Here is a 138,136-nt window from a genome sequence, read left to right on the forward strand (position 1 = left end):
GTTTAAAACCCTTTCCCCTTATTCTATTGCTCTTTTCTTGTGTAATTTTTTTTTTCTCTCTCTTATAGGCCCCTGTAAGAGCCAAAAGGCTGCAATAAGGTCTCCCCAAACTTTTTCTTCTCCAGGTGAACACTCCTGTCTCTCTCAGCCTGCTGGTGGCAGCTGCTGCTCTTCCCAGTGCTCTGTTCCTCCGCTCCTGTTCCCTCCAGGCATTGGTGTCCAGCTGTCCTGGAGATGTTCCTGCAGAGAGGAGATGGCCTGCCCCACATTGAGTCATGGTACTGTTCATCCCTCTTTCCATCCCAGCTCCTGGAGGGAGCCTTTGTGGGATGATGTGAAGTGTTTAAAGTGTTTAAAGTGAACCTTGGGCAGGTACTCCAGGAGGGTGGGCATGCTGTGGTTGTGGTTGTCTGGACTTTGTGTTAGATGTTCCCCCTGGCCTGTGGCCCTGAGTGGCAGACTGCCTGTCGAGGTTCCACATGGCACAGGATGACTCCCAGACCCATGGTGCCACCACTGCCAGCTCAGGGTGCTTTGAGAGAGCCAAACACCTCCTGCAAACTGCCATCAGGAACCTGGGCTGGTGAGTTTTGTTTCCCAGGGAAAAGGGCCGGTGTTGGTGTCAAGGGGCCTGTGGCCCTGAGTGGCAGCTGCCAGCTGGAATTCCACATGGCGCAGTTTTGTGTTCCCCTTGGGATGCCCTTTGCAGCTGCAGTGTGCCTGGAGCCCTGGGCTTTGTGGTTTTCAGAACCCTAACCCTAGGCAGAGCAGTGAAAGCAGCCTTGGGCTAAGGCTGGTTCAAAGGAGGAAGCCATGGGCTGGTGAGTTTTGTTTCCTAGAGTAAAGGCCGCCACTGGTGTTCAGGGGCCCGTGGCCCATGGTGGCCGGCTGCCTGCTGAAATTCCCATATCTCAGGATGCCTCCCAGACCTAAGCTTCCATCACCAGCAACTGTGGCTGGTTTGACAGTGCCAAGTGCCTCATGCAAACAGGCATCAGGAACTTGGGCTGGTGAGTTTTGTTTCCCATGGCCCCTGGGCCCCTCTGGTCACACCCTCCACCTGGAGCCGTTTCCTTCAGCCCAGCTTCTCCTGACAGGAGCCGTGCTGGATGCCCTGCTTGGACCAAAATAGAACAATGCCTTCCAGGGTCTTCCTTTGAGAGTGTCCTGTGGGAGAGCACATGGGAGGGACTCAAAGGGACGATGTGCTCCCCTCCCATCCGGGCACGCTGGGCCAGGCTCTTGATAAGGGTGGGTGAAAGGCGAGGTTTGCCAGAAGGGTTGGTGTGGGGGGAGCACACAGGGCTCCCTTGAATCCCACCACACCAGGGACCACTCAGGAGGAGCAGTCAGCAGAGCCCATGAGAATGTGCTGTCCCTGCCAGCCTGCTGCAGCTGGAGCAGCTCTTGCTCTGGGCACCTCCTGCCCTGGGCACCTCTGTCTTCTGCTCTGAGCCCTGGCTGGGCTGTAGAGCAGGGACTCCAGCAAACACAGTCAGCTTGGACTGGGACTGACCTGGTCCTTGGAGCTGGAGAAGGGAAGCCTGGGAGAGGGAGAATCTCCTGATGTCCTGGTTAGAGGCAGGACCTCACCAACAGGTATTGCCATGGGCAGGGTGAGTTACAGGAGCCCTGGCACAAGGTGTGTGGGGTCTGGTGTTCCCAGCCTGGTGTGGAGGGAGTGGGCAGGAGCTGGGCACTGGCCATGTCCCTAGGTGTGCTGTGCCCCTGTCCCCAGGCAGTGCTGTCTGTCCCACCTGGCTGAGCCACATGCCTCCCTCCTGCACCTGGCGAGACCCAGTTTGCCAGCGGGATCCTGCAGCTGGAACAGGAGACACACTGAGCTGGAGATCTTCCCAGAAAGCAGGGCACAACCCCACGGGGTTGGTAGCTTGTGCTGGAGCTGTCACATCCTCGTGGTTCCTATCTCTGGGTGTTGTAGATTGTGTTTCTCTGACCTCAGGTGCCCTCCTTTCTGCTTGTTTGGTGAGGAGTGAAGGTCGGGAGGAAGGCTGGTGCCTGCTGGTAGCTCAGGTTCTGCTCTGCTCACAAGGATGTTTCTGTCTCTCCTCAGCCTCTGAGGGCCCCCATGTCCTTACTGAGCCCAGCTTGGGAGGGGAGTTACATTGGCAGTGCTGGGTGACCTTGGTGTTTACAGCTCTCCCACCTTTATTTTGGCAACAGACAGGTCCTGGCAACCCTGCTGGCAGTGGGGCACCTTGTGCCTGCAGCAGGAATGGGAAGGTTGGCATGCAAAGCCAGGAGAATGGGATGGTCAAGCATGATAACTAGAAGCAGCTCCCTTCCTGTTTTCCAGGAGTCTTTCCAGCTGCACCCTCAAGTTGGTGCCAGCCTGGCCATGTCCCAGACATTCCCTGTTGCCCAGGCTCTTGCTGTGGGTTGGGACTGAGTGTTCTGAAGATGTCTGTCTGCTCCAGGAAGACCCTCAGGGCTGAGCCGTGGCTGTGCCGCTCCTCTGCAAGAGGCAGCACATGGTGGCCTCTGTCCCTGTGCTGGGCAGGACAGGGAGGGACGAGCCCCACGCCTGTTCCTGGCACTGCACATCCCTTGGCACGCAGTTTAGCCCTCCCATGGGCTGGAGCAACCAGCAGCCCCTGGCAGGGCTGCGCCCTGGCCGTGGTGGGTGCTGCTGGGCGAGCACAGGGAGCGTGAGCCCTGGGGGCATGACCCGGCTCCTGCTGGGGATCAGGCTGGGGATCAGGCCGGGTCAGGTGTCCAGGTGCAGCAGCTGGGTTGATGCAATGAGCCTGTTCCTGCTCGGCAGGGAATGTTGCTCACCTGCCCGGGGAGGTACACGTGCTCCATGGCTTGGCACCGCCTGCCAAGCCTTAATCTCCGTTGTTTGACAGCTGGAGTGCTGCTGACGTCAATGCCATGGCTCAGGGGGCTTTTGGGGAAGAATGGGCAAGTCTCCGCACACGTGGGCTTAGCAGGAAAACATCGCTCTGAAACCACAGCGGGAGAGCAGGCACAAGGAGAAGGAGGAGCTGCAGAAAGGCCGAGGGGTGCAGTGCCAAGGGACGCCGCTCCTCTGCTGACTCACAGCCCGCTCTGCCTGGCTGGGCACCATCACTGATGCAGGAAAATACCACCCTGTGTGTCCAGCTTGCTGGGAATCGCTGCTGGATTCCCTTCCCCACCCATGCCTAGGGTCTGTGCGTGCCCTGGAAGCATCAGGCCTGCCCTTCTGATCCCATGGGGCCAGCTGGGACCACTGCCATGGGAAGCTGGATGTTGTCCGTGCTGCTGGGTGACAGCTGCTCTCCTCTCATCCTTGTCTCAAGGCCTAGGGAAGAGGTGTGGGTCTGCCCCTCCCTTCACCCTATTGTCATTAAAGAGGCTGCTTGTCCCTGTCTGGACTGGGCCAGCTTTGGACATTACTGTCCTGCCTCAAGGGAACATTTCAGGATGCTGCTTGGAAGCCATGCCCATGTCACTTTTGGCTTTGGTCAACTCAGCTCTGCTGCTCTCCTCATGAAGGAAATAGGTCCTGTGAACAGGTTATGGGAACAACACCCTGTGTCTCCTATGGACTGATCCTGCCTCCAGGAACCCACAGGTATCCAGGGTGATCCATGTGGTACTCACTGGTCTGGGGAATGCTGACCATTGTTGTTTCTCCTTGCAGGGGTGGTCCAGGTCCAGCTTCCTTGTGTCTGTCTTGCAAAGCCTCACTTATCTTTGGAGCCTGGATAAAGCTCTGGAGAGTCTTGGCATGGATATCATTGCTGCTTCCACTTGTGACCTTTAGCAACACATCCTGATGGGAATTGTTGTCCAAGCTGGAAATCCTGTCTGCTCTGCTGCAGGCCTCCTGCTCCCCAAGCAGCTCGAGGTCTTTGGCCAAGGCAGTCAACCCTTCCTGCAGGGAAATCACTCTTGTCCTGTGGCACGGGGCAGCCACCCCTGGCACAGGCTGCTCCACTCCCTGGGCTGGGCTGCTCCACTTTAACATCCTTAAAAATATTTTATATTAAAAAAAAAAGGCAGCAACCCAGGGAGTGAGGAGACAAAAGAAGAGGAAGTCAGGAGTTATCACAAGTAGCTCCAAAGGGATTTTTTTTCCTGGCTTAGAAAGCAACTGTGCTGAAGCTCAACCTGGGTCATACCTGGGAAGTGGAAAACCCTGAAAGCCATTCCAGGTCCTGAGCTGAATGCCAGGAGGGTCAAAGAACCCTGTAAATAATCCACTTCTCAAATGTAAGCTGTTTTCTTTTGCCCCCCATGCCTGTCAGCCCTGAGAACCTGAGTAACACTGGAGTAAATTACTCGACATCTTGTCTTAGGTTGCCTTTGGTTATGCTTGCACCACTGGATGTGGCTGTGTTGCTTCCTGAGCACACATTTTGAGGCCTTGGAAACTGAAAGTTGGATGATATCCGCCAGGCAAGGGTTTTTTCAGGTCTCCGGGGAAATATCGACCATGGCTTGGTCCAGAGGAGGGGAAGCAGCACAAGTTGTGCCATGGTGAGTTTTTCTGGAGAAAGCTGGATTCCTCGCTGCAATTAGTCAAATGCTGTGATTCAGCCCTCTCCCAGTAAATGAGGCATCCAAAAGTATGCAGGGAGTTTCTCTTCCTTGAAATTCTGCTCCAGAGGGTACATGTGGGCTGTATAACACAAGTTTTCTGTCCTAGAGATAAAAATTGAACTTGATTACCCCAAAAGCCTCCTTTGATCACTTTTCTTAAATGAACATCCTGTGTGTATCACCTTATCTTCTTGTCCACCTTGCCCCAGGGTACAGTGGCAAACTGACTATTTTCTAGCTGATATTCCAACTATATTTTCTGTGTAAAATTCCAGCCAAGACTTCATGTGTGCATGTTTCTGTAGCTGGGGGGCGTGGGACAGGCTCTGCAGCCCAGCCCAGGCTTTGGAGACCCAGGATCACTTCTGACCGTGCCAAAGGCAGTTTGAATATCAAAATAATGAACAAATCAGAGGAAATTACCATGAGCATGCCAGAAGCTTCCCTATAACCTCAGCTGGGAAGACTTAGGAGAAGTTTTGTGTGCATCTTTAGCAAGATGAGGCTGAGGAGGAGACGTGGTGTTTTGGTTAGAAATATTAATAAAAGGTGTTGTTTTCTCCTACAGACCTGACCTACTGCTCCAATGACCCCGGTACTGGCACATGCTGTGGTTTTAGCCATGACTTACAAAATTCTGCTCACCTGAAGCATCAGGGAAGAAGAGACAGGGAACTGAGTGATTGCATGGAAAAGATGCAGCCCGGTGGCACAAGTGTGAGGGGTCAAAGTGGGGCAGGGAATCCCTGATTCCTTTCTTCTCTGGAATCCCTGAGCCCCCTTGTCCATTAAAAAGTGGGATCCGTGTTTCAGGTTTTCTTTCAGGCTCATCTTTGTAACCTCTGTGAGTGCTGTGGGGGTTGAGTTGCTGCTGGTGCAGCTGGGTTTGCAGAGGCTGAGGGGATCCTGAGCTGTTCCCTCTCCAAAACACCCCTGGATTTTTTGGACTAACCCTATGCCTTCCCCAGGAGGGGCTGCCAGCCTTGGCTGGATCATTGTATGGGAGGGAGAGTCACCTAATCGCTTCCACAGCATCTCATCAGGATTTGGCTTTCTCTCTGAGCCACAGTGGCAGATTCCACCTCCCTGGTGGTCAAGGACCAGGGGTCCCAAACCCCTCTTTGAAACACTGGTGGTGCAAAACCATCGGCATAGGCTCGGCTCAGCTTCCTAAAGAGCTCCCATGGTTTCACTGGCCCCAGGAGCCAGGGATTGTCTGCCTGAGAGATGGTTCCTGCAGGCTCCTTACAATCAAAAATCACATGTTTTCCATGGAAGAAAGGTTGTGAAAAGCTGACGTCTGAGAATCCAGGTGTTTTGGTTCTGCTGCCACCCACCTTGGTCACAGGGCTCCCTCTGGGCAAAGCCTGGCCAGGCTGGGTCAGTCTCTGCTGTGACCTGGCAGATTCCAAGGTTTTGCAACACACAACTCCTTTTTCTTTTTCTTTCTCTTTCCTCTGCGGGAAGAGCAGGGCTGGTGCTGAGAACTCAGCCCCAGAACTCAGAAAGGCTGAGCCCAGCCTTTCTGCTCGTGGCTTCCTCCATTTTGGACAGCTTGGATGGGGAACACAGAATCCCAGACTGGTTTAGGTTGGCAGAACCTTAAAGCTCATCTCATTTCACCCCTGTCATGGGCAGGGATGCCTTCCACCATCCCAGGTTGCTCCAAGCTCTGTCCAACCTGGCCTTGGACACTTCCAGGGATGGGGCAGCCACAGCTGCTCTGGGCAGCCTGGGATATGTTTATGGAGAGATCCCCTTGAATGAATTACAAAGGACTCTGGGATAATTCAGCTCCCAAGAAATGGAGGGAAGAGATAAGGAAACATCCCAAGGAGGGAGAGATCAGGAGGATTTTTCCATCTTTTCCTGCCTGGACCACTGAGTGTTGCAGGTCCTTGGTGCTGAGATGGTGGCCACAGGGAAAGGGAGGCAGAGTTGTGGGATAGTAGAGGAGAAAAGTAATGTACATAAACACCAGACTCTTAGAACCCAGGCTTCTTAGCCTTTCTAGTAACTCAAACTCAGCTCGGTGCTCATCCATTTCTGCAAACCAGGGGCTGACGTTTCCCTGACCCCTCACTTCTGAGAAATGGCCTTTCCTGTTCACTGAGTTCACCAGACAGAACATCCAGATCCATGGCTGATTGTGTGGTTTTGGGGGTTTTTGCTAGCAGAGAATGTTTTGGTAGGAATTGTCTTACTCTATAAAACCTCTTCAGCCCTAAATCCAGCAGCGTTCAGCGAAAAATCAGAAGATGTGGGTGAAGCTTCCCCCTGCCACTCTACCCACCTCCCTGCACATTTCCTAAATCCATGAAACTGGGTGGAGGAGGCTGTTCCTTACTTTCAAAAATGCAAGGCTCAGGCTGGTTGTGCCAGACTCTTGGCCAGCCTGGTTTCTGTGAGCATGAAAGACCTCAGTGAAAAGCTCTCCCCACCACATCAGCTGATATGAAAACCTGCTTCTGGAAAAGGACTTTCTTCCTGCCTTTTAAAAGCCAACTGCAGGGTGTTCCTGGTGGAGCCGGAATATTTTCCAAGGGCTAAATAATTATGTTTAATTAGTTTTCATTAAGGTGATGCCAATCCACCCTTCTCTTTGGAAACGCAGCTTCTGAAAGGGCTTGGAAACAATGAAGCAGGGGAAATATTGTGCCTGTCCCCCACTCATTCCATCTGTCATGGAAAAGAACCACCACACTCCCAAACTCCTTGGGAAAAGGGACCAACAGATTGCACATTAGATGTCCACCCCTCCCTGGTCATGGGAAGCCATGGAATGTCCTGCTGAGGGGCACAGGGGTTTCCCCTCTGCACAGCCAGGTGGGGCAGTGGATCCTTGCTCCTCACTGGCACAGGACTGAGTCACTGGTTTCCATTTCACAGAACCATGTCCCATCTGGAGCATTAAACCCTGGAATCACAGAAAGGTTTGGGTGGGAAGGGACCTGTCCTTTCTGCTCCATTGTGGATGTGGAACACAGAATCCCAGATGGGTTTAGGTTGGACAGAACCTTAAATCTCATCTCATTTCACCCCCTGCCATGGGCAGGGACACCTTCCACTATCCCAGGTTGCTCCAACCCCTGTCCAACCTGGCCTTGGATGCTTGCAGGGATGGGGCAGCCACAGCTTCTTTAGAAACCCACTCCTCTGCTTGTATCTATGGTGTTTGATCAAAAATTGGTTTCCTCAAGTTCTGCCTCTTATTGGTCTCATTTCTGGTGTTTTCCGTTGAGCTCAAGTGCAACACATTCCCATTTAAATAATTGAATCTGGGAGCAAAATCTGTCTGGATGTTCTTTTCCCTGTGTGGACACTTGCTTTGGGCTTTTCTCTGCCGAAATCATTTATTTTCTTCCTGAATCCTCCCCGAGGAGAACCCTTCCTACAAGAGTTCCTTGTACACATGAAAAGGTGGGAGAAAACAGAGCCCACCACCTAGATGTCTCCAGTCCTCCAGCTGTGCTACCCATGCAGCTGCCTCCTTGCTCCTGATCCAAGCCCCAGCAGTGGCAGGGGACATTCCCAGTCCAGAGGATGCCATACCAGCATTCCAGTCAGCCTTTTCAAAATAATTGCCAAGGAAGAGCACACACCCTCTGTTTGAATCCATCAAGTGTCCTGTTTACCTTTCCTCTTGGACACTGCAGGAGAATGTCCCGGTATCACCTGGCCTAAGAAAAAGGGAATTATGCATGAAGGCTTGAAAAATCCCCTGTCCTGGCACTTTTCTGAGTTGAAGAGGTGCCAGCAGCTCAGGTGAGAATTCCTGGGATGGGGATTGCGAAAGGTTAAAAACATCTGAGACTTGGCACTGTGTGATGGGGACAGCTCTGCCCTGAGGAGCTGCAGGTCTGCTTTCCCTCTTTGCACCCCACACCTGTGGGGCTTGCCCTGTGCCATAAGATTCTGCTCCTGTGAATTGTGGTGTTGTCCAGCGAGTAAAAAGGGACTTGGTGCTGCAGAGGGAAATGTTGGCCTGGGAACCCATCAGAGACACCTTGTGCTCCTGGACAGCATGGCAGGAGCAGGAGAGGGGCTGGAGTTCCCTGGGTATGTTGTTGTGCAAAGAATGATAAATTGCTTCTTAAAGGACCTCACCATATAAAAACTGAGTGTGTTAAATCAAACCCTACATCACACTCCAGATCTCACATCCTCACCATTCCTGTGGATTGATTCCCAGGAACAAATCCTACAGAAGATTCCCAGGAATGCTTCCAGCAGCAAGCCGGCAGTCAAAGCACAGCATTCTGCACACTCCATGTGATGGGGGGGCTTGGAGCAACCTGGTCTAGTGGAAGATGTTCCTCCTGAACATGGCAGGGCTTTGGAATGAGTTGGTCTTTAAGGTCCCTTCCAACCCAAACCATCCTGGGCTTCTATGCAGTGGTTCTATGATCTGCCTGCAGCAACCCCAGGGAACTGCAGCTGTCCCAAACTCTCCATATGGAGCGTCTTTGGACTGTGCCAAAGGTAGCTGGGACACTCCACACTCCAATGTGTCCCCAGCGAGGTTGTCCCTTCCCTGTGAGAGAGCACTGCCATGCCCTGGCATGCCCTGGAATGTGTCCACAGGCTCTAGGAGGAGAATCACCCCCGTGGGTGCTGTGGGAGATGTGCAGCCCCTGCTTTGGCACTGGTGCCCTCCTCACAATGAGGGTCACAACCTTCTGCTCTCCTTCTTCCTGGGAATCTGGGTGCTGAAGATGATGTTCCCGAGGCTGGTCCCTCCAGGAGAGATGTTGGCTGTCGCTCAGTGCTCCGTGAGTGGCTCTGCTCTTATCTCTGGTGCTGCAGAACAAGGAGTCCCGGGCTGGTGTCCAGCTGGGGGTGCCAGCAGCTCTGGACAGGCTGTTCACAGAATGATTCCTCCCGCTTCAGTGCTGCCACACTCTTGTGAAATGTCCTGGCTGCATCAGGGATCAGGGCTGGCTCTGAGGCTGGAGGCAGGGAAAGGCTGGTTGCCTGGGGAACAAAGACAGCACCAAATTCTGCTCTTTCGACCCCTCTGTGCCCATGACCTGCGAGGAGGATGCTCCGTGTCCTACATCAAAAGTTACTTTCCCAAGGATCTGTCTCTAGGCCGTGGCAGGACTCCATGAAAACCCAGAAACTTTGTCCATCTGGATGGCACCAACTGCATTCAAGTGCCAGAGAGCTGCTGCTTGTCCCCACCTCTCTGAGGGGTTCTCACTACACCAGGCTCTGATCTTTCCCCTCTAGGTTCCTCCTAGCCCCAGGTTTGCATCATATCCTTGGCATCTCTTCTGGGAGTTTTCCTGCCTGACAGGACAGGTTAATGTGCCTGTCCTTGGGTCCTCCCCACCATTTTGGAGGGGCAGCAACTGCAGTACCAGCAACCTCTGCAGGAGTTAATTTTCCTTAATTTGGGTGAGTAAGGAACATGCTTCCTGATGCATGGATGGACCAGGCAAGATCTGCGCTGCTGTTTGTGGCAGCAGAGGGAAACTGGCTGAGTCTTAATTCCCTGTGGCATCTTCCCATCCCTCTGCTGCTGCTCTCTTTGTGCTCAGACTAGGTTTGAGTTGACATTGTTCATCTGAGAGGAAACCTCCTGGTGGGACTGGAAAAGGAGATGAGTCTCCAGGTGCCTACAGCCCTCTGTTGACATCAAGAGCCCACAAAGAGGGCAGCTTGGATCCCTGGAAGACCCCAAAAACCAGAGCCTCTGGGGATGGGAGGAGGTACAGCCTGAGTCATGCGAGAGAGGAACTGCTGCTGTGCTCCACCTATTTCAGTTATGTTCCACCCCCTGCCCCGCTCGCTCTAGCAGGGGAGCAGGCAACAAACGATGAGTCAGGCATTGTCCAGAGGGTCTCCAGGGGACAAACATCATGCTATCATCTTTCCTTGGCTATCTCCTCAACAACTGCATCCTACAGCTGGCCTGGCGGCTTCTCCTCCTGTTTTGTTGCTTCCTCCTGGCTGCAGACTGCTGTCGCTGGAAGGGGAAGTGTCGACGGTGCCTCTCAGTCTATTCTACCTAAATTTAAACCATTATTTTTGTCTTTCCAGGCTCATTGTGTTTTAAATTTGGAATAAAAAAGTCACATGAGGAAAGCTTGTTTTCTGATGTTTGGTGCCTTGGTGATGAGGACTTCGGGCTGGGACAGCCCAGCCTTGCCACTGAGTGTCCTGTGAGGGACAGGGTTGTGTTTCCTACAGACATTTCCCAAAGGAGCAGGGAGGAGGCAGGGGCAGGATGGGATGTCCCATTTCTCTTCCCAGTTGAGTGTTTCCAGTCAAGAGGCTCCTTCAGCAGCATGTCAGCACAGAGATAACAGAGGTGGGCACATTTCAGGAAGCGGTTCCCAGAAGTGGGTTGACATTTCTCACTGGTGTGACCTGGGCTGAGGGGTGAATTGCAGAAGAAGCAAAAGCAAAGCCAGAGGTCAAACACAGGAACGGGAATTGAGGAAATGATTTCTTGCTGAAATTATTGAACTCGTGTGGATGAAAAGACATTGAAGATGCCTTTGGGCGTGAGTCAGAGTTTTTCCCAACATGGTGCTGAGGGGGGCACTGGGCTGTGGGGTTCCTGGTGTCCCCAGGGTGTCTGGGATGCTGGAGTCTGGGCTGAATGGGGTGAGGACTTTGGTGGTTCCTCACCAAAAGAAGGGCAGTGCTTGGGATGGGATGGCTGGGCAGCCCCACTGAAATCACCCCACAGGGTGTCTGTGTAGAGCTCAACTGGCCCCAAAAAGCGTGGTCGTGTCCTTGCAGCTTCCCATTGTTCTGGCTAGAGAGTGCCCACCCCTGCCAAGTGAAGCCAATTCTCCTTAACTCTAGCTCACGGGGAGATCTGAAGAAGGGAGGGAGCTGAAGGATCACCGTGCAATTCCAAATGCTGCCCAAACTCCCCCCGTGGCCTCTACCACCCCACCCCTATGACAGCAGTGCGTGGTCCTCCCTTCAGGTGAGTAGCTCGGGGGAGTTTCTTCTCTAAAGAACAGCAAGTCCTGTCCCTCTCCTTTTGCTCAGGATGTGAGGAAACTTTAAAATGCCACTTCCAGGGGAAAACAGGCAGCTTGCTCCATGAGCTGGCAGCTCTTGAAATGATTGATTTTGGGAGAGTTTCAGGGGACCACCATTGACCACATCCATTTACACAGGGATGTATCTCCCCTTACAGCTCTGTGCTGGCCTGTCAAAGAGCTGGAGTGGGGTCTCTGCCCAATATGGATCCAGCTGGTGGGATCTCAGCCGTGCCTTTTGCTCTGGAATTCAAACCTTGTGACAGATCCTTCATCTGACTGTCAGCTGTCAGATACAGACGAGGAACACAATGTTCCTGATTCAAAACAACTTCTGAGGTAAGTCAAGTCAAGCCCATCAGGAAGACGGTTGCTCAAAGGAGTTCTGGGTGGGCGTGCTTCATCATGGTGTCAGAACAATTTGCTGATTTTCCTGCAGAAATAAACATCTGCCTCATTTTTTAGGGTGAGGCTGAGCAGCTGAGGCAGAGGCTGAGGAGTCACTCAGTCACCCTCTCAGTCACCTGGCGGGCGGCTCTGAAGCGGCTCAGGTGGAGTGTGAAGGCAAGGTGTGTGTCATGGGAGCTGGCAGCTCCTCACCACACCTGCTCCTTGCTCCAGGCTCCCTCCTGGGGTGACCTGGGTCCGAGCTGTCCTCGGAGCAGCTGGGAACAGTCAGGATCCCCTGCTGGCACTGCAGTGCTGGCACCCCGAGCAGGGACTGTGGGCCGGGGTTGGTCCCAGGATGTGGCTCCTTCCACCAGCCCAGCACAGTCAGGGGGACACGAGGTGTGGGGTGGTCTGGGAGCTGAAGCACCATCTCCATCAGGATGCTGGATCATGGAATCACACAATGGTTTGGGAAGGGACATTAAAGCCATCCAGTCCCACTCCCTGCCATAGGCAGGGACACCTTCCACTGTCCCATGTTGCTCCAAGCCCCATCCAGCCTGGCCTTGGACACTTCCAGGGATGGGGCAGCCACAGCAGCTCTGGGAAATCTGTGCAGGAGCCTCAGCACCCTCACAGGGAAGGATTTCTCCTCAGTACCTCATCCAGCCCTGCCCTCTCTCAGTTCCAAGCTGTTCCCGCTTGTCCCATCTCCTAAAGGAGAAGAGGAAAGAAAGGATCCTCTTTCCAACACGTTTGACTGGAATACTTTGATTTTTTTTTCCGTTTGTGTTAAAAATTGTTTCAAAAGAGGAAGGAAAAAAGGGACACCTTTTGTTTCAAACCCAAAGCTTTTCACAATCATTTAGAATGTGGGGGGGGCTGAGGGGAGGAAGATGTTTCAGAGTCCTCAGCCCATTTTTGAGAGGAAACAGCGGCAGATTATTTTGCCCAGAAATGATTGTTTAGGAATGTGAGCTAATCACATAGTGCTAAAAAAGGCATGATCTAAAGGAAATGTTTTGAAATTGTGAAAGGGTAACGCTGCAGCCAACCTGAGACTGCAACTTTCTTCTGCTGATGTAGCTTTTCAAGAACAGAGTTTTTGTCCGGATTGGAGACGGGAGGTGTGGGAGGTTCCTTGAGTTCACCAGGTATGAGAAACCTGAGACTACAACAAAGCAGCACTCAGATTTCTCAGCTCTTACCTATTTTCCTTCCATTTCTCTATGGAAAACTGACAGGGGTTTTGGCTTGTCTCCAGGGCTCCTCCTGTGCTCTGGACGTGGGTGCACAGGGATTTGCTCCCACCCAGCCCACAGAGGAGATGCAAAGAGGCCTCCTCCTCCTGCCAGGTAGAAACCAAGAGCTTTAAAAACCATCCCCAGGTTACTTATTCTGTGATATGTCACATTTCAGAACTGTTTTTCTCCTAATTTATTGGCCTTCCCCCAAGGTCTTATGGCTCCTCAGGTCCAGAGCACATCCCACTGTCTTGCCCTCCATTTTCCACCTATTAAAATAGGTGTTTCCATGAGCTGTGCCCACGGGGACTGCTTGGATGGCTCTCCATCCCCCTGGATGGGGTGGTTGGATGGCTCTCCTCTGCTCCTGCATGTGGATCCATGGATCCCTCCTGCTGAAGTGGGAAGGGCCAGAGAAGGATGGAAACTGTGATGGGACGACTCTTGTGTTTATCAGCAGAAAAAAAATGTCATTTCCATTGGAAAATATTTCAAGGTGTTGCGGCCTTTCAAGATGAAACAAAATCTTTCCTTGCAAGATGTCGATTCCAGCCATTGTTCCAGTTGGACTTGCCTGTTCCAAGGAAAACAAATTTCACTTGCAATGGCTCATGCCGATAGCAGCTCAAAATCAGCTCTTCCCTGCCCGCACTCAGGGCTTGGAGAGGCTCTTGCGATCCAAAAATCCTTCTCACTGTTTTGATTCCAGCTTCTCCAAACAGAAAGTTTCCAGCACCTTTTGTACGGCGGACATTGCAGTTTTCCATCCTGCCCTGGGCAACGCCCGGCTCTCCTGTCGGAATGACGCCCGGGATGGAGCCAGAGCTGCCAGCACCAAGCCATGGCCAAGCCTTCACCCCAATTTCGGTGTTTGAGCTGCTAAATCTCAGTGCTGGAGAGAACCCCATGAGAAGAGACACCCTCCAAAGGTGATTTGTGTGGGGAAGTAGAGACCTTGTAGCAGCGGTCAGTTTTTCCTCTTTGGAAAACCTCAGAGGAGAAATAAAGAGATCCAGCTGCTCTGGGCATTCAGGAATGGGTCTGTCCAACCTGATTGCCAGCTGGGCTCTACTAAACCCATGTCAGCAGGGCTTGGTGGCTGCCAAACCTCGGCGCCTTGCTCAGAGCCAAGCAGAGCAGGGTTAATGGCTTTGTCCTGGGTGTGCTGACGAGTTTGCTGCCTGAAATCCAGCCTGGCTGATGCAGGGGGTGACCCTTCCCTGGTGACAGCCAAACCATGTGGTGACACCCCACAGCATCAGGGAGATCTGCAAGATTTCGAGCCAAACAAGGAGTTTTTATGAAACTTCTGAGCACTTGAAAAACAAAATGGGAAAAAAAAAAAAAAAAGAGAGATGATTACACAACTTTGTTGGCACTCCTGTTGCCATCATCGTTAAAAAAGTCAATATATAGTATAATAAAAATATTTTGCTGCCTATTAGTGGAGACTGAAGCATTTTCCTTGCAAACACATAACTCTCATTCCATATTTAACAATACCCAGAGCTTCAGGACTTGCAGCAGTGTGAGTGCAGAGCCAGAGATATTAGGACTGAGATGTGCTGAAGTCACTCTCGCTTATCCTCTTTTTATTGAATTTAGCCTTTTTTTCCAGAGGGAAGCCTACAAGCATCCAAAGTTTGTGGTTTTACTGTCCTCAGAACGGCTTCAGGAGGGATCAGATCAGAGCTGTGATCTTTGCACAGTGCTTGGACCAGCTTCTGTCATGTAATGGGGTAAGAGCCATTAAAGCTTTTGGATATTTTTCTTTTTTTAGTTTAATTTCCATTCAGTGGTGGCTGCCAGATCACTTTTAAAGGAGGCAAAGCAGCTAAAGAAAATAATTTCCACGTTTAAGGGCCATAGAAGCTGTGGCTGCCCCATCCCTGCAAGGCCAGGTTGAACAGACCTTGGAGCACCCTGGGATAGTGGAAGGTGTCCCTGCCCATAGCAGGGGGTGGAACTGGGTGGGCTTTAAGGCCCCTCCCAACCCAGACCACGCTCTAATTCCATGATATCCCCAACAAGGATCAGCTCTTGGAGGAAGTGAAGGTTTCCAGTGGGATGTGACCAATGTGGGCACTTGGGTGTCCCATGTCCGAAACCACAGAGACCCTCCCACCCTTCTGGCCCTTCCTGGGGTGTCTGTGGGGACTCTGTGCTCACGTCAGTCCCTCGTGTGTCAGGGAGCAGAGACTCCTCACCCACAGTGGATTAGAGGGTGTCACACGGTGACACATCTCTCACAAAGATGTGTCACCTGCCAGGCCTGCCCCAGGGAAGAAGGAGGCTGACACCTGAGCTCTCTGTCTTCTCCTGGGATGGCCAGTGCAGCTGGATCACAGCCAGCTGGGAGCAGGAGATGCTGACACGTCACCACCTCCTTCCCTGGGCTGGGATGTGCACCTTGGCGTGGGGAGTCCCTCAGGATAGGACCCTCCTTTGCAGTCCCACCCCTCGCAGCTCTGCAGCCCCGCAGGGATTCAGGACACTCCTGCAGACAACTGCAGGACTCGGTGCTGCTGGATGCACTAGCTTTGCCCTGCAACCCATTTTGAGGCAGAGGAGAGCCTGGAAAAGTCTGTCTCTCCAGGGTGTGAATCCATGGAGGTGTAGAGGTTAGTGAATTTTACATAAATATTTGACTCTACCTTTTCAGGCAGCAGAATCCTTGCTTAGGGGCACTGTTCCTGAAATATTTACCAACTGTGCAGTTTATTGGCAGTGGGCAGAAGCAATTTAGATTGTCTCATCGTGATCACTTGAAGCAATCTCAAGGAAATGCAATCCTGCTTTGAATGGCTCTGTCAGATCCTTGTCTGCCTCCTTTAATTGCTTTTCCTACAGGATACTGATGCTTTAGATTGCAAATCCTCCGAGGCAAAGACTGTCTCTTTGTTCTGGTGTGCAGAGCACATCCTGCAGGGAAGGCCTTGGCTACAGACATCTGTAATGTGAAATCCTGTGCTCAGGGAGTGCCAGGAGGGTGTGAGGGCTGGGGGGGCCCTGTGGGTGCCCTGTGGGTGCCCTGTGGGTGCCCTGTGGGTGCTGGGTGACCCCTGGCATTCACAGCACCCCACGGCACCGAGGGATGCGCGTCATCGCCCGTCCCTCCAACTGCCTCGTGGCACAACTCAGGTAAATTATCTTAATTCCAATCTCCCACCTCCTCCTTCAACCAGCCAGAAGAGTTTCTCCTCTGGAATGCCCTGAGCTGAAGGTCCCTTGGGGCTGGCATCTCCAAAAGCTCTTGGGGAGAAAGGAGAGGTGGGAAAGGTGTCATGGAGAATGGAGAGTTGGCCCTCCCACCAAAATAATCCAGCCCTCAGGTCATCTCCAGTTTAATTGAAGAGCCCCTGTTGTTGTTTTTGTTGTTATATTTATATTATAAATATTTAACTGGATAGCTTCATGGCATTGTCCTAACTGATGGTGAAACTCAAGTGGCCTCAGAATAAACAAGAGTTACTTGAAACAGAAAAGGCAGAGGAAAAGAAAGTGGTTGTTTTATGAGAAACAAAGCACAACCAGGGCTCATTTAAAAGCATTTCCTCCATTCCCCTGCTGGCTCTTAAAAGTGGAGGAGCTTCTGCTGTCCTCTCTGCTCTTTCTAAGTCTCAGCCTCCCAGTTTCCAGGCTCCACAGCCACCCTGCAGTCACAGCCTGGCAAAACCTGCCTTCCCATTTATTCCTCCAGAGCGCACCTTGCTTCTGCTGCTGCCCTGCAAGAGGTTTGCCTGCCTGGCTTTGGATTTGGGCTGGAGCTGCCTGACGTGTTCATTAGTCAGCCCCACAGGAGGGAAGGTCTAACCCTGACACGCAGCTCTGCCCTCAGCTCCCGAGGAGCTCCCTGCTCCATCCCACCTGGGCCTCTCTCCCAGTCCTGGGCGTAGCTCTGGCTGCCCTGCAGGGCTGGTGGTGGCCTCAGATGGAGGACAGGCAGTGTCACCTCCTGCTCTGGGGCTCAGCTGTTGCTTGTCCAAAATGCAAATCCCTTATGGCCGCTCCAGCGTGGGGACAGCAGTGTCCCCTCCCCAGGGCTGGACACCCCGGGGTGCTGGTGAATCACCTGCCCCTCACTCTCCATGCCCAGGACAGTCAGGCTGTGAGCCAGCCAAGCCTGTTCTTCAGGTGCAGCTGTGCTCTTCCCCTGAGCAGTATTCCTGCTCCAAACACACGCTGCTGCCAGACCAAATCCAGCCCTGTCATTCCCAGCCACGGGCAGTGGCAGGAACCACTGATGCCACTCCGGTCCTTGTTCCCCCCTGTGCCACACCACCAGCCCTGGAGAATAAATGGGGGCTCCGGGGGGGGTTGTGTGCTGCTCTGCACCCCCAGGGGCTGGCTCTGGTGACATGGAGGGAGTTCTAAATGCACATTCCCAGCACAATGTTTGTACTTGCAATTGTGAAACCTCCTGGAAGACCAGGGGCTCTGTGTTTGCTTCCCCAGCAAATTAATTTTCATTCAATGGCAGCTGTCAGAGCACTCTGAGGTCTTCTAGAGGCAGCAGAATAGCTAAAGAAAATAATTTCCAAGTTTAAAGTTCAGAGCAGCAGTGGCTGCCCCATCCCTGGAAGTGTCCAAGTCCAGGTTGGATGGGGCTTGGAGCAGCCTGGTGCAGTGGAAGGTGTCCCTGCCCATGGCAGGGGATGGAACAGGATGAGTTTTAAGGTCCTTCCAACCCAAACCTTTCCATGATTTCTGTGGTTTTAAAGCCCAGTTGGCAACAAATAATTGAGCAGGACAGGTTGGAGATACCACGGAGGAAAAGTGAGGTGCTTCAGTCCCTGCCAGACTGAAGGTGGGTGGTGAAGCAGAGTGAGCCTTGTCCTCAAACAAGGATCAGCCCAGCACTCAGTGGAAATGAGGAGGGGGTTGAGGGAAAAGAGTCTTCTCTTCACTCATGTAGAAGCAGTTTGACCCAATCACCTCCACAGCAGAAGGAAAGTGGCTTTAGGGGGTTCTGATGTTCTGTGAATAAGGTGAGCACCCCACAGAGGGACTTGTCTTAGTTCCTGCACTGCTGCACCAGTGAAAGTTCACTCTGGCCATTGGAAACATGCAAGGGGGGGCATATTTCACATGGAGACAAACCATTCCACTTGTTCTGGATGAGGGAAGGGGCTGGGTTGGAGCGTGAGCTACTGGGTACGTGGAGAGCTGTGGTCTGAATTGGCTGATTCCCGGTCAGTCAGCAGCATGAGGGGTTCTCCTTCCCCCGATTCCTTGCCAGGGGAGTGTGACCACTAGAGGAGGAGCATGAAGCACAGCCCAGGCACCCTGTAAAACAAACCAAACCCTGTAAAACAAACCAAGCCCTGCCATGTGGGATCTCTCCTGCCAGGCACTTTAACATCAGCCCTATCGCCCTGACCAAGCACCATGAGAAGAATGTGAAACCCAACCATGAATCCCTTCCCTCCTGTGCCCTCATCTTCAGGATGAGCCACTCCTTGCCAAGAAAGTGAAATTCAGTAGAGAGTCCTCAAAAAGAAGCAATATACCCCCATTTTCTCACATGCAGCTAATTTTGTTAACTCCTGTTGCACAATTTCAAGCCCGTGATTTAAAAGCAGTGTTGGTGCAGGAAAGCTGGAGATGAACGTGTGTCCAAGGACTGGAGTTTCTCTTCCAGCAGGATAAAAATTTGGGAGATGTCAGCAGTACTCTCCAGGATGACTGGACTTTAAACTCAGACCGTCAGCTTTTATTGTGTCACTGTGGCAATTTAAGCTGCCATGGCTTGGGCAGTGTGCCCTGCTTGGGAAAAACTGGGAGCTCTTCCTGGAGCACAGATCAGGATGGTCATGGAGCTCTTCCTGGAGCACAGATCAGGATGGTCATGGAGCTCTTCCTGGAGCACAGACCAGGATGGTCTGGGAGCTCTTCCTGGAGCACAGACCGGGATGGTCATGGAGCTCTTCCTGGAGCACAGACCAGGATGCTCTGGAGCTCTTCCTGGAGCACAGATCAGGATGGTCATGGAGCTCTTCCTGGAGCACAGACCAGGATGCTCTGGGAGCTCTTCCTGGAGCACAGATCAGGATGGCCTGGAGATTTTCCTGGAGCACAGACCAGGATGCTCTGGAGCTCTCCCTGGAGCACACACCAGGATGCTCTGGAGCTCTTTCTGGAGCACAGATCAGGATGCTCTGGAGCTCTTCCTGGAGCACAGACCTGGTGGGTCAGCAGGGCATGCAGCCCTGGGGGGTCCCAGTGCAGTCTGTGGCTCATGGCTGGGCATGAGCCAGCTGTTTTCCTGCCTTACTTATTGCAAGAGCTGCACATTGAGAAATACAACGGCAGCGTGCTTGGCCAGCATCATTTCTCCCTGCCCAACAGCAAACTGGCCCCGCTGGGGCACCTCCCCATGTCTGAGACCCCGCAGGGGCTTGCTGGGGGTGCCCAGAGCCGGGCAGGACAGAGGTGCCTGGGGACAGGTCCTGTGCTGCCCAGCACATCTGAGGCTGCTCCAGCCACTGAGGGGTGTGTGGTCAGTTCCCACCAAGGACCTGCTTCCATGAAGAGTCTGAAGAACAAGGAGTGACTGATGGAACGTGGAAAGGGGCTCATCCTGGAGAAAAGGAGGCTCAGGGAGAACATTGTGGCTCTGCACAACTCCTGACAGGAGGGGACAGCTGGGGGTGGTCAGGCTCTGCTCCCAGGGAACAGGGACAGGATGAGAGGGAATGGCCTCAGGCTGGGCCAGGGGAGGTTTAGATTGGATATTTGGAAAATTCCTTCCCACAAGGGGTGGTCAGGCATTGGAAGGGGGCTGCTCAGGGCAGTGGTGGAGTCCCCATTCCTGATGGGATTTACAGAGGTGTGGATGTGGCACTTGAAGACGTGGGCTAGTTCTGGACTTGGCAGCGCTGGGGGAACAGCTGGACTCCATGGTCTCAGAGGGCTTTTCCAATCTAAACAATTCCAGTGGGGCAGCAACATCCAGCCCCCAGAGGTGTTCACCAGAGGGTCCCGATGCCCTTTTGACCCACCAGAGCCTTTTGCCTCCCCTTGTGGGGGTCACTACCCCCCCCCCCCCCTCCATGGGGTGTCCAACCCCTTCCATGTCATGGGCCATCAGGGCAGGGATGTTTCCCTGCTGCCAGGCTGGGCTCAGACTTGTCAGGCATCTTCCCCACTCTGTTTTCTTTGTGGAGACAAATTTGTAGGGAAAAGCTGGAGCCAGTGGCCAGAACAGCTGTGACGTGAGGGGGTTGTTATGACAAAGTGAGCCTCACAGCTGCTGCAAAATAAACCGAATGGGGAGCAGGTCAGGCACTGCCTGAAAAATTAGGTCAGTGGCACGCTGGGCTCCCGGGGAGGGTGGGAGAGGAGCAGAGATGTTGGTTTGCTCGAGCTTTTCTCTTGGTGAGGCTGAAACTTCCAGGTCTTGCCACAGAATGTTGGGTAAAAAGGCTTGGCTAACTCTGACAGAGAATAAAGGGTCTCTTCATGCCATGTCCTGGCCCCAGATCTGGCAAATTCAGAGATGGAAGCAGAAAAAGAAAGCTGGAAAACAATGATGCTTCTTTTGCCACCGAAAACCCGTCCTGGGACGGGCTTCAGAAACTGTGAAGCTGGCAGCCCAGCTGAGCTCCTTTTACCTTAGCAGCGCTGCTTGTCACACTGCCACAGGCGGGTGGCATCCCGGGGGTCCCCACCCGGGGGTCGGGCGGCGGAGGGAGGACGGCAGCGCCCGGGAAGCCGCTTCCCACGGGCTCCGGGCACCCTCTCGTGGTGAGCGCCCAGGGCCGGGTGCCACCCAGGGGGCTCGTCCTTGGCACCGCGCAGGAGCCCGCCAGCCCTCCCGGGAAACCCTCCCGGGAGCTGGGATGTATTTCTGCAGCCTCGGGACAGCGCACTGTTTGGCGTGGGTCCCCTGCTCTCCCCTCTGCAGGGAAGCGAGGACAGAAGGACACAACACCTGAAGCTGGTTTCTCCTCCGGCTGGATCAACCTGCCCTTCTCCTTCTGACGCGTTTCCCCCTGACAGGAGCTTGCAAAATAAATCAGTGCTTTGCATAAACAAAGCCCCGAGAGGTGTTGGTGAAAAAAACAGCGCTGATGAGCTTCACAAATGCAGCTTTTCCTATAAAAACAAACACTGAAGTGGTTTTTTTCCCTCCAAAACCCCACGGCCCGGGGAAGTATTTCTCCATCTGTCCACCCAGTTTCCCCCTCCCAGCACCTGGGAGCCAAATGTCAGATGCTGAAATGTGCTTCCCCTTCCCCTCGCCCCTCCAGGGGACCTTGGAATTAAAATCCCAGGCGCTTTCCTTGCGGCAAGGCTCCCCTGCCGGCGCCGTTTCCTTGTCCAGCCAGGTCCTGCAGGCTGGCACACGGGCCCGGAGGCGGCTCGGGGCGCTGGGTGTCCCCAGGGTGGGTGTCACTGTCACCCAGCGCAGCCCGCGCTCCCTCCGGAGCGTCCGGGCTCGCCGCTCCGAGCGCGCTGCCTTTGTCCCCTGCGACTTTAAAGTTCCCTCGGTGCACAAAGCGAAAGAGGGAGGAGAAAGCGTTTCATCATCGCTCCCGAGAGCCGACTTATAAGAACTTGGCGCTGCCGCTGCCGGGCTCACTCGCGGCTCGGAGGGATTCGGCACAATCCGTGCGGGCCGGGCCGGACACGCACAGCCCAAAACCCCCGGGCTCCCCGGGAAGCCCTCGCCATGGGAGTCCGCCCCGAAGTTGGCAAATCCCCGGTGGACATCCCCAGGAGCTCCAGCACCTGCTCCAGGAGTTTTTTCTGCAACATCAAAGTAAGGATGGGGCAGGGATGCTGGCGGGGAGGGAGGGGGCTTCCTGCCCGGAGAGGGACCCCAGCCCGCCCCGGGCATCCCCGTGTTCCTCGTACGCTCCTCGGGTGAAAAATGATGCAAAATTTAATATTAGCTCCTGGGGAAGCCTGCCTGGGCAGGGCCGGGGGGCTCTGCGGGCTCGCAGTGATGCCCTGCACGGCACCTTTTACCCCTTGGAGCAGCTCTCCGTGAGCTTCCCCACGGCGTCCCGTACACGGTGTGCTGCTGCCTGGGGAATGATTAACCACATCCTGGTGTGGAAAGAAAGCGCTGCCTTAGAATAGCACGCGCTTGCTTTAACAAACTTGGGTGAGCAGAGGTTTTGAGCGACAGAAACAAGAGCTCGGTGGGCTGAGGTGGTTTCCAGGTGCTGCCTGCCCAGTTCCTCACCTGCCTGAGCTCCAGGCTCCCGAGCCGGCGGGAGGGCACAGCGCTCACCCCGGCCGTGTGTCACCTGTCCCATCCTGCCTTCACACCGCCTGGCTTTCCCCGCTCCCTGCTCTTTGGTTTTTGGATGCGCACCGAGGCTGCTGCACGTGCCGGTTCCTGTCCATCCTGGATGTCCCTGGATGTCCTGTCCGCCTGGATGTCCCTGGAAGGGGGGATTCCCGTGCCTCACTTGCAGCAGCTCCTCGCAGGGGCACGGGAGCAGCCGGGTGCGGTGCTCGGGAGCGGCTCCGGGGATGTGCCGGGGGCCAGGGGCGGGCAGGACCCTCCGTGCCGGGGCTGCCGGTGCTGCCCGGGCCGGGCTGTGCTTTCCCACCGCTGCTCCTGCCCTGCTGTGCCTCCCAGCCTGGCGTTTTCGGGATGTGCGGCCGTGGAGGAGGTGTGGTGGCCGGGATGGGTTTGGGGTTTGTTTGCCATCACCCTGCCTGCAGGACGGCGCTCCCTGGGCTGTGCTGGAGAGCTGCGGGAATGCTGTAGGGGACCACGGGGCTGCTCCTCCTCACAGCTCCCAGGGCTGGAGCCATGATCCCAGATGATGCCTCCCAGTCCCAGACCCCTGAAGGTCCCCACTGCCCAGGCTGGGCTATTCCAGCAGGTGACTTGATGACATTTTTTGGCTGTGGGCTCCAGGAGAGATTACCCTGGGTGATTTCTGGTGATGTTCCTCTGGAGGGGACTGCTGACCTGTCCTCTGCTTTGCTGGAGGTGCAAAATTTGCCCCCAGCCCCCTCCAGGCTGCTGCAGTAATAACCCTGAGTTGGGGTGGGTGAAGTCACCCAAACCCAGAGCCCTTCCTGCAGTTCATGCTCTATTCTGGAAACTGGCAGCAAGCAAAAACAGCCTGGAGTGAAAAAACATTGCCAAACCTTCTTGCACGATGTCAAACTTTCGGATTAAAGAACAAAAGCCCCAACAAATAAATGCTAGTCCATCTGTACACCCCACAGGCAGCCACAGGGTGCAGGCTGTGGGTGCCCCAGAGTCAGGCTGGGTGCTCAGCACCCCACATGCCCCAGGGCACTTGGATGGGACCTTTTAGGGGCAGATGACTCGGGAGTGTCACTTTGCTAGTGGCAGGAAAACCATTGCCTGAAGAAAAGCTTTAAAACTGCTTTTTAAAGTTTTTATTTCAAAACATAGCTCAGGATTGCTCCTGCTTTAAAAAGTCCGCAGTCTGGCAGTGGCACCATGCAAGGGCATCAAGGAACAGTTTGAGCTCTACCCAAAAAAGCTCGTTAGCATCAGGGGATGATGTGCTCCATCTGGGATGGTGGACACTCAGGACACCCATCTCTCAGAGAAATATTAATGCTTTCAAGAAAAAAAAATATAAATTGACAGGCAACAAGACCCCCCACCCTTTCCTGACCTATTCACTCTTCCTGTCCTGTGACATCTGCATTAGAAACATAGACATTAACAAGAGAACTGCTTCAGGGACAGAAAGGATTAGCCTGTGTGCAGTGTCAGTCCCCTCAGTCCCCAAAAATGAGTAGCATGTCAAAGGGTCCCAGTGGAATTCCCAGGTCTGGGGAGTGTTGGAGTGAATGGTCATCAGAGGGCAAGGCATGGCCAACATCTGGCTTTGTAGGGTTTGTAGCTCTCATTTGTACAAGAAGCCACTGGTGCTGTGAGTGATGGATTATAAAAAAGCCTCATCCAGCCCCAAATTTTATGGGAAGCTGCAGGCATCACCCTCCCCAGAGCCGTCAGACACAACATCCTCACACAGGCAATGACAGCTTCTGATGGGGACAGTATTCCCAACACAACAAAATTCCCTACATTTTAACAGGCTTGGAAGGACACCATTAAGACTTGGATGAGTTAATCACAAAACTCATATTTAATCCCCAAAACCCATGTGATGGGATCATATCCAGGGTGTCTTTTGCAGGGCTGGGGCCGAAATAACAAATTATTTTTCAATGTAAACCATCTTGATTCCCTGTGACAGGGAGCACCACCCCCTGCACCAGACCCCATCCCTGTCAGGGTGTTCTCCAGAACTGGAGCCATCGCCACTGACCTTTGGAGGTGTGGGAACACAATGTGGAGGGAGAAGTCCTGGTGGAAAGGGGCAGTTTGAGGGATGGGGTTGGAGTCCTGGGGACACGGCTGGGGGTGCAGCTGCCCTTCAGGAAGCAGTTCCCTGTGGATGTGGCCGTGGGCTTGCACAGGCGCAGCTCCAGCTGCTCGCCATTCCCTGTGGAGCCCGGCTGTGACGGTTCCGTGTGGAGCTGCAGTCACTGCCGGCCCCACGTGGGTTTGTGCTGCTGGGGCAGTGACACACAGCGGGCTGGGGCAGTGACACACAGCGGGCTGGGGCAGTGACACACAGCGGGCTCGGTCCCTGCTGATACCGCCGGGCTCCGCCTGGCCCGGCCCGAGCCCGGCCTCGCAGCTGGAACCAGCCCAGCCACTGCTCCTGGTCTGGGTGCAGGGCTGACGAGCCCTCTGCCCGCTGCTCCCACCCTCATCCCCCCGAGGAGACAAAGCAGAACACAAAACTCCTCCAGGTTCTGGGGCTGGGAGGTTTTGCTGAGCTCTGACCTCGGCCAGAAACCTGGAGCATCCCGGTAACCCCACAGCACTGGTGGAGATGGGGGTGATGATGAGACATTTAGACATTGGGGAGAAATTCTTCCCTGTGAGGATGCTGAGGGCCTGGCACAGGTTGTCCAGAGCAGCTGTGGCTGCCCCTGAATCCCTGGAAGTGTCCAAGGCCAGGTTGGACAGGGCTTGGAGCAACCTGGGCTAGTGGAAGGTGTCCCTGCCCATGGCAGGGTGGAACAGGATGGGCTCCAAGCTCCCTTCCCACCCAAACCATTCCATGATTTCTCTGATGAGCAGGGACATCCCCCTGCTTGGATGCTCACCAGAGCTGCCAGGGTTGTGCTGACTGGCACCAGGGTTTGGGGACTTGCAGCTGTGCTGCTCTGCAAGGGCAGGATGAGCCCAACCTTCAGGTGGATGCCAGCACCTGGTGGCACTGGGGACACTGAGAAACTCACAGCCTAAAGGACTGAGACAGGTATAAAAGGTTGGTCCTTTTGATACCCACACATGGCCAGGGACCCCATCAGTGTCCCCCAGTCCAGAGCCCCAACCACGTGATTTGAGCTCATCTTGGGCTTGATGATCTTGGAGGTCTTTTCCAGCCTTAATGAGGCTATGATTCTATGTCCATTTTCTGCTCCCAGACAACCACTGGAAAAGGATTAGTTCACAGGAATTCTCTGTTTACAGAGCCTCAGATATTTTGGCTTCTTCGCCTTTACTGTCTCATTCGTGGTTTTGAACTATTTTAATTGATTTTGGGATCCCCAGAAAGATGACAAGGAGGAGAGCTTTATAAATATCTTTTGATTTAGAGGAGCTGGACTGGTTTCAGCTGGAAGCTGGAGAGCACAGAGGAGCAGTGTGAAAGTGTTGAGAGTGCAGGCAGGGAGAGGCTTTTTTTTCCATGCCTGGCATGGAAAAGGAAACAGGAGGACAACAGAGAATTATTCTCACTTATGTCAGCCGGAGGTGATCCAGAGAGAGATTTAACAGCCTTAGGAGAGGTTTAAATTGGGTGTTGTACTGGGGCAAGGAGAGGGAGGGAATGGAGGAGGGTAGGAGAGGGGACAACAAGGTCAGGAGGAGACTGTGGGCTCTCAGAGTGTGATAAGGCTTGGAAGCATCCGGGGTGAAGGTGCTGGGAGCACGCAGGGAGCAGTGAGCAGTGAGCAGGAGCAGGGAGCTCTCCTCCCTGGGCAGGCTGGATGTCTCCTGCAGAGGAAACGGAGCCTGGCCTTGGGGTCTGAGCTCCCAACAGCAGCAGGGCAAGTTTTTGTCCCTTCCTTCCAAGGGACTAAAGGAATTTGCTGAGGAGTGTATTCTAGAAGCCTGGGGATGTACCAGTTGTGCTCTCATATCCTGTTGGAAAAGATTATTAATTGCTTTGTTTAGCCAGAACAGGAGATTTATCAAGTCACAGATCTGGAGGCAGCGTGGCTGTAGGTTTGGAGAGGGAAACACGGAAAGGAGAAAGTCATGGCTGATTAGAGCCATTGATTTAAGCAGAAAAATCAAAGCAATATTGCAATTCTGGGCACTGTGCAGGTAGGCACGGCGGGCTGGATGGGTGTTTGTGGCAAAGACACAAGGAGGGTCCCTAGTGACATGAAAAGAAGGACCAGGATCTTCCAGAATTTGTGGTGATGGTGCTGGCACCAGACAGCACAGGCTGGGTTTGGATGGTCCAGAACTGTGGTCACATCTGCTTTTGGTGGGATCAGGCTCCAGAAGGAAAGAACCACCTGGTCCTCACCAGCAGTGGGATAAGGAAAAAGATGGGTTGGAAAGTTTAGTGGGATCAAGGTCTAGGAGACCTGAGACAAGGTAATTTTATGAGGGGCGAGGTGGTTGGGTGCCCAAACAGAAGCAAGGAGTGGTCAGTATAGATAAGATTATGGGGAGCAGGACGGGAGAGGAGTGACGCTGATAGGGAGCACGAGGCCGGCCGGGCGGGACGAGTGTTTGCACACACTTCTGGGTCAGGCAAAACACAGCCGGCCTGGACCTGCCCTCCAGGAAACCCTCATCGGGTCCTGATGCCCCAGAAAGAAAAGAGACCTTCAGGGAGGAATGAAGGAAGACCAACCACCCAACCTGCCGGAGGGAGGAAAGGCTGAGGGATACCTGGCAGTATTTTCTTGGGAAGCATCCCACACTGAGGGTCTGCCGCAGCAATCCTCTGCAGCTAAAAACCTCCTTTCTGGGCAAAGCTGGGCTCACCTGGGCCTTGCAAAGGGGTACAGTGCCAGGAAATCCCGTGTGCGTGTTTGTGGCAAAAAAGAGCAAATATTGTCTTTGCACATGACAGCCAGGGGGTGTAAAACGTGCGTGGCTTGGCAGGAGACAGTCGTCATTCCAGCGTGCTTCAGGCAATTCCTGATCACGTTAATTTTCTTATTATTTTATTATTTGCAATAGAAATCCCACTTAGAAGCCAGCTTCTGCCACCAGACCACGCTCAGAGGTTTTGTGCTAAAGAATGGGCTCTGTGCAGGGTATTTGGTTCCTTTTGTGGAAATGCTGTGCTTTTTTCATCATTCGTGGTACTTTTCAATCTACAAATCCAGGCAGCTGCCCATAGGAAAGTGATGCCAAGGAGGGATGTATTTCCACACACATCCCTACAATTTCCCTGTCCAGCTGATTTATTTCTTTTGGACTGAGTGACCTCAGCTGTCCTACTGCAGGAGGATCTCCCAGTGTAGTAAGAGTTATCTTACTACTCTAAAATAAACATTCTGTCTTCTTCCTATTAAAATTTTGGGGATATTCTTATTAATTACTTCAGTTCCCCCTGTGCTTTTCCTTTTTTTCTCTTGCAAGCTCAGGAGATTAAAGTGGAGGGAGACTCCAGAGGTGGGCAATTGGAGTCTCCTGCTTTGGGAAGAATGTTCCCTGATTTTGGGAGGAAAGTCTTCTGACTTTCCACTTGGATCAAACAATTTTGCTTTGGACTCAACTCCAGTTGTACTCTGCAGAGGGAAAAACAAATGGAGCATCCTTTCTCCTAGTCCTTTCCAAAGGTTTACTCCAGCCAGATTAATTTTGCTCTTGGCTACGTCCTACTTTGGTGTCATTCATCACCTGGGAGCACTTGGATAAGTTCTGTGAGGGTCTGCAGCTCTCCAGGCAATCCTTGTGTCCACCTAATGAACAAAGCCCTGGCTCTTTCCATCCCCACTGCTGTGGGAAAGATGCTGGGTACAGAGATTAGCACAAGTGCTGTCAACTTTTCCACCCTCTTTATCTCCAACCAGGGCTGCCAAGGGGAAGACACTGAAAAATGAGGTGAGGGATGACTTTGGACATGAACTGTGGAAGCACAGCAGGGAATTAACCCTTAACTCGCTCCTCCAGGTGGAGCAATGGCCATGCCACGTGTGGCAGGATCCTCCCAAAGCTGTGGTCCCTGCAGAGCAGAGTTAGGCTCCCACCTGGAATAGCCTTATCCTGACTCCTGGAGATCCATGGAGGCTCCATAGAGATGGTTCATGCCTATGAAATGAAACCTGAGTGATGGACACATCTCAGGTGGAAGTTTAGGCTGGGATTGGCTGAATCCTTGTCAGTTCCCCATTGTCCAGAGCATGGAAGGACGAATCCTTCCCCTTCCCTGCCATGGGGTGGGTTTCTCTTCCTTTGGAAAAAGCACTGCCCTGGGAGGTGCTGGTCCCCACGAGCTGGGTGGGGGCAGCAGCCTGTCTCCCCCAGGAGTTTGCTTCCCTTCTAAATGCAGCTCCTTTTGGAAAGGAGTCAAGTGCCTTGTATAAACAGCCTGGAGTCAGGATTGCTCCGAAGGAAGCGCGGGGATGATTACGACGGGATTTTGGGGGGGTCCACGTGGGTGCACGCCTTTGGCCTGCCCGTGCTGCTCCCTGCCTGTCTGCAATCACTCCCCAAAAATACCCCAGGCTCCCGTGGGAGCCCGTGCTCCGGAGGGTCAGCACTTGGGAGTGCCCCCGGCTCCTCAGCCTCCCACCGCGCCTTCGCCCTCGCGTCGGCTTTGCGTCAGCCAAACCTCCCTGCGAGCGAGCTCGCCTCTTCCTTAAGAGCCCCTTCTTGTCAGCAGGGAAGATGGATTACGGCAGCTCCCTCCCCTCCTGGGGCTGCTCGGCGGGAGCGTGGGGCAGCACAGCACATCTGGCGCAGCTGGAAGGGCCAGGCCGGGGCTGGTTTCCATGCACCAGCAGGTTGTGGGTGGTCAGCGTGAATGTGTGGGGATGGGAACGCATGGGAAGAGAGACAGGGATGGGAGAGAACTGTGAGGGGACACAGGAGAGTGGTGCCCCTCATGTCCACCAGCCTCAGGGGGTGCATGGACTCCTTTTGGGGAGCCCTCCAAGTAAGGCGCTCTCCCAGTTTTTTGCACTCAGCCTTCAAGGTTTGGGATGTCCTTAGTATAATTTAAACAGTCTGCTGAATTCAAGGGAAGTCTTGAATCAGGCCTCATCTCCCCTCCAGACACTTGGACACTTGTGTCTGGAAAATCCGTGCTCCAGCCGCACAAGCCCTGGAGCAAAGGTTGTTTTGCCTTTCTCTGGCTGTTTTGGGTGGCAGGTTCTTCCCAAGGAAAAAAAAAACCTCACCCCTGCCCTTCCCCTCCCATTCTCTGGGCTCTGCACATCCGAGGGCTGAGGCTGCTGTGTGGTCTCAGGGTGGGATCACATCCCTGGAGGATCCATCCGGCCTTGCCGCCTTTCCGGTTCATCCTGCAGACAAGAGCTGGGTTAGAAGGACCCACGGGCAGGGGGAAGCAGTCACACCCCGAGGTTTTCCTCTCCCTTTGCTGCTGCTCTCCAGCTGCATTTTTCCCACCTCATCTTCCCTCCTGGCAGGCAGCCCCAGCTCATCCCCAGGCATCTCTGGATCCAGGGCTCCATCTTGGCCATCCCAGGTTATCACCAAGGCACAAACACATCTTGGACCCTCTCCTGGCAGCTCTGCCTGTTCCTCCCTGCCCTCTCCACCCATGGCTTGTCCCTCTCTTCTCCTGCTGTGGTCCCCATCATCCTTCCATGCCTCCAACCCATCCCCACCATTCTGGGGAGCCAGCCTTCCTCTCCTCCTCATCCTCCCTCCGTGCCAGCATCCCCTCTGTCCTCGACACTCCATGTCCCCATCTGCCCTGGGTCAGGCTGACTTTTGCTGTGCTAAATTGGGCCTCGGTGATCCACCCTCTTCCCTCCCTGTTGGTAAACAGCTTTGCTTCTCCGGCTGACGCCTGGCTCCGGGAGAGCTCTGTGTCCAGCTGCTCTGCAGCTCAGGAGCTCCCGGAGCGCTGCTCCTCAGCCAGCACTTCCTTGCTCCTGTGGCTTCTGTAGAGTCTGGCCAGAGACTCTAATTGTTGTTTTCTGGCAACAAGATCCCCTCTCCAGTTGCCGTCCTCACAGGAGCCACCCCTCTGCTCCAGATCAGCCCACAGTGATTCCAGGTCAGGCCTGGGGAAGGTGGTGGATCCAGCTTCCATCCACAGGGTTCTGTCCTGGGATGGCATTTCAAGTGTGGGAGCTGATAGTGGGAGGATGGAGAGGTCATTCAGCTCCAAGAGTTTACTGGCAGATATTTACTTCCACTTTGGCCCTGTCTGAGAGGATTTCCCACGTTACACCCCAAATTCCTGTTCTGCAGCTTTTTGTCAGGGCAAAGTCCCGGCTTGGGAGCTTGTCCTCTCCTGGTTATTGCAATGGCAATGCCAGCCTGATGCCAGCCTGTCTGCTCTCAGCCCTCCCAGATGTGGCTGGGGACTCTGTGATGGCAGCTTGTGCCTCTGATCCTTCTTTCCTCATTTTTTGGGTGTTTGTCTTTCTCCTTCATCTTCCCCATAGTCTCCAGGTTTTTCCAAGCTTGCCCTCACACTGCCAGAGCTCCATTTTCTCTTTCTCCTTCATCTCCATCCTCTTCTCTTTTTCTGTCTGTCAGCATCTCTCCCATCCCTTATGCTGTTAGATTCCCAGCCACATCTTTTGGCTGGATCTCTCTTCCTTCACAGGAGAAGACTCCCAAGAAACCATCTTGCTCATCTTCTACCCAAATTCTGCTACAATTGCTGGGCCTGGCCATGCCTCATCCCCTGCTCCCTAAACACAACTCCACCCACTGATGGAATTTGAATCCTCCAAGCTGGTCTTTTTTGATTTTTTAAATCATTTAATGGGTCAGGGCTACGGGGTGCTACCGCCCTTCCAGATAAATACTCATAAGGACTATTGCTGCTGTTCTGGCCAAAAACACCAGGAATCTGTCCTTGCACTTCCCGACGTTATCATTGAGGGACACTCTTCCGGTATTCAGCAAATATTTGATTTCCTGTGAATCTAAATTAAAAGACCTTCCCTCATTTGTTTTTTAATTATTTTTATTTATTTGTTGGGATTTTAAAAAATTGATTCTAAAATGCTTTTGGCACAGTGTGGATGCATTCCATTCCAAGAAAAATAAAGGAAAACTGTTATGACTAAATATAGATCAAAAGACACTTGTGAGCTGCCTCTTGCATCCCTGGCTGAGAGCGCTCTCCTCTCGCAGCCCACCCGGGCTCTTTCAGCCAGATTTCTCCCAAACTCTCTGTATTGCCTCCTCTGCCTCTGCTCAGCTTGGCTCCTGGCTCAGCTCACTGCCCAGCTCAAGGGAAGATGCTGGGTTTGGAATACTATTTTGGAATCTCCCAGCAGTGAGACCACGCTGTGCATGTTTCATCCTCTCCCTCTGGGGCTTTTAACGCCTTTTTTCAACTTTTTCTAGCAACACCCCTTGGAGCAGGTTGAGTTAATTGACTTTCCAGCTGAGTGAATCCCAGGATGCTCGGTGCCAGAGGTGAAGCCATTGGCCAGAGCCAGCTGGAATACACTCGTGCAGGATGTGGTCACCAGCAGGGCACTGTGGGCTCAAATGGCCTCAAAGACTGCATGGAGAGGCTTACATTGGATATCAGGGAAAATTCTTCACTGAAAATGTAGTTAATCATTGGAACAGGTTGTCCAGGGAGGTGGTGGGGTCACCATCCCTGGAAGTGTCCCAACAGTGAGTAGGTGTGGCACTTCTCAACATGGTTTAGTGGGCATGGCAGTACCTGGTCAAAGGTTGGACCTGATGACCTTGGGGGTCTTTTCCAACCTTAATGAATCTGTGATTCCAACTGGGTCCTCACTGGGTGGCACTCTCTGTTTGCCCACAGGTGTTTGTGCTGTGCCATGGGCTCCTCCAGCTCTCCCAGCTCCTCTACAGTGCCAACTTCAAGAGCAGCCTCACCACCATCGAGAAGCGCTTTGGGCTCTCCAGCCTCTCCTCAGGTTTCATCTCCAGCTTGCACGAGGTAACAGGGAGAGGAGCATCCAAAGGGTGGGCAGAACCTGGGGGGCACCTTCCCAAAACAGGGTCACAGGGCTGTTCACACCCAGGGCTTCCTCAGCCTCCCTGTGCTGGGAGGAGCACCTGTGCTGTGCTCTGGGACACCTTGTCACACCTCATCACACCTTGTCACACCTTGTCACACCTTGTCACACCTCATTCTGCTCTGCCACCTCCAGGGGGGAACGGGGTGGTCCTGTGTGGATGGCTCTTGGACAAGAGCAGACTTCCACTGGATGGAATTCCAGAATGGTTTGGGTTGAAAGGGTCCTTAAAGTTCACCCCACCTCATTCCACCCCCTGCCATGGGCAGGGCCACCTTCCACTAGCCCAGGTTGCTCCAAGCTCTGTCCAACCTGGCCTTGGACACTTCCAGGGATCCAGGGGCAGCCACAGCTTCTCTGGGCACCCTGTGCCAGGTCCTCACCCCCCTCACAGGGAACAATTACTCCCCAATATCCCATCTAATCCTACCCTTTGGCAATTTAAGGCATATTGCTGAGCTGGCCGAGGATTTTCACACACTTTCTTATCAAGAAATCCCTTGGAATAATTCACATTTTTAGGAATTCTGTCCTTCCTAGCGGCTCTTCAAGGCCTGGCAAAGGCCAAGAAAAGATCTGCTGGCACAGACTTTTTTGCTGGCACCAAGTGGCTGCACACTTGTTCATGAGCTCCCTGGTGAGCACATGGGATGCTCAAGAAGCTGGACACTGGGAATCTTCCTGGATCCCTGGGGAAGTGGATGCCCAAGTCTTACCTCAACCAGCATGGACATTTGGGATTAAAAAGATGTCTCAGGGCCCACTGAATCTTCTGGCTGTCTGTGTCTGTGTGAGGTGCCCTGCCTGTCCAGGACAACAATCTTAGTGCGTTGGTGCCTACAGCAATTCCAAGAACAAAACCCACAAAGAGACAAACAATGGAGCCCATGCAAACACAAATACAAAGTTTTCTTAGCCATACATAGAATCACAGAATGGTTTGGGTTGGAAGAGACCTTTAAAGGCCATCTTGCTCAACCCCCTACAATGAGCAGGGACAGCTTCAACATGCCAAAGTTAAAATGATGTTTAGGTTGTCCAGAGCTGTTAAAGCCCATGTAATGGGAATTTTGTGGTGTTCACCCACTTGCCTGAGCGAGCTGTGTGGTTTCATGGCTTTCTAGTTGATGCTGTCTGCAGTTGCAAATGCCCAGGGTCATAAATATTTGCAGTGAGCTGGACTTTGTAGCAGGGCTCATGTCTGTTTGAGTCACGGGAATGGAGGCAATATGTTTCGTTCCTTGCTGGTTTTGCAGGAATTGTCAGTTTATGCACATCAGTCAATCTCTTCTCCCAGGGAACAAAGGACAGGACAAGAGGAAATGGCCTCAAGCTGTGCCAGAGGGGTTCAGCTTGTGTATGAGAGAAAATTTCTTCACTGGGAGGGCTGTCCAGCCCTGGCACAGCTGCCCAGGGCAGTGGTGGAGTCCCCATTCTTGGAGGGGTTTAACAGATGTGTGGATGTGGCACTTGGGGACGTGGGGCAGTGGTGGCTTTGGCAGTGCTGGGGGAGCAGCTGGACTTGATGGGTCTTGGAGGGTTTTTCCAACATAAATGATTCAGTGATGCCTGTGGGGTGGGGGGCAGGTGTGGGTGCTAAAGAGCCCCAGACAAATCCCAGGGAGGCTGTGATGTCATTCATGCCAAAAAGGGATGCCCAGAAGTGCCCCAGGCCAGGGAGTGACCCTGTGGCTGGAGATGAGAAGGGAGCACTGACGCGCTGTGAACACGCAGGGCCAGGGGATGCTCCTGCTCCTGTGAGCATCAAACACCTCCTAATGACAGCCCTGTCTACCCACCCAGACACAGCCACAGGGTCTGGACATCCTCTGTGATGTCTCCTCACATTCCTCCCTCTTCTCTCTGCCTTTTCCAGATTGGCAACGTGGTGCTCATCATCTTCGTCAGCTACTTCGGCAGCCGCGTGCACCGCCCGCGCGTGATCGGCCTCGGGGGGCTGCTGCTGGCCCTGGGGGCCTTCCTGGTGACCCTGCCCCACTTCCTCTCGGGCCCCTACGAGTACACTGCCCTCAGCACGGGTGAGTGCCACCAGCTGTGCCCCACAAACCCAGATCCAGCTGCTCCAGATGGGTGGTGTGTGACTGCCCACCAAAAAAAGGGGGTGTTTCCAGGGCACACGTGATTCAAACAGTGAAGGCACAGCCTTAAGGTGGGCAGTTGCTGGTTAAACCTGACATTGTTATAGCTTTGGAACCCTTTCTGAATGCAAAAATTATGTGTGGGGTTTTTTCTGCTTCTCCTGCACGTTATTCCAGCTGTTGTTACAGAATTCCAGAATGGTTTGAGTTTGAAAGGACCTTAAAGCCCATCTCATTCCACCCCCTGCCACGGGCAGGGACACCTTCCACTGTTCAGGTTTCTCCAAGTCTGTCTTTGAACACTTCCAGGGATGAGGCAGCCACAGTTTCTCTGAGAGAGAGTAGTTTAGATTAAACATTAGGGAGAAATTCTTCTCTGTGAGGGTGCTGAGGCCCTGGCACAGGATGCCCAGAGAAGCTGTGGCTGCCCCTGGATCCCTGGAAGTGTCCAAGGCCAGGTTGGACAGGGCTTGGAGCAACCTGGGCTAGTGGAAGGTGTCCCTGCCTGTGGCAGGGGGAGAATGAGATGGGCTTTAAGGTCCCTTCCAACCCAAACCATTCTGGAATTCTGTGATGTAGCAAAGCCCCCCTGTCCCCAGGGCCTGCTCTGGCCAAGATCCTGATCTGATCCAGTCCAAGGAAATCTGCTGCTTTAACTGGGAAGGCTTTGGGAACAAGCTCATGTGAATCATGGCAGCTCTATTTTCCATTAGGAATGGAAATAACCCAAAAGTTCTGCACAGAACACAATTCTTGCAGAGCACCTTTGCTAAACTGAACAGGATTAGAGATGGACTGCAAAAACAGATGGACAGGGCAGAGATATTGACATTAGGAGGACTGCCTGATGGAAAAGAGCACATTCAGTCTGTGAACAGCCCCTGAAGGTACTTCAGTCCTGGCTGGAGTTTCCATGGCAGCCTGGAGCAGGATGAACACCCTCAGTGTCTGGGTTGTATGAAAGGGCAAGGGCCATGTTTTGGAAGGAGCTGGGCTACTCCTGAGCCGTGGGTGCTGCAGGGATTCAGGGCAGGGTGTCCTCTTAGGGCAGCCAGCTGACCCCAGAGGGCATCACACTCTGTTCCTGCCCGGGTACCACAAGGGAGCAGAGACCACAGACTGCAAAAACCAGCCATGGGTTAGGTCTGCCCTCGTTAAACCCAGAGCACCCTCACTCCATGGCATGAACTCTTTAAAAGTGTGATTAAAATCACAGCCTGGTTGTTTGCTGACCTCAGTATAATACTCCAAAGGAAGTGCAGGATGATGAGAACTGCTGAAGAAAATGAGCAATGCATCCAAAATCCAGCAGTTTGTGCTTACTCAGTGAGTTTGGGAGATTCCTGCTATTTGGGGATTTAGTGTGGGAGGAGGCAGGGGATGTACCCAGTGTTGAAATGCTCATTTTTTCCCCTTCCAGGTAACAAGAGCCAGGGGCAGGTTGAGCTGTGCTATGCAGAGAGTAGATTTGTGTGCTCAAACACCACCCGGGACCCCGAGAAGGAGGCCAGCAGTGTGTGGGCCATGATGGTCATTGCCCAGCTGCTGGCCGGGATCGGCACCGTGCCCATCCAGCCCTTTGGGATATCCTACGTGGACGACTTTGCAGACTCCAACAATTCCCCACTCTATGTTGGTAAGTGGGGCCAGTGCTGCACATTGGTTTGTTTCACAGAATCCCAGGGTGGTTTGGGTTGGAAGGGACCTGAAAGCTCATCCAGTTCCACCCCCTGCCATGGGCAGGGACACCTCCCACTAGACCAAGCTGCTCCAAGTTCCTTCATCCTTGTCTTCCCTCTTCAGTGAGGGATCACTGTTCCCACGAGTTGTCCCACTGACCCCTTAGAATTCTCAAATCGGCAAGGTAATTGAAGGAAAGAAGACTGAAGGAACCTGAAAGGTTCTGAAGAGGAAGGAAAGTGGGTCTGGTGTGTTGTTTTTAATACAGGTGCTCCCTTTAAGGCTGTGGGAATGTCTGTCAGGGTGCCTCAATATAGCAGAAATTCCATCTCCCCAAGTCCCATTTCATTTTACTTCTGATGCAGCTCAAGCTCACTGACTCCTTTTAAACATCTTGAGAAAGTTTTGTAAAGAGTTTCTCTCAAGGAGAGAACTTGGATCCTGTCATTGCAAACAAATGAAAATAAAATGTTCTGACCTTATGGGTTATCTATTTTGGAATGGAAGGGTTCAGCTACACCCAGGGTTGTCTGGTGGCCTTTTTGCCCTCAGAATCTTTCACCTCACCTGATGTTTGAACCAAGTATTTTTCCTTGGATCTGAGGATTAGGATGTGTTTGTTTCCTTGGCATCCTAGAGGACATAAAGGTCTCAATCACCTGTGTGAGCCCTGGATGTCAGCGCCCTGCTGCTCCCTGAGGGTCATGAATATAATGGATATTCATGGTGTAGCTGACAATTTGTATTGTGGCAGCAAAGACTTGATGTCAGCAGAGCAGGGGGACTTTAAAGTCCACAGACAGCTGCCTTCCCCCTCTGTTTCTGTCAGATAAACACCACCTTCAGTGTCGGGGCAGTGGGGACCTTCTCACCATCTGAATGGTGATGAGGGGTGGTTTCTCCCCTCCTGCATTTCCTGGGAAGACAGAAGCCATCTCTGCATGGAAACTGCATTTCCCTGCTCACAGGGGCTCTCTCTGCTCCCTTTTCCCAGCCATCCTGTTTGCCATTGCTGTGTTTGGCCCTGCCTTTGGGTACTTGCTGGGGTCCGTGGTGCTGCGGCTCTTCGTGGACATCGGGAGGGTTCACACTGGTGAGTATTGCTCAGACAGCAGAGGTCCTAAAGACCCTCTGTGGGTCAGGTCACTCTGAGATGAAAGGTGACAGAAGCCACCAGTCCTGTGACCCATAAAACCCACTGCCCTGGAAAGATCTGACCTGGAAAAGCACCCCCGGCATACTCCTCACTTTATCACCCCATAAGGACAGATACAGGTGGTCCTGACACCACCACGGAAGCAGAACCCTGGGGCAGGGACATTCCAATGCCCAACTCATGGTGCTGCACTGGAGGGCATGGCTGGGGTCTGCCCACTGCCACCACACTGAGGAGGTGTCCCACAACCCCAGCGTGGTGGAGAGGAACAGGGAAATATGAGGAATCCAGGGATGGAGAAGACAACCAGAGAGAAATCACTGCCCTGTGGATAAAAAGAGAACTTGAGTGTACTCATCTTCCTCTCCAGAACCAGCACCTGCAGAGAGAGGGACTGAGCCGACGCCACGACAGGGATAATTTGCTTTATCCATGACATGTGCTTATTATTTCTGGTAACTTAATCACTAAAGAATTCTCCCCAGCTCCATCATTAACGTAGCTTTTCCTGTGTTTCCTTAGAGAGATCAGAGCCTGCCTGACATTTTTGTCCGGTGCCTGATAAGAATAATAAATGAATGTGGGCAGGAAATGCCAAAAAGCCTTGGCCCGCTCCCCGCGGCGGCAGACGGATTTAGCAGCCTCTGCCTGGTCGCTCCATGATGACATCCAAGCTCCAGAGTGGAGTGGTCCTGTTTGGGGAAGTGGGCTGATTGTTTCAGGGGGTGTGGGCTCCTCTCCTGTCAGCCCCTGGCACGGAGCTCCCACGGGAGCTGGCCGTGGTTCCTTCCCAGCCGCCACATCCCGGCATGGGCAGCCGTGTCCCCAGGCCAAGCCAGGCCATGTCAGGCCTCCCGTGAGCATCACTTGGCCCAGCCAAAGGATGTGTGTGCTGGAGACACAGAGGCTCTCACCTTCTCCTCCTTTTTCCGGAGAAGGCGCCCGGAGTTTGGTCCACTTGGAAAGCAGGAGCTTCTGCCAGCACAGGGCCTTCCCTCGGTCCCTGCGAGCAGAAAGTGACCGAGCCTGGAACAATGGAGAGAAACTTTTTCCAGGAAAGCAGCACAGCCTTCCCCAGTCCCTGTTTTGGCTCAGCATCCCTGTCAGTAGCATGGTCGGTCCAACCCACTGTGTTCTCCAGGCAGAAGATGGAGTCAGGCCCCCGTAATCTGTGCCTTGCTGGCTGGCTCAGGACTTGGGGTGAACCATGCTGACCAAATCCATCCTGGGAGGCTCAGTACAGTTGGGATTAGTGGCAGTGGTTGTTTTCCTAGCCAGGGAAAACAAAGATCAAACACAACCAGGGCCAATCTTGCCAACACTGGTGGGAGTCCCACCTCCATCTATTTACTCTTACATGCCAGTGGAGAGACCCTTGGGTTGTGCCCACGGGGACTCTTCATACTCCACCAGCCCACATTTTCATGGAGATCTGTCCCTGTCACCCTTGGAGCTCTTACAGTGTGTCCTTGTGTGTTGCAATGGCAGTGGAGCTGACGCCGAGCGACCAGCGCTGGATCGGAGCCTGGTGGCTGGGGCTGCTCATCTCCTCGGGCTGCCTGGTGCTCACCTCCATCCCTTACTTCTTCTTCCCTCGGTACATGCTGAAAGGAGAGGTGAGACCTCATCTCCAGAGGCTGGAACGTCCTGGAGCCAGGGATGTGCTTAGGGAAGGAATACCTGTCCCCAGAGAAGAGGGGTGGGAGGGAGGAAGGCAGTCCAGCAACCCTGTCCTGTTAAAACAAATTTTAAAAGGTGGAAAATAATTAACATGTATCATTTTGGTGTTTTCAAAGCCAAACCCCGCTGGTTTTGTTACAAAAATACTTTAGTTCTGTTTTGAAATTGTTTACTCACTGATTCTTTAAAGGTAAAATTAAACCCAAAATATTTCACAGTTATGGCTGAAGGACTCACCAGACTTGAGCTGAACTATCTCTAACTTTCGTTTTCAGACTATTTGTAGAGTTAAAAGGGAGGTATTTTGTCAGGGTTCAGGGGAGGAAAGATTTCCAAGCTCTTAAAACCTCCCAACAACAAGCTGTTGTCTTGCTGCTCTGCTCAGGGGCTGCAGTGATATTTGAGATACTTCACCCCTTTAATCACAGAATCCTGGAAGGGTTTGGGTTGGAAGGACCTTAAAACTCATCCTGTTCCATGCCCTGCCATGGGCAGGGACACCTTCCACTAGCCTAGGTTGCTCCAAGCCCCATCCAACCTGGTGTTGGACATTTCCAGGGATCCAGGGGCAGCCACAGCTTCTGTGGGCACCCTGTGCCAGGGCCTCAGCACCACAAGAATTTCTCACCAAGATCCCATCTAACCCTCATGGCAGTGGGAAGCCATTCCCCTTTGTCCTGGCACTCCAGGCCCTTGTCCCAAATCCCTCTCCAGTTCTCCTGGAGCCCCAGAGCCTTCTCTTCTCCAGGTGAACACTCCCAGCTCTCCCAGCCTGGAGAAGTGCTCAGAGCATGTGGGACGGGGCTTTGCTGCAATTGTCAGGCTTGGCTGGGGGTCCAAGGCCCCTGGGACAGACCCTGACCCTCCCTGTTCCAGGACAGTGCCAGCCCCTCTCACCACAGGCTGCCCCTCTCTCCCTGCCAGGAGCGGAACACGGAGGCCGGGATGCTCAGGAAGATGGAGACAGGGGCTGCTCAAGACACCTCCCTGCTGGAGTTCATCAAAAGTAAACTCCTGGGGGTGCAGGAGAGGGTGGGTGGGGATGCTGGGCCGTGCTGGGCCATGGGGGGCGGGTGGGGACCCCCACACCAGCAGGGTCACACCAAGGGGGCTTGTTGGGAGCCCAGCACCGTGTGTGGACCAGCTCTGGCACCACGAGGGCCTAAGGACCAAGGGAAGGTGAGCACAGCCTCCCTCTGGCTACAGACCTCTTGAGGCCCCTCTTCTGTGGGGCCTGAATTGTCTCCAAATTTTGTGTTGAGGGCGTTAAAGTGGTATGAGCGTGCCAGAAAAGGGTCTCTGGGAGGTTTAACCCCAGCTCCAGGAGTGGGCATGGGGCTGCCGGCGCCACCAGCTCCTCAACGAGGTCACCCCACTGCAGCTGACCCTGTTTATGTGGAGCCAAAGAGGCTCGAGAGGGATGTCATTGCTGAGAGACCAGATTAATGACTCTTAGCTCCAGGAGGATTTCTTCCCAGATAAAGCCCCTCCCTCTTTGCCTCTTCCTCCACTGCAGTCACATCCTGGAGCTGTCAGTTCCCTCTTCTCCTCTCTTTGGGCTGTAATGGATGCTAGCTCTCAACCACTCTCTGCTAATTAGAAACCTCATAAGAGACCAAATAAACAGAGTCGCTCCCAGGGTCCATCTGTCTCTGTTAATGGGGCCAGAGGACACAATGTCCCACCAGGAAAACACATCCATGATGCTGCCAGCTGCTGGGACACATTAGGGTGTCTCCCCTCCTGCTTTCCCATGCCCACAGACATCTCCAACAGATCATCATCATCATCCCACAGACTGGGAACAGGCTAAAGGTGGGGGTTTATTCCTAGTACAAATGGCTGGTGTGAGAATCACATAGCTAAAAGATACTTTCCTATGGTTTCCCTGTAGGATTCCCAAAGATCTTCCTCAAGCTGCTGCTCAACCCCCTCTTCATCCTCCTGGTGCTGGCTCAGTGCAGCTTCTCCTCCGTCATTGCGGGTCTGGCCACCTTCCTCAACAAATTCCTGGAGAAGCAGTATGGTGCCTCCCCCTCCCAGGCCAACTTCCTCATAGGTGAGCACGGAGGGAGGCAAAAAATATCCATCAGCAGGGAGCCAACTGCCCATATTCTCCAGGCTTTTAAAATCCTGGAGAAGAAGCCAGTGAAAGCTTATTTTTGGATGAGACCTGGGGTTCACCTTGGGGTAATGGGTGAATTCCTGACCTGTAGTTCCCCAGCTGCCTTGGGTTTGGGCTGTCTTGGACAACAGCTGGATCTGCGGGTTCTCCCAACTCCTGTGGGGTCCAGAGAGCTGCCCCTCACCCATGGGGGGGTTCTGGGCAGGCAGGACCCCCCTGAAGGCTCCGTTCCTCTGCAGGAGCTGTGAACCTGCCGGCAGCAGCGCTGGGGATGCTGCTGGGAGGGATCATCATGAAGCGCTTCTCCTTCTCCCTGCGCGCCATCCCGCGCTTCGCCGTGGTGGTGCTCGTCTTCTCCATCCTCATCTGCCTGCCCATCTTCTTCATGGGCTGCTCCACGGGGCACATCGAGGGCATCTACCACCCCAGGTAATGCAGCTGCTGCTCCCAGCTCCTCGTTTCTCCAGCTGTGTCAAGGGACACACACAGGTGGAGAGGCAGAGGACATCACCATGCTGCTTCTTGCTCCTTGATCCACACTGCACGGAGGAGATCTGGGTGCTTCACAGCCCGGAGAGCTTGGGAGGGTGTTTATCCATGATTTTCTGGGCCAAACAAGCAGAGTGTAATTTTTCACTCTGGATTTTTAGGGGAAAATTAGTAACATTGTGTCCACATCACTTCACACGCTCCCAGTGTTCCAGCTGGACTTCATCCTTCTCCTCACCTCAGTGCACATTTTTGGCTCTTACCATGACTTCCTAAGATAAAAATGACATTTGTGTACAACCAAGGCTTGATGTCAAGTGCATTGAGCTCATTTCCCAGAGCCCTGCCAGCAAGGAAGAGATTTCTGATGCCATCTTCCCACATGGGGTGGAGCAGCCCCATCCCACCCTGCCCACGGGTAGCTCCCCAGTGCCACATTCCTGCAGGATTCAGGCTGTGTGACTCCAGCAGATGGGGGAACGAGGGAAGACAGGGCAGATTTGGGTTTGTCCTCTTCACTTCCACAGCCATCAGGCTTGTTTGGGAACATGCCCACTTTCAGTTTGTGTCCATGTGGTGTTTCCAGCTGTGGCTGTTCACACATCTGTTTGTGCAGCTCTGGATGGAGCCCAGGTCCATTTCTACAGGCTTTTGGCCGATTCATTTTCAGCTGAGGAAAAAAAAAAAAGAAAAAAAGAAAAAAGAAGTGTGTCAGTACTTGTTTGTAGACATAACATAATTCCTGTGACATTCACTGCACGCTTCCAGAGGTACCTGCAGGGATCAGGGGCTGGCAGAAGGCCAGGCTGCTGCTGGCAGTGTCCCAGCCCAAACAGGAACAGGAAAACTGCTCAACTAGTAAAAGGGATTTTTTATTTTTTTTAATTCCTCCTGTCCTATTTCTTAATTTTTTGCCAATTTCTCCCCCCTCCTTTCTGGCAGCACACCCAATTCCCAGCAGCAGGTTAAGTCACGGGTTGGGTGCCAATGCTCTAAGCAGATCTTCCACCCCGTGTGCCGGAAAAACACCACGGAATACATCTCACCCTGCTTCGCTGGCTGCACCAACAGCACCACCAACCCCTCCAACCCCACACAAACGGTGAGTAAAGCAAGTGGTTAGCAAAGCAGCCTTGCTGGAATAGTGGAGTGATGCTGCAGGAGCCCAAAAAATGCAATAAGGTGGTAGAACCTTTTCCACACGATATGCTGAGCCCTGGGAAGGTGTCCTGGAGAATTGCTGTAAGGCTCTGGGAACCTGCTTGGAGGAACAGGGATGGTGGCAAATCCCATCACAGGATGCCATGGCTGTGCCTTAAAACTGGAGCTGGTGCTGTTATGGGTGTCCTGCACAGGGATGTGGGATGATTCGTCCTGAGAAAGCTGCTCCAGGCGCTGGGAGTCTGACGTCTGTTTTGTTCCAAATGTTTCCAACAGATCTACCACAACTGTTCCCTGAATGGGAATGAGCTGTTCTCCACCTACACGGGCTCTTGTCCAGTCAGCTGCTCCCATATGCTCCTTCCTGCCATATTCCTCATCTCCTTTGCTGCCCTGGTGGCCTGCCTGTCCCACAACCCCCTCTACATGATGGTGTTACGGTGAGTGGTGCGTGGGCTCCTCAGTCCCAGGGGAGCTGATAGGATGGTTCCCCATGTTGGGATCAACAGGATGTCATAAACATGCAACCAGCCCAAATCTTGGCCAAATCCAGGGCCAGCAGCTCTGACCTCCTGTGGTTTCTGCCCCGCAGGGTGGTGAACCAGGATGAGAAGTCGTTCGCCATTGGAGTCCAGTTCTTACTGATGAGACTGCTGGGTGAGTGCCCATCTCTGAATGAGCCTGGGGGGCTGCTGGAGGCACTGAACCTCCTCGGGATCAGCAGCTGACTCCATCCTCTCTCCCGCCAGCCTGGCTGCCGGCCCCAGCCATGTTCGGAGCCCTCATCGACTCCTCCTGCATCTACTGGCAGCAGCAGCAGTGCGCCCCGGGCCGCTTCTGCGCCTACTACAACAACGATTTCCTCCGGAACAGGTACCCTGAGCCCCGGCCCCGGGCAGGGCAGGGGCCCCAGCCCGGCTGCAAGTGCCAGCTGCAGCCCTGGCATGTCCCTGCTCTTCTCCCGGCAGATACCTGGGGCTGCAGGTGGGCTACAAGGTGGTGGGCACCGTGCTGCTGGCCCTCATCAGCTGGAAGGTGAAGAGGAGCAAGGAGTACAACGTGCAGGAGAAGGCGGCGGGGCTGGTGTAGCCCCCGAGGACTGACTCGCCCCCCCATCACCCACTGCCACTACTTTGTCTTGTTTGGGTTTGTTTTACTTCCCACGGGAGCGACTCTGCCGCTCCGAGCTCCCCTCGCAGGTGCTCCCGGCGAGGGATGCTCCGGGCCAGCCCCGTCCTGGGAATGGCAGCGCCCGGGCTCTCCAGCCTGGGAGGGGCAGCCCCGGCCAGCTGGAGCAGGAGGCAGAGGGGGCTGGCACGCAGGGACCCGGAGAAGTGCCGGCTGTGGGCGATGGTCCCGCTGCGGTGTGACATTCCCGGCCTGCCCGGCTGGGACAGGAGCAGGGGAGGTGGCTGCCAGGTGTCCCCACAGAGGGCAGCAGGGACACCGCGCACGTGTCGGGACAAGACAGCACAAGGGGTTTAGTGCAGAACATCTGGGGTTTGTTGCTCTTTTTATTTTTTAAATAAAGGTCACTTTTCCAACCGTGGTGCATTCTTGGTCTCCCCCCACCAGCCAGGAAAGCTCTGGGATCACAGCCTGGCCCATGCTGAGCACATTCCAGCTGGGAAAGGGGAAAAAATGGTGGCAGAGGGGGACATTCTTCTGCAGCTCCACCAGCCATGGGGGAGGGCTGCCAGGGGCTACACGGAGCTCAGGGATGGCCGAGGAGCCCTGCCTGCAGTCCCACGGACCCGCCCAGCCCTGCCTGCAGCTCCCTGGTGAGCAGGGGACACAGGCAGGGGCAGAGCAGGTTTTACCTGAAGCTCTCATCCCCAATGGGTTTGTCCTGGTATTCAGCTGCCCCTCTGGTGCCTCAGAGGAGGGACCACAAACAAAGAAATTAAAAAACTTCATACCCTCTCCCTCACACCACAGTGCAGAGCAAGAGCCTGGGGTCCTTCTCACCCTTCACTGAGTTGCTGTTTTGGTTGTTTCACACCCCTCAGGTGAGTTTTGGTGAGGGTTTGGTGGGTGGGTTCTCTTAGTCCACACTGTGATGGAAGCCCATTCTGTGCTCCAGTACACAGACCACAACCTGCTCCAGCATTTTAAAGTAGTATTTTAACTGCAGCTTTGCCTATTCTAACAATTATTAATAATCTTTACTATTATTATTGATCAGATTGTCAGCTCCTGGTTTCCTTCTGATCCATCTCTGCATGACACAACACAGCCTTAGGGTTCATTTCAAGTTCAACCCATAGCCTAACAAATCCAGCTACTTATGTCAAACACTGAGCTACTTAAAAATCCTGTCATTTTTTCAATGCAGTGGGCTCTGGGCAGGGTGCAGTGAGTTTGGGGCTTTCTTTCAGGGATTTTATGGGTTGGATGCATTCAGGCCCTGCTGTCCTTACCCCATAGCTTTTCCCTGTGGTCATGGCCCTGCTGCATCCATGTTCATAGAGGGGGTTGAAGGAAAGGAGAACAGGAGCAGACCTGCCCTGGATTTGCTCTGGATCACCAAAGTCCTCACAAAAAAGAGCTTTTAACATCCATGTTAACCCTATTCCTGTTCCACCTCTACCTGGCAGATTTTCCCTGAACACCCACCTGACCTTCCATAACCTTCTCCACTTGTTTCACACCAGGGGTAACACCCAGCAGGACAAACCCCAGGAGGTCACAAAGGGCACGAGGTGGCCCAGATGGGGCCAGCAGAAGCTCCTGGCCACTAAGGTGCCAGGGTGGTGGCTCTGTGCACAGGGAAGGTCACAGCTGGAACACGTGCATTGAGGAGCCTTGGATGCTGCTGTCCGGGCACTGTTAATTTTGCTTTTCTTTGCCTTTCAGCAATCTCTCCTCCTCTTTCAGGTTTTCTGCTACCCCAGTTATCACTGTGCTCATCATTCTCCTCTAAAAACATCTGTATTTTCCAGGGGAACAACTTGGAGTGCAATCCATAGCAAAAAACATTGACCAAAAGAGCTTTAGCACAGTGAGTGCCTCAGCCCCTGGGGATGTGTGAACACAGAGGGTTCCTGACTCAGGGTCAGGCAGCTGCAGCAAGAAGGACCTGAGTTTATCACATCCCACCGTCCTGCCAAAGCCATCCCAGCACAGCCCTGCCGAGCTGCAGCCTCAGGAGCAGCACTCCCAGCCAGCAGAGCCACGGGCTGGGAACAAGGTCAGGAGAGCAAAGAACAAAGCACAGAGCTGACTGGGGAATCAAGAAAAACAAGAAAACAACACTCAGAGTTTCCAGTTCTGCTCTCTTCCCTCAGCCACTGGGGAAAACCAGCCCTGAGTATTTAAATATTTAAAAAATCATGGAGTGAAACCCAAAAAACTCCTGGAGTTCTGCTGTGTGCTCCAGCACGAGTGGCTCCAGGCACAGCCCCAGCTCGGCCGTGGCTGTGCAGCCACTCCCCAGCCCAGGAAAGCTGAGGCATCCCATGTCCATCCAGCACAGCCACAGGGTGCCACAGCCACCTCCAGGGCAGAGCAGGGCTGCTCTGCCACCACAGCTGGCTGCAGCTCTCCTGTGCACATCACCAAAGTGCCTCTCAGTTATGATTTGTGGGTGTTTTTTGCTATGTGATTATCAATTTCTCAATTAGTCACACCAAGAAATACAAAACAAAAAAAAACCCTCAACCCCAAAGCCCTCTGTGTGCAGAAAACAAAGTTTTTTGACAACACAGACATGGCCACAGAGCAGGAAGGTTGATCCCCAGCACTGTGCTGAGCAGGAGAAGAGCTCCATCCATGTGGATCTGACACCCTGGGAAGAGCCAAGGCAAACACACAGACTGAAGCACAACTTGAGAACAAACATTTAAGCATAAAAGAATTTACTTAAGGAATACTTTTAAAAATAATAACTTAAAACCCACCGTGGCCTCAGGTACCTCCCCCCCTTAAGCTGAGGCTGATGCTTGGCTTCTGTGTCTTTGCAAGAACAATCACATAAAGAAACAGAATTTTTTTTGCCCAAAATCATTTCAGCATTATGGATTTGAAGCAGGCAGCCCAAGACCTCCAGCTAAAGGAGTTCAAAGCATGACAAACACGTTCCAACAGGACTCTGCCTGCAGGAAACAGAAGAATGTAACATGTTTGGTAAATAAAACCCTCCCCACCTCCTGCACGGATAGTTCCTGAGGCTGGAAATGCAAGGACCAGCTTCATTACAGGCACAGGGCTTTGCTGCAGGCTGTTCCTGCTCTTCCCAACACTTGGCAATGCTGCAGGGAGGCAGGAAAAGCCCCAGAGAAGGAAAAGAACACAACAGATGAGTTGAGTGATGAAGGAGGACTCAAACCACAGGGGAGAGAGAGTGGGCTGCAAACTACAAAAAGGGTCTGCCAGGAGCCAGCCACCCCCCCAACCCTAAAACAGCAGGGGAAGCCACAAACAAAGGGAAAATGCCACTGCACTGGAACTCTGCAATGTGCAGTGAGACACACAGTGGGAAAATCTCCCCTTTCTTTCCCCTGTTCCTTGACTTTCCCTCCCACTCTGCCATAAGTGCTGACTAATTAATTACACATAGAGCAAGACCTTCCTGCAGCCAGTGCAGCAGCAGGCAGCAGGAGTCTGCACAGCAAACGCCTGGCAGGTCCAGATCTGGAAGTGTGCCCATCTCACAGCTTCATGCCATGACCCCCTGTAGCTCTGCCACTCTCAGAGTGTTTGTTGCTGGCTGTGGGAGGACAGCTTGGAAGGAGAAGCAGAGTGAAGCTTCCAGGACACAGCCCTCAGCTGAAGAAAAACTCCCAGGAGCTGATCAAGAGAGGAAATCACCAGACATGGGCACAGAGCTGAGCTCAGGGAGTAAAGCAGGGCAGACAGTCTGGTTTGGGTATTTCACACTCCTCCTGCCCCACAGAAATGGGGCTGGAACAATGGGAAGGCAGACACAAAGAGGAAACCAGCTTTTTAGACTCTCTCAATGCCTGCCCAACTTAGGGAGCCTGTGCAGTGCTCCCCAGCAGCCCCAGCCATAAGGTGGTCAGTGGCTCTGAGAGGAAACAGGGGTGTAAACCATGGCAGGAAAGGACAGGCTCACTCCAGCCTCTAAAACTCACCTGCCAGTGCACTCCTTCCTAATTTGCTTGGCAACTACCAGATGAAAAGCCTAAAGATTAAAGAAAAAGGAAAGCCCAGAGGTTCAGCAGCCCAGAAGAGGGCAAGGGAAGAGGGGAGAGGATAAAAACGTTGCAGCATGAAGGGACAGCCAGAGGGAATCACACCAACAATTGTCACGTCTCTCCCAAGCCCACGAGCAGCAGAAGAAGACACCACAGTGCTGACTTCCAGCTGAAGTTCCTTCTTTTCACACCAAGATGAGATTTGAGTGCTCCAAGCCATCTTTTTCCCTTCAGCCCCCCAGCCCTGTGCATCTCTCTTCAGGCCACCTTCACCAGCCACTTCTCGAGGCCCTCCAAGTCAGCTTCTCCCTCCTCTCCCTTGCTGCCCCGAGCACTGCACTCCACAAACTCCACCTTCATGGGCAGCTGGGAGAAGTCGAAGTCCTTGCCCTTCTTCCCCAGCTGGGCAGGGCCCCCTGTGGCTGAGCCATCCAGGCTGGTGGGGGCTGCAGAGCGTGTCACCCGCAGGGTATTGCTGCAGGGAGAGAAGGGAAAGGGTCAGGAACTGCAGCACCAGGGCTCTGGGGTGTCAGCAGCATGCCAGCTACACCAAGGACACAAAGGCCAGCTCTGCCCTGTGAGGCTCAGCCAGGGCCTTTGGCCACTGCTGGAAGGCACAAGGGCAAAGGCTCAAGGGAGTAGGAGGGCACTCAAGGAGAGGTGTTCAAACAGGTTTAGTTTTGTAATAAAGGACAGCAGAAGTCAGATGATGATGATGTCCTTATCCCAATTTGCCCACGGTAAACACTGGAATAACAGTGCCTAACAGGGCACAACAACTACCTAGAAATCCAACACCTACACACAGGTAGTTGGCAAATGCTCAACATCAGAACAAGCAACCTTTATTTTCTAGGAGAATGTGAATGTGTGGCAACTAACCCCTCTGCTAAAAACCAGCAGGCTGGGTATTCAGCCTGGAGGAGGCACAGCACAAACACCCCTGCTGCCGTCTGCTGGCCAAAGGGTTCATAGATCCAGGGAATCATTTAGCTTGGAAAAGCCCTCCAAGACCGTGGAGTCCAACTGCAAACCCAGCACTGCCAAGCCTCACACTGCTCCCAGCTCCACAGGGAACTCAGACATGGCTCAAGGGAGCTCACTGAGCACTGAGGTTAGAGAAAAAGGACAAGAGGAAAAGCTCAGAGGGGTTGAGATCCCATTCCATACTTACAGCTCTTTCTCCAGCTGTTGCTGGATGAGTTTTGCCGATTTTGCCATTGTGACATCTGGAGAGAAAATAAGGAAATCAGCTCTTTGGTTGTCAAAATTCAGAACCTAGTTCCTCCCCCTAAAGTAAGGGCAGTTCATACTGTGCACCCACTGGAGCTACCAGGACAAGGACAGCTGTGCCTGCAGTGGGATGAGGGATGCTGCAGCTTTGGGATCACAGGCATGAATGGGAACAACCCAACAGTCTGGTACAATGCAGGGAATTAACTTCTTGTTGGGCAGGGAGATACTGCAGAGGAGGGGTTTGATGCACCAGCACTCCCTCCTGTCCTGTGCTTTCCACCCGTGGCACACAGAGCCATGAAGGCCTCAGGCAATTCCTGACCTAGGGCAGGAAATAACTACAAAACCCAGATCTGATACTGCCCCAAAACACCCAACTGTTACACAGGAACCCACACTTTCACCATAGAACTTGTAGGGATATGAAAATTGAGTCTTTTCCAGTAGCTGGGTATTCTAGTTACTCCAGAGAAAACATGGAACCCTGGCAGCTGAACAACTTTGAACTGCTGAGTGTGTAGGGATAGTTCTTTATGCTCCAGCTGATGCTATTTCCTGCTGCCTGGAAGGAGACTGAGGAACAGCTCTGCACGAAGCCAGCAGAAACAAAAATCCACACAAAACCCACCTGCATCACCTACACCCACCCAAAGAGCTGCACCTCTCCCAAGCAATCCTCCAAACACTCCAGCTGAGCAGTCAGAGCTCAAACCTAAACCCCAGCCCTCCTTTTGCTGCAACCCCAAGCTCAGAGGTGTGGCAGAGAGCCCTGCAGCAGGGGCCAGGCCCAGGCCAGGGTACCTTGCTTGTTGCAGGCGATGAGCAGCGCGGGCGCGTTGCGGAGCACGGTGCTGTCCACCAGCACCTGGTACAGGAACTCTGCCACATCCTTCACCTCCCGCTGGAAGGCCACGCTGTCCACCACAAACACGATGGCTCTGGGGCAAGAGGGAACCACAGGGGACGGGGATGAAGCTCTGCACTCACCTAACCCTGCAAGTATTCCAGCCCGGGCTGAGATTTTTCACATCTGGTCTCGCCCAGCCCAAGCGCAGGCTGAAAGCATGGATGGAATACATCCCATGAAATGCAGCCCATGGAATGCACCCCATGGCCAGCTCCAGCAGGAATTCTTCCCCTGTCTGCCCCAGGACATCCCACACCCCCCAGACCTCCCTCCTGCAGAGGCTTTGCCTCCTGGTGCACCACAAGCACAGGTAAGCAGGAATTCGTGGTGGGATTTTGGGATTGTCCTGTGCAGGGTCAGGAGCTGTACTCAATCATCCCTGTGGGCCCCTTCCCAATCAGGATATTCTAGGAAGGCAAAGCAAAAATTAAGCAGCAGCACCCCACAGCAGAGTTCTGACTCTGGGGGCACCACCAGCCCAGCTCTCAGCATTCCCAGCACCATCACCTGGTTTATCCATTTCCAAAGGATCACCTGCCCTGCTGAGCCCCTCCAGGTTACCTGGCTGCAGCCTTGAACCTCTCCAGGAACTGCAGCCTCAGGCTCTCATGGCCTGGAAGGTCGATCAGGGTCACATTGGTGCTCTGGAACACAGGCAAGAAGGAATGAACAACACCTGATCCAGGGATTCCTGTGATCAGGGACTGGGGAAAAGCAGTCTGACCCCGGATTTGTGTCCTGAAGGCAAACCCCATCTGCCCTGACACAGAACAACCTCACCTATCACACACACCAAACCTTGCTGGGAATAACACAGAAGTGCCTTTGCAAGAGCCTTTTTTAACTGGGGGCTGCAAAGGTTTCTCTTCCCAGGAAAGGAAGCAGCCAAAGGCAGGAGAGGGGAGAGAACACACGGCTGAGCAGGGCCACGTCACTGCTCCCAGATAAGGCTGCAGGAGCCCCTTCCCTGGAGTTCACTGGAAACCTTGGCCAGGTTATAAAAAAAAAAAGAACCAAAAAATAATCTGCCTTGCAAATACTTGTCTGCTCAATTAAAGAGACACAAAAATTGGAAAAATGTTTTAAAAATCCTGCACGCTCTTTTACAAAGTTTTTAACCTTATTATCTCTGATGTTAAGAATGACTGAGAAGGTGAAGCCACAAAACCTCCCTCTACTTTCACAATTCACTAGCAGTTAAGGTGCTGCCAGCATTCTGCTCTCCCTGCCACGTGTGCATCCAGCACAGGAGATTTCCAGAATGAAAGAATTGCCAAAAACTGAGAACTACCAGATCTGTGGACCTAAAAATAACAGGAGCTAAAAATAACAAAATCCTTTCTGGGACCATACAAAGCCCAGCTGGAGCCTCTGCTTAATCCTGATGAAGCTTTTAATTTCAGGTTTTCTTGGCAGGAACAGAAATTATTGTCGAGGAAATAGCAACAGGACAGTGAAACCCCCAGACCTCCCAACCCAGAGGTGTGGTTTTCAGCCAGAAATGTTTCACTCTTTGTAGGAGTGTGCCCCCTAATGACAGAGTGGCAAAATTAACCTTTATCCCCCAAAAAGGAAAGAAGCCCAGGAGTTTCTCTCAGCGATGAGGTGAAAAGCCACCTCACAGGACCTTGGGGACTTCACCAAAAACCTGAGGACATCTAACTGGATAGAAGGCAAAAAGTCCTGCCTGGCCCATCAGGCAGAAAAAGAAGAGAGCAAAGGGCTTTTGTGAGGTGTTTATACCAGGAGCAGACCTCTGCACCTGGCCTGAATTTTTCTGTTTGTTATTTTGCCTTTTATTAAACCCTTTTTGTTTCCAACACTGCAACAGAAGCCATCCTGCTTATTTTATACCCCCAAAGTAACAGCTGAGCTATCCTTGGGTGCATTATATTTCTTTTGAGTCCTTATGAGACCTGGCCCAAGAAAAACAAACAGAATAACTATTTCACAAGCAAAGTGAAAAAGAACCTGTATATTATCTCAGTATGCACTGCCTGGACAAATCCCGAATTCAAACTGGGGCCGGAGCAGCACAAGAATGCCCAGGTTAGGCAGGAAAGGCTGTCCCAGGCGGGGCAGGGCACTCACCTTGTCCTGGCTGAGCCTGTAGGTGGCAGAGCTGTCGGTGATGGAGGTCTGCGTGTCGCGGTAGCGCCCCGACAGCAGCTGGGGACAGGACAGCGTCAGAGCAGCACCCCCAGGAGCCCCAGCCCCCCCCAGCCCCTCACAAACACAAACGGGCTCACTGGGGCAATGGCAGCAGGGAGCTGATGGCAGTTTCCTGCGGGAAACCACGCTTTCCCCAGTTAATTAATAAATGGTCATTAGGGATGGAATGTCTATTTGTATTGTGAATTGACACTGAACAAGAAGGAAGAGAGCGTGCCTGCAAATCCTTCAGTTTCCAGCTGGGAGCAGGGCAAGCATGGCTGTGCCCCTTTCCTTTTCAGAGGCAGCGGTAACAGAATAGCCAGGGCTGGAAGGGAGCCACAGAATCATCAGCCCAACACAAACACCCCAACAATCCCACCCTGAGAGCACTGTCCAAACTCTCCCGGAGCTCTGGCAGCCTCGGGGCAGTCCCCGTTCCCTGGGGAGCCTGGGCAGTGCCCAGCACCCTCTGGGGGAGGAATCTCCCCCTGCTCTCCAAGCTCAGCTCCAGCCGCTCCCTGGGGTGCTGTCCCCGCTCCCTGAGATTGGAGCTGCAGTGAGGTCAAGAATCCCCAAAACTTTTCCTACAACAAACTCAAACCAAGACCAGTTACTTTGGACACTCCGTGGTGGACAAAGCTCGCCCTCCATCCCTCCTTACAGTTATAACCCCCTCCTTTTAAGCTTCACTAAAAGATTAAAAACCGAACTGAGGGGAACTCCTCCACCCCCGTACAGGCTCACCCGCGCGAAAAGCAGCGTCTTCCCCGCGTCGCAGAGGCCCAGCAGCAGCACGGCCTTGCGGCTGCTCTTCCTGCCCTGCACGAACCGCCAGATCACTGCGGGAGAGAGGAGCGGAGCGTGAGGGTGAGGATGAGACACCCGAGCCCGCCCGCAGCAGGCCGCGGGGCGGGGGGAAAGGGAGGTTCCCGCAGCTCACAGAAGGTGACGGCGACGGCGATGAGCGCGACGAGCACGGAGAGCGCGGCGGGGCCGCCCAGCTCCCGCCGCAGCGCCGCCAGGTGCGGCTCCAGCCCGCCCGCCATGGCCCGCACACGTGGCCACGCCGCCCTCCCGCTTCCGGCCGCGCGGCACGCCGGGAAGGGCGGCGCGCGGGGGCTCATGGGAGCTGTAGTTCTCCCCTCAGGAGCCTGGAGAAACGTGGAATGGTTTAGGATGGAAAAGCTCTCTGACCCCAGTGCTGCCAGGGCCATGTCCCCAAGTGCCACCTACACAGGGCTTTTAAATGCCAGGCAGATGTGCCAGGGCTGGACAGCTCATTCTGCAAAAAAAAAAAACAAACCTATGTCCAACCTGAGCCTCCCCTGACCCAGCCTGAGGCCGTTTCCCCTTGTCCTGTCCCTGTTCCCTGGGAGCACATCCCGACCACCCCCGGCTGTCCCCTCCTGTCAGGAGTTGTGCAGAGCCAGAAGGTTCCCTCTGAGCCTCCTTTTCTCCAGGCTGAGCCCCTTCCCAGCTCCCTCAGCCACTCCTGGTGCCCCATTCCCTTCCCCAGCTCCATTCCCTCCCCTGGACACTCTCCAGCCCCTCCATGTCCTTCCTGAATTGCTGTCCCCGGAGCTGTCCCCAGGGCTGGAGGTGCCTCCCAGGTGCCAGCACAGAGGGGCAGTCACTGCCTGGGCTGCTGGACCCACCATGGCAGGGCCAGCCCAGGGCCATTGGCCTCTGGCACACCTGGGCACACCTGGGCTCGTGTCTGGTCACTGTCACCAGCATCCCCAGGGCCTGTCCCAGCTTTCCAGCCACTCTGTCCCCAGCCTGAAGCATTCCATGGGGCCGTTTTGTCCCAAGCTGTTTGTACCAGGCGTCAGGAAGCTGAGCCAGGCTTCCCACAGTGGTGCAGGGTGAGGAGTAACAGGAATAGATGGAAAGGAGACAGGTTCCAAGTGGATGTGAGAGGAATGTTCTCCTTTGGGGGCTGCCAGGAGCAGGACAGCCTGCCTAGGGAAGTTGTGGAGTTGCCATCATTGGGGGTCAAGCCCTGAACACGCTGGCTGATCCCTGTCCTTGAGCAGGAGATTGGACTGGAGACCCCCAGAGGTCCCTCCAGCTTGAGTGAACCTCCAGTGAGGTTCCTTTTATCCTTTAATGCCTTCTACTGATGGGACAAGGGCTTGCACCTCACATGAAATGCAGATGGTGCAGCTTTTTTGGGGGAAAGTTCTCTATCTGTAGCCATACTGACTTGTAGAAACAGCCTGTTAGAGGCACTGATTCTCTTTCTTTGCTACTTTTTAAGAATGGGTTAAAAAAACACCTGTCCAGTGTATTCATCCTGCATAAACTGAGGGACTACATTTCATCCTTTCCTGTCACACTCTGCATTTCTGCCATTCAGGGGCATTTTCAGCCAGGCTGCTGCACTTGTCACCACACTTACCATATGCACCCAAAAAACATAAAAATATTCATTCCCTCAAAGCCAGGAGCTCTGTGCTCTCAGCAGCTCCTCCACACCTGCCTTGACCCCAGGACTGGACACCCTGGATGAGCCCAGGCTGTTCCTCTGGAGCACAGAGCTTCATCAGCCCTTTTTATCTTGTCTTTTTATTTTCACAGTGGCTCAGAATCAGGCAAAACAAACTACATGTTTGTTTTCAGGTCAGCAGCACAAAATCAGACAGGCTGCCAAAACAAACACGTTTCTGAGCAAATCCTAGATTTTTCTAGAAAGAAAACCCAAGCCTGGACTCTCCCCATCAATACATGTATGTGCTGAATGAGTCCTGCCTGCTGGAAGGGCCTCAGGGCCTGCCAGCTGAGATCTGAGACACAGCAGCTTCTGTTCACACCTCCCATCTTACTCCCACTGTATTATTTTGGTTTGGAGTGGTTTTTATTCCTTCTTCAGCCTCCCTGACACAAATACTCTCCCTCTTCCTGTGTCCCAGCCACACCGGGGAACCCTCACCTGCCTGGGAGACAATGGGATAATCTGGGCAGAGCAAAAGCACAGAGAGGACAAAGCATATGTTAATTAGGATCCAGGGTGTATTTAGTCCATTTTGCTTTGGCAAATGCTGCAAGAAATTTCCTTAAGGGGCAGCAGTAAGTGACAAGAGCCGTGCTGGTGTCTGTCACTGTCCCACAGTGAGAGGCACTGAGGAAGGAATGGGCTTCAGGACCATTTGGAAAAATCTCAGGACACCCGTTTAGATTTTAAATTTTATTTTTTGCTGTGCTGGCAGCAGAGAGTTGTAAAGTGTCAAAGAGCTACATTCAGAGTGAGGAGGGAGGGCAGAGGAAGCAGTGAAGGCAGAGGGCCCTCCGTGGGTCAGTGTTCGCTGCTGAGGGCACGAGAGGAGTCATGGCTTGAGGTTTTCTCCCCCACCTCGAGGATCCTTCCCACCTCACGACTTGTCTGCAAGGAAGGTGCACACCTGGAGAAGATCTGGAAAGGGAAAGGACAGGGAGAAGTTCAGATCCTGCTTTTAAACACTCCTGTCCCAGCAGCACACACCCAGCCATGCCAATGTCACACCATGGAAAATCCACAGTGTGCCACAAAAAAAGAGCTTTAACCACAAATCCCACACTGCTGGGTCCTGGGGGCTCTCTGTGCTGTTTCTCAAAGTCCATATTTTCTAGAGGTGAGGAAAATTCTTTCATTCACGTTGCTGCCAGAGCAGCAGATTTTAAGTGTGTTCTCAGTTCACCCAAGGAACTTTGAGAAAGAATATTGGCAATTTTTTTCTTTAAAGGCATTGAATGGACAGTTCCAGAGGAAACTGCTCATGCCTGCAAGGTAAGAACTGCAATTGAGGACTTCCTCTGGGGCTGTTCCAGTTACCTGATGGATTGCAGGTGTTGAGGCTGGCAAGTGAAGCATAGTATTTGTCTCCAAGGAATTCCTTGTACGATAGTCCTTCATGGAGCTTGATCAGGCACTTTGTCCGGTCTTTAAACAGAAGATCCTTGGATTCATATGCAAACATATTGAAATCATCTTTCCTGGTTCCTTTTGGTCCAAACAGCCTCTGAAACACAAAGAGGAGAGAAGTAGAAAGCTGGCCTACTTCTTCTTCTTGGTTCTTCACCATCAGCCCGGGAAGCCCAAAGCCAGGCTCCAGAAATTTAGGATTGAACCTTCTGTCTGTATGCTTAGAGGAGGTATTGCTCACTGGTAGGCACATTTCTTTTCCCATTTCAACATGTCCCAGTGTGCAGAGATGCTGCCAGCAGACCTGTAACTTAACCATGAGTAGAAGCCAAAGGCCCCAGCTGCCTCTGACCAGACCCTGATGGTGGAGCCAATATTAAGGTTTGCAGGGAGAAACAGAGATGGTTCAGCCTGGCTCTGGTCAGCTGTGTGTGTGCAGGGAGCCTGCTGTTGGGGCTCAGCCTGACCCAGCTGTGGCACAGAGCAGGCACCTCAAAGGAGTTTCTGAAACACCCCAGCAGGAGCAGAGGCCAGAAAGGAGGTGATAAACTCATGTCACACAAGTACAGTGAGACAGCAGCAACAGCTGCAATCCCACTGCTACCTAAAGGTGTGTTTGCTAAGTTGGAGGAGGAGAAAGAGCACTTGGGAAGGGATGGAGGAAGGGGGAGGCCAAGGGACAAGGCTGTCACCCCACAGCAGTGAGGTAAAAACCTCTACCCATGCTGACTTGGGGAAAATCAGAGCAACCCCAGAATATTTTTTCCTACTCTCAGCACTACAAACCTCTTGGTTCTCCAGCATCTCACGGACTTGTGTTGCTTTCTCAGGACGTGCCATCACAGCGTGGGTAGGGACTTTGGCCAGGTTGCATCTTCTGTAATCCATGACATTTGCCCGCTGCCCATCGGTGCACAGCAACTCAAATTGGTCCATTTTCAGATCTTTGGCCCAGCTTTCTGTATTTTTGCCTTTAAAGAGAATGGGTTTGGAGATTCAGAGAGCTTGCATAGCAGAACATCAGCCTCAACACCACCTAGGCAATCATGCAGATGGGGAAGGCAGCCCTGAGCACGCACCATCAGTGTTCTCCTCAACGATGGAATGCTTGATAAAGGCCACATCCCCCTGCTCAACCAGACACCTGGGAAGAAGAAAGAGAGGCCAGTGATGTCAGTGCTTGAATCCTGTCCCTTTCCCACAGATTTCATTTAGACTTGAGTCTTATTCTGAAATTAATCTCCAAGGACATCCAGGTTTAGGAGTCCTGCCACAAATATTTTAAATATATTTGAAACACAGCCTTTACACTCCTTATTTATGCTAAAAGAGGAGCACTTCTGCCATGGTGGCAGGGCTTGTGCCTCTCTGGGTTTGTCTGGAGGCACCAGGACGTGAGTTTTACAGAACGGGGATATTTCACATCAATTTTGAGAAAGCAAAGCAAAAGCACGTGACACATGTACAGTGTTACAGAGATATGCCCTTTCAGTGATGTGCTGGAGAAAAAGAGTTAGTGTGGACATGAGGCTGCACTTCAGCTGTGCCCTGCCCTCTGTGAGCAGCCCCAGGACACGGAGGCAGCCGGGCTGTCCCCAGCACGTACCGTAAGGCTCCAGTGTATCCGTAGTACTGCTCGTGGCTGCTGGCAACACACTTCTCCGGAGGGACCCCGCCTGAGCCTTTGCACAGCTGGCAGAGGCGGGAGTTGGGAGGAGAGCCGGGAGCACAGCCCTGGCTGAAGTATTCATCTGGAGGCAGGGAGAGGAGAAATTCACTTTTCCTGCCCTGAGAAGTCGGGTTTTATTGTGATAACATGTTTTTGCTCACAGCGGGCTGGGAGAAGGAGCATGGCGTAGTGGGCAGCAGATCACATGCACCCAGCTTTGACCATGGAACTCGGGTCCTGTTATTATTGCTAATTATTGCTATTGTTGCCCAGAGAAGCTGTGGCTGCCTCTGGATCTCTGGGAGTGTCCAAAGCCAGGTTGGACAGGGCTTGGAGCAACCTGGGACAGTGGGAGGTAGCCCTGCCCATGGCAGGGGGTGGAAGGGGATGAGCTTTAGGTCCCTTCCCACCCAAACCATTCCAGGATTCTGTGATTCTGTGATGAAGCAGGACCTAAGGCTCAAGTGCAATAGGCACTATCTCAGCATAAAAAGAGGAATGTTTTCCCTGCAAACCATTCCCAGCTCCCACAGAGCCAGCCCGAGCCTCCACAGCCTTTATGGGTCAGCAGAGGTGCAGCAGTGTCAGAGCTCTTGGGGGTAGAAGGGACAGCGGGAAATGAAGGCAGAAGGATAGAGAAGCCAAGACTAAAACTTGCTAACTAATTTCTTCAATCTTTTAACAATTATATGCTTACTTTGTCTTGGTTGTTAACATTGATAATGTTTCCAAATTATTTTTGTTGGACCATAACTCTCAATGAAGTCCCAGACAGATTAAGTTTCTTGAAGATCAGCCTATGTTCCCTGTTCTCAGCCCTTCCCCTCCCTTTGAGTTTCATCCTTTATCCCCACTCCACACCCTGCACAAACACCAGGCCCATGTGGGGCAGTCCACATTCCCTTTTTGGGAATACCTCCTGGGCTGCTGCAAAAGGAAGGGGAAAGATGTGGGGAAAAAAGCAAAGACCCCCAAAGCAGCTGATGTGCTGTATCCTACTCTGAAGCAGATGCCAAAAGCCTAGAATTTTGCTCAGTGAAACCTTAAATAACAGCATTTCCTCCCTCCAGGAGGGAATCTTTGAGGCTTTGAAAACCCGATGAAGGATGGTAAAAGATTTTTGTGAGCTGATTCCCACCTCCAAGAAATGGATTCCGAACTGGACTCACCGAAGTTGCAGTTGCCTGTCTTGTTGTGGATCAGGCCCATGGGGATGTTCCAGCCAGCAGTTCTCCCCACGGCGGTGTGGCACGACTTCTTACCCTGCAGGTTGTTCCAGCTGATGTCCTTGTCAGACTTCTTCACAACAGCCACAGCAAAGTAGGTTGCTTTTAGAAGATAAAATAGAGAAGAATTGAGGCCTGGCCCAAGGATCCCACTGGGATTCCTTAGGAGAGAGCACTGGCTTCACTTGGGAAAGGGCACCTATGAACAGCACAGAATCACTTTGTGCTTAAAAGTACTTGGCCAGGCAGCAACAATGGAAGAGTTTGTAGATGTGATGGATCTACTTCCACCACACTCCTGGGAAATTATTATCCCTGACAATTCCCTGCGCCCCAAAGCTCTGATACATGGGTACAGGAGAAGGCTATGAGAAGGCAAAGCACATGTGAGGATTTCATATCCACTCCTGATTTCTTATTCTCTCCTTAGCAAAGGACAAAACCTCCCCCTCTTTTCCATTTCTAGAATGAACAATTTCCTAATGCTACAGCCCTGACACTGTTACAGTGTGACCACACCAGTCTCTGCCACTACCAAATGCTTCACCTTGATCTTATTGCAGCCCCTCATTTTCTCTCCAACTACTAAACCTATCTCCCAAAATTCTAATATCTACACTGGACACTCTTTGGGTGGAGACTGGCCATCTGTTCTCCACTCATGACTCACATCTACTTTTCTGCTTACATCCCTCTGGACTGTTTTCTTTCCCTCTGTTGGCAGTAATTACCTGGTTCTTGTTGTGATTCGCAGTGATTGTCTGTGGGAGGGGAGAACAAGAAGATTTTAAGTTAAATACACCTCAAATCCAAAAGAACAATCAAGCTCACTAATTTCTGGATAAACTCTGTTGTAAAAGTGACCATTTCAAGTAACACTTTGTGCATCAGCAGAACAAAGCACGGCCCCCAGCTGCTCCCCTCAGCTAAAACAAGCAGTTTTAGCAAGGCTGGTGCTAAAGGACTAGGGCATCCTAATTAACACAGAGCTCCTGACTATCCATGCCTGCTCCACCAGGGCTGTTCAGCTTTCATGGAAAGACAAGGCATGCAATGGTGAGCAGAGTTGCCTCAGAGCACCGTGTGTTAGGTTGGGTATCAGGAAAAGGTTCCACCCCCAGAGCAGTGGGGCGCTGGGGCACTGCCCAGGCTCCTCAGGGAATGGGCACAGCCCCAGGGCTGCCAGAGCTCCAGGAGCCTTTGGACAACGCTCCCAGACACAGGCTGGGATTGTCAGGGTGGCTGTGCAGGGCCATGAGCTGGATTGATGACCCTGGTGGGTCCCTTCCAACCCAGGATATTCTGTGATTTGTGCAGGATGCAGCACTGCAGCTGCTTCGTAGGATTCCAGAACAGAACCAGCACTTTGGCACCAGCTCATTCCCCACCACTGGACCTGAGAGAGAGCTGTGCTTACCCTCATAGCTCTCTGCCATCACTGGCACCAAGCCACACATGCCAGCAGTGTAGACAAAGCCTCCATCCAAGCTGATGGCATCTGCTTCACCTTTCTGCAAGGGAAAGGTACAGAAATTAAACAGTGCACATCCCCAGACCAGCACCTTCCAGAGCTCAGATGGTAAAAGAAGCACCTGAGAAGTTCACAGTGAGAAGAAAAGGGGAAAAAAAGCTGTACCATGATCTTTGTGATGCATTCCTTGGTGTCCTCTGCCACAACACACTCCACATCCCCATTGCTCATCACGCTCCAGACGTCACACTTCTTCTTCTCATCCCTGCCAATGGCACACCACTGGATCTTGTTGTCTCTGCGGCTGGGGGTCAGGCGGTCTGCAGGCAGCACAGGGAAAACAGGGGTGAGCCCTGCAGAGCCACGTCCTGCTGAGAGGGACTCAGCCACAAACCACCTCTGCACACCAACCCGCTGCTGCTCAGGGCAAGGAGTTCTTGTTAATTGAGCCCTGGGCTGGCAAGAATAGAAAAAGTGATTCTTGAGCTGAAAAATCAACTTACAGGTCAGAAAGGTGAATTGCTGCATAACACAAGCCATTCAGGCAGACTTCTGTTAGCTATAACAGTAGAACCATTAAACACTTGTGTGATAATATCACTTGGAATTGCTGCCTGAAATATGTCCCACATTTCTGCACTCCTCACAGCCCAGACAGCCATGAGACTAAGACCATACTGAACTGGAAACCTAGTTATGTTTCTGTAGAACAGCATTTGAATAATCTGGTTTAATGCTATGTGAAGTCCATTCACCCCTTCCATAAATACCACTTAACAAAAGTGCTTTATGAATTCTAAGTGGGTTTCAGAGATCATTTGTGGGATGTTTGACTCACAGAAAGCTATCACAAAATGCTTGATGAGTCTAGATGAAAACCAAGGACAATGTTTCCCTCAAGTGTCTGAACCTGGTGTCCTGGGATGTTCCTTTTTTTTTACAACCCAGAAATGGTTTTTCTAAGCAGCAGTTTTGACCATGCCCAATCTCTACCACCAGCTGAATAACTGATGTAGAGTTTGTATAGACTTTCCATATTTGTCAGTGTGGTGATTTGGGTTTGGATACAACAAATTCCTGTTGATATAAGTGAAGTTTGTGAAGGTTCTATGATTTCACACAAAATATTTTGCAGATAATACAGTCTGTGTCTGAAAAAATCATGTTCCTTTGGCCTGGCTGTGTTTGCCAATGCCAACTCTTCCACACAGCCCATGCTGACATGACACTGGGGTTTGATGTCCTGCCTACCTTGCTGGAGGCTCTGGACAGCACTGTAATACTCAAAGCCCAGGTAGAGCTGAGAATCCATCAGTGGTGGGATTTGCTTCAGCTGTACTGCAGAGTCTTTGAAAAGCAAGTCTTTGAGGCTTGGGTCCTTCTTGCCAGGTGGCCCAAAGAGGTGGAAGGTGCTGGTTGTGCCCACGCCAAATTTCTCCTGCCAGAAGGGAAAAATAATCAGCAAAGAACCACACCAAAACTCTTGGAAAGCTGGAGAGAGCAATCAAAACCAGAGGACAGGGGATGCTAGAGGAAGGAGAGGAGAGATTGGTGGCACCTGTGCTTTGGAGAGGAAGTTCCAGATGTCATTGACCTTGCTGTCATCTCGAGCCACCACGGCGTGAGCAGGAACCCTGGCCCAGTGACAGGCCTTGTAGTTGTCCACGGGCTGGCGGGTGCCATCCAGACACAGGAGCTCGTACTCGTCCTTCTCAGCTGGGGCATTTTCTGAAGGAAGGGGAAACCATGAGTTGCACCACCATGAAAATAGACAGAAAGGCCAGTTTGGGAAGCTTTGTGATTAATTGATTTCTGTTGAAGCTCTGGGGGGAATTCTTTGCAGAAGACAGGTTGAAGGTACCCCCCTTGCAATGGGGTCATCTTGGGCATATGAAGGCAATGCCTTTGGAAGAGAGATCACCTCAGCCTCTGCCATAACTAACCCAACAGTATCAGGATTTATGCACAAAGGGATTCAGATAAGTTTACAAATCCCATACAAATGGATTGAGCAGGTCAGGAGCTGCACATGGTCAGTGAAGGCCAGCAGGTGACTAATGTCAAGGCTGCAGACAAAGCCCAGGACTGAGATCACAAGACTATATGAGAATTCAAGACTTTTGAAGATCCCTGGTCAAGGCAGAGACAGAGCAGGATGTTCCAGGTACATCTTGAAACCCTTCAAGGATGGAGAGTGCACAGCTGTCCTGGACAACCTGTCCCAGTACCTCACTGTCCTCAAGGAGAAAAAAATTCCCCTTGTATCAGGTGCCCAGGCTGATCAAGCCTATCCCACAGAGCACCTCCTTGCAGGACAGTTATCCCTGCCCCATGACCACCTTGGTGACCCTCCACTGAGCTCCCTGCAGGTCCTGGGTGTGCCAGGCCACCCTTGGTCTCCACAGACTTCCTGAACTCTTGCTGTGGGCTGAATTCCCTCCAAAATGCCTTCCAGAGGGATGGGTGACCTGCTCAATTGCTCAATTGCTCACGTTACAGCTGGCTCTGAGATATGGCACGAAGCAAGTTTTCCAACTACAAAGAAGAACCTCAGAGAGGAAAAAAGTGGATCCACCACAATCCCATTTCTCATTTAACAAGGATGATTCAGTTCACAATGTGCAAAACTTTTTTCAAGAGATGAAAGAGGCATTTTAGCCTGGAGAGGAATGAAAGCTGCACAATGTAGACAAATTGCAGGATGGAGTGGCAGTGAGAGGTGGGACCAGAAAGAGGAGAAATGAGGGATCTTGCAGGTGTACCTTGAACAGTTGTGTGTTTCACAAAAGCCACGTCTCCTTTGCCATCTTTCAGACAGCTGCAGGTGGGAGGAACAGAAGAGAAGTTAGAAAAACAGACATTGTGACTCCCTATCTCCCATTTCAACAAATTATTTTTGGCATAAACTGCAACCATAGAGCAATGGTCGTCCCCAAAAAAGCTATGCTGGAAGGAAAGAAATTGTAATGGCAGAGAGGTAATTCAGTCTCCTCAGGACCAACTGTCACTCTGATTTTTTAAGATTTTCTAAGCCTTCTAATGTTTACATTCATGTAATGAAATTTTTTCACACACTTTATGTAAATAACTTATTGTTTTGCTTTCTTTTATGGAAGAAAAAAATTTAATAGACTGTTAGTTTGTCCAGTGTCATTTGAGAGGTGACACTTTCAGCCTCCAATCCACTGTCACTTTTAGAAATCTATAAATGGTAGAGACAAAAAATAAACTTCCCCTTTTTACCTTGAAAAGAACAGCGAGTCCATGTGGTGTTGTTTTGTGTCCTATAGTAACAACCCACGATTCCAACACAGCCCTCCTTGGTATAATAAAAACTTGCATGTGTCAGGGCTAGAATGTTCCCCCAAAGGAAAAATAACTCTCACTCACTGAAAAGCTCCAGAATATCCAGAATAAGGTCCTGTGCGGGACATTTTGGTCTTGGCATCCCCCTTGCACTGACGGTACAGTTTGGCTTCAGTGGTGACACCAGGAACACAGCTGGCAGAGAAGAAATTGGCCACAGCTACGGATGAGAAGGAAGCGACAGTTGGTCAAAAATTCACTTTTAGGAGGAGTGGGAAGGGAGGGGACCCACAGGAAATGCCAGTGCCCAGAGCAGTCCCACCTTGCTCGATGGAGCCCGAGTCTTTGCCGTCCCACTCGATGGCGCCGCGGTGGATGAGTGTCCCGATGGGGATGACCCAGCCAGCCGACCTGCCCAGCCCCGTGTGGCACGAGGTCTTGCCCTGCAGCTCGTCTATGGAGAAGCCTGTTCCTTTCTTCACAACGGCCACGGCGTAGTAGCTGGTAGTGGAGCCTGCAGTGCAGGAAGAAGGGATGAAGCAATGGGAGAAGAGGATTTAGGGACATTTCAAATCCTGCTAAACCCCCAGTTTTGGGAACAAAGTGCTGCGCTTCTAAACAATCAGCTAATTTGGCTGAAGACTTGTGGTTTTCTCATTTTCCTGGGGGTGAGCTAATGCTGCCCATATTGAACTAATGCTGCACATTACAACTTCCAGTTGTAAATGCTATCAGCATTTTCTCTTCTGCTGAGGATATTTTGCACCACCTGAACCTTGGCTTTGGGGGAGCAGCAAAACACAGAGCTGTAGAAAGAACCAGAAATAAATAGTCTCAGAGAGGTAGAAAGGCACTGATTGGAGAGAAACAGCATCTCTGAAGGCACAAGGTCAATGTCATCCCCCCATGAGAGATGCCACAGCACCACCACAGTCCCTCCATGAGTGCCCCAACCGGTAAAAGCAGCTGAATGGCTGCTCTGGGGGACCAGAACAAAGAAGCCATAGTTTTGTAAGGAACTTCAACAAATCTTTTTGCAAGTCTGCACTGGCAAATCTCTTCTCAAATGCCATTGCCCATGAACACCTTGTGAGACTGAAAATCCATATTTAGTCTTTAGAATTTTATCCAGTTTGTCACATGTTATATATGGATACAATGACTGAGTTTTGGGGGTGGTACAGACCTCAGCCTTTAAGGTTTAAGACCTTTTTCTTAACTACCATGTTGGGAATGACTCTGCTGCATTGCTTTGGCCTGAAACAGGCTGAACCCCAGGGAAGAGGTCAAAAGGGACTGCAGCTGTGGATGTGGCAGAGAAATGGCATCTGTTTGGCTCCCAGGAAGAAGAGGGAGAGATGAAGGATGGTACAATGGGTGAATAGGGATGGAGCCATGGATCTCATTCCGATCAGAAGGGATTGTTGCAGAGCCCTTTTTATGCTTTTGCTTTTTTCCCAGGGATTGCCTGTGTTTCTTGCCTCAGTGATCTCAACTGGGTGTCCCACCCAACCACTAGTAATGTTGTTGCCTCTCCAATCATGTTTTTTTCTATCTTGATGACTGCACAGGAAATCACAGAACTTATCTGTGCCTCCCAGCTCCGTGTTTTACCCACAGAGTTCACTGAAAGCAGATTTCTGGGACCAGCACCATTTTTATGCCATGATTCAGGAGGACCATGATTTCTGCTCATGGGATCAGAGACCTGCACTGCAGCAGATGACAAGAAATGGGGCACTGGATCCTGTGACCATGGGTGATGATTCACATTTTGCTGACCTGCCCCCCATGCCTTCCCCTCTGGGAGCTGGATGCCAGGGGCAATATCTTGGACCCCCAACCAAAATAGTTGGGAACACTGCATGGAAAGGACTCTGCACTCTCAGTCTGTTACCACCACTCAACTTTTTAAAAAATATTGCATGGAAATGTACCTTCGCTGTGTTCGTAGACCTCAGCAGCAATGGGCTTCAGCTTGTAGGGAGCAAGGCCTGCCTCAAAAATTTGACCTCCATCCAGGCTAATGGCATCTGCTTCGCTATTCTAAACAACAAAGAGATTTCATCAATTAACAAAGAGCAGGAAAAGCGCTTCCCAGAGTCTCTCCTGGATCCTTGTGTATAACAGTGGGACCACAGGTAACAACCAGTGACTGAAACTCCATCTCCAGGTGTAACAGGCTGCTGAAACACCCCAGCAGAGGAGTTTGCTGCCCACTCACCGAAATGGCTTTGATGCAGTCGAGGTACGATGCTTTCTGCAGGCAACTGAAAGCAAAGTTCTCCTGTTGCATGTGGTCCTTCAGGCTATTGCATTTTTTCTCTTCTGCTGAGGATATTGTGCACCACCTGACACTTGGCTTTTGGGGAGCAGCAAAACACAGAGCTGTAGAAAGAAGCAGAAATAAATAGTCTCAGAGAGGTAGAAAGGCATTGATTGGAGAGAAACAGCATCTCTGAGAGCACAAGGTCAATGGCTCCCCGTGAGCACAAGATCACTGCTTCTCTGTGGTCTTGGGTGATTGCCATGTGCAGGATCTCCCAAGCTGTGCAGGAAGGTCCTTTCTTTCTTTCTTGCCTGACTTGTGCCTCATCAGGAACATCTGGGATGATCATTCCTGTCCCTGGACTATTGTGATTCAAGCAGCCTGGACTCACAGCAGCATCCACAGGTTTAGGAGAACAAATCCACACATTTCAATAGAAATCAAGCTCAAGCCTTTGCAAAAATGGAGAGAGAAGCTGGAGCACTGAAGCAGTGCTCCAATTACCCCAGAGGGGGAGCAGCTCTGACCTGGCCAGGCTGTGAGCACTGCACTGCCACTCTCTCAATGATCTGACCTATTGAACTGTCTATGTCTCCTCCTCCACTGCACCCCATGCTGCTCTGAGGAACCAGAACAAAGCCAAAGCCTCCGGTGGATGCAGGTTCATGTCTCCTCCAGAAACCTGAACTCAGCAATGCTGGAAATTTGCAGTTCAAGGATGTGGCCAGCCTGTGCTGACAATTCACCCTCACTCTGCCCCTCCTGGGCAGGGCTGTGCAGACCAAGAGGCCACTTGCACCCCCTTCTCCCTCCAAACCTCGATGGCACATTTCCTCCAAGCACCTCCAGATTAACCTGTGTCATTTCCATGTTCTTCTTCATCTCAGAAAGAGCCTCTCTTTCCCTGATTCCTGAGCCTCCCAGTGGAGGCGCTGAATTTGGCCACAGGGAGAATCCTTAGCCTCAATTCCTATGGCCACCACCTCTTTTTTCATATGTTTTTCAAGTTCCTCATACATTTTTCAAGTCTTGGCTGCTCAAAGCCACGGTCACCTTAACCTAATGCTGGCAAGCACCCTGCCTGGGGCAGAGGCTGGGTGGGGACCTCCTGAGGGAGTCAACCTGGGAAGGTAACGGCAGCCTGAGTGCCCCGGCCACTGTCACAGACCTTTTGGGTGACCTCTTGTGTCCTTCTGTGCAGAGGAGGAAGAGGAGGAACCACTAAAAAAACATCTTTGCATGCTAATATTCTGCAGAGGTGCTGAAGGACTTCCAGATGCCAGAGGCACAGGGAGCACTTCCTAACAGAGGGCATTAATCACCACCACACTTTATGGGGGATCAGAAGAGACCTGCTGCCTGCTCCAGGAAGGAGATCCCTCTTTCCCTGCCCAGGCATCAGTCCCCAGGCCAGGTGCAGCCAGCAGTCTCCTTGCCACAGCTGCCTGCTCATTGCCTGCTACAGCTGTGAGCAGAGAAAGAGGAAAGAATCGCTCCAAGCAGAGCCAGCCCTGCAGCAGCACAAATTTGGCATAAAACAGGCAGGAGCCTGAGCAAAGTGCAGCTGCAGCAGCAGGACAGAGCAGCACAGGAGCAGAGTGGGAAGCACACAGCATCTTTCATTATTTAAGTTCTGTTTTACTGTCACTGCCCTCAGATTCAGCCAAAGACATGTACAAGCTTGACAGGCAGGTCTTGCAATAATTTCTCCCCCCTGGCTGAGCCCGTGCTCCTCTCCCAGCACAGCACTGGCTGGAGGATGATTTTTCCCTTCACCCGAGTGCAGAGCCTGTCCCAGGCATTCTCCTCCATGCTGGTGGGAGCAGAGCATCCCTCCTCCTTGCAGGGTGGGCACTGCAACCCTCCCTCCATCCCAGCCTGGCCAAAGCTGCTGTCAGTAACATCAAAACACCGTCCTCCTTGACAGATCCACGGCTGCCAAATCAAGCACCCCTTGGTGTCCCAGCTTTTCCTTAACAGCTGCCTGGGCTGGCCACAGCTCCGAACCAGCCTTGCCTGGGGGAAGCCTGGGGTCCACGGAGGTTTTCACTTCCTTCCCCCAAAGGCTGCTTTCAGCAGACACTTACCCACTATCCCGAAGGATAGCACAGTGAAGAGGGCGAGTTTCATGCTTGAGCAGGGGGTCGGATGCCGTGGGAGGGGTGCAGCAGCCTTGGTCACAGACCGTCCCCTCCAAGTCTGTGATGGCTCTGGAACCGCTTGCTGCCCCTTTTATAGAGCAGCAGCCTTGGCTGTGTTTGCAGAAGCAATGACCTAACACTGTTTGTCCTTCCTTGTTTCTCAATAGCTCCTAAATCGCCCCCCTCCCTGGATCAGCCCATTTTTAGGAAGCCTTTCACTTTGGCACTGAACCCTTCCGCAGGCAGGAGTCAGAGCAGGGCAAAGCGCTCTGCATTTTACAAGGGGCTTCAGATGGAAAATTCCCAAGTTGTGACATTTGAATTCTCCTGCGGGCTGAAACGCGGCAGGAGAGGTGATTTTCTTTGTGCTGCCCACCCCCCGCCTTGCCCAGAACTAATCTCAGAAAGTCCCTGCTGGATCCAGAGCTGAGTTTTGTGTGTTTGCCAGTAACTGCTGCTGAGGTGCCCATTGCCCCTTGGCTTGCAGCACCGAGTGCCTGCCCGCTCCCTTGAGTGCTCCTGGCAACGGCAGAGGGGTTGAAAGGTAGTAAATGATTCTTGCACATGATCTGGTAAAAAAAGCCAACAGCAGTGACCAGACAGCTCCATAAGCACCCTGCAGAGAGAAGGAAGCATCACACTGCACTTTTGGTAAATGTTTGGGATGAACATGGGAAGAAATACTGAGGTTAGCAGTCAGTCTCCTCCCACTTCCTCTGCAAAGCTTCTCCATCGGATTGTGTCACCCCTGGCCTGTCCCCCTGGGGCCAGAGGGCATGGCTTGGTTTATGAAGGGCAGCCCTTGTGATGCTGTCCCAGCCTTCAGTCATGTCCCCATCTTTGCTGCCAGGTGCAGAACCAGCCTCAGCCTTTGGCACATGCACACAAACTGAGAATTCCCTGGACCACCTCAGCCAGCCCTTGAGCCCAAACAGCATCCCTGGACCACTGCTGGGGCTGGTCCACTCACCATGTCCACCCCTCAGAAGCTACAGCTTTGCTGTTGGAAGCCCAGCCAGGAGGTCCAGCTCCCAGGCTTGCTTTCACAGCACGAGCCTCCCTTGGAGGGAGGATCTCCTGATCCCCTGCACAGGTCCTTCTTCTCCTACAGCCTTCACTCTCTACACAGCTGGAGGTTGACTGGAAGCACCTGGGTTGGCTCTTGTCCCTTCTCCCAGCAGGCTCAGGGCAAAGTGACCTGCAGGTGGTGGTGGCTTCAGTACAGGGGGGAGCCCAGTGCCAGGCAAAGGATTTGGCTCTACACAGTGACCCAGGGAGGGTGGAGGTCCTCAGGCAATGACCACCTCCACTGTGGCTGAGTGAGAGGCACTCCTGGCCACACTGGGTATTTCAGCATCATTTGCAGCACTTCCTTCAGCGTGGCTGGTTCCTGTTTCTCATGCCCTGCTTTCCCAGAAGAGCAGAATTTCTTGTCTCCAGAGTGTCTCCAAACACACTGCAGCTGTAGGAAGCCCACCTCAAGCCTCTCCTTTTAAAAGATCTCTCATCCATATTTACTCCAGCAAGCTGTAACCTTACAAGGTCTTTTTTCCACCAAGACAGGTAAATGTCTTTGAAATCCATCCCCAGCTTCCTGCAGGTCTCACTGATCCCTGCCTCACTCATGCAGCCTTAGCAGCATCCCCATCCATGGGAAGAAGAAGCACAAGGGCTTGCAGGAGACTGTCCCACATGGTTCTCCCAGAGCCTTTTACTGATTTGTTCCAAAATGCCTCTTCTAACAGACAAATTGAGAAACTGTAGTTGCAGCTGAAACAACAAAGACACCTGAGCACCTAAATATTGGGGGAAACACTTGGGCATATTGACTCCACAAGTAGTTACAGCACTGCCCAGATAAAGACTCTTTTACCACGGGACAGATGAAGGGGAAAGATGCGGAAGAGAGCTTGGAAAACATAAAGGATCCACTCAAATAACAGAAGAGCAGTTGCTGGAAGAGCCCAAACTATCTTTGCCTTCTGCATATGGTTCCCAGATCTTTTTCTATGGACAACTCACTGCTCCTCTCTCCCTTCTCACATTATGCTTGCATCTCAATGCTTTCTCTACCTGCCAAGGGGATGGCTGTGATGTGCTGATGGGATGGGTGGGTGTTCACTTCACATCTCTTTCCCTTGCTCTCCCAGATGGCATCAGGGCAAATCCAAAGGTGAGGGAAGAGGCTTGGATTGCAATACCTCTTGTACTGCAGCAACCACCTGCATTTCCAGATCTCCAGCCACAAGGCATCTGGAACATCACCAGCCACATGCAGAGGTGCTTTTCCTTTTGGTGCTAGCAAACCCTACCTTTCTCCATGATGATTCCACTCTCCTCCTGGTGTGCATCCTTCCTGTGGACGCTCCTTTGACAGCTTTGACTCCTGTGGCCAAGCCTGTGGAGAGGAAACTCTTCCAACACACAGCTTTCCTTGGAGGCACCCCAGGGCAGAAGCACAGCAGCCAGGGCTGTGTCCTCTAGGCCACCTGGCCTGAGGGCTCAGGCCTTGCTCTCCAAAGGACCCAACGAGGTCATTCTTTCTGAGGAGTACAGCCCACCATGGGAAGCCTTGGAAGGAAAAGGAAAGTGTCCTGAGTGGCCTTCAGCTGCAAAATGTCATTAGTTTTGGAGTCCAGGAGGGATGAACTGCATGATAAAATCAATTCTTTCCCCTGAACATCCATCAGACACCTGCTTTGCCAAATTTTGTGTTAGAAAATGCACATTTAGTCACATGGTGAATCCTGTCTCTCGCTAAGTACACTCACCTCCCTCTACAGTTCTGTCTGACTCACTCCTGGCTGCCTGGGTGCCTGGTTGGTCCCATTCCCAATGCCCATGTCTGGCTGACTCAGCTGAGACTGAACAGCAAAGGCCAATTTTTAGTAACACTGGAAACTCTTGTTGCCCTTCAAGGCAAGAACTCCATGCTCTGGCTCATGTGAGCAGGAGCAGCTTTACCAGAAAGGACAGAGCTAAGTCAGAGCCCCTCAGGCTTTGTCCCAGTCACCCAGAAACAGCCACCCTTCTGTAGTGCCCATCTTCATGGAATGACCTGAATTATTGTCACACATCCCAAGTTCGTTGCATTGCAACACCGCACATCCCGGCCGTTGTGTTTTCCAAAAGAGGATGCTGCTGCTAAAAATTACATGAATGATGAAGAAATACAAATGAACACACCCTCTGCCCAACCACGGATCACTGGTGATGTATAAACACAGCTGAACCCTGGGGAAAGAACAATGCCAAGTGAAAGAGAAGGTAAAGTAATATTGTTTATTTTCACATCTCCCTCATTACTGCAAGGTCATGTGTGTGCCCTGTGGTTTGTGGTTGAGATGAGGCTGCTCTGGAGTTTTGGTTGTGTCCTAAGGAAAGGATGTTTGTCCTTTATCCAAAGGACTTTGGGATAAAGTTAGAGCTGGCATGGCTGTGTGGGAGAAGGCTTGGCTTTGCCACAGAGCTGGCTGCTGCCCATGGCACAGCTCATCCCACAGCTGAACGGGGCTGTAGCTGAGCTCTGGTTGTGTGTGGGCCTGTGGAAAACACACCAAAACAAAGAGGGAAACAGGGAAAGCTGCACCACACCATCACAGGTATCTCACCCAACTCGTATTTCCATAGAGGTGCTCCCAGGCAGCTGTGGAAGCCTTTGGAGCTAAGGTTGGTGTTCCCAGGGGTCACCAGGCTGGCAGTTGTGATGAAAACCCAGCTCATCTTCAGTGACTAAGGAGAAAATTACCTGAAAATTGAAGAAAAAACCAAAGGGGAATTTACTGAACCTCAAGGTGGGGTGTGCTGAAGGAACAGGGCAAAATTTACACTCACCAGGAGTCACGGCTTCTCCAGAGTTAACTCGTTTCCCTCAGGAAATAGGAATTTCCAGGTTGTGGCTTGGAGAAGGCTGGAGTGCCCCATGACAAGGATGCCAGCACAGTCAACCACAAAAGCTGGGCTCAAGTTCTTGTCCTGCCCTGGGCCTGCATGGGGAGGCAGGTGAAGGCAGGAACTGATGTAGGAGCACGTTTTCCCAAATCATCTTCTGTCAACAGCCACGGTGGGACAAAAGCTGAGCCTGGCACTCAAATGGCAAAGGTGCCTGTCTCAAGAGATGGGAGATGGTGACCCTGGGTTGTGAATGGATGAGGAGCATCCCTGTGGAGGAGGATTTGGGGAGCTGATGGGTGATGAACGGGACATGAGGTGGCACTGTGCAATGGCAGCCAAGTGTCTGCAGGGCCACATCCAAAGCAGTGTGAGCAGCAGGACTAGAGAGGGCTCTGGAGAGACCTTAAAGCCCCTTCCAGTGCCTTAAGGGACTCCAAAAAAACTGAAGAGGGACTCTGGATAAGGGCATGAAGTGACAAGGCAAGCAGGAATGTCTTCCCACTGCCAAAGGACAGGGTTAGATGGGATATTGGGAAGGAATCCTTCCCTGTGAGGGAGGTGAGGCACTAGCACAGGTTGCTCAGAGAAGCTGTGGCTGCTCCATCCCCAAAGTCTTCAAGACCAAGCTGGACAGGGCTTGGAGCAAACTGGTGTAGTGAAAGGTGTCCCTGCCCATGGCAGGATGGTCTTTAACAGTCATTTCAAACCCAAACCATTCTGGGATTCAGCGTTCAGGTACCCAGGAGGGGCAGGGAGAAGTCAGGGGGCTTCTGCAGAACTGGTTTACCTCACCTGTGTAAGAACCTGGGGGAAATCCCAGCCTCTTGCCTGATGCCAAGCCTCTCCTGGAAGAGGAAGTCCCTCCTGCCCTGGGGCCCAGGTCAGCATGGGGCTTGCAGCAGCTGTAAGCCACTGTGGGAGTGCCAGCTCTGAGAGCATGGCCTTGGCTGATGATGGACTGGGACCAGCTTGGCATTCCCCATGGCTCCCAAGGCCTGACCAATACCTGGAGAGCTGTGGCTGGCTTTCCAGAAACGGGCTTGCTGGCCATGTTTGGACCCATGTGTCAATTTTGGGGCCACGCTCCGACTGCAGAGTCACTGTGCTTAGTTTATTTTTCAGGAAATGCCACAAACCTGTTTCCCTGCTGGTTAAGAGAAATATTCGGTGTCAGGTTTTGACTGTGTTGCAAAATGTTGTTTTCTGCCTGGGATGAGCCAAACTGCCCACTGGAGAGTTGGAGCTGGTGTTGTTTGAACCAATATTTGCTTCTAAGTATTGCTTCTAAGTATTGCCTAATTTCTAAACTGCACAGGGCAAACAAAGAGCTCTCTGTCGATTTTAAGCTGCTCTTCCCGGCTTGGAGTGCTAAGCTCAGCCGCAGACTGAGGCCTCTTGTGCAGAGCTGCTTACCAGGTCATACCAATACAGATTTGCATTTTTAGATTGGAAACTAATGGCAGCTCGACAGCCAGGTGCCAGCAGCTCGACCCTCTGTGCCTTGCATGGGAGTCTGCAGGATGGTGCCACTGTCCCACGTCCTCCCGTGCACATCCCCCGCTCCAGCAAACACCAGCTGGGCCAGCAGTGCTGAGGAAACAGGTTTTCCTGACCTCCTTTCCCAAGCAGGCCCCCATTAACTCCCAGCCCCCTTGCTGAAGTCAGCAGTGGCTTCTGCTCCCCCAGCCAGCAGTCCGTGCAAAACTCACCCTCTCAGACATGCAATTAGTGCCATTCCTCCTAATGAAGGGTCTCTGCTTGCTTAATTAACCCAAAGGTTAACAGGATTACCAGCAACTCTGTGCAACACCAGGAGCTGTGATGTTCCTGAAAGGATTTTGGAAAGGAAGGTGGTGAATTCCTGCTGAAGACACTCTTGCAAGGAGAGCGGCTGGAGCCTGATAACGCTCAGCCTTGCCTCGTGTATATTTTCCAAAGATCTGTGGGAACAAACGAGTAAACACTGCTATCTGGGAAAGAAATGGCAGGAGTGCCAGCTGCCCTGTGTGGCCACAGCACCCTCTGCTCCTGTCCTGCAGGACCCCAGGTCCCACGGCAGGGCAGGCACCAGGCAGTTGCACAACTCTTCTGTCCACAAAGTGGCCGTGTCCAGCTCCCTGGCACTTGCCAGACAGTTTCCACGGGGACATGTCCCCACAACGAGATGCTGGACCATCCTGGAGATGTGGCTGGCTGAGAACAGGAGAAAAAGTGGCTTATCTCCAGGAGGAGGGACCTGTGGCTCTTGTGTGATACCATGCACACATCCAGGGATGTTCTCCTGCAGTGGCAGAGCCCAGGACTCTGGGGTGGGGACAGAGATGGTCAAGAGGACCTTGTAGTGAGAGGGGAGGAACAGTGGAGGAGCACAAGGTGACCCTGGGGGTGAGCCATCACCAAAGGGAGCAGGGGGACATCACTGATGCAGGTCCTGGCAGATGCAGCCAGGGGAGGAGCAGCTCTGAGCCTGTTGCAGAGTGATGCTGGAATTTTGCTGGACCAAATTTGCAATTGACTTTGCTGTGGGCATGGAGCGACAGGCAGAGCAGGCAGGAGGGGCTGGCAGCCAAAAGGACACAAAGGAGAAGGCAAGGGGAGACACCCAGAACTAGGGAACCAGCTTCCCAGAGCAGTGCCAGCAGTACCAGACCTGGGGCTGGAGCATTGTCCATCTGCTGGAGCAGCTCCCTCTGCTAGATCTGACCCAGGGAGCAGGGACAGAACCTCTTCTCATCCTCCACAGTGCCAGGCAGCCCAGCTGGGCTGGCACAGCCACCCAGAGCTGCACCCAAGGGCTGCTCTGGCCAGAAATGAGATTTGGGCATTAAATGAACGGGAAAGGCTCAGCTCACCAATGGGTCAAGCTGAACTCCACCACTTGCTGTTCAACCCCTTTCCAGTTAGTTAATTTATGGTAATCATTAATTCCAAGCCCCTGTCCATGCGGGAAGCTTCACAATAGCTAATTTTTAATCTGTCACCACAGCTGCATGCTGCTACATGTGTCCTGGTTGAAGCCACCTTCCCATTTCAACAGTCTTACAGCCAATATAATTCCCTGCTGATTAATGGTGGTTGTTTTGAAACCACCAAAAAATCTGTTGGCCAACATTCCCTTCCACTCTGTAATTTTAAAGCAGCATTAAAAGGGAATTAATGGAAATAACACTTTAGAATAACAGCAAGGCTTAGTCTTTATTGGAGACCCTTTGAACTCTAGTTAAATTAATTTCCCTCCTGCTCTTGAGATTTTCAAAGACAGATCTGTCACGAGCCATGCAAATATCTCACCCTTTGGAGGTCAAGAGCTGAGTTTGACACCAGTGAGCAAATACTGGCCCCAGGACCTGGGAGGGCATCTCCTCCCTGCCAGCCCAGCCCTGGTGACCACCACACCACCAGCGAAACACCTGCCCTGCCCAGGGCAGGCTTGACCTCCAGGTGCCTCCTCTCACTCCTAAGTGTCAGGAATTTGTTTCCTGCTCGCTGGTCAAGATGTTCTCATCAAGATAAAATCCGAGGGGAATGGCTCCTCCCGTCCTCACCCCCGGGCCACCCGGGGCTGGCACAGCCTCGAGGCACCGCTGGACCCTGGCTCTCAAACAACCTCGTCCTTTCCAGTAATCACTGTTTTGCAATGTGGAAAATAATAAAAGCCTTAGGACTGTTAAGAGCTCTGGAAGGAGAAGAGAGGGGGGAGCAAAAGCCCCAGCTGAGCAGATTTCAAACCCCCTCCTGCGGGCTTTTAGACTCCCGTGGCATTTTAATCCTCATTGCATTTCCAGCTGCAGGGATAAAGGAGCAGAAAACAGGCAGAGATGAGGGGGCTTCAGGACACAGGTCTGGCTGTGACCAGCTGGGGCTGGTCTCAATGAGGGAGCTCTGGGCTGGGGTGGACATCAGGATGCAGCAGCACCCTCCTAGAGCCCCCAGCATCGTCCACTGGGTCCTTGTCCTCACCCTCTGCTCATGTGGGTGCTGTGGCACTGGGGAATGTGATGGCAAAGCCCAGCTAGAGTGTGACAGCTCTAACAGCTCCTGAAAACTGTTGCAAGAATAAGGAAGGAACCAGAAAAATTCTTGCTTCAGATGTTTTGTTAAAAGTTGCATAAGGTGGAGGGACGTGGCTGCACTCTGTAGGTGTAATCACAAAATCCCAGAATGGTTGGGGTTGGAAGGGACCTCAAAGCTCATCTAATCCAGCCCTCCTGCCGTTGACAGGGATCTTCCAGTACCCCAGGAATCTTCCAGTATCCCAGATTGCTCCAAGCCTTATCCAACCTGGCCTTGGACACTTCCAGAGATGGGGGGTCCAGAACCTCTCTGGGCAACAATGACCATTGTTGTTGTACAATGGAGATTGATCAGTAAAGATCAGTTATGTTCTAGGCAAGCTATGGGGAAAAATCACTTTATTCCACTGCAATTCCCTTTTAGTTGCAGTGGGAAAGGAAAATGAACTGGGGAGCCTGCTCACTGCCAGGGACTGAGGGTCTCAGCATGACCGTGTCCACAGCCTTGCAGGACCTGATCTGAGATCTGTTGCTCCCCCCTTCACCAGAGGCCCTGCCCTTCCACCTGCACCTCTCTGGCCACCAACATCCTCCTCCTGTCATCCACTGCAGGCAGCAGGTGCTGCCACACCTCTGCCAGGTGGAACCTGGAGGGACACCACAGCCAGAGAGGGCCAGGGCCACATGCTGGGGGCAGAGAGAGATGGAACAAGCCTTGGAGAAACATTGTGCAAGAGAGAGCCCTTTCCAAAGGCATCACCTGCTCCCACAACCCCATCCTCCCTCCTTTCCAGCCTCACTGGGGACCTCCACTAAGATCTTCCAGGAGTCTGTTCATGCTCAGCTGATCCTTCCCTGCCTGAGCAATGCTGGAGAAGCACTGATCCCCAGCTCCACCTCAGCTCTGCCCCTGCCCTCTTGGTCCTGACCCCAGCCCAGACTCCTCAGCCAGACCTTGGACCTACCTGGTGGTCCCCAGGATGTCTCCAACCCTGCCACTGTCCCCAGATCTGATCCTAGGCTCAGACCTTCCTTGTCACCAACAGATCCCAGGAGATCTGGACTCTGGGCTGAGTCCAGCTGCTCTCCAGGGCCCATCTGATCACTTTGGGTGGAGACTGTAGGGGACAAGGATCATCCTGGGGTCCCCATTCCTTTGGGAGCCATCAGCCCTTGTGGTATCCTGGCATGCAGGCAAGAACACAAAGCTCTTCCCTGGTTAGACCAAGGACTGGGAAATAAGATCCCAACTCTTTGCAGGGCTTTGATCCCATACCTCAATCCATTTCCATCCCACTTTATCCTGAACAATGGTTTCTTATATGCAGCAGTGAGATTTTTCCATCAAACCAAACATTTCTACTAAGTCCTGGCTCTCACAGGAGTCCCACAGCCCCATGCTGACATCAACACACCCCTCATAAACATGCCATGGAGACAAACATGAACAAACAGCGGGAAAAGCTTTGTGGAGATCCTATTACAAACAATATTTTTGTTCCTTTTGCACATTCTCTGAGGTGGGAAATCCCCGAAAAAAGACCGGGCCTTTAATCAAGGTCATCGGCCTTGTGTAATGACAGCAGGCTCTGGGGAAGTTGGAACCACCAACCTGTGTGTTTTTCCTTGTCTACCACGAGGGATGCCAGCACAGATTTTCAGAGCACAGCAGCAAATAGCTTCCCAAGGGAGAGCTTTACACCAAATAAGCCATCAGCTTTTTTCTCATTAGCATAATATTTCCATTAGCAACTCTAGCAGGCTCTGCCTGTGGCAGAGGACTTACTAAACTAGAGAAAGCAAAAGAAGGGAGCAGGCTGCACTGGCTTAGCCCCTAAAAGATAAATCTGAGCTGCTTCTCTCATTCCAGAGTGCTGACACCTTCAGAGAGTAATTACAGCAGGGGTCCCACGGAGTATCCCCTGTTAAAGGGCTCAGAGGTTATTCCCACCTTCAGCAATCCAAGCTGAATTAAAGGATTAACTGCAAGTTGGGCTGTTCTGGTTTTAGGGAGAGACTGCACCTGGAGCAGTTCAGGGTTCAGCTGTGCTCACAAACACCAAAGTACAGGCTGCTCACTTGTCCAGCAGCCACGGTGCAGTTTCTCCTGGTCACAGGTGACCAACCAAAAATAAAAGAGATGTAAGCAGAAAGGGCACCGGGGGAACACAGGGGATGTGCCATGGCCAGAGTCATGTGGCAGGGACATTGCCCCCAGCTGGGGCACCTGGAGTTTGGGACTGTGGCCAGCTCCTGTTCCAGTCCGGGCAGCACTCAGGGTCCTGGCTTGAGGGGACAAACCAGGGGACAGTATCCCAACCCCAACCTTGGACATTATCTTCTCCTGAAGGATTTCAGTGGGGTGCTGGCTCTGCTGAAGTAATTTTCTTCCATCTGCAATCTTCTTGGCTGAGCCAAGTAGGGAACTCCAGCTCTGAGGCACAAGACACAGCCCTGCCGCAGGAACAGCACATACAGCTGGACCTGGGGCTGCTCTTTGAGCTCCAACACACTGCAGGATTCCCACTTTGGGTTCTCAGTGTGAGGAACTATCCCCTCTTCTTTAACACATCCCTTCCTCAGCTCACAGTTGGCAAACTCTCATGTTCATGCACCTCCTACTCAGAGATTTGGATGGTGAAAGGGAAGGCAGGGGACATCTGGAAGGTTTTGATCCGTAAGATAAACTAAGTTAAGGAGCAATGTAAAGGTAGAGAATGGTTTTATGCACTATCTCCTGGTGTTGGTTGTTCAAAAGAAAATAATTCTCCCAGACTGGCTGAGGAACACCTGGAAAGAGACATCTCCTGCACCAACAGAAGGACAGTGGTCTAAAGGTCTCTGAACAGGGATATCCATTCCCTGGGGTGCAGGGCTGGTTCTGGAGGGGCACCATGCCCAACCCTCCTCTGGAGGGGCCACCACGCATGGGAGCACACAGACCAATCCTGCAGAGATGGGCTGCAGGATCTCTGAGGCTGGTGGAAACCACTGCAGCTGCACAGACACCCAGAGAGCTCCTCCACTCCTTGTGACCTGCCCTCACATCTGTCATTCATCCTAAGACACTTTCAACCACTTGTATGTCTATGGCTTCCCCTTTCTGCCCCTTCAATGCCAAACAGCCCAGAGTGCTCCAGTCTGTCTCTCTGGGGGCTCAGTTCCTCATCTCCTCACTTCTCCCAGCCTGGATCTGCATTCTCCTTACTCAGAAATTGCCTTGTTTTGCAGGGAATTGGATCTTTTCCTAAATATCAGCTCTTGCTTCCTTACAGCATCCCAGGGAGAGGCTCCAAACAATGCATCAACTCTACCCAGTTCAATGTCTGGTGGGACAGAAGCCCCTGTGAGCAGTCAGAGGGTATTGCAGAGGATACAGAAGACAACTGTGAGGAAGAACCATGAGGCAGCAAAGATAGAAACAGAACTTATCCCAGGGAAGCTGTGGCTGCCCCATCCCTGGAAGTGCCCATGGTGAGGTTGGACGGGGTATGGAGAAACCTGGGATAGTGGAAGGTGTCCCTGCTCATGGTAAGGGGGTGAACAGGATGAGCCTTAAGGTCTGTTCCAACCCAAACCATTCTGTGATTCTATGACAAATGGCCCAGACCATTCCTCTGGCCCACAGCAGAGAAAAGAATCCCAAGCTAAGGCAGCAGAGGTGAGGGGAGCACAAGCTGTAATAGGTGATTCCTGGAACAAAGTTCAACCCACCTGGAGCCTAATGAGTCCCATCTGTGCAATCAGCAGCTGCTTGCTCAGCAAACACTCCTGCCCCAGCCTTGCTGCTGCTGCCACAGCCCTGACAGCATTTTCGGAGAAGGGGATGTTTGAACATCTGCAAAGAACTGCTATTTGGGCCACTTTTGCAACTGGGGGGTGCAGGATGTACCTTCACACACAGCTCCAGTGCACCCCGTCCTCCTCACTGACCCACAGCATATCAGGGACTCCATCCCCACTGTCGTTACCCAGAGCATCTCTCTGGATGCCCTGGATGTCTCAAAGCCCTGGCAGGGGCTCAGAGACCCTGGCAGGAAGCCAAAGACACCTGGAAATTCAACCTTAATTCATAGAGCAAATTGCCAACCTTATATAGAATTACAGGCCACAAAAGTTTAAGTAGCACAGTAGTAGCAATCACAGGGTGAAGGAAAAAATTTTGGAGCACTGTACAGGGGGGTTTTATATGTTGTACAGGGGGGTTTGGAATTCTGCACATGGGGGTCAGGAGTCCCAAGATGGAGGGATTTGGGTGTGCCCTGTCCTTCTTCTTTCTTCTCCTTGGCATCCATGTTCAGGATGATGTTGGCATGTGTGGATTGGTTCATGGTGAAGGTGCACTTGCCAACAAGGGCGAAAAGTATTGGAAATTGACGGTAAATATCTTATACGTAGTTTTTACTATAAAAGAGACAACCGCCCCGTGGGTGGGAGAGAGTGCCCTTGGCTGTCTTGCTGATCAGACCTCGGCTGGACAGACAGAAAAACTTTGTAGATAAGGAACAATAAACTCAACTGAAGACTGAAAAGCAAGAGTCCAGACTCCTTCTTTGAGAGCACGGCCTGCCCAGAACCACCTTTTCCCGTGCTGGGACAGAGACAAGTAACAGCTGACCCTGGCACCCCACCTTCTTCAGCTCCTTGGCTTTCTGTAGGACTCAGTTCCATTCCTGTGGGACAAACGTGCCCTCAGACTGCACAGAAAGAGAGATCTCTCCAGGCCAAAGAGCCAGATGAGAAGGAACATCAGAGACACAGAGCAGGAGGAAGGAATGAAGGCAGCCACAGACCTGGTGCAGGGGCAGAGTGTGTGTGGGCAAACACGCAGGAAGGAAACGAGCGGATCGTGCTCCTCTTCCTCACAACATCCACCTCAATCTGCTCTTCCCCTCCTGCCCCAGAGCCCTACATGGTGCACCCACTCTGCTCCTGAGCCCACCCCGCTCAGTCCCCAGCTCCTGTCGTGATTCTGATGAGTCACAGCTCTCCTCACACATAGACTCTGGACCCAAATCTGTCCCTCTGAACCTCCGACCTTCTGCTGCCAACAAGAAATGGCAGCGGCAGCCTTGGCCCGGCACGTAGTGCTGTTTGCACAGCCCTTGCTCAAACACAATGGCCAGAGCTGGCTCTGCAGCTCCCCGAGCAGTGCCAGCACCTCCCTGTGTCCATGGCAGGATCACTGGAGCACTGAGCACCTCCACCTCAGCTTAGGCACCTGTGGGAGCTCGCTGTGGCCACGGGGCTCCCCCTGAGGGTCACCTCATGACCCCTCAGCCACCCCACACTGTCCCACAGGGCACTGACACCACAGTCAGGTCAATTACTGAGCTGGATATGGTAATCAACCATAAACAATGGTTTAGAGTTAATTAATTAACCATATGGCTGATGGTTTAACCATAAACAATGACAATATCATCCAGTAGGGCTCAGTTGGTCTTGGGAGAGATGACAGTGACTTGGTCAATGTCCAAGCCCTGGATACCCTCATGTCAACATTGTCCTGAAGGCAAGAAGGAATGGGAATGTGGTTTACTGACAGCCTTGATGCCAGCAGAACCAAGCAGGGAGCTTGGGAGCCTCAGCAAGAGCCTGACCTGCAGCTCCTGCTTGAGCAAACACTGCCCAGTGACACCTTGAGCCATGAACTCCCCTAAAGCAGCACCACCGCATGAAAAAGCCTCCAAAATTAATAAATAATTAAACAGATAAATAAATAAATAAACTGATCCATCAGCAGGTCAACAAAGGACCAACTCCCCTTGTAGGAGAGCTTCAAGTGCTGCTGGAGAAAGGAGGACTGGCTACCCTTACTTTTTGGGGTTATTATGTGTGTGATAGAGCAGTGGTAGGAGCAGAGCATCAACTTTTCATTCATGGTTGAGAGTGTCACACACTCACCTGTGGGAGCTCCAGGGACCAGACCACAAAGCTGGTAGGGCCAGCACAACTCAGACCTGAAGGACTTCCTGTCCTTCCTTCAGGATTTGATTTCAAATTCCTTCCTTCTTGGGGTGAAGATGGTGATGGTGAAGGAGCCAGGCCACCAAAGACCTGGAAAAGCAAAGGTAAAAAGTGAGGCTGTCTGTGAACTTTATCCCCTTTGCAGGTTTCCAAGGCCCAAAGATTAACTTTCTTGCCCTTAAAATATGTCAAGATTCCTCCATTGCCACTGAAGATAGAAAACACAAAACTCAGGGGCTTTTTTTCCTACAAAAAGTAACTCTGAGCAGGAAATAGTTTGTTGTGCCTGTTCCCTGGGCAGATACCTGGATTTCCACGCTGCTTTGATGACCCCTGCAGGGACAAGCAGTAACGCTCTTGAGTTTTAATACCTAGAAGTGTGTGGTGTGGTCATCCTGGGCTCTTGCTGGCCTTGAAAGGAACAGTCTGTTCCCAGAGATGTTCAGGTGTTAGGAAGAGCTTGGGATGGAAGCAAGGCTGCTCTCTAAGGAAGGAGCTGGCTGTTCTGGCAAGAGTTGGGCCTTTTGTCCCCTGGCCTCTCCAGGAGAGAGCCCCTGTGTGCGTGGGTGGCCTGGGGGCTCAGGCTGCAGCCCGAGTAGTGTAAGGGCCTGGGTGGGAAGGGGATGGAGCTGCCTGCTCTGGAGCCTGCCCAGGCCCGGCCCTGCAGCAGCCGCAGCCCCGTGTGCAGGCCGGGCAGGGCTGGGAGAGTCTGGGCTGAGGAGAGCTGCCCGTGGCCTCCTGCCGGGGAGGCTCCCGTGGGCCGGGGTGAAGCTCTCCCTCTGCACGGCCGGCCTTGTGGAGCTCAGCACAGCGGCCCCAGCTGGGCTCGGGGAGCTGAGGCGCCGGGAGCCCTGCCTGCTGCCCCAGGGGCAGGGCTTGCGGGTGACTTTTAATCCAGATTGTCGCCGGCTACTGCCAGGAGAGGCTCGGGTGGGAGGAACACAGGGCCTGACTCTGCCGAGCTCTGGTGGTGGCTGCTCTCCCACCTTCTGTCCGGGCAGGGGCTGCGCCCCGGGGCTGCCGGGCAGGAGCCAGGGCGGTGCCGAGAGCGCCGTGTCCGGCTGTGCACGGCAGGGAGGTGATGATTCACAGATCCCGGCGTGGCTGGAATCCCTTGTGCGTGGAGGATGAACTGTGGAGCCCAGTGAAGAGAAGGGAAAGTGCTGAGAGGGGTCCTTCATGTGCTGGCCCAAAGGGCCCGTGGTGCCTCTGCCAGCCAAAGGCACAGGGAAAGCTGTGGGGCCTTTGCTTGAGAGCCAGCAAGGTCCAGGGACAGCTGGTGCCAAAGCCTTTTGAGCTGCCTTTCCCCTGCTGGGCTGCACCAGGCTCCAGTCCCCCTCCTGTCCTGGAACTGGGACCAGTAAATTCATTTTGGGTACCCTGAGTGCTCCCACTGGCCCTGCTCCTAGAGCTAAGGAGTGATGTCTGCAAACCTATCAGGGAACTGCAAGCAAGTTCCTCTTCCTGAGACCCCACTTGTGACTGGCTCTGTCCTCCTCTGCTGAGCCAGGGCAGCAGAGAGACCTGCTGGGAGCCAGGATGGATGGTGGATGGAATGTGGCCATGCCCTGGGAGCTTGGAAAGACGGGGTTAATGAGATGTAACAGGGAGCTTGGCTTTGAGACTGAGATTTCTACAGCCCTGCACATAAAGGCCACAAAAAGCTGGCACTAGGCCAATTCCAACCATGTGATAGGAAAGGTGGGACAAACAGCCAGCACTCTGAGAGGCGAAATCCCAGGGGCAGACTGAGCTGTGAGCACAGGCTGCCCAGCTGCATGTGGATAACTGTGCTGGGGCGGCCTGCTGTCATCACAGCCTCTTCCATTCCCTTCACAGCAGGGCTATGGTGGCAGCAGCAGCTAGGCCCTGAAGTGCCTGCTGCTGGAGAGTCTGTGCCAAACAACCTGTCTCTTTGCAAAGGTCACAAATTATTCCAAGTGGTGGTGTCAGTGTGTAGTGCTCCAATGGTATTTCCAGGAAAATACCAGGTATATTTCAGGTATATTTCAGGAAAAGTGGTGGAAGAAGCAAACAATTCAACAGATCCTATGCTGTATGCCAGAGCTGCTGTATTTGAAGGGGGAAATGCTCACTGGGGCTGATAAATTGTCAGTGTAATAAATATGGTTAGTAATTCGTGGGAATAAAAGATATATCAATATATATATATATGTATAAAATGAACTACTGGTGTACAAGGCGGGGGAGAGATTCTTCCCCAGGATGGTGAAACCGTGGCAGATGGACAGAGAGGCACCACCACATTTACATGTGAAGGAAACTCTGCTGCACAGGAGATGGGCATTCACAAGGACCTGCACCCAGTGACCCCAAGCGATGAAGGCCCAGACAAGACACCTATCTGAGAGGACCAGGGCCATCAACGCCTTCCATCTGAATGCCGGATTCCGGGACTCAGGGAAGTGTATTATTCTATTCGGACGGAGGCTTTGTGCAGCCTCTGCCGCGGGCGAAATAAACCGTATAAGAACTGCTGCCTTGGAGCAGCCAGTGTGGACGGGGAGGAATTGGCGCTAGCGAGGCCAATCTCACGTTCATCCACATCACCTCCCAGGGGCGGCTGTCCGATTGATTGGTGGCTGTCGAGACTGTGTTACGGTCGTGAAATAATTTTTATTTTTTATATTTTTATTAAAATTGGCTATTTTTCATTTTTCATCTATAACAATCAGACATTTCTCATGAGTTTGGAGAAAGCAGGAGGCTTGGGGGAGGCAGAACTTTGCAAAGAAGCTCTGCCCTGAGAGGAGGTGATTTTAACTGTTGATACTGGTTTTTAAGTAGAGTATGAAGCTGAGAGAGAGGCTGATCATCAGCAGTGTAGCCCAGGCGTCAGTACTGGGACCGGTCATCTTCCTTCTTGATAGTGGTCTGAATAACGGGGCCCAGAGCACCCTCAGCAAGTTTGCTGAATTTCCTACAGTGGGAAGAGCTGCTGAGACACCAGCGGGTGACTCTGCACCCACAAGGGCCTCAACAAGCTGGAGAAATGGGCTGATGGAACCTCCTGAAGCTCAACCAAGGGCCGAGCAGAGTGCTCCTGCTGAGGAGGTGCAGCCCCAGCACACGCCATGGAAGGCAGCTCTGCAGAGCAGGATCTCTGCAGGTCCTGGTGGGTGTGACTGGCAGAGAAGGGAAGGGATCTGGGCAAACGCTGAGGGGTGCAGCCCACCGCCAGGTGGGTTTTGTGCCATAGAATCTCTGTGGGTGGGGGGGCTCCTGGGTGTGTCCCTCAGAAAGAACCCTGTGTTGTCACCACTCATGACCATTATGACACACTTGCGTTACTATAACCACCAGCGTTGGGTAGTGCCGGAGCACTCACGTTGTGACCCAGAGCAGCTGAGGAGCTTCCACTGCTGCCAGCATCTGAGGAGCCTGTGTGCTACCAGTGTCTGTGGATCTTCCGAGTGCTGTCAGTGACCCAGGAACCTGAGCACTGCCAGTGACCGAGGAGCCTCTGAGTGACTCCAGTAAGTGAAGACAACCCTCTGAGTTCTGCCAGTGAGTGAAGAGGAGCCTCTTAGTCCTAGTGACTGAGGAACCTCTGAGTGCTGTCAGTGACTGAGGAGCCTCCGAGTGCTCCCAGTGACTGAGAAACCTCTGAATTCCAGAAGTGGGAGCCAAGCCTTCGAGTCCTGCCAGCGGCTGAGAGCAGCCAAGCCCAGGAGCAGCAATGGCCGAGGTGGGACAGGAGCCATCAGCACCACGAGCCGTGCGCGTCTGCCGCATCTGCGTGGATTTCCTGCACAACCCCGCTGCTGCCGTGGAGCCCTGCGGGCACGTTTTCTGCCACGCCTGCATCCAGCCCCAGGCTGCCACCGACGCCGCCGCCACCTGCCCCACCTGCCAAGGGCCCATCGGCAGCATCCGCGTGCTGGAGGGCCAGGACAACCCAGCCCCGGTGGCCCCGCGTCGCCCCCGCCGCCGCCTCCATCCCTTCGTGGCGCGGTGGCGCCAGCGGCAGCAGCAGGAGGCTCAGGAGGATGCGGCTCCTGGAGGTGGCCGGCGCCGACGACGTGCTGATGGCGACAGGGCACCGAGCCCTGTGCCCCGCCAGCGTCCCCGCAGAGAGCAGGATGACCTGCGAAGAAACGGGCTGGGACAGCGGCCACCGAGAGGAATTGCAGCGCTGGCCGCAGGGGACAACCAACACCGTCCCCCTGCAATCTGATTTAATGTGGATCCTCCACGGCCCGTCTGAGCTGAAGACCAGCATGCTGAGACGGGCCTCGTCTAGTTTCTTCTTCCCGTTTGGGCAGACGTCAAGACTGGGAGAGTAGGAGCTTTTGGAGGGAAAGTATATAGTTGTAGAAACTTGGGGAGAGGATAGGATATTGATATTAGGATATTAGTATATTAGGATATTAGGATAATAGGATATTAGGTTATTATGATACTAGGATATTAGGATATTAGGAGACTAGGACATTAGGATATTAGGATATTAGGATACTAGGATATTAGGATATTAGGATATTAGGATACTAGGATATTAGGATATTAGGACATTAGGACATAAGGACATAAGGACATTAGAACATATAGGACATAAGGACATTAGGACATAAGGACATTAGCACATTAGGACATCAGGATATTAGGATGTTAGGATATTAGGATATTAGCTATGAAATAAAGTTTTTTATTCCGTTTGAAACATTGGAAAGCAGTCATTCTTTATCCGCGTCGGACACATGGAAGAGTATCTCCTTTAATGTGATGTGTGTGGTGAGAGTTCACAACAGGGTACTTATTCCATGCTGATCATACATATTCATTACAAGGTACCTCCTAGCTAATTCACAAACACCACTTTCCTAGAACTAATTTGCATGCATTCGCCTTTTACTGGAATTACTTTTTTGGTCCTGGAGGTCATCTAAAGGGGTGTCTGGTGGTCATATTCACTGAAGGCTTCAGTATTACTGGTGACCTTACTTTGAACTTTTTCTTTGGGCATGCACTGTTGGTTTTAGTTATGTAGCTCACAAAAACCCCTCTCTAGTCCTCTGTCTGTTTCTCCACTGGTTCCAGCTACATTTATCCTCCTTTGTGCATACCTTTACATCCTTCTATCTTTTTTCTAGTTAGTCCCAAAGCTTTATTCAGCAACTTCAGGGGAACTGAAAATTTCTAGTCTCTGTGTTATTTTTCAAGTCTCCCCTTTTCTTGAGACTGTCTCTTTTAGACAATCTCAATACTTCATTTTCCAGCACGAAGTGCTGCAACAACCATAACAGTTTGTCCTGTGTCCAGGTTCAGACCTTATCCACTCCCCTGCCCAGCTGGATGCATCCTGTGGGGATGCCTTCATCCATGGTGGCTCTGGTCCTGTGGCATCCATGGTGGCTCTGCTCCTGGGAGCCACCTGTCTCTGTAAACTGGGGTCTTCCTCCGCCAGATGGGGGTGGAAACAGGTTCTGAACATCAGCACAGATTTTGGCTGCAGTGCTGCTGCATTGCCTGGGCTGTGTCCTGCTGAAGGAGGATTTGGATGAACTGGCTGGGGTAGGGTACCGCCCTCGTGTGCAGCAGGAGGCCTCCTGCAGGATCTGTGGCTCTGTGTGTCCCTGTGTGCTCCTCTGCTTCTCCTGGCAGCAGCTTCTGTGTCTGGGGCTTGTTTGCTTGAGCTGCTCCATAACTGGTGCTACAGGACTGTATCACCCAGCCACTGCTTGCCCTCATCCTCATAGGGTCCCTCCAGACCGACTCTAGCTGTGTGCCCTGGCTGCCCTACTGCCACAGCAGATTCTCAGGCTTTTAGGGAAATAAAACCCAAGAGAGGAACTCGCAGCTTAGGGCTTTGTCAGCAGAGCAAGGCAGAACTTGCCTTGCATTTGGGCTTCCCACCATGACATGGAGCATGTGCTGAAGCTGGTGGCTCTTGCAGCAGCAGCATGCACTGCTGCTGGCCCAGTGGTGGGTAGGAGCAGGCTTGGAGGAGCCCAGAGTTTTAAACCACTGAAGCTCTTCAAAGTCCTGAGGTGTCTTGTTTTCTTCCTGCAGATTGTCGCCAGTATACGAACAGGAGCTGTGAAGAATGCCTGAAAAATGTCACTGTGAGTAGCAGCAGTGAGGCTCCCAGCCTCTCACCATGCTGAAAAAGTTTCCTTCCTGGAAGCAGGGCTGGTCCCCTGCCCTTGTCCCAGACATGCTGCAAATTCTACCCACCTATGAGGGTGAGAGGGCAATCCCTCTCTGGTGCTCTGGAAGGAGGTTGCTAGAAACTGGGTGGGTTTTGTTGTGTGCTTTTTGATTAGAGTAATGGAATTGCTGAGCTGCTTCCTGATGGATGGACGATGTGCTTGGAGAAGGGACTGAGTGGGCTGGGCTGGCTGGTCAAGTTCCCCTCCAGCAGCTGGGCCGTGGCACTGGCTGGGTGCAGGATGTGTGCTGGTGTCCTGCCAGTCCCTGCTGCCTTATCACAGATGTGGGAATCCATGGGATTAGAGGATTTTAGAAAAGGTGGGAAAAAGAAAGGCCGCAGAGACAGTAAGGATAGTGAAATGCTTAAGCAGTAGAAAAGAGATATCAGCAGTAGCGAAGACATGAGAAATAAAACAATAAAGCTATGTAGTTTAGCTTTCTAAGTTGCAAAAAAGTATACTTTAGTAAATATTTAGAAGGTTAAATATGAATAGGGCTCTGTGCTTTGTCTTTTGTAAACGAACCATTGTATGAGTGAAAAAGTTGCTATTGTTTTAACCAAAGCTACGTGTGCTTCATGTGGTTGGATAGAACGACTGTCAATATGCTTTTGCTCTATGTAATTGGCTGAAACTAGGTCTGAAACTATCTTATAATATGTTGTAACATTAAGTTTCCTTGGCCTTCTGTCTGGATAGCGAGCTGCTCGCATCGATCCATTGCCATAGCCATGTAATGAGACTGATGCTTCTTAAATAAACAGCTCACGACGCTGTTCAGGTGTGGTCCCGTTCCGTTCGTGTTTGTAAATAGTTGCCGGCGTCAACAGATATCAGCAAACTTGAACTTGAGTCAGATCTTGCAGGTGATGTAGCCAGAACCAGTTTGACCAAACCCCTACTGAATGCTGGGGTTGGGGATTGGAGCCACCAGGAGAGGAGCATGCAAAGCTCTGCAGATGGTCTGTAGTGGCTGGGCACATGCACACCTCTCCTGCTCATCAGCTTTGTGTGTGTAGAGCGCTTTGTCTCAAAGGCTTTCTTCTTATCTCAAAAATAAACGTAAAGGATTTGCGTTATTAATGGTGGGATTCTTAAGGCTGTCCTGGGCAGGGCCAGTAGTTGGCTCGATGATCCTTATCAGTCCCTTCCAGCTCAGGACAGTCTACAATTCTAAGCCAGGAGAAGGATTCTCAGCATCTTTACTTGCTCTAGAGCTCTGCACTCCCCTCTCCTGCCTGTCCTGGTGTGATCTGTGCTCACACAGCTCTTACTCCTGAGCGCCCTGTTGCTGCTGGGTGCTGTCTCGTGAGCCAGCAGAGGTGGCCCTGTGCTGTGGCTGCCAAGCAAAGCGAGGGTCGCTGTCAGTGCAGCAGTAACGCTGTGCTGCCTGCTCCTGTGTCCTAGTGCCTGTGGTGTGCCAGCAGCAGGAGGTGCATGGAGTACCCCGTCCGAAGAATCCTCCCGCCGGCCGACCTGTGCGAGCTCCGCTCGGCGCACTGGGGAGTCTGCTGGGGTGAGTGCCAGCCTGGCTGGTGGCTGTGACAGTGCTTGCTGCTGTGGGAGGTTCCCCTGCCTCCCAGCTCTCTGCCAGTGTAGCAGTGACAGGCTGAAGGCAGTCAAGGTTCTGCAAACTTCCTGAAGCGTGGGCGGGGAAGCAGAGTATGAGCAGTTCCCTGCCTTCTGGCAAGTAGGACCTGTGAGGATTTAGCTACTCCAAAATACATCCCTTATGCTTTGGTGTGATGGAGGCTCCAGACATGGCTAGCGCCTGGGAACAGGAGTGGAAGGTTCTCTGTGGGCCTGGGCAGCCCTCCTGGTGTCTGAATCCCAGATCTCTCCTCTGCAGCTGCCAGGTCACTCTGTGCACTGCTTCTGGTTCTTCACGTGGCTGCTGTCCCAGGTGGGCTCCTGGAACCAGAGGTGTGATGACTTCTCTGGGAACCTGTGTGTGCTTCTAGTGCTGAGTGTACCGTGGTCCTGCTCAGCTCTTACCCACCTGAGAAAAAACCTCTTCTAAAACTACCCCTGCACATGCAGGTCTCCTCTGGGAGCTTTCTCTGGTGGGCAGCTGCCTCTCCTCCCTGCTGCTCTGTTTTCTGAAGGATTTCTGGAGAGATTGGTGCCTTGTTTAGACCAAGCTTAGTGCATATTCATGCTCATACAGAAGCCAGCTTTTGGGGGCTGGAGAAGGAAGGAAGCAAGCTGGGACCTGGTTGCACTCACCCACCCCCTTGATGAGGAGCCTGGAGCTGAATTGCCGTTGCCTGTTATCTTTTGTGCTTGAAGCTGGGCTCTCTTGTCTGCCCACAAGAGTTCAAACTGCTCTTATGCTTGTGGAAGAAGAATCTCCTCTTTGTGAGCCCTGTGGTATGCTTTTCTGAAACTTCTGTAAGACCTTGAAGTGCTAGTTTTGATGTGAGTAGCTTCACAAAAGGTTTCATTATAGAAGATCACATTCCTTAGCTTGCAAAACTCGCTATAGAGAAGATTAGTCCTGTGGGAGATTAGCTCTTATGTGATTCTGCATTTTTGGTGTGTGTGACTTAGCCTCTGTCATCAGCTGGAGGAGTGCCTGGTGCTCTGCCTCAGACCTCTCTGTGTGGGAAGGGGGGAGCTGAACCCCAGGCTCATCCTGAAACCCCAAAAGGGTTTCAGAAGCACTGACGCTGCTGGAGTCAGCTCAGGCTGGAGTACCTAAAAGAGGATCTCTTTAGAACAGATAAAAGGAAGAAGTTTCTTACAATAAGGGTGATGAGACAGTGGCACAGGTTGCCCAGAGAGGTGCTGAATGCCCCATCCCTGGAAACGTTCAAGGTCAGGCTGGATAGGACTGTGAGCAGCCTGGTCTAGAGAAAGATGGAGTTGGACTAAATGACCTTCAAGTGCTCTGTGCAGGTTCAGGTGCTCTGAGATTTCTGTAGCCTGGCTGTCGTGTGCAAAGCGGCTCCTAAACAAATATTTCCACAGGCACAATTCTGTGAACAGCCTGAACCACACTTGGAAGAACCTCCTCTTTGTTGTTGCCTGAAATCCTTGGCATGTAGATGTGTCAGTTTTGGCTGGTGTCTCTACTGCCATTACTGCAGGAGCTGAGTGGGATGAGCAGGGACCAGGGCTCACGGCTGCTGCCTCGCCATGTTCCAGCAGGCTTTGTTCTGTGTGTGGGCAAGCAGAGCCCCCCAGCCCTGGGGAGATGTGGCAGTCAGGTGCAGGAAGCAGGACTTGGCCCTCAGCTGCCTGAGCAGCACTGCTGGCCCCAACCTGACAGATTTTTTTTCAGTTTATCTCTTGCCCAAGGACTTCAGATGCCGCTAAGTGCTCATCTCATCAGAGATGTCTTCTGAGGCTGGCTCCCATGGACAGTAATTCCTCCCTGTCAGAGATGATTCCTTAGCCCTGAAGCCTTCAGTTGTTGGGTTTTTTCCCTCAATGGTTACTTTTTACCCAGATTAGTGATTAAGATAGCTTTGCTCCTGTTTCTGCCAGAGGAGTTTGACCTGAGTGCCTTTCTCCCTGCCAGTAACTGAGCGCTCCTGTTAGCAGGGACATGTGCTCAGCTGGTGTTTATTTGTGGGTACCAACACTTGTTATGTCTACATAGGTTTATCTACATTGTTATCCACAGCTAACAATGTCCATTTGCTTTCCCAGGTGGCTGCACATCTCCAGCCCAGTGACTGAAGCTGCTGGTGACAGTAGCTGTATGTTCATAAACAAGATCAGAGAAAGTGGCTGTAGGATAAGAGGAAATGGCCTCAAATTGCACCAGAGGAGGTTTAGGTTGGATAGTAAGAAAAAGATTCTTCACTCAGAGGGTGGTCAGACAGTGGAACAGGCTGCCCAGGGCAGCGGTAGCATCCCTGGAAGCATTCAAAAAACACAGAGCTGTTGCACCTGGGACATGTTTACTGGAAGACCTGGCAGTGCTGGGGGAACAGTTGGACTTGATGAATCATGAGTGCTTTCCCAACATTAATGATCCTGTGATCCTGTATTGTAACCCCAGACAGCTGTGTCTGTGTGAGCTAAACACGTTTTTGTCAAATCCTTCAGTGAACTTTGAAGCCCTGATCATTGCAATGTCCGTGGTGGGAGGAACACTTCTGATCATGTTGGGGGTCTGCTGCTGCTGCTGCTGTTGTAAGAAAAAGAGCAAAAAGTAAGTATTGGGGGGTGCCCTGATTGTGGAGCAGCTCAGATGCAGCCGTGTGCTGCTGCAGGACTGAGTGCTGAGTGCACTAAGGGGTTTTTCTGTCCACCAGGCCAGACAAGGATGACGAGAGAGCAGCCAGGGAGCGGGAGAAGAGGCGGGTGCGGCAGGAGGAGAGGTGAGTTTGTACCACAGGCCCTGAGGCTGCAGGATGACTTGGCTGCTGTCTGTGCCATCAAATGTGATGCCAGGAGGCACGTGGGGCTCAGCACATGCAGTCAGTGGCTGCTTCAGCCCTAGCTCACACACAAGCCTCATTAGGAGTGTCACGCCGGGGTGACTCGTGGATGTAGCATCACAAGTTTTGTGTATGCAGCTCCCTGAGGGCTGCTGATGTGTGGGCTCTGGTGGTCCCCAGAGACTCCCTGAGGTGGCAGGCTGAGCAAACCTGCCAGCCTGGAGCTCCCTTGTTTGGGAATAGGCAAGGAGCTCTGGCTCTTCTTGTTCCCTTTTGTACCACCAGTTACTGACTCATGGCTTTTTTGTTTGCCTCTCGCAGGAGAGCGGAGATGAAATCACGGCATGATGAAATCCGAAGAAAATACGGTACAGTGCTGACATGAGTGATTCAAACTAAGCTTTAGATGAAGCAGCCTCTGTAACTGTGCTCCTTGCCATGGTTACAGCTGTAGATGAGACCTGGCCAGCAGGGAAAATATGATCCCTGCTTCTCTTGGCTCAGAGTAAGTGTAGAGATGCTGGGGTCATGGTGTGTGAGCCCATACAAGGGCTATTTTTCCTGGGCAGGGAAGAGGAAGTGTATAATGTTCTCCAGAATGTGTTCTCCAAGCTTAGCACGTGGAAGAAGTTGATGGAGCTTGACTAGAAGGTAGAAGCAGAAGCTGGCAGACACAGCACCATCATAATCCTGTTACCCTTCAGACACAGCCCTCCAGTAATTCTGTGGTGAGCCAGCAGTCGGGGGTGTGGGGCCAGGTAGGAATCAGAATGCCCACAGCTGCAGGAGCACAGAGCAGGCACCAATCCCACCCCAATCCCTCTGCTCCTCTGTGCCAGCAGTGGTGTCTCAGTCCCCTGGGGATGGGAGTGCACAGCCTCCCTCGTGGGGCTGAACTGCCCCTCAGGTGAGTCCCACAGACCTGGGCCAGGTCTGGACCTGCCTGAGGAGAACATCAACTTGGAAGTTGCGCTGTCCCTCCAGCCTGCCCATTTGGGCTGCCAGGGGCTCTGCCAGTGTCTGGCTGTGGAGCACTTGGGCTCATGCATGCTGCACTTGGTGGTCTCTGGCTTTGGAGGGGCTGTAGGGAAAACTAGAGACCTTTCCTCTGCCTGCAGCTGCTGCCCACTGCAGGTCCAGGTTAGGCAGGAGATTCCAGGGCCTCTGGATGGGCTGGATCCTTTAGGAAAGAAAGAGCAGGCAAAGCTGTGCCTGAAGGAGCTCTTGGTATGGGAAGCATCTGCCTGTGGAAGGGCTGTGCTCTGGGCCTGTCTTGCCATGTCAGAGTTGTCTTGCTGCAGCCTGACCCCAGAGTTTGCAATCTTGTCCTTTGTGGCTCTTCTTCAGAAGTGTTGAGCTGGGAAAGCATCAAACAGCATGGCACATGGCTTGTTGCTAGCCCAAAAGTCAGCCGCATACCCTGCCTTGCCATTTCCCAGTCTCGATGCAGAAGCAGGGAAGCAAGTCTAAGAACAGTTTTAATTTCATTTGGGTCTGGGCTCTTTGCTTGTAATCCAGTCTGACAGAAGGGCTGTGTAGAGGGGAGAGCTCTGGAAGATTAGGCAGGCTGCTTTACCTGGACTGTACATGGCCTGCCTGGGAGAGGAGTTTGCCATCAGGTCAAGCTTCTCAATGGATGTCTCCTCTTGTGCAGAAGGGGAGAGTGAAACAGTGCTGAATGTGGGCACTGTGCAAGTAAGAGCAGGTGTTTTGGGAGAACTGCAGCTGGGAGGCTTGAGGATGCTTAAATGACAAAGAGTTATTTCCCAGGACTGGTTTTCTTGCTGGCTGTGACCACTGTGGGAGCTGCTGTCTGAACAAATCTCTTCTCTCTTCTAGGCCTGTTCAAGGAAGAGAACCCTTACGCAAAATTTGAGAATTAGCATCTCCAGACACACCCACCCACCCTGGTGAACAGTGCCTTCTGCAGAGCCACAAGTCTCCAGGCTTCCCCCCACCACCATGGTGCCACTTCAACTGCCACAGAAGATGACCCAAATCCTTGGTGACACCATTGTCCCCACTCCAGGTGCTTGGTCTGGCCAGACTTTGCTCTTGCCCTGCTGGTGCAAGAAACCATGGTGACAATACTGGAAGATGGGGCATTTTTTCCTCACTCACCCCAGGGTGGTTGTGGTGTCCAAAGCAATGCACATAACAGTCCTTGTCCCAGCCAAGGGCAAAAGCAACGTCACACATCTCCCTCACTCCTGCCTCACCAAGAACACTTCATGCACACAGAGCTAGCCTCTTCTGCTCTTCCTCCCCCTCTTTTTTTTTTTTCTTTTAGTATATGCAAAAGCCAGCAAGAGTTTCCTGACGTAAGGGCTAGCAGGAGGCTTTGGCTGTCACTCCAGGTGCATGCACTTATCCCAGCACATTAGCAGTCCTCTCAAAGAGCACAAGTTTCTGGTGATCTGGTGCTTCCAGGAGGAAGGTCTTATGTGCACCTTCTCACTTGCAACTAATCTGGGGAAATGCCCCAACTCTCCTACCTCTCTGTGCCTTTCTAGAAAGGTGGTCTTGGGCTCAATGGCCACGTCTGTTAGCAATACTGTAAGTTTCAAGTGCATTTACAATATGCTGACTGTATATTAAACTGATTCAATTACTGTTCTGGTCTGAAAGAGTTTAATTCTCCTTCCACAGCAGGCACAGGTCGGGAGTAGTGGCTGATGGAGTTGTCACTGTTGTGTGGCTCTGACTCACTGGGGGTAGCTGGGGGAGGCAGAAGCAAGGCTGCCTCGGGCTCTTGCTGGGCTTGAAAGGAACAGTCTGTTCCCAGAGATGTTCAGGTGTTAGGAAGAGCTTGGGATGGAAGCAAGGCTGCTCTCTAAGGAAGGAGCTGGCTGTTCTGGCAAGAGTTGGGCCTTTTGTCCCCTGGCCTCTCCAGGAGAGAGCCCCTGTGTGCGTGGGTGGCCTGGGGGCTCAGGCTGCAGCCCGAGCAGTGTAAGGGCCTGGGTGGGAAGGGGATGGAGCTGCCTGCTCTGGAGCCTGCCCAGGCCCGGCCCTGCAGCAGCCGCAGCCCCGTGTGCAGGCCGGGCAGGGCTGGGAGAGTCTGGGCTGAGGAGAGCTGCCCGTGGCCTCCTGCCGGGGAGGCTCCCGTGGGCCGGGGTGAAGCTCTCCCTCTGCACGGCCGGCCTTGTGGAGCTCAGCACAGCGGCCCCAGCTGGGCTCGGGGAGCTGAGGCGCCGGGAGCCCTGCCTGCTGCCCCAGGGGCAGGGCTTGCGGGTGACTTTTAATCCAGATTGTCGCCGGCTACTGCCAGGAGAGGCTCGGGTGGGAGGAACACAGGGCCTGACTCTGCCGAGCTCTGGTGGTGGCTGCTCTCCCACCTTCTGTCCGGGCAGGGGCTGCGCCCCGGGGCTGCCGGGCAGGAGCCAGGGCGGTGCCGAGAGCGCCGTGTCCGGCTGTGCACGGCAGGGAGGTGATGATTCACAGATCCCGGCGTGGCTGGAATCCCTTGTGCGTGGAGGATGAACTGTGGAGCCCAGTGATGAGAAGGGAAAGTGCTGAGAGGGGTCCTTCATGTGCTGGCCCAAAGGGCCCGTGGTGCCTCTGCCAGCCAAAGGCACAGGGAAAGCTGTGGGGCCTTTGCTTGAGAGCCAGCAAGGTCCAGGGACAGCTGGTGCCAAAGCCTTTTGAGCTGCCTTTCCCCTGCTGGGCTGCACCAGGCTCCAGTCCCCCTCCTGTCCTGGAACTGGGACCAGTAAATTCATTTTGGGCACCCTGAGTGCTCCCACTGGCCCTGCTCCTAGAGCTAAGGAGTGATGTCTGCAAACCTATCAGGGAACTGCAAGCAAGTTCCTCTTCCTGAGACCCCACTTGTGACTGGCTCTGTCCTCCTCTGCTGAGCCAGGGCAGCAGAGAGACCTGCTGGGAGCCAGGGTGGATGGTGGATGGAATGTGGCCATGCCCTGGGAACTTGGAAAGAAGGGGTTAGTGAGATGTAACAGGGAGCTTGGCTTTGAGACTGAGATTTCTACAGCCCTGCACATAAAGGCCACAAAAAGCTGGCACTAGGCCAATTCCAACCATGTGATAGGAAAGGTGGGACAAACAGCCAGCACTCTGAGAGGCGAAATCCCAGGGGCAGACTGAGCTGTGAGCACAGGCTGCCCAGCTGCATGTGGATAACTGTGCTGGGGCGGCCTGCTGTCATCACAGCCTCTTCCATTCCCTTCACAGCAGGGCTATGGTGGCAGCAGCAGCTAGGCCCTGAAGTGCCTGCTGCTGGAGAGTCTGTGCCAAACAACCTGTCTCTTTGCAAAGGTCACAAATTATTCCAAGTGGTGGTGTCAGTGTGTAGTGCTCCAATGGTATTTCCAGGAAAATACCAGGTATATTTCAGGTATATTTCAGGAAAAGTGGTGGAAGAAGCAAACAATTCAACAGATCCTATGCTGTATGCCAGAGCTGCTGTATTTGAAGGGGGAAATGCTCACTGGGGCTGATAAATGGTCAGTGTTATAAATATGGTTAGTAATTCGTGGGAATAATAGATATATCAATATATATATGTATAAAATGAACTACTGGTGTACAAGGCGGGGGAGAGATTCTTCCCCAGGATGGTGAAACCGTGGCAGATGGACAGAGAGGCACCACCACATTTACATGTGAAGGAAACTCTGCTGCACAGGAGATGGGCATTCACAAGGACCTGCACCCAGTGACCCCAAGCGATGATGGCCCAGACAAGACACCTATCTGAGAGGACCAGGGCCATCAACGCCTTCCATCTGAATGCCGGATTCCGGGAATCAGGGAAGTGTATTATTCTATTCGGACGGAGGCTTTGTGCAGCCTCTGCCGCGGGCGAAATAAACCGTATAAGAACTGCTGCCTTGGAGCAGCCAGTGTGGACGGGGAGGAATTGGCGCTAGCGAGGCCAATCTCACGTTCACCCACATCACCTCCCAGGGGCGGCTGTCCGATTGATTGGTGGCTGTCGAGACTGTGTTACGGTCGTGAAATAATTTTTATTTTTTATATTTTTATTAAAATTGGCTATTTTTCATTTTTCATCTATAACAATCAGACATTTCTCATGAGTTTGGAGAAAGCAGGAGGCTTGGGGGAGGCAGAACTTTGCAAATAAGCTCTGCCCTGAGAGGAGGTGATTTTAACTGTTGATGCTGGTTTTTAAGTAGAGTATGAAGCTGAGAGAGAGGCTGATCATCAGCAGTGTAGCCCAGGCGTCAGTACTGGGACCGGTCATCTTCCTTCTTGATAGTGGTCTGAATAACGGGGCCCAGAGCACCCTCAGCAAGTTTGCTGAATTTCCTACAGTGGGAAGAGCTGCTGAGACACCAGCGGGTGACTCTGCACCCACAAGGGCCTCAACAAGCTGGAGAAATGGGCTGATGGAACCTCCTGAAGCTCAACCAAGGGCCGAGCAGAGTGCTCCTGCTGAGGAGGTGCAGCCCCAGCACACGCCATGGAAGGCAGCTCTGCAGAGCAGGATCTCTGCAGGTCCTGGTGGGTGTGACTGGCAGAGAAGGGAAGGGATCTGCGCAAACGCTGAGGGGTGCAGCCCACCGCCAGGTGGGTTTTGTGCCATAGAATCTCTGTGGGTGGGGGGGCTCCTGGGTGTGTCCCTCAGAGCCCTGTGTTGTCACCGCTCATGACCATTATGACACACTTGCGTTACTATAACCACCAGCGTTGGGTAGTGCCGGAGCACTCACGTTGTGACCCAGAGCAGCTGAGGAGCTTCCGCTGCTGCCAGCATCTGAGGAGCCTGTGTGCTACCAGTGTCTGTGGATCTTCCGAGTGCTGTCAGTGACCCAGGAACCTGAGCACTGCCAGTGACCGAGGAGCCTCTGAGTGACTCCAGTAAGTGAAGACAACCCTCTGAGTTCTGCCAGTGAGTGAAGAGGAGCCTCTTAGTCCTAGTGACTGAGGAACCTCTGAGTGCTGTCAGTGACTGAGGAGCCTCCGAGTGCTCCCAGTGACTGAGAAACCTCTGAATTCCAGAAGTGGGAGCCAAGCCTTCGAGTCCTGCCAGCGGCTGAGAGCAGCCAAGCCCAGGAGCAGCAATGGCCGAGGTGGGACAGGAGCCATCAGCACCACGAGCCGTGCGCGTCTGCCGCATCTGTGTGGATTTCCTGCACAACCCCGCTGCTGCCGTGGAGCCCTGCGGGCACGTTTTCTGCCACGCCTGCATCCAGCCCCAGGCTGCCACCGACGCCGCCGCCACCTGCCCCACCTGCCAAGGGCCCATCGGCAGCATCCGCGTGCTGGAGGGCCAGGACAACCCAGCCCCGGTGGCCCCGCGTCGCCCCCGCCGCCGCCTCCATCCCTTCGTGGCGCGGTGGCGCCAGCGGCAGCAGCAGGAGGCGCAGGAGGATGCGGCTCCTGGAGGTGGCCGGCGCCAAAGACGTGCTGATGGCGACCGGGCACCGAGCCCTGTGCCCCGCCAGCGTCCCCGCAGAGAGCAGGATGACCTTAGAAGAAACGGGCTGGGACAGCGGCCACCGAGAGGAATTGCAGCGCTGGCCGCAGGGGACAACCAACACCGTCCCCCTGCAATCTGATTTAATGTGGATCCTCCACGGCCCGTCTGAGCTGAAGACCAGCATGCTGAGACGGGCCTCGTCTAGTTTCTTCTTCCCGTTTGGGCAGACGTCAAGACTGGGAGAGTAGGAGCTTTTGGAGGGAAAGTATATAGTTGTAGAAACTTGGGGAGAGGATAGGATATTGATATTAGTATATTAGGATATTATGATATTAGGATATTAGGATAATAGGATATTAGGTTATTATGATACTAGGATATTAGGATATTAGGAGACTAGGACATTAGGATATTAGGATATTAGGATATTAGGATACTAGGATATTAGGATATTAGGATATTAGGATATTAGGATACTAGGATATTAGGATATTAGGACATTAGGACATAAGGACATAAGGACATTAGAACATATAGGACATAAGGACATTAGGACATAAGGACATTAGCACATTAGGACATCAGGATATTAGGATATTAGCTATGAAATAAAGTTTTTTATTCCGTTTGAAACATTGGAAAGCAGTCATTCTTTATCCGCGTCGGACACATGGAAGAGTATCTCCTTTAATGTGATGTGTGTGGTGAGAGTTCACAACAGGGTACTTATTCCATGCTGATCATACATATTCATTACAAGGTACCTCCTAGCTAATTCACAAACACCACTTTCCTAGAACTAATTTGCATGCATTCGCCTTTTACTGGAATTACTTTTTTGGTCCTGGAGGTCATCTAAAGGGGTGTCTGGTGGTCATATTCACTGAAGGCTTCAGTATTACTGGTGACCTTACTTTGAACTTTTTCTTTGGGCATGCACTGTTGGTTTTAGTTATGTAGCTCACAAAAACCCCCTCTCTAGTCCTCTGTCTGTTTCTCCACTGGTTCCAGCTACATTTATCCTCCTTTGTGCATACCTTTACATCCTTCTATCTTTTTTCTAGTTAGTCCCAAAGCTTTATTCAGCAACTTCAGGGGAACTGAAAATTTCTAGTCTCTGTGTTATTTTTCAAGTCTCCCCTTTTCTTGAGACTGTCTCTTTTAGACAATCTCAATACTTCATTTTCCAGCACGAAGTGCTGCAACAACCATAACAGTTTGTCCTGTGTCCAGGTTCAGACCTTATCCACTCCCCTGCCCAGCTGGATGCATCCTGTGGGGATGCCTTCATCCATGGTGGCTCTGGTCCTGTGGCATCCATGGTGGCTCTGCTCCTGGGAGCCACCTGTCTCTGTAAACTGGGGTCTTCCTCCGCCAGAGGGGGTGGAAACAGGTTCTGAACATCAGCACAGATTTTGGCTGCAGTGCTGCTGCATTGCCTGGGCTGTGTCCTGCTGAAGGAGGATTTGGATGAACTGGCTGGGGTAGGGTACAGCCCTCGTGTGCAGCAGGAGGCCTCCTGCAGGATCTGTGGCTCTGTGTGTCCCTGTGTGCTCCTCTGCTTCTCCTGGCGGCAGCTTCTGTGTCTGGGGCTTGTTTGCTTGAGCTGCTCCATATCTGGTGCTTCAGGACTGTATCACCCAGCCACTGCTTGCCCTCATCCTCATAGGGTCCCTCCAGACCGACTCTAGCTGTGTGCCCTGGCTGCCCTACTGCCACAGCAGATTCTCAGGCTTTTAGGGAAATAAAACCCAAGAGAGGAACTCGCAGCTTAGGGCTTTGTCAGCAGAGCAAGGCAGAACTTGCCTTGCATTTGGGCTTCCCACCATGACATGGAGCATGTGCTGAAGCTGGTGGCTCTTGCAGCAGCAGCATGCACTGCTGCTGGCCCAGTGGTGGGTAGGAGCAGGCTTGGAGGAGCCCAGAGTTTTAAACCACTGAAGCTCTTCAAAGTCCTGAGGTGTCTTGTTTTCTTCCTGCAGATTGTCGCCAGTATACGAACAGGAGCTGTGAAGAATGCCTGAAAAATGTCACTGTGAGTAGCAGCAGTGAGGCTCCCAGCCTCTCACCATGCTGAAAAAGTTTCCTTCCTGGAAGCAGGGCTGGTCCCCTGCCCTTGTCCCAGACATGCTGCAAATTCTACCCACCTATGAGGGTGAGAGGGCAATCCCTCTCTGGTGCTCTGGAAGGAGGTTGCTAGAAACTGGGTGGGTTTTGTTGTGTGCTTTTTGATTAGAGTAATGGAATTGCTGAGCTGCTTCCTGATGGATGGACGATGTGCTTGGAGAAGGGACTGAGTGGGCTGGGCTGGCTGGTCAAGTTCCCCTCCAGCAGCTGGGCCGTGGCACTGGCTGGGTGCAGGATGTGTGCTGGTGTCCTGCCAGTCCCTGCTGCCTTATCACAGATGTGGGAATCCATGGGATTAGAGGATTTTAGAAAAGGTGGGAAAAAGAAAGGCCGCAGAGACAGTAAGGATAGTGAAATGCTTAAGCAGTAGAAAAGAGATATCAGCAGTAGCGAAGACATGAGAAATAAAACAATAAAGCTATGTAGTTTAGCTTTCTAAGTTGCAAAAAAGTATACTTTAGTAAATATTTAGAAGGTTAAATATGAATAGGGCTCTGTGCTTTGTCTTTTGTAAACGAACCATTGTATGAGTGAAAAAGTTGCTATTGTTTTAACCAAAGCTACGTGTGCTTCATGTGGTTGGATAGAACGACTGTCAATATGCTTTTGCTCTATGTAATTGGCTGAAACTAGGTCTGAAACTATCTTATAATATGTTGTAACATTAAGTTTCCTTGGCCTTCTGTCTGGATAGCGAGCTGCTCGCATCGATCCATTGCCATAGCCATGTAATGAGACTGATGCTTCTTAAATAAACAGCTCACGACGCTGTTCAGGTGTGGTCCCGTTCCGTTCGTGTCTGTAAATAGTTGCCGGCGTCAACAGATATCAGCAAACTTGAACTTGAGTCAGATCTTGCAGCTGATGTAGCCAGAACCAGTTTGACCAAACCCCTACTGAATGCTGGGGTTGGGGATTGGAGCCACCAGGAGAGGAGCATGCAAAGCTCTGCAGATGGTCTGTAGTGGCTGGGCACATGCACACCTCTCCTGCTCATCAGCTTTGTGTGTGTAGAGCGCTTTGTCTCAAAGGCTTTCTTCTTATCTCAAAAATAAACGTAAAGGATTTGCGTTATTAATGGTGGGATTCTTAAGGCTGTCCTGGGCAGGGCCAGTAGTTGGCTCGATGATCCTTATCAGTCCCTTCCAGCTCAGGACAGTCTACAATTCTAAGCCAGGAGAAGGATTCTCAGCATCTTTACTTGCTCTAGAGCTCTGCACTCCCCTCTCCTGCCTGTCCTGGTGTGATCTGTGCTCACACAGCTCTTACTCCTGAGTGCCCTGTTGCTGCTGGGTGCTGTCTCGTGAGCCAGCAGAGGTGGCCCTGTGCTGTGGCTGCCAAGCAAAGCGAGGGTCGCTGTCAGTGCAGCAGTAACGCTGTGCTGCCTGCTCCTGTGTCCTAGTGCCTGTGGTGTGCCAGCAGCAGGAGGTGCATGGAGTACCCCGTCCGAAGAATCCTCCCGCTGGCCGACCTGTGCGAGCTCCGCTCGGCGCGCTGGGGAGTCTGCTGGGGTGAGTGCCAGCCTGGCTGGTGGCTGTGACAGTGCTTGCTGCTGTGGGAGGTTCCCCTGCCTCCCAGCTCTCTGCCAGTGTAGCAGTGACAGGCTGAAGGCAGTCAAGGTTCTGCAAACTTCCTGAAGCGTGGGCGGGGAAGCAGAGTATGAGCAGTTCCCTGCCTTCTGGCAAGTAGGACCTGTGAGGATTTAGCTACTCCAAAATACATCCCTTATGCTTTGGTGTGATGGAGGCTCCAGACATGGCTAGCGCCTGGGAACAGGAGTGGAAGGTTCTCTGTGGGCCTGTGCAGCCCTCCTGGTGTCTGAATCCCAGATCTCTCCTCTGCAGCTGCCAGGTCACTCTGTGCACTGCTTCTGGTTCTTCACGTGGCTGCTGTCCCAGGTGGGCTCCTGGAACCAGAGGTGTGATGACTTCTCTGGGAACCTGTGTGTGCTTCTAGTGCTGAGTGTACCGTGGTCCTGCTCAGCTCTTACCCACCTGAGAAAAAACCTCTTCTAAAACTACCCCTGCACATGCAGGTCTCCTCTGGGAGCTTTCTCTGGTGGGCAGCTGCCTCTCCTCCCTGCTGCTCTGTTTTCTGAAGGATTTCTGGAGAGATTGGTGCCTTGTTTAGACCAAGCTTAGTGCATATTCATGCTCATACAGAAGCCAGCTTTTGGGGGCTGGAGAAGGAAGGAAGCAAGCTGGGACCTGGTTGCACTCACCCACCCCCTTGATGAGGAGCCTGGAGCTGAATTGCCGTTGCCTGTTATCTTTTGTGCTTGAAGCTGGGCTCTCTTGTCTGCCCACAAGAGTTCAAACTGCTCTTATGCTTGTGGAAGAAGAATCTCCTCTTTGTGAGCCCTGTGGTATGCTTTTCTGAAACTTCTGTAAGACCTTGAAGTGCTAGTTTTGATGTGAGTAGCTTCACAAAAGGTTTCATTATAGAAGATCACATTCCTTAGCTTGCAAAACTCGCTATAGAGAAGATTAGTCCTGTGGGAGATTAGCTCTTATGTGATTCTGCATTTTTGGTGTGTGTGACTTAGCCTCTGTCATCAGCTGGAGGAGTGCCTGGTGCTCTGCCTCAGACCTCTCTGTGTGGGAAGGGGGGAGCTGAACCCCAGGCTCATCCTGAAACCCCAAAAGGGTTTCAGAAGCACTGACACTGCTGGAGTCAGCTCAGGCTGGAGTACCTAAAAGAGGATCTCTTTAGAACAGATAAAAGGAAGAAGTTTCTTACAATAAGGGTGATGAGACAGTGGCACAGGTTGCCCAGAGAGGTGCTGAATGCCCCATCCCTGGAAACGTTCAAGGTCAGGTTGGATAGGACTGTGAGCAGCCTGGTCTAGTGGAAGATGGAGTTGGACTAAATGACCTTCAAGTGCTCTGAGCAGGTTCAGGTGCACTGAGATTTCTGTAGCCTGGCTGTCGTGTGCAAAGCGGCTCCTAAACAAATATTTCCACAGGCACAATTCTGTGAACAGCCTGAACCACACTTGGGAGAACCTCCTCTTTGTTGTTGCCTGAAATCCTTGGCATGTAGATGTGTCAGTTTTGGCTGGTGTCTCTACTGCCATTACTGCAGGAGCTGAGTGGGATGAGCAGGGACCAGGGCTCACGGCTGCTGCCTCGCCATGTTCCAGCAGGCTTTGTTCTGTGTGTGGGCAAGCAGAGCCCCCCAGCCCTGGGGAGACGTGGCAGTCAGGTGCAGGAAGCAGGACTTGGCCCTCAGCTGCCTGAGCAGCACTGCTGGCCCCAACCTGACAGATTTTTTTTCAGTTTATCTCTTGCCCAAGGACTTCAGATGCCGCTAAGTGCTCATCTCATCAGAGATGTCTTCTGAGGCTGGCTCCCATGGACAGTAATTCCTCCCTGTCAGAGATGATTCCTTAGCCCTGAAGCCTTCAGTTGTTGGGTTTTTTCCCTCAATGGTTACTTTTTACCGGGATTAGTGATTAAGATAGCTTTGCTCCTGTTTCTGCCAGAGGAGTTTGACCTGAGTGCCTTTCTCCCTGCCAGTAACTGAGCACTCCTGTTAGCAGGGACATGTGCTCAGCTGGTGTTTATTTGTGGGTACCAACACTTGTTATGTCTACATAGGTTTATCTACATTGTTATCCACAGCTAACAATGTCCATTTGCTTTCCCAGGTGGCTGCACATCTCCAGCCCAGTGACTGAAGCTGCTGGTGACAGTAGCTGTATGTTCATAAACAAGATCAGAGAAAGTGGCTGTAGGATAAGAGGAAATGGCCTCAAATTGCACCAGAGGAGGTTTAGGTTGGATAGTAAGAAAAAGATTCTTCACTCAGAGGGCGGTCAGACAGTGGAACAGGCTGCCCAGGGCAGCGGTAGCATCCCTGGAAGCATTCAAAAAACACAGAGCTGTTGCACCTGGGGACATGTTTACTGGAAGACCTGGCAGTGCTGGGGGAACAGTTGGACTTGATGATCCTTGAGTGCTTTCCCAACATTAATGATCCTGTGATCCTGTATTGTAACCCCAGACAGCTGTGTCTGTGTGAGCTAAACACGTTTTTGTCAAATCCTTCAGTGAACTTTGAAGCCCTGATCATTGCAATGTCCGTGGTGGGAGGAACACTTCTGATCATGTTGGGGGTCTGCTGCTGCTGCTGCTGTTGTAAGAAAAAGAGCAAAAAGTAAGTATTGGGGGGTGCCCTGATTGTGGAGCAGCTCAGATGCAGCCGTGTGCTGCTGCAGGACTGAGTGCTGAGTGCACTAAGGGGTTTTTCTGTCCACCAGGCCAGACAAGGATGACGAGAGAGCAGCCAGGGAGCGGGAGAAGAGGCGGGTGCGGCAGGAGGAGAGGTGAGTTTGTACCACAGGCCCTGAGGCTGCAGGATGACTTGGCTGCTGTCTGTGCCATCAAATGTGATGCCAGGAGGCACGTGGGGCTCAGCACATGCAGTCAGTGGCTGCTTCAGCCCTAGCTCACACACAAGCCTCATTAGGAGTGTCATGCCGGGGTGACTCGTGGATGTAGCATCACAAGTTTTGTGTATGCAGCTCCCTGAGGGCTGCTGATGTGTGGGCTCTGGTGGTCCCCAGAGACTCCCTGAGGTGGCAGGCTGAGCAAACCTGCCAGCCTGGAGCTCCCTTGTTTGGGAATAGGCAAGGAGCTCTGGCTCTTCTTGTTCCCTTTTGTACCACCAGTTACTGACTCATGGCTTTTTTGTTTGCCTCTCGCAGGAGAGCGGAGATGAAATCACGGCATGATGAAATCCGAAGAAAATACGGTACAGTGCTGACATGAGTGATTCAAACTAAGCTTTAGATGAAGCAGCCTCTGTAACTGTGCTCCTTGCCATGGTTACAGCTGTAGATGAGACCTGGCCAGCAGGGAAAATATGGTCCCTGCTTCTCTTGGCTCAGAGTAAGTGTAGAGATGCTGGGGTCATGGTGTGTGAGCCCATACAAGGGCTATTTTTCCTGGGCAGGGAAGAGGAAGTGTATAATGTTCTCCAGAATGTGTTCTCCAAGCTTAGCACGTGGAAGAAGTTGATGGAGCTTGACTAGAAGGTAGAAGCAGAAGCTGGCAGACACAGCACCATCATAATCCTGTTACCCTTCAGACACAGCCCTCCAGTAATCCTGTGGTGAGCCAGCAGTCTGAGGTGTGGGGCCAGGTAGGAATCAGAATGCCCACAGCTGCAGGAGCACAGAGCAGGCACCAATCCCACCCCAATCCCTCTGCTCCTCTGTGCCAGCAGTGGTGTCTCAGTCCCCTGGGGATGGGAGTGCACAGCCTCCCTCCTGGGGCTGAACTGCCCCTCAGGTGAGTCCCACAGACCTGGGCCAGGTCTGGACCTGCCTGAGGAGAACATCAACTTGGAAGTTGCGCTGTCCCTCCAGCCTGCCCATTTGGGCTGCCAGGGGCTCTGCCAGTGTCTGGCTGTGGAGCACTTGGGCTCATGCATGCTGCACTTGGTGGTCTCTGGCTTTGGAGGGGCTGTAGGGAAAACTAGAGACCTTTCCTCTGCCTGCAGCTGCTGCCCACTGCAGGTCCAGGTTAGGCAGGAGATTCCAGGGCCTCTGGATGGGCTGGATCCTTTAGGAAAGAAAGAGCAGGCAAAGCTGTGCCTGAAGGAGCTCTTGGTATGGGAAGCATCTGCCTGTGGAAGGGCTGTGCTCTGGGCCTGTCTTGCCATGTCAGAGTTGTCTTGCTGCAGCCTGACCCCAGAGTTTGCAATCTTGTCCTTTGTGGCTCTTCTTCAGAAGTGTTGAGCTGGGAAAGCATCAAACAGCATGGCACATGGCTTGTTGCTAGCCCAAAAGTCAGCCCCATACCCTGCCTTGCCATTTCCCAGTCTCGATGCAGGAGCAGGGAAGCAAGTCTAAGAACAGTTTTAATTTCATTTGGGTCTGGGCTCTTTGCTTGTAATCCAGTCTGACAGAAGGGCTGTGTAGAGGGGAGAGCTCTGGAAGATTAGGCAGGCTGCTTTACCTGGACTGTACATGGCCTGCCTGGGAGAGGAGTTTGCCATCAGGTCAAGCTTCTCAATGGATGTCTCCTCTTGTGCAGAAGGGGAGAGTGAAACAGTGCTGAATGTGGGCACTGTGCAAGTAAGAGCAGGTGTTTTGGGAGAACTGCAGCTGGGAGGCTTGAGGATGCTTAAATGACAAAGAGTTATTTCCCAGGACTGGTTTTCTTGCTGGCTGTGACCACTGTGGGAGCTGCTGTCTGAACAAATCTCTTCTCTCTTCTAGGCCTGTTCAAGGAAGAGAACCCTTACGCAAAATTTGAGAATTAGCATCTCCAGACACACCCACCCACCCTGGTGAACAGTGCCTTCTGCAGAGCCACAAGTCTCCAGGCTTCCCCCCACCACCATGGTGCCACTTCAACTGCCACAGAAGATGACCCAAATCCTTGGTGACACCATTGTCCCCACTCCAGGTGCTTGGTCTGGCCAGACTTTGCTCTTGCCCTGCTGGTGCAAGAAACCATGGTGACAATACTGGAAGATGGGGCATTTTTTCCTCACTCACCCCAGGGTGGTTGTGGTGTCCAAAGCAATGCACATAACAGTCCTTGTCCCAGCCAAGGGCAAAAGCAACGTCACACATCTCCCTCACTCCTGCCTCACCAAGAACACTTCATGCACACAGACCTAGCCTCTTCTGCTCTTCCTCCCCCTCTTTTTTTTTTTTCTTTTAGTATATGCAAAAGCCAGCAAGAGTTTCCTGACGTAAGGACTAGCAGGAGGCTTTGGCTGTCACTCCAGGTGCATGCACTTATCCCAGCACATTAGCAGTCCTCTCAAAGAGCACAAGTTTCTGGTGATCTGGTGCTTCCAGGAGGAAGGTCTTATGTGCACCTTCTCACTTGCAACTAATCTGGGGAAATGCCCCAACTCTCCTACCTCTCTGTGCCTTTCTAGAAAGGTGGTCTTGGGCTCAATGGCCACGTCTGTTAGCAATACTGTAAGTTTCAAGTGCATTTACAATATGCTGACTGTATATTAAACTGATTCAATTACTGTTCTGGTCTGAAAGAGTTTAATTCTCCTTCCACAGCAGGCACAGGTCGGGAGTAGTGGCTGATGGAGTTGTCACTGTTGTGTGGCTCTGACTCACTGGGGGTAGCTGGGGGAGGCAGAAGCAAGGCTGCCTCGGGCTCTTGCTGGGCTTGAAAGGAACAGTCTGTTCCCAGAGATGTTCAGGTGTTAGGAAGAGCTTGGGATGGAAGCAAGGCTGCTCTCTAAGGAAGGAGCTGGCTGTTCTGGCAAGAGTTGGGCCTTTTGTCCCCTGGCCTCTCCAGGAGAGAGCCCCTGTGTGCGTGGGTGGCCTGGGGGCTCAGGCTGCAGCCCGAGCAGTGTAAGGGCCTGGGTGGGAAGGGGATGGAGCTGCCTGCTCTGGAGCCTGCCCAGGCCCGGCCCTGCAGCAGCCGCAGCCCCGTGTGCAGGCCGGGCAGGGCTGGGAGAGTCTGGGCTGAGGAGAGCTGCCCGTGGCCTCCTGCCGGGGAGGCTCCCGTGGGCCGGGGTGAAGCTCTCCCTCTGCACGGCCGGGCTTGTGGAGCTCAGCACAGCGGCCCCAGCTGGGCTCGGGGAGCTGAGGCGCCGGGAGCCCTGCCTGCTGCCCCAGGGGCAGGGCTTGCGGGTGACTTTTAATCCAGATTGTCGCCGGCTACTGCCAGGAGAGGCTCGGGTGGGAGGAACACAGGGCCTGACTCTGCCGAGCTCTGGTGGTGGCTGCTCTCCCACCTTCTGTCCGGGCAGGGGCTGCGCCCCGGGGCTGCCGGGCAGGAGCCAGGGCGGTGCCGAGAGCGCCGTGTCCGGCTGTGCACGGCAGGGAGGTGATGATTCACAGATCCCGGCGTGGCTGGAATCCCTTGTGCGTGGAGGATGAACTGTGGAGCCCAGTGATGAGAAGGGAAAGTGCTGAGAGGGGTCCTTCATGTGCTGGCCCAAAGGGCCCGTGGTGCCTCTGCCAGCCAAAGGCACAGGGAAAGCTGTGGGGCCTTTGCTTGAGAGCCAGCAAGGTCCAGGGACAGCTGGTGCCAAAGCCTTTTGAGCTGCCTTTCCCCTGCTGGGCTGCACCAGGCTCCAGTCCCCCTCCTGTCCTGGAACTGGGACCAGTAAATTCATTTTGGGTACCCTGAGTGCTCCCACTGGCCCTGCTCCTAGAGCTAAGGAGTGATGTCTGCAAACCTATCAGGGAACTGCAAGCAAGTTCCTCTTCCTGAGACCCCACTTGTGACTGGCTCTGTCCTCCTCTGCTGAGCCAGGGCAGCAGAGAGACCTGCGGGGATCCAGGATGGATGGTGGATGGAATGTGGCCATGCCCTGGGAGCTTGGAAAGACGGGGTTAATGAGATGTAACAGGGAGCTTGGCTTTGAGACTGAGATTTCTACAGCCCTGCACATAAAGGCCACAAAAAGCTGGCACTAGGCCAATTCCAACCATGTGATAGGAAAGGTGGGACAAACAGCCAGCACTCTGAGAGGCGAAATCCCAGGGGCAGACTGAGCTGTGAGCACAGGCTGCCCAGCTGCATGTGGATAACTGTGCTGGGGCGGCCTGCTGTCATCACAGCCTCTTCCATTCCCTTCACAGCAGGGCTATGGTGGCAGCAGCAGCTAGGCCCTGAAGTGCCTGCTGCTGGAGAGTCTGTGCCAAACAACCTGTCTCTTTGCAAAGGTCACAAATTATTCCAAGTGGTGGTGTCAGTGTGTAGTGCTCCAATGGTATTTCCAGGAAAATACCAGGTATATTTCAGGTATATTTCAGGAAAAGTGGTGGAAGAAGCAAACAATTCAACAGATCCTATGCTGTATGCCAGAGCTGCTGTATTTGAAGGGGGAAATGCTCACTGGGGCTGATAAATGGTCAGTGTTATAAATATGGTTAGTAATTCGTGGGAATAAAAGATATATCAATATATATATGTATAAAATGAACTACTGGTGTACAAGGCGGGGGAGAGATTCTTCCCCAGGATGGTGAAACCGTGGCAGATGGACAGAGAGGCACCACCACATTTACATGTGAAGGAAACTCTGCTGCACAGGAGATGGGCATTCACAAGGACCTGCACCCAGTGACCCCAAGCGATGATGGCCCAGACAAGACACCTATCTGAGAGGACCAGGGCCATCAACACCTTCCATCTGAATGCTGGATTCCGGGAATCAGGGAAGTGTATTATTCTATTCCCGGACGGAGGCTTTGTGCAGCCCGAGCCAGAGAAAGAAACCAACTTGAATATGAAGAACTCAGAAAGAAACAAAGACGTTCTGCCGCGGGCGAAATAAACCGTATAAGAACTGCTGCCTTGGAGCAGCCAGTGTGGACGGGGAGGAATTGGCGCTAGCGAGGCCAATCTCACGTTCACCCACATCACCTCCCAGGGGTGGCTGTTCGATTGATTGGTGGCTGTCGAGACTGTGTTACGGTCGCGAAATAATTTTTATTTTTTATATTTTTATTAAAATTGGCTATTTTTCATTTTTCATCTATACAATCAGACATTTCTCATGAGTTTGGAGAAAGCAGGAGGCTTGGGGGAGGCAGAACTTTGCAAATAAGCTCTGCCCTGAGAGGAGGTGATTTTAACTGTTGATACTGGTTTTTAAGTAGAGTATGAAGCTGAGAGAGAGGCTGATCATCAGCAGTGTAGCCCAGGCGTCAGTACTGGGACCGGTCATCTTCCTTCTTGATAGTGGTCTGAATAACGGGGCCCAGAGCACCCTCAGCAAGTTTGCTGAATTTCCTACAGTGGGAAGAGCTGCTGAGACACCAGCGGGTGACTCTGCACCCACAAGGGCCTCAACAAGCTGGAGAAATGGGCTGATGGAACCTCCTGAAGCTCAACCAAGGGCCGAGCAGAGTGCTCCTGCTGAGGAGGTGCAGCCCCAGCACACGCCATGGAAGGCAGCTCTGCAGAGCAGGATCTCTGCAGGTCCTGGTGGGTGTGACTGGCAGAGAAGGGAAGGGATCTGGGCAAACGCTGAGGGGTGCAGCCCACCGCCAGGTGGGTTTTGTGCCATAGAATCTCTGTGGATGGGGGGGCTCCTGGGTGTGTCCCTCAGAAAGAACCCTGTGTTGTCACCACTCATGACCATTATGACACACTTGCGTTACTATAACCACCAGCGTTGGGTAGTGCCGGAGCACTCACGTTGTGACCCAGAGCAGCTGAGGAGCTTCCGCTGCTGCCAGCATCTGAGGAGCCTGTGTGCTACCAGTGTCTGTGGATCTTCCGAGTGCTGTCAGTGACCCAGGAACCTGAGCACTGCCAGTGACCGAGGAGCCTCTGAGTGACTCCAGTAAGTGAAGACAACCCTCTGAGTTCTGCCAGTGAGTGAAGAGGAGCCTCTTAGTCCTAGTGACTGAGGAACCTCTGAGTGCTGTCAGTGACTGAGGAGCCTCCGAGTGCTCCCAGTGACTGAGAAACCTCTGAATTCCAGAAGTGGGAGCCAAGCCTTCGAGTCCTGCCAGCGGCTGAGAGCAGCCAAGCCCAGGAGCAGCAATGGCCGAGGTGGGACAGGAGCCATCAGCACCACGAGCCGTGCGCGTCTGCCGCATCTGTGTGGATTTCCTGCGCAACCCCGCTGCTGCCGTGGAGCCCTGCGGACACGTGTTCTGCCACGCCTGCATCCAGCCCCAGGCTGCCACCGACGCCGCCGCCACCTGCCCCACCTGCCAAGGGCCCATCGGCAGCATCCGCGTGCTGGAGGGCCAGGACAACCCAGCCCCGGTGGCCCCGCGTCGCCCCCGCCGCCGCCTCCATCCCTTCGTGGCGCGGTGGCGCCAGCGGCAGCAGCAGGAGGCGCAGGAGGATGCGGCTCCTGGAGGTGGCCGGCGCCAAAGACGTGCTGATGGCGACCGGGCACCGAGCCCTGTGCCCCGCCAGCGTCCCCGCAGAGAGCAGGATGACCTGCGAAGAAACGGGCTGGGACAGCGGCCACCGAGGGGAATTGCAGCGCTGGCCGCAGGGGACAACCAACACCGTCCCGCTGCCATCTGATGTGATGTGGACCCTCCACGGCCCGTCTGAGCTGAAGACCAGCATGCTGAGACGGGCCTCGTCTAGTTTCTTCTACCCGTTTGGGTATACGTCAAGACTGGGAGAGTAGGAGCTGTTGGAGGGAAACCATATAGTTGTAGAAACTTGGGGAGAGGGTAGGATATTGTTATTAGGAAATTAGAATATTAGGATATTAGGATACTAGGATATTAGGATATTAGGATACGAGGACATTAGGATATTAGGATATTAGGATATTAGGATACTAGGATATTAGGATATTAGGATATTAGGATATTAGGATACTAGGATATTAGGATATTAGGATACTAGGACATTAGGACATAAGGACATTAGAACATATAGGACATAAGGACATTAGGACATAAGGACATAAGGGCATTAGGACATTAGGATATTAGGATGTTAGGATGTTAGGATATTAGCTATGAAATAAAGTTTTTTATTCCATTTGAAACATTGGAAAGCAGTCATTCTTTATCCGCGTCGGACACATGGAAGAGTATCTCCTTTAATGTGATGTGGACTGTGCATGGCCTGCCTGGGAGAGGAGTTTGCCATCAGGTCAAGCTTCTCAATGGATGTCTCCTCTTGTGCAGAAGGGGAGAGTGAAACAGTGCTGAATGTGGGCACTGTGCAAGTAAGAGCAGGTGTTTTGGGAGAACTGCAGCTGGGAGGCTTGAGGATGCTTAAATGACAAAGAGTTATTTCCCAGGACTGGTTTTCTTGCTGGCTGTGACCACTGTGGGAGCTGCTGTCTGAACAAATCTCTTCTCTCTTCTAGGCCTGTTCAAGGAAGAGAACCCTTACGCAAAATTTGAGAATTAGCATCTCCAGACACACCCACCCACCCTGGTGAACAGTGCCTTCTGCAGAGCCACAAGTCTCCAGGCTTCCCCCCACCACCATGGTGCCACTTCAACTGCCACAGAAGATGACCCAAATCCTTGGTGACACCATTGTCCCCACTCCAGGTGCTTGGTCTGGCCAGACTTTGCTCTTGCCCTGCTGGTGCAAGAAACCATGGTGACAATACTGGAAGATGGGGCATTTTTTCCTCACTCACCCCAGGGTGGTTGTGGTGTCCAAAGCAATGCACATAACAGTCCTTGTCCCAGCCAAGGGCAAAAGCAACGTCACACATCTCCCTCACTCCTGCCTCACCAAGAACACTTCATGCACACAGACCTAGCCTCTTCTGCTCTTCCTCCCCCTCTTTTTTTTTTTTCTTTTAGTATATGCAAAAGCCAGCAAGAGTTTCCTGACGTAAGGACTAGCAGGAGGCTTTGGCTGTCACTCCAGGTGCATGCACTTATCCCAGCACATTAGCAGTCCTCTCAAAGAGCACAAGTTTCTGGTGATCTGGTGCTTCCAGGAGGAAGGTCTTATGTGCACCTTCTCACTTGCAACTAATCAGGGGAAATGCCCCAACTCTCCTACCTCTCTGTGCCTTTCTAGAAAGGTGGTCTTGGGCTCAATGGCCACGTCTGTTAGCAATACTGTAAGTTTCAAGTGCATTTACAATATGCTGACTGTATATTAAACTGATTCAATTACTGTTCTGGTCTGAAAGAGTTTAATTCTCCTTCCACAGCAGGCATAGGTCGGGAGTAGTGGCTGATGGAGTTGTCACTGTTGTGTGGCTCTGACTCACTGGGGGTAGCTGGGGGAGGCAGAAGCAAGGCTGCCTCGGGCTCTTGCTGGGCTTGAAAGGAACAGTCTGTTCCCAGAGATGTTCAGGTGTTAGGAAGAGCTTGGGATGGAAGCAAGGCTGCTCTCTAAGGAAGGAGCTGGCTGTTCTGGCAAGAGTTGGGCCTTTTGTCCCCTGGCCTCTCCAGGAGAGAGCCCCTGTGTGCGTGGGTGGCCTGGGGGCTCAGGCTGCAGCCCGAGCAGTGTAAGGGCCTGGGTGGGAAGGGGATGGAGCTGCCTGCTCTGGAGCCTGCCCAGGCCCGGCCCTGCAGCAGCCGCAGCCCCGTGTGCAGGCCGGGCAGGGCTGGGAGAGTCTGGGCTGAGGAGAGCTGCCCGTGGCCTCCTGCCGGGGAGGCTCCCGTGGGCCGGGGTGAAGCTCTCCCTCTGCACGGCCGGGCTTGTGGAGCTCAGCACAGCGGCCCCAGCTGGGCTCGGGGAGCTGAGGCGCCGGGAGCCCTGCCTGCTGCCCCAGGGGCAGGGCTCGCGGGTGACTTTTAATCCAGATTGTCGCCGGCTACTGCCAGGAGAGGCTCGGGTGGGAGGAACACAGGGCCTGACTCTGCCGAGCTCTGGTGGTGGCTGCTCTCCCACCTTCTGTCCGGGCAGGGGCTGCGCCCCGGGGCTGCCGGGCAGGAGCCAGGGCGGTGCCGAGAGCGCCGTGTCCGGCTGTGCACGGCAGGGAGGTGATGATTCACAGATCCCGGCGTGGCTGGAATCCCTTGTGCGTGGAGGATGAACTGTGGAGCCCAGTGATGAGAAGGGAAAGTGCTGAGAGGGGTCCTTCATGTGCTGGCCCAAAGGGCCCGTGGTGCCTCTGCCAGCCAAAGGCACAGGGAAAGCTGTGGGGCCTTTGCTTGAGAGCCAGCAAGGTCCAGGGACAGCTGGTGCCAAAGCCTTTTGAGCTGCCTTTCCCCTGCTGGGCTGCACCAGGCTCCAGTCCCCCTCCTGTCCTGGAACTGGGACCAGTAAATTCATTTTGGGTACCCTGAGTGCTCCCACTGGCCCTGCTCCTAGAGCTAAGGAGTGATGTCTGCAAACCTATCAGGGAACTGCAAGCAAGTTCCTCTTCCTGAGACCCCACTTGTGACTGGCTCTGTCCTCCTCTGCTGAGCCAGGGCAGCAGAGAGACCTGCGGGGATCCAGGATGGATGGTGGATGGAATGTGGCCATGCCCTGGGAGCTTGGAAAGACGGGGTTAATGAGATGTAACAGGGAGCTTGGCTTTGAGACTGAGATTTCTACAGCCCTGCACATAAAGGCCACAAAAAGCTGGCACTAGGCCAATTCCAACCATGTGATAGGAAAGGTGGGACAAACAGCCAGCACTCTGAGAGGCGAAATCCCAGGGGCAGACTGAGCTGTGAGCACAGGCTGCCCAGCTGCATGTGGATAACTGTGCTGGGGCGGCCTGCTGTCATCACAGCCTCTTCCATTCCCTTCACAGCAGGGCTATGGTGGCAGCAGCAGCTAGGCCCTGAAGTGCCTGCTGCTGGAGAGTCTGTGCCAAACAACCTGTCTCTTTGCAAAGGTCACAAATTATTCCAAGTGGTGGTGTCAGTGTGTAGTGCTCCAATGGTATTTCCAGGAAAATACCAGGTATATTTCAGGTATATTTCAGGAAAAGTGGTGGAAGAAGCAAACAATTCAACAGATCCTATGCTGTATGCCAGAGCTGCTGTATTTGAAGGGGGAAATGCTCACTGGGGCTGATAAATGGTCAGTGTTATAAATATGGTTAGTAATTCGTGGGAATAAAAGATATATCAATATATATATGTATAAAATGAACTACTGGTGTACAAGGCGGGGGAGAGATTCTTCCCCAGGATGGTGAAACCGTGGCAGATGGACAGAGAGGCACCACCACATTTACATGTGAAGGAAACTCTGCTGCACAGGAGATGGGCATTCACAAGGACCTGCACCCAGTGACCCCAAGCGATGATGGCCCAGACAAGACACCTATCTGAGAGGACCAGGGCCATCAACACCTTCCATCTGAATGCCGGATTCCGGGAATCAGGGAAGTGTATTATTCTATTCCCGGACGGAGGCTTTGTGCAGCCCGAGCCAGAGAAAGAAACCAACTTGAATATGAAGAACTCAGAAAGAAACAAAGAGACTCTGCCGCGGGCGAAATAAACCGTATAAGAACTGCTGCCTTGGAGCAGCCAGTGTGGACGGGGAGGAATTGGCGCTAGCGAGGCCAATCTCACGTTCACCCACATCACCTCCCAGGGGTGGCTGTTCGATTGATTGGTGGCTGTCGAGACTGTGTTACGGTCGCGAAATAATTTTTATTTTTTATATTTTTATTAAAATTGGCTATTTTTCATTTTTCATCTATAACAATCAGACATTTCTCATGAGTTTGGAGAAAGCAGGAGGCTTGGGGGAGGCAGAACTTTGCAAAGAAGCTCTGCCCTGAGAGGAGGTGATTTTAACTGTTGATACTGGTTTTTAAGTAGAGTATGAAGCTGAGAGAGAGGCTGATCATCAGCAGTGTAGCCCAGGCGTCAGTACTGGGACCGGTCATCTTCCTTCTTGATAGTGGTCTGAATAACGGGGCCCAGAGCACCCTCAGCAAGTTTGCTGAATTTCCTACAGTGGGAAGAGCTGCTGAGACACCAGCGGGTGACTCTGCACCCACAAGGGCCTCAACAAGCTGGAGAAATGGGCTGATGGAACCTCCTGAAGCTCAACCAAGGGCCGAGCAGAGTGCTCCTGCTGAGGAGGTGCAGCCCCAGCACACGCCATGGAAGGCAGCTCTGCAGAGCAGGATCTCTGCAGGTCCTGGTGGGTGTGACTGGCAGAGAAGGGAAGGGATCTGGGCAAACGCTGAGGGGTGCAGCCCACCGCCAGGTGGGTTTTGTGCCATAGAATCTCTGTGGGTGGGGGGGCTCCTGGGTGTGTCCCTCAGAAAGAACCCTGTGTTGTCACCACTCATGACCATTATGACACACTTGCGTTACTATAACCACCAGCGTTGGGTAGTGCCGGAGCACTCACGTTGTGACCCAGAGCAGCTGAGGAGCTTCCACTGCTGCCAGCATCTGAGGAGCCTGTGTGCTACCAGTGTCTGTGGATCTTCCGAGTGCTGTCAGTGACCCAGGAACCTGAGCACTGCCAGTGACCGAGGAGCCTCTGAGTGACTCCAGTAAGTGAAGACAACCCTCTGAGTTCTGCCAGTGAGTGAAGAGGAGCCTCTTAGTCCTAGTGACTGAGGAACCTCTGAGTGCTGTCAGTGACTGAGGAGCCTCCGAGTGCTCCCAGTGACTGAGAAACCTCTGAATTCCAGAAGTGGGAGCCAAGCCTTCGAGTCCTGCCAGCGGCTGAGAGCAGCCAAGCCCAGGAGCAGCAATGGCCGAGGTGGGACAGGAGCCATCAGCACCACGAGCCGTGCGCGTCTGCCGCATCTGCGTGGATTTCCTGCGCAACCCCGCTGCTGCCGTGGAGCCCTGCGGGCACGTGTTCTGCCACGCCTGCATCCAGCCCCAGGCTGCCACCGACGCCGCCGCCACCTGCCCCACCTGCCAAGGGCCCATCGGCAGCATCCGCGTGCTGGAGGGCCAGGACAACCCAGCCCCGGTGGCCCCGCGTCGCCCCCGCCGCCGCCTCCATCCCTTCGTGGCGCGGTGGCGCCAGCGGCAGCAGCAGGAGGCGCAGGAGGATGCGGCTCCTGGAGGTGGCCGGCGCCGAAGACGTGCTGATGGCGACCGGGCACCGAGCCCTGTGCCCCGCCAGCGTCCCCGCAGAGAGCAGGATGACCTGCGAAGAAACGGGCTGGGACAGCGGCCACCGAGGGGAATTGCAGCGCTGGCCGCAGGGGACAACCAACACCGTCCCCCTGCAATATGATGTGATGTGGACCCTCCACGGCCCGTCTGAGCTGAAGACCAGCATGCTGAGACGGGCCTCGTCTAGTTTCTTCTACCCGTTTGGGTATACGTCAAGACTGGGAGAGTAGGAGCTGTTGGAGGGAAACCATATAGTTGTAGAAACTTGGGGAGAGGGTAGGATATTGTTATTAGGAAATTAGAATATTAGGATATTAGGATACTAGGATATTAGGATATTAGGATACGAGGACATTAGGATATTAGGATATTAGGATATTAGGATACTAGGATATTAGGATATTAGGATATTAGGATATTAGGATACTAGGATATTAGGATATTAGGATACTAGGACATTAGGACATAAGGACATTAGAACATATAGGACATAAGGACATTAGGACATAAGGACATAAGGGCATTAGGACATTAGGATATTAGGATGTTAGGATGTTAGGATATTAGCTATGAAATAAAGTTTTTTATTCCATTTGAAACATTGGAAAGCAGTCATTCTTTATCCGCGTCGGACACATGGAAGAGTATCTCCTTTAATGTGATGTGGACTGTGCATGGCCTGCCTGGGAGAGGAGTTTGCCATCAGGTCAAGCTTCTCAATGGATGTCTCCTCTTGTGCAGAAGGGGAGAGTGAAACAGTGCTGAATGTGGGCACTGTGCAAGTAAGAGCAGGTGTTTTGGGAGAACTGCAGCTGGGAGGCTTGAGGATGCTTAAATGACAAAGAGTTATTTCCCAGGACTGGTTTTCTTGCTGGCTGTGACCACTGTGGGAGCTGCTGTCTGAACAAATCTCTTCTCTCTTCTAGGCCTGTTCAAGGAAGAGAACCCTTACGCAAAATTTGAGAATTAGCATCTCCAGACACACCCACCCACCCTGGTGAACAGTGCCTTCTGCAGAGCCAAAAGTCTCCAGGCTTCCCCCCACCACCATGGTGCCACTTCAACTGCCACAGAAGATGACCCAAATCCTTGGTGACACCATTGTCCCCACTCCAGGTGCTTGGTCTGGCCAGACTTTGCTCTTGCCCTGCTGGTGCAAGAAACCATGGTGACAATACTGGAAGATGGGGCATTTTTTCCTCACTCACCCCAGGGTGGTTGTGGTGTCCAAAGCAATGCACATAACAGTCCTTGTCCCAGCCAAGGGCAAAAGCAACGTCACACATCTCCCTCACTCCTGCCTCACCAAGAACACTTCATGCACACAGACCTAGCCTCTTCTGCTCTTCCTCCCCCTCTTTTTTTTTTTTTCTTTTAGTATATGCAAAAGCCAGCAAGAGTTTCCTGACGTAAGGGCTAGCAGGAGGCTTTGGCTGTCACTCCAGGTGCATGCACTTATCCCAGCACATTAGCAGTCCTCTCAAAGAGCACAAGTTTCTGGTGATCTGGTGCTTCCAGGAGGAAGGTCTTATGTGCACCTTCTCACTTGCAACTAATCTGGGGAAATGCCCCAACTCTCCTACCTCTCTGTGCCTTTCTAGAAAGGTGGTCTTGGGCTCAATGGCCACGTCTGTTAGCAATACTGTAAGTTTCAAGTGCATTTACAATATGCTGACTGTATATTAAACTGATTCAATTACTGTTCTGGTCTGAAAGAGTTTAATTCTCCTTCCACAGCAGGCACAGGTCGGGAGTAGTGGCTGATGGAGTTGTCACTGTTGTGTGGCTCTGACTCACTGGGGGTAGCTGGGGGAGGCAGAAGCAAGGCTGCCTCGGGCTCTTGCTGGGCTTGAAAGGAACAGTCTGTTCCCAGAGATGTTCAGGTGTTAGGAAGAGCTTGGGATGGAAGCAAGGCTGCTCTCTAAGGAAGGAGCTGGCTGTTCTGGCAAGAGTTGGGCCTTTTGTCCCCTGGCCTCTCCAGGAGAGAGCCCCTGTGTGCGTGGGTGGCCTGGGGGCTCAGGCTGCAGCCCGAGCAGTGTAAGGGCCTGGGTGGGAAGGGGATGGAGCTGCCTGCTCTGGAGCCTGCCCAGGCCCGGCCCTGCAGCAGCCGCAGCCCCGTGTGCAGGCCGGGCAGGGCTGGGAGAGTCTGGGCTGAGGAGAGCTGCCCGTGGCCTCCTGCCGGGGAGGCTCCCGTGGGCCGGGGTGAAGCTCTCCCTCTGCACGGCCGGGCTTGTGGAGCTCAGCACAGCGGCCCCAGCTGGGCTCGGGGAGCTGAGGCGCCGGGAGCCCTGCCTGCTGCCCCAGGGGCAGGGCTCGCGGGTGACTTTTAATCCAGATTGTCGCCGGCTACTGCCAGGAGAGGCTCGGGTGGGAGGAACACAGGGCCTGACTCTGCCGAGCTCTGGTGGTGGCTGCTCTCCCACCTTCTGTCCGGGCAGGGGCTGCGCCCCGGGGCTGCCGGGCAGGAGCCAGGGCGGTGCCGAGAGCGCCGTGTCCGGCTGTGCATGGCAGGGAGGTGATGATTCACAGATCCCGGCGTGGCTGGAATCCCTTGTGCGTGGAGGATGAACTGTGGAGCCCAGTGATGAGAAGGGAAAGTGCTGAGAGGGGTCCTTCATGTGCTGGCCCAAAGGGCCCGTGGTGCCTCTGCCAGCCAAAGGCACAGGGAAAGCTGTGGGGCCTTTGCTTGAGAGCCAGCAAGGTCCAGGGACAGCTGGTGCCAAAGCCTTTTGAGCTGCCTTTCCCCTGCTGGGCTGCACCAGGCTCCAGTCCCCCTCCTGTCCTGGAACTGGGACCAGTAAATTCATTTTGGGTACCCTGAGTGCTCCCACTGGCCCTGCTCCTAGAGCTAAGGAGTGATGTCTGCAAACCTGTCAGGGAACTGCAAGCAAGTTCCTCTTCCTGAGACCCCACTTGTGACTGGCTCTGTCCTCCTCTGCTGAGCCAGGGCAGCAGAGAGACCTGCTGGGAGCCAGGGTGGATGGTGGATGGAATGTGGCCATGCCCTGGGAACTTGGAAAGAAGGGGTTAGTGAGATGTAACAGGGAGCTTGGCTTTGAGACTGAGATTTCTACAGCCCTGCACATAAAGGCCACAAAAAGCTGGCACTAGGCCAATTCCAACCATGTGATAGGAAAGGTGGGACAAACAGCCAGCACTCTGAGAGGCGAAATCCCAGGGGCAGACTGAGCTGTGAGCACAGGCTGCCCAGCTGCATGTGGATAACTGTGCTGGGGCGGCCTGCTGTCATCACAGCCTCTTCCATTCCCTTCACAGCAGGGCTATGGTGGCAGCAGCAGCTAGGCCCTGAAGTGCCTGCTGCTGGAGAGTCTGTGCCAAACAACCTGTCTCTTTGCAAAGGTCACAAATTATTCCAAGAGGTGGTGTCAGTGTGTAGTGCTACAATGGTATTTCCAGGAAAATACCAGGTATATTTCAGGTATATTTCAGGAAAAGTGGTGGAAGAAGCAAACAATTCAACAGATCCTATGCTGTGTGCCAGAGCTGCTGTATTTGAAGGGGGAAATGCTCACTGGGGCTGATAAATGGTCAGTGTTATAAATATGGTTAGTAATTCGTGGGAATAAAAGATATATCAATATATATATGTATAAAATGAACTACTGGTGTACAAGGCGGGGGAGAGATTCTTCCCCAGGATGGTGAAACCGTGGCAGATGGACAGAGAGGCACCACCACATTTACATGTGAAGGAAACTCTGCTGCACAGGAGATGGGCATTCACAAGGACCTGCACCCAGTGACCCCAAGCGATGATGGCCCAGACAAGACACCTATCTGAGAGGACCAGGGCAATCAACGCCTTCCATCTGAATGCTGGATTCCGGGAATCAGGGAAGTGTATTATTCTATTCCCGGACGGAGGCTTTGTGCAGCCCGAGCCAGAGAAAGAAACCAACTTGAATATGAAGAACTCAGAAAGAAACAAAGACGTTCTGCCGCGGGCGAAATAAACCGTATAAGAACCGCTGCCTTGGAGCAGCCAGTGTGGACGGGGAGGAATTGGCGCTAGCGAGGCCAATCTCATGTTCACCCACGTCACCTCCCAGGGGCGGCTGTCCGATTGATTGGTGGCTGTCGAGACTGTGTTACGGTCGTGAAATAATTTTTATTTTTTATATTTTTATTAAAATTGGCTATTTTTCATTTTTCATCTATAACAATCAGACATTTCTCATGAGTTTGGAGAAAGCAGGAGGCTTGGGGGAGGCAGAACTTTGCAAAGAAGCTCTGCCCTGAGAGGAGGTGATTTTAACTGTTGATACTGGTTTTTAAGTAGAGTATGAAGCTGAGAGAGAGGCTGATCATCAGCAGTGTAGCCCAGGCGTCAGTACTGGGACCGGTCATCTTCCTTCTTGATAGTGGTCTGAATAACGGGGCCCAGAGCACCCTCAGCAAGTTTGCTGAATTTCCTACAGTGGGAAGAGCTGCTGAGACACCAGCGGGTGACTCTGCACCCACAAGGGCCTCAACAAGCTGGAGAAATGGGCTGATGGAACCTCCTGAAGCTCAACCAAGGGCCGAGCAGAGTGCTCCTGCTGAGGAGGTGCAGCCCCAGCACACGCCATGGAAGGCAGCTCTGCAGAGCAGGATCTCTGCAGGTCCTGGTGGGTGTGACTGGCAGAGAAGGGAAGGGATCTGCGCAAACGCTGAGGGGTGCAGCCCACCGCCAGGTGGGTTTTGTGCCATAGAATCTCTGTGGGTGGGGGGGCTCCTGGGTGTGTCCCTCAGAAAGAACCCTGTGTTGTCACCACTCATGACCATTATGACACACTTGCGTTACTATAACCACCAGCGTTGGGTAGTGCCGGAGCACTCACGTTGTGACCCAGAGCAGCTGAGGAGCTTCCGCTGCTGCCAGCATCTGAGGAGCCTGTGTGCTACCAGTGTCGGTGGATCTTCCGAGTGCTGTCAGTGACCCAGGAACCTGAGCACTGCCAGTGACCGAGGAGCCTCTGAGTGACTCCAGTAAGTGAAGACAACCCTCTGAGTTCTGCCAGTGAGTGAAGAGGAGCCTCTTAGTCCTAGTGACTGAGGAACCTCTGAGTGCTGTCAGTGACTGAGGAGCCTCCGAGTGCTCCCAGTGACTGAGAAACCTCTGAATTCCAGAAGTGGGAGCCAAGCCTTCGAGTCCTGCCAGCGGCTGAGAGCAGCCAAGCCCAGGAGCAGCAATGGCCGAGGTGGGACAGGAGCCATCAGCACCACGAGCCGTGGGTGTCTGCCGCATCTGCGTGGATTTCCTGCGCAACCCCGCTGCTGCCGTGGAGCCCTGCGGACACATGTTCTGCCACGCCTGCATCCAGCCCCAGGCTGCCACCGACGCCGCCGCCACCTGCCCCACCTGCCAAGGGCCCATCGGCAGCATCCGCGTGCTGGAGGGCCAGGACAACCCAGCCCCGGTGGCCCCGCGTCGCCCCCGCCGCCGCCTCCATCCCTTCGTGGCGCGGTGGCGCCAGCGGCAGCAGCAGGAGGTGCAGGAGGATGCGGCTCCTGGAGGTGGCCGGCGCAGAAGACGTGCTGATGGCGACAGGGCACCGAGCCCTGTGCCCCGCCAGCGTCCCCGCAGAGAGCAGGATGACCTTAGAAGAAACGGGCTGGGACAGCGGCCACCGAGGGGAATTGCAGCGCTGGCCGCAGGGGACAACCAACACCGTCCCGCTGCAATCTGATTTGATGTGGACCCTCCACGGCCCGTCTGAGCTGAAGACCAGCATGCTGAGACGGGCCTCGTCTAGTTTCTTCTACCCACTTTGGGGACACTTCAAGACTGGGAGAGTAGGAGCTGTTGGAGGGAAAGTATATAGTTGTAGATACTTGGGGAGAGGGTAGGATACTAGGATATTAGGATATTAGGATATTAGTATATTAGGATACTAGGATATTAGGATATTAGGATACTAGGACATTAGGATATTAGGATATTAGGATATTAGGACACTAGGACCTTAGGATATTCGGACATTAGAACATATAGGACATAAGGACATTAGGACATAAGGACATTAGCACATTAGGACATCAGGATATTGGGATGTTAGGATATTAGGATATTAGCTATGAAATAAAGTTTTTTATTCCGTTTGAAACATTGGAAAGCAGTCATTCTTTATCCGCGTCGGACACATGGACGAGTATCTCCTTTAATGTGATGTGTGTGGTGAGAGTTCACAACAGGGTACTTATTCCATGCTGATCATACATATTCATTACAAGGTACCTCCTAGCTAATTCACAAACACCACTTTCCCAGAACTAATTTGCATGCATTCGCCTTTTACTGGAATTACTTTTTTGGTCCTGGAGGTCATCTAAAGGGGTGTCTGGTGGTCATATTCACTGAAGGCTTCAGTATTACTGGTGACCTTACTTTGAACTTTTTCTTTGGGCATGCACTGTTGGTTTTAGTTATGTAGCTCACAAAAACCCCTCTCTAGTCCTCTGTCTGTTTCTCCACTGGTTCCAGCTACATTTATCCTCCTTTGTGCATACCTTTACATCCTTCTATCTTTTTTCTAGTTAGTCCCAAAGCTTTATTCAGCAACTTCAGGGGAACTGAAAATTTCTAGTCTCTGTGTTATTTTTCAAGTCTCCCCTTTTCTTGAGACTGTCTCTTTTAGACAATCTCAATACTTCATTTTCCAGCACGAAGTGCTGCAACAACCATAACAGTTTGTCCTGTGTCCAGGTTCAGACCTTATCCACTCCCCTGCCCAGCTGGATGCATCCTGTGGGGATGCCTTCATCCATGGTGGCTCTGGTCCTGTGGCATCCATGGTGGCTCTGCTCCTGGGAGCCACCTGTGTCTGTAAACTGGGGTCTTCCTCCGCCAGATGGGGGTGGAAACAGGTTCTGAACATCAGCACAGATTTTGGCTGCAGTGCTGCTGCATTGCCTGGGCTGTGTCCTGCTGAAGGAGGATTTGGATGAACTGGCTGGGGTAGGGTACAGCCCTCGTGTGCAGCAGGAGGCCTCCTGCAGGATCTGTGGCTCTGTGTGTCCCTGTGTGCTCCTCTGCTTCTCCTGGCAGCAGCTTCTGTGTCTGGGGCTTGTTTGCTTGAGCTGCTCCATATCTGGTGCTACAGGACTGTATCACCCAGCCACTGCTTGCCCTCATCCTCATAGGGTCCCTCCAGACCGACTCTAGCTGTGTGCCCTGGCTGCCCTACTGCCACAGCAGATTCTCAGGCTTTTAGGGAAATAAAACCCAAGAGAGGAACTCACAGCTTAGGGCTTTGTCAGCAGAGCAAGGCAGAACTTGCCTTGCATTTGGGCTTCCCACCATGACATGGAGCATGTGCTGAAGCTGGTGGCTCTTGCAGCAGCAGCATGCACTGCTGCTGGCCCAGTGGTGGGTAGGAGCAGGCTTGGAGGAGCCCAGAGTTTTAAACCACTGAAGCTCTTCAAAGTCCTGAGGTGTCTTGTTTTCTTCCTGCAGATTGTCGCCAGTATACGAACAGGAGCTGTGAAGAATGCCTGAAAAATGTCACTGTGAGTAGCAGCAGTGAGGCTCCCAGCCTCTCACCATGCTGAAAAAGTTTCCTTCCTGGAAGCAGGGCTGGTCCCCTGCCCTTGTCCCAGACATGCTGCAAATTCTACCCACCTATGAGGGTGAGAGGGCAATCCCTCTCTGGTGCTCTGGAAGGAGGTTGCTAGAAACTGGGTGGGTTTTGTTGTGTGCTTTTTGATTAGAGTAATGGAATTGCTGAGCTGCTTCCTGATGGATGGACGATGTGCTTGGAGAAGGGACTGAGTGGGCTGGGCTGGCTGGTCAAGTTCCCCTCCAGCAGCTGGGCCGTGGCACTGGCTGGGTGCAGGATGTGTGCTGGTGTCCTGCCAGTCCCTGCTGCCTTATCACAGATGTGGGAATCCATGGGATTAGAGGATTTTAGAAAAGGTGGGAAAAAGAAAGGCCGCAGAGACAGTAAGGATAGTGAAATGCTTAAGCAGCAGAAAAGAGATATCAGCAGTAGCGAAGACATGAGAAATAAAACAATAAAGCTATGTAGTTTAGCTTTCTAAGTTGCAAAAAAGTATATTTTAGTAAATATTTAGAAGGTGAAATATGAATAGGGCTCTGTGCTTTGTCTTTTGTAAACGAACCATTGTATGAGAGAAAAAGTTGCTATTGTTTTAACCAAAGCTACGTGTGCTTCATGTGGTTGGATAGAACGACTGTCAATATGCTTTTGCTCTATGTAATTGGCTGAAACTAGGTCTGAAACTATCTTATAATATGTTGTAACATTAAGTTTCCTTGGCCTTCTGTCTGGATAGCGAGCTGCTCGCATCGATCCATTGCCATAGCCATGTAATGAGACTGATGCTTCTTAAATAAACAGCTCATGACGCTGTTCAGGTGTGGTCCCGTTCCGTTCGTGTCTGTAAATAGTTGCCGGCGTCAAATGGTGCCCCTCTGTGAGGAGGACTTTAGACTAGAATAAAAAAGAAAATCTTGGATAAACTCGGGCGCCGGAGACCCAGGAGGAATACTTCATCTCTTCGCCTTCTACATCTGATGTCTTTGTAAGTAATCTTTTTCTAGGGGCTTCCTGGGTGACGAAAATGAAAAATCATTTATCTAAAACAGAATGGGACGTTTTTTACCGGCTTGAGAAAATGTTACAAGATAAAGGACGTTCAGATATCACAAAAAATGAACTGAAAGACTTATTAGTCTGGGTAAAAGCGAACACTCAAAATATAGACTTGCAGTCTGCTTTTACCTTTGTTTTTTGGGATCAAATAAACTGGAAAATCTATAATCTGTTCTCTCTCAAAAAGGACGAAACTATATACAAATTCATGCCTGTTTCCAGGGCTTTGTTAGAGTGTTTTAAACAAACTGATGATAATACAGACATTTCCAAACAACAGAACAAAATATCTGGTTCAGATGCTTTAAATCCACGTAATACCGAGTCACTGTCCTTTTCTGTGGAAGTTTCGGGTTCCACTCCGAGTTCCTTTCCTTCCAAAGCGTCCAGTGTCATGTCTTCCGGAGACGGCGAACTGGAACAGCTTCCATCTCGGGTCGCGTCCCCTGTTTCTTCCAGGCTTGTCAGCGTTTCTGCAGCTGAGAGCATTCCTTTGCCCCTCCCTCTGGGAAAAAATGGACTTTTGCCGTGTCGGGAAAGTTGTTCGGAGATTTTGTTGCATTCCGGGAATGAGAATGTGCGCGAGTTCTGTTCGGGGGTGGGTGCGAGCCGCGTGAAGGTGGTGGATGAAAATCTGCTGAGGTTTCGTGATCAAGGAATTGCATGTTCTGAAACTGTACAAGCAGGGTTAGCCGAGATGGGCTTGGGATCTGTTTTGCCTGGTCGGGAAACTGTGGGGGTCACTCCTGCCACTGTTTCCTCTTCTCATGCAGACACCCCTTTGGGTTTGATTCAGGCGGGCTGTGTGTGTTGTCATTCGAAAAATCCTTTTCTAGTGAATTGTTCTGTTAAGCCTCTGCCAGGTTTTTCTGTGGCTCACCAAGCTTTTGGTACAGAGGATGAAATAGCTGTAGCTGTGACTCTGCCTTCAGAGAACAGGGCAGGGGAAAAGATAGAGGTAGCAGTCGACAACCAAGGTTTTAAAAAGAAAGCAGGAGATTTTCGAAAGGTCCCTGTTGAGGCACCGACTGAGATTTTGAGGGATTTGAAATCTGTCTCATTTGTTGGTGAAGGAAAAAATAGCATTTCAAACCTGCAGTCTAATGTTGGTAACCCTCCAGCTGAGTCTTCGCTGGCAGGGAGACAGTGTGAAACATGCAGTAAGGTTTTAGAAATTATCAGAGATAAAAATTCAAGGACAAGTAGCCAAGCTGAGACAAATTTTGGATTTTTTCCACAATCCAGAGAATACAATTCCTCCCCGGCCCCTCTTGGGAGGGCTCCGGAGGGGGCGTGGTCCATGGTTGAGCCCACCTCTGTCCCTTTGGGCAGGGCTCCAGGAGAGGCGTGTTGCTCAGGTGTCTCTGCTAGGAATTCGGAGGTGTGTTCTCCCGTCCATCCTGGCAGAACTCCTGGGAAAGTTCGTTGCTACAGCAACGTCCCTGCCAAGAATTCGGACACTGGCAGGGTTCCCGGAACAACCACTGTCAGTGAAACTGTCAATTCTAACCCTGATCCTCCTTTAAAGCTGCCGGACTGGTCTAATATTAATCAACAATTAGAAAAAGATTTGGATTCAAAGAAACAACTCCTTGCATTACCTGTAAGATATGGTCGTAATGATGTTAACCCTAGATATGAAAGTCTCTCTCACCATGATATAAAGGAATTACGTCAGGCTTTGAAAGAAAGTGGGTTCTCTTCTCCTTATTTTAATAGTGTGTTGAAAAGTACTTTTAATTCTCACGATTTAGTCCCTGCTGATTGTCGAAATATAGCTTCACTGATTTTAACCAATTCACAATACCTTCTATGGGAATTACAATGGAAAAAACTTCTTAATAAGTTGGTTGAAAAATATGCAAATACTGATCATGCAGATTTAGATGTTGTTCAATTAGCAGGCGATCCACCTTACCACAGAGCAGAAAATCAAGCAGTAGATTTGCCTCGGTCTGTATTAGCTGATATTAAAGATGCTGCTAGGGAAGCCTTCTTTTCAGTAGAGCCAGCTGGCACACATGTAAATTCTTATACCTTGATTAAACAAGGTGAAACAGAATCCTATGGTTCTTTTTTGGATAGACTAACCCAAGCAGTTGAAAGGCAATGTCCAGATGAAAAAGCTCGTTCTTATATTGTCCAAAACCTTGCTTTTGTAAATGCTAATGATGAATGTAGAAAAATTATTTTAGCTTTGCCTGATCAGCCTCCAACTGTTGTGCAGATGTTAACAGCATGCAGCAGAATAGGTGGATCACAACACCTTGCAAATTTACAGGTCAATACGTTAGAAAAAACATTAGAAGATAATTTGGCAAAACGAATGGATACATTTGAAGAGTTTTTAAAAAAAAAGCTTGGGGAAAATTCTGTTAACACTGCACAGTTGGAATCTGATAAAAAGTCTTGTTGCTTTGCTTGTGGTAAACCAAATCATGTTAAAAAGGATTGTCCTGCGAAAACATTTCCACCAAAACAACTTTCTGTCTGCCCTCGATGCCGAAAAGGGAGGCATCTTGCTAAGCATTGTCACTCTCTTTTTGATATCGATGGCAAGCCTCTGTCGTTAAACTTCAAAAACAGCGCGCATTATCACCGCGCTCAGACACAAGTAGTGGTACCCCCTGGCAGCCAGGTACCCACTCAAATGGTAATGGTACCTCAGTCATTTGTGCCTCAATCAACCAATCCACAAACGATCCCAGCTCAATATCCTCAAGCACAAGGATCGAATTGGCCTCCTCAAAATTAATTCCTCTATTAAACAATTTATGCTGGGTGAACATTCCTACTGGAATTGTCAATCCTTTTCAGCAAGGGCAAGAATTTTTAATTTTAGGCAAAGTCAATAACAAATTTCTTGAACTCTCAATTCTTCCTACTGTTGTTTCAGTAAACTCTAATGAAGAGCTAAAGATTTTAGCTCTTGCACTTGAAGTTCCTATGGTAATTCCTCCAAAAACACCTATTGCTATTGCATTTCTGTTTCCTGTGAATACCCACAAGCAAAACAATTTTCCAAAGAATTCAATCATGTCTGTGCCTTCTAGTACCTCAGGTCCAGAGGTCTTTTGGGTGCAATGTTTGGACCGTGACCGACCTCAATTAACTTGTAGCCTGACTCACTGTGGTAAAACAATTTATGTTACAGGCATGCCAGATACTGGTGCAGATGTCACTGTAATTTCTCACATGTTTTGGCCTAATGACTGGAATTTAGTAGCTCCTTCAGGTTCTCTCACTGGGATTGGAGGTGCTACTGTGTGTCTGCAAAGTGCATCCATGATTAACATTACAGGTCCTGAAGGAAAGACTGCTGCGGTGCGTCCTTTTGTTGTTCAGAAGCCTCTCACCGTCTGGGGAAGAGACGTTCTTTCCCAGTGGGGAGCGAAACTAGAAGTGTAATGACAGCCACGTTGAAACCTGCCACTTTAAAGATTACCTGGAAAACTGATCATCCTATATGGATTGATCAATAGCCTTTGACAGAGAAAAAATTAAATATCCTTAATAAATTTGTAAAGGAACAATTACAGCAGGGTCACATCGTCCCAACAAACAGTCCCTGGAATTCACCAGTCTTCGTCATCCACAAGAAAACATCAAACTCCTAGAGATTGCTTCATGACCTGAAGAAGATCAATGAGGTGATCGAAGACATGGGACCTCTTCAACCTGAACTGCTTTCTTTATCAATGATCCCAAGACACTGACCTCTCGTCGTCATTGATTTAAAAAACTGTTTTTTCCACATTCCACTTCATCCTGATCATGCTCCAAGATTTGCTTTTTCAGTTCCTGTCATCAATCGAACGGAACCCGTGCAGAGATATCACTAGAAATCACTGCCACAAGGAATGAAGAACTCACCTATAATTTGTCAATATTTCGTCGCCCAAGCTTTGTCTCCTGCTCGACAGAAATTTCCAAAATCCATGATTCTACACTACATGGATGATTTGCTCATCACAGCTTCAACGCAGGAAGAGATGGAGCAAACCCGTGCTTGTGTTGTTGCTGAAATCCAAAAGGCTGGACTTGAAATTTCTACAACAAAAATCCAAAAAGTTCCACCCTGGAAGTATCTGGGATAGAAGATAACTGAAACAATAACACCACAAAAAATACAGATCCGGACCAGTGTCAACAACCTACAAGACTTGCAACAACTCTTGGGAGAAATCAACTGGGTCAGACCTGTTTTGGGAATCACCAACGATGAACTGAGTCCACTTCTCGATCTGCTAAGAAGAAGCTGCGACATCACTTCCCCAAGAACCTTAACCCCTGAAGCTCGTTCTGCACTCGACAAGATCACAGAAACTCTCCAAAGAAGACAAACTCATCGCTGCATTCCTGAAAAACCTTTGTTTTTGCAGTTTTAGGAGAAAAAATGCAACTTTGTGGTCTCATTTTTCAGTAAAACCCTTCTGAGCCTAATCCTTTGTTGATCATAGAATGGATTTTTCTTCCCTACAGGTCTCCAAAGACAATTTTCACAGTCTTAGAAATGATTACACAAATTGTAATTAAGGCCAGAACCAAATTGTTAACTTTAACAAACCAAGAATTTGCAGTTATCTATTTGCCATTAAAAAAAGACTATCTTAATTGGGCAATGCAAAATTCTGATGATTTACAGTATACTTTCTTGGGCTTCCCAGGTGCTTGTTCTGTTCACTACCCATCTCACAAACTATTGCAAGCAAAATTGAGTTTTAAAAAAAAACCTAAATTAAGTGAAGAACCTTTGAATGCAGTCACTCTCTTCACTGATAGCTCTAACAAAAGTCACAAATCAGTCGTAACTTAGTTAAACCAAAAATCGAATGCTTGGGAGTCAGACATTCAAATAGTAAAAGGGTCACCTCAAATTGTTGAACTTGCTGCTGTAGTTCGAGCTTTTCAGCTCTTTCCTCAACCTCTTAACTTGATAACAGATTCTGCTTATGTTGCTAATGTAGTTAAGAAATTAAAAGAGTCAATTTTAAAAGATGTTACTAATGATACTTTATATCGTTAGCTTTCATGTCTTTATACAACTTTGCAATATAAAACTAATCCATATTTTGTTTCTCACATCAAAGCTCATTCTTCTCTTCCTAGATTTTTAGTGGAAGGAAACGCGAGAGCGGACAAACTGACGATGGTCATTTCAAACACTTTGCCAAACATTTTTGAACAAGCAAAACTGAGTCATGCCTTTTTTCACCAAAACGCACAAGCACTTGTGCGAATGTTTCAAATTACTAAAAGTCAAGCTAAAGCTATCATCAATACTTGCCCTGACTGTCAGCTTGTGCAACCTCCTGTTTCCACAGGAGCAGTCAATCCACGAGGTTTGCAAAGCCTGCAGTTATGGCAAACAGATATCACTAAATACCATTCCTTTGGCAAATTTAAAAACATTCATGTTTCAGTAGACACATTCTCTGGTGCAATGTTTGCTTCTCTTCACACAGGTGAAACAGGCAATCACGCCTGTCATCATTTTCTGCAAGCTTTTGCTTCATTGGGTGTACCCCAAGAAGTAAAAACTGACAATGGTCCCGCATACATATCTCAAAAATTGGCCACATTTCTAAAAGAATGGGGTGTTCGTCACATCTTTGGTATTCCTCACTCTCCCACAAGCCAAGCAATTATTGAAAGGGCACATCAAACACTAAAACGCATTTTAGATCAACAGAGAGGGGGAGCAGAGGTCACACCTCAGATGAGACTGAACAAAGCTTTGTATGTTTTTAATTTCCTAAACAGTTCATTTGCAGAACCTGATCCACCAATTTTTAGGCATTTTTCAAATAACACTCAGGCAAAACTGAAAGAAAATCCACCTGTTTTAATTAGAAACCCTGAATCTGGACAAATTGAAGATCCTTTCCGATTAATAACCTGGGGCAAAGGGTATGCTTCTGTCTCTACAGGTGCTGGAATTAGGTAGGTCCCAGCCAAGAACGTCAAACCATATGGCACCCCAGAACGTGTTGACGAGTCCAGAACCGAGGAAGCAAGCACGCAGACGTGAGCCGAGCAGAGGGATCCCGGGTCACGCCTGACGTTCCTTGTGCATCGGTAGAACCTGCAAATTCTGACTTTGTGTTAATGTTATTTATAAGTGTGTCAATTGTATGTCAAATGTTTGTTTTGTAGAGCTGATTTTTGGCAAAAGTTTAGGTTTTTGTTTTTGTTGAAAGCAAAATTTTAAAAATTAATATATATGTAAGGATTCTGCCAAAACTTAGCTCATGGATAAGATGAAGCAACTGCAAGTTGTATGTTGGTATTGGTGGGTTTTAATTTCCTTTTGTCGTGCAGATTTGCCTGTGGAACAACCAAAAACTAATGTTTGGGTGACCTTAGCCAAGGCAGCCGGCTCAGATACCATATGTTTGTCTAATTCGGAACCAGAAAAACCTTTCTCAACCTGTCTGGTTGGTGTGCCAGTAAAAGAGTTGCCTTTAGTCAAAAAACAATCCAATGGTAAGCCAGGTGAAATTGACAATGGGAACAATCCCACAGTGAATTGGAACATTTGGACCAAAAAACTTCCTAGGGCAGCTTCTGAACCCCAAGAATTAGAAATCCTTGGTTCTTTGACAATGGATTTTTACTTTACTTTCATAGCAAATGCTTGGCAAAAAGGTGATCCTCCAAATTTCAATGTTACTCCTCATTACTTTGCATATAGAAATTTGAGGTTTTGGTGCAATTCTTCAAACAGCTGGGATGTGCTTCCTGAGGCTGACCTATATCCACGGCAATTGCCTAAGGGATATTGGTTCATTTGTGGAGACAGGGCTTGGCAAAGCATTCCGGCACACCTTGAAGGTGGCCCTTGTAGCATTGGGATGCGCACTGTAATCGCACCCTCAGCTAAAGCGGTCATGAAAAGGAAACAAAGGAAAACAAGATCTGCTCATCATTACGATGAGAGCTGTCAGAGTGATTTCATGCCTTGGAAAGCTGCAAGAAGGGTTTCAGCAAGTATATTTTTACCCCAATTGGCTTCAGCAGTAGCTTTGAAACAATTAGATCGAGTTGGGTGTTGGCTGAGCAAGCAAACGAATGCCACATCCTCTGCCATTAGTGATATGTTGACCGATGTTGATAGTGTTAGACATGCTACCCTTCAAAATAGAGCAGCAATTGACTTTCTTTTACTGGCACAAGGGCATGGTTGTGAGGAATTTGAAGGACTGTCTTGTATGAACCTGTCCGATCATTCGGAATCCATTCACAAGAGCATACAAAAACTGAAAGATTTGACAGCCCAAATTAAAGAGGATAGTGAATCCTGGTTGGATGATCTGTTCCAAGAATGGAGCTTTGCACCTTGGCTAAGGCAACTTTGCAAGATAGGTCTCTATATATTGGGTGTTTTAGTAATGATGTTGATATTAATCCCCTGCATACTTCAGTGTGTGCGACGGATGATGAACAAAACAGTCAAAGAAGTTTTTGTCATACAAGAGAGAGAAATAAGAAGTAGAAGCACAGAGAGTGTTAGAAATCTCACAGAAATGACGGAAGAAGGTATAGAAATGGAGGAGGGTTTTGAGTTAAGACCCTGGAATCGACAAGAATTTTTTGAACAATGACTTATAACTATTGTCAGACATGATTCCTATCTTTTCACTGACTGGGCCTTCACAGCATTAAATTGCTGTGCTGTAGCATAGCGATGATTAGAGTCTGCAAGAATAGGCCTCAAGCAGATAGTAAGTAAAAGTGTTATAGTAAGGCTATGAAACGCAAGTAGTGGACGACATGGTTTTGAAGATTTCTTTTTGAGTCAACAGAGAGGGGGAATTGTGGAAATCCATGGGATTAGAGGATTTTAGAAAAGGTGGGAAAAAGAAAGGCCGCAGAGACAGTAAGGATAGTGAAATGCTTAAGCAGCAGAAAAGAGATATCAGCAGTAGCGAAGACATGAGAAATAGAACAATAAAGCTATGTAGTTTGGCTTTCAAAGTTGCAAAAAGGTATATTTTAGTAAATATTTAGAAGGTTAAATATGAATAGGGCTCTGTGCTTTGTCTTTTATAAATGAACTATTGTATGAGAGAAAAAGTTGCTATTGTTTTAACCAAAGCTACATGTGCTTCATGTGGTTGGATAGAACGACTGTCAGTATGCTTTTGCTCTATGTAATTGGCTGAAACTAGGTCTGAAACTATCTTATAATATGTTGTAACATTAAGTTTCTTTGGCCTTCTGTCTGGATAGCGAGCTGCTCGCATCGATCCATTGCCATAGCCATGTAATGAGACTGATGCTTCTTAAATAAACAGCTCACGACGCTGTTCAGGTGTGGTCCCGTTCCGTTCGTGTCTGTAAATAGTTGCTGGCGTCAATACAGAAGCCAGCTTTTGGGGGCTGGAGAAGGAAGGAAGCAAGCTGGGACCTGGTTGCACTCACCCACCCCCTTGATGAGGAGCCTGGAGCTGAATTGCCGTTGCCTGTTATCTTTTGTGCTTGAGGCTGGGCTCTGTCTGCCCACAAGAGTTCAAACTGCTCTTATGCTTGTGGAAGAAGAATCTCCTCTTTGTGAGCCCTGTGGTATGCTTTTCTGAAACTTCTGTAAGACCTTGAAGTGCTAGTTTTGATGTGAGTAGGTTCGAAGATCACATTCCTTAGCTTGCAAAACTCGCTATAGAGAAGATTAGTCCTGTGGGAGATTAGCTCTTATGTGATTCTGCTTTTTTGGTGTGTGTGACTTAGCCTCTGTCATCAGCTGGAGGAGTGCCTGGTGCTCTGCCTCAGACCTCTCTGTGTGGGAAGGGGGGAGCTGAACCCCAGGCTCATCCTGAAACCCCAAAAGGGTTTCAGAAGCACTGACACTGCTGGAGTCAGCTCAGGCTGGAGTACCTAAAAGAGGATCTCTTTAGAACAGATAAAAGGAAGAAGTTTCTTACAATAAGGGTGATGAGACAGTGGCACAGGTTGCCCAGAGAGGTGCTGAATGCCCCATCCCTGGAAACGTTCAAGGTCAGGCTGGATAGGACTGTGAGCAGCCTGGTCTAGAGAAAGATGGAGTTGGACTAAATGACCTTCAAGTGCTCTGAGCAGGTTCAGGTGCACTGAGATTTCTGTAGCCTGGCTGTCGTGTGTAAAGCGGCTCCTAAACAAATATTTCCACAGGCACAATTCTGTGAACAGCCTGAACCACACTTGGAAGAACCTCCTCTTTGTTGTTGCCTGAAATCCTTGGCATGTAGATGTGTCAGTTTTGGCTGGTGTCTCTACTGCCATTACTGCAGGAGCTGAGTGGGATGAGCAGGGACCGGGGCTCACGGCTGCTGCCTCGCCATGTTCCAGCAGGCTTTGTTCTGTGTGTGGGCAAGCAGAGCCCCCCAGCCCTGGGGAGACGTGGTAGTCAGGTGCAGGAAGCAGGACTTGGCCCTCAGCTGCCTGAGCAGCACTGCTGGCCCCAACCTGACAGATTTTTTTTCAGTTTATCTCTTGCCCAAGGACTTCAGATGCCGCTAAGTGCTCATCTCATCAGAGATGTCTTCTGAGGCTGGCTCCCATGGACAGTAATTCCTCCCTGTCAGAGATGATTCCTTAGCCCTGAAGCCTTCAGTTGTTGGGTTTTTTCCCTCAATGGTTACTTTTTACCCGGATTAGTGATTAAGATAGCTTTGCTCCTGTTTCTGCCAGAGGAGTTTGACCTGAGTGCGTTTCTCCCTGCCAGTAACTGAGCACTCCTGTTAGCAGGGACATGTGCTCAGCTGGTGTTTATTTGTGGGTACCAACACTTGTTATGTCTACATAGGTTTATCTACATTGTTATCCACAGCTAACAATGTCCATTTGCTTTCCCAGGTGGCTGCACATCTCCAGCCCAGTGACTGAAGCTGCTGGTGACAGTAGCTGTATGTTCATAAACAAGATCAGAGAAAGTGGCTGTAGGATAAGAGGAAATGGCCTCAAATTGCACCAGAGGAGGTTTAGGTTGGATAGTAAGAAAAAGATTCTTCACTCAGAGGGCGGTCAGACAGTGGAACAGGCTGCCCAGGGCAGCGGTAGCATCCCTGGAAGCATTCAAAAAACACAGAGCTGTTGCACCTGGGGACATGTTTACTGGAAGACCTGGCAGTGCTGGGGGAACAGTTGGACTTGATGATCCTTGAGTGCTTTCCCAACATTAATGATCCTGTGATCCTGTATTGTAACCCCAGACAGCTGTGTCTGTGTGAGCTAAACACGTTTTTGTCAAATCCTTCAGTGAACTTTGAAGCCCTGATCATTGCAATGTCCGTGGTGGGAGGAACACTTCTGATCATGTTGGGGGTCTGCTGCTGCTGCTGCTGTTGTAAGAAAAAGAGCAAAAATAAGTATTGGGGGGGTGCCCTGATTGTGGAGCAGCTCAGATGCAGCCGTGTGCTGCTGCAGGACTGAGTGCTGAGTGCACTAAGGAGTTTTTCTGTCCACCAGGCCAGACAAGGATGATGAGAGAGCAGCCAGGGAGCTGGAGAAGAGGCGGGTGCGGCAGGAGGAGAGGTGAGTTTGTACCACAGGCCCTGAGGCTGCAGGATGACTTGGCTGCTGTCTGTGCCATCAAATGTGATGCCAGGAGGCACGTGGGGCTCAGCACATGCAGTCAGTGGCTGCTTCAGCCCTAGCTCACACACAAGCCTCATTAGGAGTGTCACGCCGGGGTGACTCGTGGATGTAGCATCACAAGTTTTGTGTATGCAGCTCCCTGAGGGCTGCTGATGTGTGGGCTCTGGTGGTCCCCAGAGACTCCCTGAGGTGGCAGGCTGAGCAAACCTGCCAGCCTGGAGCTCCCTTGTTTGGGAATAAGCAAGGAGCTCTGGCTCTTCTTGTTCCCTTTTGTACCACCAGTTACTGACTCATGGCTTTTTTGTTTGCCTCTCGCAGGAGAGCGGAGATGAAATCACGGCATGATGAAATCCGAAGAAAATACGGTACAGTGCTGACATGAGTGATTCAAACTAAGCTTTAGATGAAGCAGCCTCTGTAACTGTGCTCCTTGCCATGGTTACAGCTGTAGATGAGACCTGGCCAGCAGGGAAAACATGGTCCCTGCTTCTCTTGGCTCAGAGTAAGTGTAGAGATGCTGGGGTCATGGTGTGTGAGCCCATACAAGGGCTATTTTTCCTGGGCAGGGAGGAGGAAGTGTATAATGTTCTCCAGAATGTGTTCTCCAAGCTTACCACGTGGGAGAAGCTGATGGAGCTTGACTAGAAGGTAGAAGCAGAAGCTGGCAGACACAGCACCATCATAATCCTGTTACCCTTCAGACACAGCCCTCCAGTAATTCTGTGGTGAGCCAGCAGTCTGAGGTGTGGGGCCAGGTAGGAATCAGAATGCCCACAGCTGCAGGAGCACAGAGCAGGCACCAATCCCACCCCAATCCCTCTGCTCCTCTGTGCCAGCAGTGGTGTCTCAGTCCCCTGGGGATGGGAGTGCACAGCCTCCCTCGTGGGGCTGAACTGCCCCTCAGGTGAGTCCCACAAACCTGGGCCAGGTCTGGACCTGCCTGAGGAGAACATCAACTTGGAAGTTGCGCTGTCCCTCCAGCCTGCCCACTGGGGGTGCCAGGGGCTCTGCCAGTGTCTGGCTGTGGAGCACTTGGGCTCATGCATGCTGCACTTGGTGGTCTCTGGCTTTGGAGGGGCTGTAGGGAAAACTAGAGACCTTTCCTCTGCCTGCAGCTGCTGCCCACTGCAGGTCCAGGTTAGGCAGGAGATTCCAGGGCCTCTGGATGGGCTGGATCCTTTAGGAAAGAAAGAGCAGGCAAAGCTGTGCCTGAAGGAGCTCTTGGTATGGGAAGCATCTGCCTGTGGAAGGGCTGTGCTCTGGGTCTGTCTTGCCATGTCAGAGTTGTCTTGCTGCAGCCTGACCCCAGAGTTTGCAATCTTGTCCTT

General features: G+C 52.0%; 5 protein-coding genes and 3 long non-coding RNA genes across 13 annotated transcripts; 5 read left to right on the forward strand and 3 right to left on the reverse strand.

Moving 5' to 3' along the window:
• The first annotated feature begins 3,299 nt into the window (after nt 1–3,299).
• On the forward strand, nt 3,300–5,358 carry LOC135278434 (uncharacterized). The gene is made up of 2 exons (XR_010345948.1): nt 3,300–4,221; nt 4,308–5,358. It is a non-coding gene; the product is annotated as an uncharacterized LOC135278434 (long non-coding RNA).
• Nucleotides 5,359–11,738: 6,380 nt separating this feature from the next.
• LOC135278395 (uncharacterized) lies at nt 11,739–14,942 on the forward strand. Its single transcript, XR_010345909.1, has 3 exons — nt 11,739–11,894; nt 13,899–14,118; nt 14,808–14,942. It is a non-coding gene; the product is annotated as an uncharacterized LOC135278395 (long non-coding RNA).
• Nucleotides 14,943–21,664: 6,722 nt separating this feature from the next.
• On the forward strand, nt 21,665–44,326 carry SLCO2A1 (solute carrier organic anion transporter family member 2A1). The gene is made up of 14 exons (XM_064435659.1): nt 21,665–21,953; nt 32,176–32,313; nt 34,269–34,431; nt 35,912–36,127; nt 37,166–37,264; nt 38,816–38,943; nt 39,932–40,013; nt 40,902–41,066; nt 41,372–41,561; nt 42,564–42,723; nt 43,059–43,222; nt 43,375–43,439; nt 43,532–43,655; nt 43,751–44,326. The coding sequence occupies exons 1-14, from the start codon at nt 21,864–21,866 to the stop codon at nt 43,869–43,871; spliced, it is 1,905 nt and encodes a 634-aa protein (XP_064291729.1). The 5' UTR covers nt 21,665–21,863; the 3' UTR covers nt 43,872–44,326.
• A 2,296-nt stretch (nt 44,327–46,622) lies between these two features.
• SRPRB (SRP receptor subunit beta) lies at nt 46,623–53,313 on the reverse strand. Its single transcript, XM_064435660.1, has 7 exons — nt 53,176–53,313; nt 52,980–53,074; nt 52,173–52,250; nt 50,643–50,725; nt 49,976–50,112; nt 49,113–49,167; nt 46,623–48,413 (listed from the first exon to the last, which is right to left on the reverse strand). Exons 1-7 carry the CDS (start codon nt 53,279–53,281, stop codon nt 48,197–48,199), a joined length of 771 nt encoding a protein of 256 aa, XP_064291730.1. The 5' UTR covers nt 53,282–53,313; the 3' UTR covers nt 46,623–48,196.
• Nucleotides 53,314–55,407: 2,094 nt separating this feature from the next.
• Nucleotides 55,408–68,503, reverse strand: TF (transferrin). The gene is made up of 17 exons (XM_064435658.1): nt 68,165–68,503; nt 66,033–66,196; nt 65,746–65,854; nt 64,131–64,322; nt 63,893–64,028; nt 63,265–63,320; nt 62,061–62,230; nt 61,754–61,940; nt 60,668–60,822; nt 60,449–60,542; nt 59,763–59,792; nt 58,975–59,133; nt 57,743–57,887; nt 57,216–57,280; nt 56,923–57,107; nt 56,047–56,233; nt 55,408–55,647 (listed from the first exon to the last, which is right to left on the reverse strand). Exons 1-17 carry the CDS (start codon nt 68,205–68,207, stop codon nt 55,607–55,609), a joined length of 2,118 nt encoding a protein of 705 aa, XP_064291728.1. The 5' UTR covers nt 68,208–68,503; the 3' UTR covers nt 55,408–55,606.
• An 823-nt stretch (nt 68,504–69,326) lies between these two features.
• Nucleotides 69,327–82,644, reverse strand: LOC135309558 (uncharacterized). 6 transcript variants are annotated; one of them, XR_010369788.1, is made up of 5 exons: nt 82,401–82,644; nt 82,033–82,185; nt 73,822–73,939; nt 72,053–72,323; nt 69,327–71,966 (listed from the first exon to the last, which is right to left on the reverse strand). It is a non-coding gene; the product is annotated as an uncharacterized LOC135309558 (long non-coding RNA). The 6 variants fall into 6 exon arrangements; XR_010369784.1 differs by having other exon boundaries at nt 72,053–73,259; XR_010369786.1 differs by having other exon boundaries at nt 72,905–73,939.
• A 3,151-nt stretch (nt 82,645–85,795) lies between these two features.
• LOC135278580 (pituitary tumor-transforming gene 1 protein-interacting protein-like) lies at nt 85,796–95,203 on the forward strand. Its single transcript, XM_064385153.1, has 7 exons — nt 85,796–86,138; nt 88,129–88,181; nt 89,676–89,784; nt 92,325–92,430; nt 92,534–92,599; nt 92,981–93,027; nt 94,499–95,203. The coding sequence occupies exons 1-7, from the start codon at nt 85,796–85,798 to the stop codon at nt 94,540–94,542; spliced, it is 768 nt and encodes a 255-aa protein (XP_064241223.1). The 3' UTR covers nt 94,543–95,203.
• A 3,497-nt stretch (nt 95,204–98,700) lies between these two features.
• LOC135278581 (uncharacterized) lies at nt 98,701–113,593 on the forward strand. The gene is made up of 8 exons (XM_064385154.1): nt 98,701–99,060; nt 101,020–101,094; nt 102,589–102,697; nt 105,239–105,344; nt 105,448–105,513; nt 105,895–105,941; nt 106,692–106,758; nt 112,708–113,593. The coding sequence occupies exons 1-8, from the start codon at nt 98,701–98,703 to the stop codon at nt 112,805–112,807; spliced, it is 930 nt and encodes a 309-aa protein (XP_064241224.1). The 3' UTR covers nt 112,808–113,593.
• Nucleotides 113,594–138,136: the final 24,543 nt, after the last annotated feature.

This window comes from Passer domesticus, chromosome 11 (genome assembly GCF_036417665.1).
Source record: "Passer domesticus isolate bPasDom1 chromosome 11, bPasDom1.hap1, whole genome shotgun sequence".
NCBI lineage: Eukaryota > Metazoa > Chordata > Aves > Passeriformes > Passeridae > Passer > Passer domesticus.

Excerpts from the sequence above, each read along its gene's own strand:
- SRPRB (XM_064435660.1), bottom strand. The coding sequence starts at position 53,281 with ATGGCGGGCGGGCTGGAGCCGCACCTGGCGGCGCTGCGGCGGGAGCTG. Across the intron at positions 50,726-52,172 it reads ACAGGCTCAGCCAGGACAAG|AGCACCAATGTGACCCTGAT; the intron begins GTGAGTGCCCTG and ends CCTGTGTTCCAG. Across the intron at positions 48,414-49,112 it reads CAACAGCTGGAGAAAGAGCT|CAATACCCTGCGGGTGACAC; the intron begins GTAAGTATGGAA and ends CTCTCCCTGCAG.
- SLCO2A1 (XM_064435659.1), top strand. The coding sequence starts at position 21,864 with ATGGGAGTCCGCCCCGAAGTTGGCAAATCCCCGGTGGACATCCCCAGG. Across the intron at positions 34,432-35,911 it reads GTACACTGCCCTCAGCACGG|GTAACAAGAGCCAGGGGCAG; the intron begins GTGAGTGCCACC and ends TTCCCCTTCCAG. Across the intron at positions 38,944-39,931 it reads GGTACATGCTGAAAGGAGAG|GAGCGGAACACGGAGGCCGG; the intron begins GTGAGACCTCAT and ends TCTCCCTGCCAG.
- LOC135278581 (XM_064385154.1), top strand. The coding sequence starts at position 98,701 with ATGGCCGAGGTGGGACAGGAGCCATCAGCACCACGAGCCGTGCGCGTC. Across the intron at positions 102,698-105,238 it reads GCGCTGGGGAGTCTGCTGGG|TGAACTTTGAAGCCCTGATC; the intron begins GTGAGTGCCAGC and ends CAAATCCTTCAG. Across the intron at positions 105,345-105,447 it reads TGTAAGAAAAAGAGCAAAAA|GCCAGACAAGGATGACGAGA; the intron begins GTAAGTATTGGG and ends TCTGTCCACCAG.
- LOC135278580 (XM_064385153.1), top strand. The coding sequence starts at position 85,796 with ATGGCCGAGGTGGGACAGGAGCCATCAGCACCACGAGCCGTGCGCGTC. Across the intron at positions 92,431-92,533 it reads TGTAAGAAAAAGAGCAAAAA|GCCAGACAAGGATGACGAGA; the intron begins GTAAGTATTGGG and ends TCTGTCCACCAG. Across the intron at positions 93,028-94,498 it reads TGAAATCCGAAGAAAATACG|GCCTGTTCAAGGAAGAGAAC; the intron begins GTACAGTGCTGA and ends TCTCTCTTCTAG.
- TF (XM_064435658.1), bottom strand. The coding sequence starts at position 68,207 with ATGAAACTCGCCCTCTTCACTGTGCTATCCTTCGGGATAGTGG. Across the intron at positions 62,231-63,264 it reads GAAACACACAACTGTTCAAG|AAAATGCCCCAGCTGAGAAG; the intron begins GTACACCTGCAA and ends CCCTTCCTTCAG. Across the intron at positions 56,234-56,922 it reads AGATGCTGGAGAACCAAGAG|AGGCTGTTTGGACCAAAAGG; the intron begins GTTTGTAGTGCT and ends TTTGTGTTTCAG.